This window comes from Musa acuminata, chromosome BXJ1-7 (assembly GCF_036884655.1).
Source record: "Musa acuminata AAA Group cultivar baxijiao chromosome BXJ1-7, Cavendish_Baxijiao_AAA, whole genome shotgun sequence".
Lineage (NCBI taxonomy): Eukaryota > Viridiplantae > Streptophyta > Magnoliopsida > Zingiberales > Musaceae > Musa > Musa acuminata.
In genome coordinates, this window is record NC_088333.1 from 10277898 (window position 1) to 10403441 (window position 125544).

The 125544-nt window shown below is 38.7% G+C and overlaps 9 protein-coding genes across 19 annotated transcripts; 1 reads left to right on the forward strand and 8 right to left on the reverse strand.

Moving 5' to 3' along the window:
- Window positions 1–9288: 9288 nt before the first annotated feature.
- LOC135678735 (F-box/kelch-repeat protein At1g15670-like) lies at window positions 9289–10700 on the reverse strand. Its single transcript, XM_065191855.1, has one exon. It carries the CDS (start codon window positions 10460–10462, stop codon window positions 9350–9352), a length of 1113 nt encoding a protein of 370 aa, XP_065047927.1. The 5' UTR covers window positions 10463–10700; the 3' UTR covers window positions 9289–9349.
- A 1645-nt stretch (window positions 10701–12345) lies between these two features.
- Window positions 12346–14073, reverse strand: LOC103991564 (F-box/kelch-repeat protein At1g80440-like). Its single transcript, XM_009411059.3, has one exon. The coding sequence runs from the start codon at window positions 13664–13666 to the stop codon at window positions 12584–12586; it is 1083 nt and encodes a 360-aa protein (XP_009409334.2). The 5' UTR covers window positions 13667–14073; the 3' UTR covers window positions 12346–12583.
- A 7620-nt stretch (window positions 14074–21693) lies between these two features.
- LOC103991565 (3-hydroxyisobutyryl-CoA hydrolase-like protein 3, mitochondrial) lies at window positions 21694–31038 on the reverse strand. Of its 2 annotated transcripts, XM_009411060.3 has the most exons (10): window positions 30470–31038; window positions 29425–29526; window positions 29044–29096; window positions 28189–28323; window positions 27975–28071; window positions 26511–26640; window positions 24580–24755; window positions 23145–23272; window positions 22950–23051; window positions 21694–21961 (listed from the first exon to the last, which is right to left on the reverse strand). In XM_009411060.3, exons 1-10 carry the CDS (start codon window positions 30798–30800, stop codon window positions 21863–21865), a joined length of 1353 nt encoding a protein of 450 aa, XP_009409335.2. In that variant the 5' UTR covers window positions 30801–31038; the 3' UTR covers window positions 21694–21862. The 2 variants fall into 2 exon arrangements, with proteins under 2 accessions (XP_009409335.2, XP_065047928.1); XM_065191856.1 differs by lacking the exon at window positions 29044–29096 and having other exon boundaries at window positions 30470–31037.
- Window positions 31039–32863: 1825 nt separating this feature from the next.
- Window positions 32864–35343, reverse strand: LOC135678736 (FCS-Like Zinc finger 10-like). 7 transcript variants are annotated; one of them, XM_065191858.1, is made up of 5 exons: window positions 35186–35337; window positions 34990–35105; window positions 34704–34886; window positions 33345–34408; window positions 32864–33238 (listed from the first exon to the last, which is right to left on the reverse strand). In XM_065191858.1, exons 3-5 carry the CDS (start codon window positions 34743–34745, stop codon window positions 33085–33087), a joined length of 1260 nt encoding a protein of 419 aa, XP_065047930.1. In that variant the 5' UTR covers window positions 34746–34886; window positions 34990–35105; window positions 35186–35337; the 3' UTR covers window positions 32864–33084. The 7 variants fall into 7 exon arrangements, with proteins under 7 accessions (XP_065047930.1, XP_065047932.1, XP_065047929.1 ...); XM_065191860.1 differs by lacking the exon at window positions 35186–35337 and having other exon boundaries at window positions 33351–34408; window positions 34990–35173; XM_065191857.1 differs by lacking the exon at window positions 35186–35337 and having other exon boundaries at window positions 34990–35172.
- A 4134-nt stretch (window positions 35344–39477) lies between these two features.
- LOC135678738 (DNA mismatch repair protein MSH7-like) lies at window positions 39478–60463 on the reverse strand. 2 transcript variants are annotated; one of them, XM_065191864.1, is made up of 18 exons: window positions 60137–60463; window positions 57458–57995; window positions 56678–56773; window positions 54125–54180; window positions 53715–53781; window positions 51502–51597; window positions 44998–45126; window positions 44890–44923; window positions 44754–44801; window positions 44151–44350; window positions 43786–43912; window positions 43393–43670; window positions 42248–42433; window positions 41315–41731; window positions 41120–41216; window positions 40912–41039; window positions 39853–40318; window positions 39478–39663 (listed from the first exon to the last, which is right to left on the reverse strand). In XM_065191864.1, exons 1-18 carry the CDS (start codon window positions 60448–60450, stop codon window positions 39596–39598), a joined length of 3345 nt encoding a protein of 1114 aa, XP_065047936.1. In that variant the 5' UTR covers window positions 60451–60463; the 3' UTR covers window positions 39478–39595. The 2 variants fall into 2 exon arrangements, with proteins under 2 accessions (XP_065047936.1, XP_065047937.1); XM_065191865.1 differs by lacking the exon at window positions 39478–39663 and having other exon boundaries at window positions 39694–40318.
- Window positions 60464–62045: 1582 nt separating this feature from the next.
- Window positions 62046–62648, reverse strand: LOC135680150 (transcription repressor OFP14-like). The gene has a single exon (XM_065194137.1). It carries the CDS (start codon window positions 62646–62648, stop codon window positions 62046–62048), a length of 603 nt encoding a protein of 200 aa, XP_065050209.1.
- Window positions 62649–67948: 5300 nt separating this feature from the next.
- On the reverse strand, window positions 67949–71799 carry LOC135678739 (probable WRKY transcription factor 57). Its single transcript, XM_065191866.1, has 3 exons — window positions 71447–71799; window positions 71053–71325; window positions 67949–68339 (listed from the first exon to the last, which is right to left on the reverse strand). The coding sequence occupies exons 1-3, from the start codon at window positions 71719–71721 to the stop codon at window positions 68171–68173; spliced, it is 717 nt and encodes a 238-aa protein (XP_065047938.1). The 5' UTR covers window positions 71722–71799; the 3' UTR covers window positions 67949–68170.
- A 5083-nt stretch (window positions 71800–76882) lies between these two features.
- LOC135678740 (uncharacterized) lies at window positions 76883–113579 on the forward strand. Of its 3 annotated transcripts, none has more exons than XM_065191867.1 (26): window positions 76883–77171; window positions 78547–78796; window positions 78886–81105; window positions 84698–84773; window positions 92142–92264; window positions 92931–93180; window positions 93277–93765; window positions 93837–94022; window positions 94141–94431; window positions 95696–96340; window positions 97570–97975; window positions 98102–98244; window positions 99471–99638; window positions 104392–104589; window positions 104921–105484; window positions 105581–105640; window positions 105757–106085; window positions 106243–106672; window positions 106813–107277; window positions 108215–108331; window positions 108429–108550; window positions 108629–109394; window positions 109540–109794; window positions 109879–110061; window positions 111351–111689; window positions 112560–113579. In XM_065191867.1, the coding sequence occupies exons 2-26, from the start codon at window positions 78619–78621 to the stop codon at window positions 113310–113312; spliced, it is 9756 nt and encodes a 3251-aa protein (XP_065047939.1). In that variant the 5' UTR covers window positions 76883–77171; window positions 78547–78618; the 3' UTR covers window positions 113313–113579. The 3 variants fall into 3 exon arrangements, with proteins under 3 accessions (XP_065047939.1, XP_065047940.1, XP_065047941.1); XM_065191868.1 differs by having other exon boundaries at window positions 76883–77168; XM_065191869.1 differs by having other exon boundaries at window positions 76883–77110.
- A 935-nt stretch (window positions 113580–114514) lies between these two features.
- LOC135678741 (type I inositol polyphosphate 5-phosphatase 1-like) lies at window positions 114515–120672 on the reverse strand. Its single transcript, XM_065191870.1, has 9 exons — window positions 120441–120672; window positions 120177–120351; window positions 118024–118111; window positions 117799–117903; window positions 116679–117507; window positions 115541–115725; window positions 115350–115458; window positions 115001–115143; window positions 114515–114879 (listed from the first exon to the last, which is right to left on the reverse strand). The coding sequence occupies exons 1-9, from the start codon at window positions 120588–120590 to the stop codon at window positions 114603–114605; spliced, it is 2061 nt and encodes a 686-aa protein (XP_065047942.1). The 5' UTR covers window positions 120591–120672; the 3' UTR covers window positions 114515–114602.
- Window positions 120673–125544: the final 4872 nt, after the last annotated feature.

Here is a 125544-nt window from a genome sequence, read left to right on the forward strand (position 1 = left end):
TGTGTCTTTCAAGATATCCCTTCATTAATTAGTGTCTCTTCATATCTGAACCAAAGTGTACTTATTTTTAGTATGGGAGGTGAGAGGTTGATCTCGTTCTTATAAATCTCATTTAGTCATGGGAGTGAGGCTCATTCTTTCATTTGAGCTTTCATGATCTCTCTTAAGAGCTTTTTTATCTTAACCCTAGTCCTCCTTTTCAAGACGAGTTAGTCATTGGTTCTCTTCTTGAAGGAAGATTGGTTTCGGGGTATCTAGGCCTTCAGGCATGTTGATTATTAAACACATCGACTTTTCAGCACTTCGATCTTGAAAAACTTCTTTTGCAAGTTAGGATATTATTTTTTTATTATACAAGCTCCTCCTAATCTCATAACCATCAAATGACCAAGGAGGTCGGAGCTCCATCCTTAATAGCCCAAGAGTGGAAAAGTTTCAACCTATTCTTCATTGGGAGAGTCAATGCTAGTGGACTCGGAGATCCTTCAAAATTTATAGTTCATGAAAAATACATATGATCAAGACTTAGTAATGACCATATAACTCTTGGACTATTTGCGAATCAGGTACTATATCCCAGTTGAGTTGGTATAGTTTTTTTTAAAATAATGAAACTTACTTTCTTCCACTTCTAATACTTACACCTTAAACATATATTTTTTATAATTAACACCATAGATACAGTATATCAAAGCTTAACTTTTTAAATTTGAAATGTGATATATTATTGATAGTACCATCCCTTCTTTTGTTTCAAACTGATATGTTCCGTCTCGGACGACTTTGATGACTTGATAGTGTCTTTCCCAATTTGGCATTAGTTTATCTCGGGATCAAATTGAGTCGCTAACTTCAGCTTTTCGAAGCACCAGATCCTCCGGTCAATCTCCTTAATGGTGAATACCTCGGTTTTAAAGCTTCGCCACTGTTTTTATATATCTCAATGCCTTTAAGTGTGCTTCTGCTCTGGACTCGACCACACTGATTAGGTTGAGTCCGATTTATAAAGAATTTTCTCATCAAAATTCTTAACTCGAGGTGTTGAAAAGACTATCTTTGGTGGCAAGATAATTTTTTTCAACCTTAATCTTCGTATAAATAACATATCGGGAGCTCAATATTTTCATCTCAAATAATATTCTTTATGATTAAACGTCATATCAGATGTATCTAACTTAGGTAATATATATCCCTTCCATTCAAAAATAATATGTATATATGTTGTAGGCTAAATTGGGCTTCTATATCTGACTACAGCGCACTCGTCGGTTTAGGCTAGTAACTGCAGAGTTAGTCTCGACTGTTGTCTTTGATGTGGCACCGTGACAAATCTATTCAAATACTTTTCTACATTCATGTATGTGTCTAAACAATTGAAATATGATTATCCTTTTCATAAATCAACACTAGAAGGTTTACTTTGATGAAACCATCCAAAATGTCATTTTCCGAGAAAATAGTATCACCCTATTCTCGGTGGGTGTGGCAGGCTCCCAAACTCTCATGAGCCGTAAAGTGCTATAGTACTGATGGATAAGATGAGAGGAAATATAAGACACATTCTACATCATCATTTGGAAATTGTTTCAGAGGTCTCCGTCACCAATAAGACTAATTGAAGCTCACGGTCTTGAAGCTCACCTGCACATCAGGGTCTACCGGCAAATTAAAGTGGTAAGTTATCGGTCAACCATACTTCGTTATATCAGTTGCATTAACAAGCATTGCTTCCTCGTCCATTCATCCCAGCCACAGGCGTGCATAGGGCGCGGCGCCACTAATTGCCGAGGCCTCAAAGTCAACAGTTGGTGGCGTTCAGCACCATAAATGAACCACGTGTGCTGACGCATCAGTGACTCCATGAGTCATTTACTATGTATCGAGGACGCAAGAAGCCATCGACGCTGCGACAAAACACGGAAGGCGGCCTCCCCCTTCCCAGCTTAATATATGTCGTGCCCTTCGTTGACAAAAGAGATCAGATGGTCGTAATGGATCTTCTAGACTCCTGCCGGCTGTTTCGATGTCCAGCCAATGGTAAAAAGCTTACGACTCCATTTTCTTAATCACAGCTCGGTATATAATTCCCCAATGATTGCAGCTTTCTTGCTGGAATCGTCCTCTGTCCCCCCTGCGACGTTAACAAATTGTTGAACCGGACAAATTCCTCCACGCCATCGCTGTTATCATCCCAAAGTGTGATCAACGCACAACCAGCGTACCCTACTGATGCTGCTGTATCGATCGGAAAGTCTTGCAACTGATGTAGCTGATGGTGGCTGCGGGGCCGATCTGTCTGCACCAAGAATGGAGGGCCCTACGCTTCGTTATCACGTTAGACCCCTCACAGCCCTTCCAACGGAGACACACCATGTGCATGCAACTTCGATCATCGCCACGCCACCATCAAAATGGTCTCCATCGCATGCTGTGTGGGACTGAAGAGGTTCAGTTCAATCGTGTGCGTCGTCCGTCGGTCTGGAAGTTACGTGGCTTCGTCGGATCTTTGTTCACAGACCACGGGCAAAGGTCGGCAGCAGCAGCCAAGCTCGAGGAAGGTGGAACAGATAAGGATGACACGCGGTGTGGCGGAGGAAACGAGCGAGCCGATTTCCCGTGTGCGCTCGCTTTCAATTTTGTCACGTCCAACCCCACATTTGACCGATGCTGGTCTCCATACTTCAACTTACCAAATTACCCCCCTTGTGGCTTCTCCCTTCCCCGTAACATACATAATACCCCCACCTTATGATGTTTGTTTATTAACTAATTCAATTACCAAATTAAATGAATTAAATGTACGAATGGCCCACACAAATTAACTTTGTGCACAAAGTCAACTGAAAATACAATTGGAAACAACATTACGTGTGAGTCATCCAACACCCGATCACTTCTTCCTAACAAATATTACAGAGGTTGGATCTGAGTCATTCATCTTCTCTGGCTTCAAACACGCCGAAAGTAATTGCACGGTGGATTGCACGTCATCGCATCAACATCATGCCTTGAATATGGATTACATGTGGGGCGTCATAATCTAAACGTATCTCATTAGTGCCCGTAATGACAATTCTTAACCAACGAAGCAATAATTTGGTCCGGTCCGGTCCTTGGGCGAGATGCCATCCCAAAACGCAAGACGGTGGCAATTGGGTCATTTACTAGGGACAAACACGGTCTGATGTGCTGCAACGTCACCATCACTTGGACCACATCAGCGCACCTCTCCTACCCTATTTAACGACTCTGCATTCCCACAATTTCCTCATCCACCTCGCCCCTCTCCTCCAAACTCTTCTCACGATTCCACTGTACATTTGCTGCTTCCCATGGCTGCTTCCTCCTATTACTACTGCTCCTACTCCGAGGGCATGCAGTCTCGGCGGCTGTCGTCCAACGAGTCCGGACTCCGGCGGAGGTGCCTCATGGTGGTGAAGCAACAGAGGACCCGGTTCTACATCCTGCGCCGCTGCGTCTCCATGCTCCTCTGTTGGCACGACTGATCACAGGTTCACCGATGCTCTTTTCTGTTTCATGACGCCGCGCCCCGAGGCAGGAGCTCGACGGCTCGTACACGAGAAGCTGCTTAGAGACGAAGATGCAGGAAGACATGGGTGTTTGGCAGAAGTCTTGTTTTGGGGCCTTCCCTTGTTTTGTTTTGTTAATTGGGTTCCACAAGGCTTCGGTTCATTAGTTAGTGTACAGATTTCCGAGACATCAACTTGATGTAAATTAGATTGTGGGCATATGCTTGATGAGGAAGAGTGTAATCTCCCGAAAACAGCTTCGAAGGCGTGCAATTGTGATCTAAATGTGTTCTGATGAAGAGATTCTACAAGTCTCAATCAAAATAATGTGAAGGGTGCGCACAGGCGGGTCAAGGCGTCCAACCGATGGACCCTGCAATAAACTACTTCAACGTGTACAATTTTAATCACATCTAATCTCATGTGTCCACCATGACATAACCATGTTTTCATTTGAAAAAGGCCGTCAACTGATCAACTAATTTACTTTCGATAATGCTAGTTGCATGTCTTATCTAACATCTAGGGTAATTATATATATTTTTTATAATTAATTATTTTAATATTTTAGTTTTTTATATCTAAAAAATTATATTAAAATCTCTATACATATGAAAGTAATATATTTAATTTTATTTTTTTCACATCATTGATTTTACTAACGGAAATATCATAGGGTTTACCACTGAGTATGTGCTGTGACTTTGTCTCACTTCTATTTAACATTGAGCATGTGCGATATTTTTACCAGTAGAATTGATAGCATAAAAAAAAAATGGTTAAATGTTTAACTTTTATAAGCATAGAGATTTTGATATAATTTTTGAAAGTATATAGACTAGGACTAGCTAATTGCATAAGCTAATATCTAATTTAGCTCAATTCACATGTTCACCTCTTTGTACTTCTATGATACTAGTATTACGTGATCGATACTATGATCTTATGACATTATATCTAAGTCGGGAAATACACAAAATTATCCCAATATCAATGTAGATCCATGGATATAATGTTCCAAAAGTTATAAATAAATTCACTTAGATATGTTCTTAGGAGAGAGCTCTCGTTTTATTAGTACTTTTGATTCACTATTTTCGATATTGTCTACACTTCAATTCTTCAATTAGCTTATGCATCGGAGATATTTTATTGAGCATGCTCTCGATATAATTTGTAGGATTCAATATCTTTTAGATTCAACCATCCCATCCCTAACATCATCATGCGACAAACGCAAAATAAGACCTTAGTTGACTCCAATTTTACATTCACTTCGGACAATCAGATTTCAATTTAGCATTTTGAAAACCGAGCAGATTATCCCTTTGAATCAAAATTGGCAACAAAATAGATAATCAACTCAATATGATCCCACAAAACCCACAGCGAGGTGTGTCAAAGCTCCACTAATAATGATCTTTAACCAATAAGAAACTGTCAGATCATTGTTTCCATCAGATCAAGAAATAACCAAAGCCACCGGACGTCCATGGACATGGAATGGGGTGACCCACGAACAGGCCAGGCCCAGAAACCATGGCTTTTGATGCATATTCGTTCTAGAAGTTCATTGGAGAGACGTAAGCGTTCGTAGCATTTTAGCTCAATTCCAGTGGAGTATTCCAAACTTGCCGTAGTGATTTGATACTCCTCCTGTGATGATGGAATAATGCATGCGTCTTGAGAGGAAAGTGCTCGAGCGAGAGAAGAACAAACGCATTTGTTCTCTGCTCCGCCTGCTGTTCTAGAAGATGCGGAAAGAAACGTATCGGGACAAAGTTGCAGGAAAACATTGAAAATTAGTCTTTTCTTAAAATATGGTTTTGCTAAGATAACATATGTTATAAAGAATCACGTTGATAATTAATATATGAGACTCCCTTGTACAAACTTAATATTAGATATATAATTTTTGTATTCCAGCTGCTATTTTTGCTAAATTGTATTGATAGAGCATATTATAGATTCCGTCGTGTGGATACGACCCCTACCACACGTCAGCCCAAGTGTGGAGCCTCGTGAGACAAACACAACGCCACGTTGGATGTACTGTCAGGAATTCAGGATGATTGTTATTCTCTTCCCGTGTCGTTTGGGGCTGCACCAATTAGCGTTGCCTCGACAAGGATCGCATCGAGAAACTCGGAATGACGTCGTGTGGCACCATTCCACATATCTCAGGCGATGAATATCCGAAGGTACAAACTCATTGCTCGGGGAGTTGACCGTCACACAATGGTTATATACGGTCGACCCTCAAGTACTATGATAAAAGTCCCTAGCCAACATTGATAAAGGAAAGACCTTAGGAAAAAAATTCCACTAACTTGATCTTTGGAGGAGCCTAAGTTAGGATTCCCCTCCCCATCCCAACCTAGGCCGGTGTGCAGAACTCTGACGGCTATAAAGGCGAATGGGCTCATTGAAGAAGCGCATCCCAACCAAATCCGAGCTCGACCCGATCAGACGAAAACCTCATCCCCGAGATCTTAGACATACGGACCCCTCGGCCACAGGTTCACCAACACGTACAGCGACACTAGGTAGCTTTGTTCCGTGATGTTTATTGTGAAATATGGATGAGGAATCGATAGTTGTTATATTCGAATCAAGTCAAAACCGAATCATATTAATAATTTGATGGCTTCGAATTAAATTCAAATCGGATTCTAATGATTCGTTCTAGTTTCTAAAATATGGAATCGGACGCATTCGTTCTGGTTCGATTCCGAATCGACTAAAGAAAAAAACAAAACCTAAATACCCTTACAAATAATGAATTGAACCCTTTCAACAGTTTAATAAGTGATTATAATAAGGGTATTTTAAAAAAATAAAATAGATTATTCTAACTTAGAATTGGATCTAAAACTATCGGTTCTTAAATTGAAATAACCTAAAATCAATTCGATTCTGATTTCACATTCGATAAAATCGAAATACAGATTCTGAAATAAGCTATAAAATTGAGATCTCAAAAAAGCAACTCACCCAAAAAGAGTTTTTTTATAGTAGTTGAAGTAAGATATCCCATAGAAGTACAATGCAATAACTTACGTTAATCAAATTGAGATTTTTTTTTTTTTACATGTATGATCTCATAGCCCACGCTTTGTCTAACATCTCTTCTAAACCTAATTCTCAATATTTGTTATCTCATGATTCTGCCATAAAGTGAAAAGTCTATGAGGTGAATCCTCTTTTACGTATGCTATTGAACTGAACGTAATTGAGAGAAATTATTATAACAAAATAATTCTTTTCCCTATCAAAATAAGTTTCTTACCAAAATATCAATTTGTTATCAAAAAGCAAATATTAACAAGAATAACATAAACAATAGAACAATAAATTTTTATATGAAAAACAGAATGTAAAAAAAATCATAAGATTGTAATTCACTTTAACATTTACTATCACCAATGATAATAGATTTATAATAAGTTTTCTCTAGAATAACTAGAGGATTATAATAACATCAAAAACATATACCTTAGTTTAACATTAACATATCATCGTGATTAATTTTATCAAAAAAAATATTTAGATCTCACGAAATAAGTATATTATAAAAGTACTTCAAAGAGGATAAATTATAGATCGACACCGTTAGGATTGTAAAACTTGTTAAAAGAATTATTAGTATAAAATTTGGATCAAAATCGATAAAGTTTAATTGTTTGATCATCTAGTAAAAATCTTAAAACCATAATTTTCTCTCTCATCTTTTCGTGCGCCGACACTCTTTTTACCGTTTGTTCACAACTCTAATAGTTTTTTTCTTTTTATTTTTTTAATAAATCAGATTTAGGCTTCCAAATTGATCTAAGCTCGATCCAATTGGATTAGCCTAAAATATCCAAAAGAAAAATATATATTAGTTTAGAGAATAAATTTAAACTTAGAATCTTACAATAAACTATTAAGATCTTTACTAGTCAAGTTGATTAACACCTTTAATAATATTTTTTTCATCAACTATGTCAATAATCACATTTGTTTGTGAAAAGTTCAATATTACTCGAGGTCTCAAATTGCTATTGTATCAAAGAGGAGCAAGGATTATTCTTATGGGGTTCTAAGGGCATTGCTTGCCAATAATAATATATTATGGGAGGCTATCGGAGAAGAGTTAGGAATGATTAAACTTTCTAACTCAAAAGGTGCCACTTCAAGGGTATATAGATATGAGCTTTTATGCCAAACAATTCATATACGAAGGGAGTCACCCATCACATCGACATTAGGTGTCCAAAGCCCCCTCTTGGTGCTATTAAATTTGGACACTGATAGCTTCTCTCCACATGGGTCGAATGTGATTCATTGCTGGAGATCATGATAATATTGTTCGATATAAAAGGATTTTGAACTTATCTATATGAAACTATGTTTATTAAGTAACATCTCTCGCATGCGCCGCAAGAATGCTTCACTGTAATCATACTAGAGACTGGTTCTCTGTTAATTAAGGAATGTATTATGGACCGTAAAAATTCCCCTATGGAGATCTCTAATCCTGAAACACACACACACACACACACACTCTCTCTCTCTCTCTCTCTCTCTCTCTCTCTCTCTAATTTTTGACTGCACTCACTGTTTCAGATAGTGCAAGGGTAGCCCATTAGACTACTACTAAGGATCATACAATAATATTCTGTTATTTTGGAAGAAACAATTTCCTTCATATTTACCATCCTTATAAGTAATTCTTTCCTTCCGATTTACTATCCTCACGTTGTAGGCTTTTTCTCGGTAATTAATTTTCTGTATTTCTAAAATTTCACATAATCTTCCATTGACCTTAAAATTTTCAATATGATATATGTTAATTCAAATATTCACATATTTTATTGTTAATATTCATCGAGAAACTTAAGGTTCGTTGCTTTTAATTATAACTAACATAATAATTTATTTAAATTTTAAATGTATGTAATATATAACATATGCTTATCATCATAATAAAGTATAACAATTAAAATTCTATTTTGAGTACACATAAAATGATCAAGCAACGCATAAATATATGACTCTTCTAGTTAGATAACCTAATAGCTTGAGCTTTTGGGTTGAATTGGTATGATATACAGGCTCTTAGGTTATTAGATAACCTAATAACGTAAAGCTTTTCATCAAGCTCTACAGGCTTCTCGTTTGGAGGATCGAGAGCAAGTTCAATGCAGTGATAACTTTAAACATTTCTTTATGAGTAAGATCAATCGACAATCGCCCATCTCCCTCGAGAAAGTCATTATTTATTTTCATGAAAGGAAAAGATGACAAGATAGTCATTATTGTTGAGATAATAGCATATGATAAAGAGAATGTACAAAGTGTCGACCATGAAGGTGACGACAGATTCATGAAGACTACTGGTGCGAGGATCTTGAAGGCCAATGGGGAGTGCTCGATCTTCGACCAGCTCATCCTCTGAACTCTTTTCGGATAGAACACAATTCTCTTAAGAGGCTTAAAGAATGCCTAGAAAGTCATTAAACATTTTGGTAAAACTTATAATGTGCTTTCCATCCACTCCAATGGAAAGATGTTGAAAATATTCATATATATATATGAGATGATAAGAGATATATGAGAGGATAATCTTATATCATTAATGATTGAAAAAATCAGATTATAAATATTATATTTATTATATAACCTAATAACATAAATTTTTTTATTAAATTGATGCCTACGTTAATGCTGTTCAATTTGACTTGGAGTCGTCGCTACAGGATGATTGACATACGAGTAAAATAAAACTACCGACTTGCAAAGAAAGAATATTTACACGCCAGTGTTCTCCGATTAATTTATATCTCAAGGCAGCACGCACTTTGAACATGGCCGGAGAATTCCCTCGGCGTCTCCACCTTCCGCCATTGCAGCCGCTTGCCCTCTCCCTCCTCTGTCAGGTCCAAGACGTACGCCACCTGGGCCCCACCTTTTGCCCATAAGCCCAACACCATGAGGGCCCCTTCCCACGTCACCAACTGCAGCGCAGCCCGCAAGTCACCGGGCAAGTTCGGCAGCCGCCGCCACGCCCCGCCGTCCTCCTCCCGCAGCACCGTCACTTGCCCACCCTGCCGACACATGTACGCCCTGCCGTCGCTTCCAACCACGTACGTCCGCGGGCATGCCGCCTCCTCCAGCTTCCCTTCCTCCACGGCGCCCCATCGCCAGGTGGCGACTTCGAAGGCCTCGGCGCTCCGCGTGAACTGCGCCTGCGCCTCCGTGGGGTAGCCCCCGACGACGTGAAAAGCGCCGCGCGCGAACACCCCTCGGCATTCGTCCCGCTGCCGCTCCATGTCGGGCAGGTGGACCCACGCGTCAGCCGCCACGTCGTAGGCCAGCGCCGACCGCAGCGCGTTCTTGCTCTCGTCGTGCCCGCCGGCCACGAACACCGTCCGGTGCTCCTCCGACGCCGCGCACGCGAAGAAGGAGCGCCGCGGGCCGGGCATGCGGGCACCGCGGCGCCAGGCCCCGGACACCAGGTCGTAGATGCGGACCTCGTCGGAGGTGGCCCAGGTGCGTGGGTCCCACCCGCCGACCACCACAAGCTCCCTTCCGACGGCGGCCAGCTGGCAGAAGAGCGGGAGGCCGTGAGAGCGGCCGGGAATCGGCGGTGGCGAGCTCCAGGCGCCGGTGGACGGCTCGAAGAGCGAGATGCGATAGAGCAGCGGGGAGTGGGAGGATTGCTGCTTGGCCTTGTCGGCGGGGAGCGGCGTGGGGTCGCACTGAGCGAGTGCGACGACGGGCCGGGCGAGGCCGGCAGACTTCCTGAGGCGGTGGAAGGACGGCGACTCGAGGTCGTGCTTCCAGAGCTTGCAGACGGCTCGGACGGTGCGGAAGGCGTCGAAGGGGACCCGGATGAAGCACTCGCGGGCGATCTCCTCCGGCAATTCGGGCATCAGCTCGGCTTCCATACCAGTTTCTAAATCAAGCAAGGGCACGACAGGGTTCTGACACAGGCAAAGACACAAACGGAGGAAGAAAAAGAATTTGCGCTTTTTTAAACAGTGGTAAAGGCTGAAAGAAGATAATAAGTTGAATAGGTGAGGTTCTTTCTATGGAGACGATGACGGAGGAGGGTTTTGTTTATATACGGCGTCACCGATGATCTAGAACTGGGGTGACGGACGAGGTTCCGTAAGCTTGTTATAGACATGGTAATCTCCACGGGAAGACAGGAGGGAGTATTCCTCTTCCTCTCTCTCTCTCTTTCTCTCTCTAATCAGTGAATCAGGTCCCACCTGTCGGCTTTATCTTAATTCATTATTATCCGTCTGAAAAATTGGGAATTTAAGTTTGCAGGATGAAGGAGAGGAGGAGAGCCCGAGGATTTAGGGTGATACCAGTGGGAGGAATTTTCTCCCTGACGAAGCTTTCCCCTTTTGTTTATAACACTGACATACCATCGCAGATCTTCTCATCCGTCCCTGCGAACTCAGATTTCACATGTTCTTCCTGTGCTGGGAGAACTGGCTTACAGTGGATGAGCTGGCCGTGACTATGACGCAGCGCAGGAGGATGGCAAATGTGGGGTGGCATATGGATGGCGTGGGAACTTCTTGGTCGTCGCAAAGCACGAAAGGAACCCAACGAGGATTGCCTGCTTTGGTTTTGATTGATTCGCGCATGAATAATCGTGGCATCCATTGAAGAGTTGGAAGCCCCAATTTGTCGTGCTGCCTCTCCGACTCCGACAGAAACCCGTCCGAATCCTCTCTGCTTGCTCGGTGCACATTTGTTTCACGAGATGCATGTGTCCGTCCTCGAGGTGAAAGGTGACTCTGGCTCTAAAGTAGTGGTTTCTGAGTCACAATTTTGTTCTTCGTGCCCATAGTCCTTTCGGTCTCAGTATTCATACAATGAAAATGATGCCCGTAATAGAACATGCGATGGTGAGGCTGAAACAGTCACAACCATTCTCCCTCGTAACTGAGGACCAAAGCATCGTTTCTAAATTTCTTTTTCTTTGAAAAAAACATGAGCCTATTTCCAGTAGATTGTGGAAACCAATGGGAAAACAAGGAGCATTATTAGTATGAGGATCACAATGTCAAACCATGGAACGATGGTTGAGGATCCTGTCTGGGGTCCAACCTTTCCTTGGTGGCCACGACAGCAAGCCAAATGTCAACGCCACATCTACGTTTTTTATTTATCCCATGATTCTCCACACGGCAATGTCTGCGTCGATAAGTAGCAGTTGTCCCGAAGCGACAAGGTCCGCTGTTAATAAATTAGAAAGACAAGTTTGACATTGCCTACATTTCTTCCTACAGAAGCAACGGTAGAATGAGTGCGCAGCTAAAATCTATCGGATTCACTTCAGTTCTAAGGACAGCAGATTTATGGACCGAGGAGCTCTGCGTACTCTACAGCTTGTTGCGTGACCCGAACGAAGCCTGTCTCGATGGATAACAACTAGTCATCATATGACCGGCCGAAAGGAGTCGAATGGTCCCAACAGGTACAAGAATTAGGGCCACTGAAACCATCCTTCGAAGCCACGGCAACCGATCCAATGGGCCGGCCAAGCCATCAGGTGAGCGATCCTTAAACAAAGGCGAGATTAGAATTGTTTTGTTGTTGTTCTCTGACTGGATGCTGGAAGAGAGGATGACATTAACAACAATTCGAAAGAGGCCATCTATGGTCTCTCTCTTTGAGCAGATGATACGTGGCAGTGCAACAGTGAGCTGAGGCAATGGCGTACAAAAATACTCCGGCGATGTTTTCCACCTTCCGTATGTCATTCCAGAGACAGACGGTCACTGTGTACTTACAAGTCTCACTCGTGTCCTCTCTTCCAAAGAACAAGTCTTGTGGCCTCATTATTCAATATCCCTTACTTCAATTCAAGCAAGTGAATCAAGACTGGGATCGATGAGCCGCCATCACATAAGCCATAAGCACCGTTTCCGCTACTTCTAGTTGATAGCAGATGTCCATTGAATCTGGTAGCAGCTGTACATCATAATCCACTTGGGAAAAGCTTATGTTAAAATTACGAGTTTTCATATCTCCATGGAGCAGCCCGCCTACACGTGGCCCGAAAACTCTTCCGGCGTCGCCACCCTCTTCCACGTCGTCGCCCCCTTTCCCGCCCCCACCTCCCCGACGTACCCCACGTGACCCCCACCGCGCTTCTCCGAGCCGATCAGCATCAGGCTCCGCTCCCAGGCCACCAGGAGCGGCGCCACCCTCGCGGTCTCCGGCGCTTCCGCCACCGCCCGCCACGCGCCGCTCCCGTCGTCCGAAAGCGCCGCTACGTCCCCTCCCGGCCCGCACATGTAGAGCCGCCCGTCGCCACCCGCCACGCACGCCCGCGGGCACGTGCCGACCTCCAGCTTGTCCCCCTCCACGGGGCCCCACCGCCTGGAGGCGACGTCGAACGCCTCCGCGCTCCGCGAGAACCGGCCCTGCGCCTCCGTCGGGTATCCCCCGACGACGTGGAAGGCGCCCCGCAGGAAGGCTCCCCGGCACTCGTCCCGCTCCTGCGCCATGTCCGGCAGTGGGGCCCACGCGTTGGCCACCACGTCGTACGCCAACGCCGACCGCAGCGCGTTCTTCTCCTCGTCGTGACCCCCGGCGACGAAGACGGCACGGAGCTCCTCCGACGCAGCGCACGCGAAGAAGGACCGCCGGGGGCCGGGCATCCGGGCCCCGCGACGCCACACGCCGGCCTCGAAGTCATAGATGTGGACCTCGTCAGAGGCGGCCCACGTCTCCGGGTCGCACCCGCCGATCACCACCAGCTCCCGGCCGACGGCCGCCAGATGGCAGAAAAGGGGCAGGCCACGGAGGAGGCCGGGAATAGGCGGCGGGCAGCTCCATGCGCCGGTCACGGGCTCGAAGAGGACGAGGCGGTACGAGGGGGAGGCGGAGGCAGTGTACTTCTTGGCTGGGCCTGCAGTAGGGGCAAGTGCCGGCTCGGCCTGGGCGAGGGCGATGACCGGTCTGGTGAGACCAGCGGTCTTCCTGAGGCTGTGGAATTGGGAGGATTGGAGCTCTTGCTTCCAGCGGCGGCAGACGGAGCGGACCGTAGGGAAGCCGTCGTAGGGGACGCGGATGAGACACTCCTGCGCTATGTCGTTCGGGAGCCCGGGTATCAGTTCATCCATCACCGGTGACTATTCGTTCTAAGTGGGAAGTAAAAGATGAGCGCTACTGGTCAAGAAGAAAATGCTGTGTGGGTTTAGAGTGAGCCGTGGTGTGAGCAGCGGAGGGAACTCTTAAATAGCTGTGTGATTGTGGACAGCAGTTGGGAATGGTAGAATTGCCATGATCGAGTTGGAACGGTGGAAAGGTTTAGGAAGGGGAGGAGACTACGGCAGTCCACGGATAAGAAGTGAAGACTGGGGGCGACAGCACGGCCGTTGATTCCTTTTCGCGGGTCGCCGGGAAAAGCACACAGTACGTTGGACCTTATCGGATGCAAGAAATCATACGCCAAGGTGGGCCCCCAAGTGTTAAAGCCAGAGTATGGCGACGTGAAATGTGGTGCCCGCTTGGTGGGGCCCGTCTGCGTTGGTCGGTAGACCAAGACATCTAGAAGTGGTGTCTGGATATGATTTGCGGACGCTAACAGCGGATTCGTTGCACTCTCTGAGCGAGTAATTCAAATACTGGAAGGAGCGTTCGGGGATGAGAGGGTCTGACGCTGCGGATAAAGCAGGAGCCATGTCATGTTTGATTGGAGGTGATATATATAATGGCGTCTAATGTTTGTCCAGTTTCGAGATCGTCTCAACGTGCCTGTCAATTAAAATCAAACGTGGATGTGGTTTAGCGTCTCTTCTCTCCATGACAAGAACTAAGATCTTGATAATTTTCTCAATAGTAGCGAGGAAGCACACGTCCTCAACTTACGTTTCAAAGGAAAGATATGAAATGGAGAGGACATTTCAGAAGATATGTGATGATACTTGAGTGGCTCCGGTTCTAGATATGTGAATAACAATTGAGATCTAGATATGTGATGATACTTGAGTGGCTCCAGTTCTTGAGTAACTCAGGTAGTTCTCAAGTGACTCCAAGATATCGCTTGCAAGAAGATCAATATTAGAAAAGAGTTTTTTATTTGATCCCTCCGATGTTCAAGTTAGTGATCCGAGGTCCCTGAAAGCGGGCTTGAGTCTTTCGAAAAAAAGAGCCCCCTAAGTTCGAAATATATTTTTATCTCTTGAAAGAAGAAAAAAAAGTTTGAGATTTTCTTCTTTGTCGTAAAGAATAAGAATAAGTTTATAAATATCTTCCTCATCAAAATGAATGAGAACAAAGTTTATGTTTAAACTACTTTGGATCTTATCCATTAGAAAGTTGGGAGAGGGTGATTTGGATCCTACTGACAATCACATGTTAGTTGATATTATATTCTCTATCATTTGTCTAATCCTGAATGTTAAGACCAAGTCGGCACTAAGGGTGGGAGTGAATTAATGCTTACATAAAAATTCATCGATTTAGAAATTCATCAATGAAAATTGATATCGGAAAGATATTAACTTGAAAACACGTTGGTAAACATAGTGAAAGTAAGGAATCAGTTTGCAATGAAAATGAAAAGCATAAAGTAAATGCAAACTAAATTTATAGTGGCTCAGTCATTGTGACCTACATCCACTCACAATTCCTCTTCACTCGAGGTAACTGGCTTCCATTACCGATCTTCTTTCAATAGACGAAGGTCAATTACCCTTACAATTATTTTTTATTTTCACATGCTTAGGAGAGAACTATTAGGATCGAGTCGACACTAAGAGGATGAGATAAGTTAGTACAGTGGATAAAAATATCAGTTTAAAATTTTCATACGATAAAAACTAATCTCGAAAGATAACTTGAAATTGAATACTTGTTCGTAAGCATAATGACATAAAAGTAAAGAGGAAGTAAAGCAATTACAAAGTAAGTAAATTATAATAATATAAATGCACACTGATTTATAGTGATTCGGTTGTCGTGACCTACATCCACTCTCGATTCCTCTTTACTCAAAGCCACCAGCTTCCACTACCGATCTTCTTTTAATGAGTGAAGATCAACTACCTTTTTATGCTCGATTCTCCTTTTGACAAGTTCAGGAGAGAACATTTATACCCTCTCTTACTCATCTTTTAAACCACATTAACACTTAGAGTTTGAGAGGAGTTCTCACAAGATTACAATAGTATTTTTCTACTTTTTCCTCTCGATTCTTGTGTATATTAATCAGGGATGAGAGAGATATTTATAGGCCTTAAGTGGATTCAAACTTGGAGTCTAAAAATATCTCATCCCTGATTTTCGGGATACTAGCGATACCACCACCTATAGCACTAACACTAGACGGTACAACCGCCCAATCTGACGGTACCATCGTTTGATATCTTGCCACTAGGTGGTACAACCGCCTAGTCTAGCGGTACCACCGCTTGACATAATCTCGGAGACTGTGCAACCGACGGTTCTACCTATTGGGTCATTATTTAGGTCTTTCACTTGGCCCAACACAACCCAAACTTGAGACCAATTGACCCCTAATTGAGTTGACTCAATTCCAACCCAATTACGCTTAAAAACTTCGATCTAGATAATTATTATAAAGCTAATCAAATATTGTCTGGCATGTCATTGGTTTATCGATGCCTTATCTTATTCTTCGGTGCATCATCATCTCTTGCGGCATATTGCCCAATCGGTCATTGACCTCCGTAACTCTGATTTACTTGGCGTAATTTTCGCTCTTCTTGGCCCGATGCCCGAACTCATGGCCCGAAGCCTTCTGTCGATACGTCGATCGATCCTCCAGCTTGATGTCCAATCTTCTAACATATTCCATTCTGACCCAACAAGATTCTTCCTACCTTAATTGTCTCTCCTTGATCGAAGCTTCCTACATCACTCAAATGCAGATCAGATAAACACTATCAATTTATTTCATCATCAAAATCCGAGATTCAATAAGAACATTTACACCTCTTTTAGACCTTACTCCTCCCTTAGAAAACTTCTAATTCTAGGAGGAAGGGACTCTAAATTCTAAGAGAGTTTTCAATTTTTCTGAAGTATTCTTTCCCCCATTTCAGCTCAATTTTGTGCTTAGCCAAGCAGAAATATCTGGGGTATTTATAGACCTCAAATGACTTTAAAAATAGAGCCAAAAAAGGTCTCGTCCCGAGTTTCCCAGGTCCTAGTGGTACCACAACTTGTGTTGGGCAGTACTACCACCTACAACATTAACATTGGGCGATTCCATCATCCGGTCAAGCGATACTATCACCTAACAGTTTGAGAGATTGTGTCTGGGCGATACCACCGCCTAGACTAGCGATACCAACACTTGACATAGTTTGGGAGACTATGTCTGGGCGACACCAACACTCGATCTGGCGGTACCACCGTTAGACCCTACTACAGGTCACTGAATGGGCCAAACAACAAGCCCAATTTAGCCCTGATTCAGGCCTAATTGGCCCCTAATTAAGTTAGCATTGTTTCATCCCAAAATTGACTTAATTAGTCATAAACTAACTCGATCTAGACACATGATTATAAGCATGAATCCTATATTTTCTGGCATGTCAATGGTTCATTCGAAGCTTCGTCTGATCCTTTGGCGCATCGTCATGTCCTTCGGCGTATTGTCCAATTGGCATGTTGACTCCCGCAACTTTTGATCTCTTTGGCGTAATGTCTGATCCTTTGACTCAATACCCGAACTCACGACATGAAGCCTTCTACCGATACATCGACCGATCATCCGACCCGACATCTAATCTTCTGACATGTTCCACTTCGACCCAACGTTTGATTCCTCCTGATTTAATCGATTTATCTTTTTTGATCGAAGTTAGTCCCGCGTCACTTAAAACATAGATTAGATTGTAAACTCATTAATTGATTTCATCATCAAAATTTGAGATTCAACAATCTCCCCTTTTTTTTATAATCATAATCAATTGATGACTGAGTTTAAACTAAACTTTCTCTATCAATATGTCATATTGAAATGATCATTGAATTCAAATTAAATTCTAAGTCAAAGCAATTCAAATTGAATTCTAAGTCAAAGCAATTTTAATTATGATTCACATCATATGCAATACATCATATATATATATCATCATAATAAAATCATGAGTATTACATGCATAATCATAACTTCAAAACATTAAAGTGCATCGTAACATCATTATACCATCTCCCCTTTTGTCATTAACAAAAAGGAGAAAAGTATAATTGACAAATTTTTAATTATGCAAGCCAGTAAGATAGCAAGTTTTACATCATTTTAGAACATATAAGTTAACAAGTTTTAGAGATGTGCAAGTTTAGCATGTTTGCTTTTCTTTGCCATGTGCAAGCTAACAAATTCTTTTTCTCTTTGGAGAAGTACAAGCTAGCATGTTTTTCTTTTTTTGCAATGTGCAAGCTAGCAATCTTTCTCCCCCTTTGTCATTGTCAAAAGGAAGGGAATAATGTAATATTGTAAATATTTTTCCTTTACCTCAATTTTCAAAGAATTGTATATATAAAAATAAAGATATCAATATCAAAGATCATGAAGGATCAAGTCATAATTCATTTTGACAAGTCTCTTTTTTTTGTAAATAGAAAAAAAAACTTAAGAGATCAAATATTAAGTAATCTTTAAAGGAATTCTTAAGTCATCAATTTTAAAAAATAAAAAAAATTATGATTCATAAATATTCTCTTTAACAAAAGGAAAAATAGGAGAATAAGGATCTTGATTCATAAAAAAAATATGAAGTATCAAATTTCAAGAAATCAAGAATTTGATATAGATAAAACTCATTCAAATTTAAATCATCAAATCATCAAAATCACTTTTAAGAAATTCAAAATGACATAAATAAATTTATCAATTTCTTATTAAAAAATCGATAAGATAGAGATAGAAAAATTTTGAAAATGCATTCGCTTTTTAGAGCATGTTTTTTATATCAAAACCATGCATCATGTTTAAATCCAAAAAACAAGATTTATCATAGAAATTATCAAAATCAATAAACCATAAATCATAAAACTCATCATTACTTCAAATCATCATGAATAATTAAATCATCAAGCATGATTTCAAATCGTCATTACTTCAAATCATCATTTTATTACCAATAGTTCTAATTCTAGTGATCTTTCATTTATTATTTTGGCTAGTGAGCTTTATGAAGTGTTTTGTACCTCCAGTCATAAGCTTTGAGCATCCACTATCAAGATTTTTGCTCTTAGCTTTCAATTGTAGAGTTGTTTACAAGAAATGTATGTTTACTATAGGTATCTATTTAACTTTGGGTCTCTCATGTTTTAATCTATCGTTCTTAACTTTTGGCAATAAGTTATTCATGATTCCTTTAGGAACTCAAACCAATTTATGTGAGCCATACTTTTTGAATGGACATTTATATACAAAATGATCATGTCTACCACAAAAATTATATTTGTTTTTAATAGAAACATGTAATGTAGGTTCTTTAACAAAAGTGGTTGGCTTTTGTTGAGTGTTACAAAGCCAATTCTTTTTTTTCTATGAACATGATTCTTATCAGCAAGAATCATGTTTAAAGATTTTTTACTAATTTTAAAATTTTCTAACATTTATTTTAATAATATATTTTCATTCTTAACTAAGTCTAACTCTTCACGTTTAGTGCAATAAGTTAACATACAATTATCATACTTATTTTTTAATTTTTTAAATTCATTAGCAATAGAAACATGCTTCTTTTTTAACAATTTATACTTTTTACTAACTAATTTAAAATTATCAAACAAATCATTAAAGGCATTGAATAATTCATCGTAAGATAAAGAAGATTCGTTTGAGTTGTTTAAATCGTCCCAAGTCACCTTGAGTGCTTTCTTCTTCTTTGATAGTTTCTTCTTTTTAAGTTTATTTTTATTTTTTTATTCTTGTTTTATGAACTTTTTAAATTTGTTGTGCGGAGTTCAAAGTCATATATCACTTGAGCTTTCGCTCGAGTTGTCTTCTTTCGTTTCGTTCTAAGTATCAAATTCTTTTATTTTAATTTAAAATTATCAAATAAATCATTAAAGGCATTGAATAATTCATCGTAAGATAAAGAAGATTTATTTGAGTTGTTTACTTCACTATCGAGAGCCATCAAATCGAAGTTCGCCACTTTGTCTTCATCGATTTGCTCCTCGTCTTCGGATACACTCAAATCGTCTCAAGTCGGTCTTGAGTGTTTTCTTTTTCTTTTTAAGTTTATTTTTATTTTTATTTTTTTTATTTTTATTTTATGAACTTTTTAAATTTGCTTGTGATGAGTTCAAAGTCATTATCACATGTGCTTTCGCTCGAGTAGTTTTTTTTGTTCAAGTGTCAAATCCTTCCTGTTCTTTGAAAAGTTATTCTCATGTTCATCATGTACCTTGTATTTTATTTCATATGTCATCAAAGACCCAATAAGTTCTTGAAGTGAAAAGTTATTTAGGTCCTTTGCCTATTGTATTGTAATTACTTTCGAATGCCAATTTTTAGAAAGTGAACATAAAACTTTATTAAAAAGTTTAAGATTCAAAAAATATTTACCAAGGGCTTTTAAACTATTGACGATATCCGCAAAATGGGTGTACATGTCAATAATGGTTTCGCTTGGCTACATTTAAAATAGTTTAAGATCATGTATCAAAAAATTAATTTTAGAATCTTTAACTCTATGAGGCGGTATGAATTAGTGCTTACGTAAAAATTTATTGGTTTAAAAGTTATTGTTAGATGAAAACCAATATAAAAAATATGTTAACTTGAAAACACGTTCGTAAGCATAGTGAAAGTAAGGATCAGTTTGCAATGAGGCTTTGAAACACATCGATGGGGACTAATAGGTAGCTTAAACTCATCCCTAAGGGTGAGAAGTTAGGCCCATTAAGCATGTGCTGATATCTCATTAGCATTTGTATCAAAGTGGACACATCCACTTGTGGGAAAGAGGATTGTTGTTCCCCCTTGAATGAATGTACTATAGGTTGGAGGCAGGGCCTTTTTGTGGAAGTGTTAGTTGAGAGGATTTGTGAGTGGACGTTCGTATAACATCATGCCCTCCTTCTAGCGCCAATGTTATAGGAAAATATTATCGACATCTTAATCAACCCAACGTAGTCCAAACTCGGAGGCACGGTAGTGTCCAAGGTGGTTCTTGAGTGACTCTAAGGTGTTGCCTACAAGAAGATCGAGATCGAGAGAGGGTTCCCAATCCATTCCTCCGACGCTTAAGTTAGTGATTTGATGTCCCTAAAAGTAAGCTCGGATCATTCAAAAAAAAAAAAAGATCACCTCACCTTATTCGGAATATATTTTTAGACCGATGCCAAGAAAATTTAGGATTTCCTTCTTAGCCATAAAGGAGAAAGATGTTTGTAATTATCTTCTTAGTCATAATAAATGGGAAAGAAACTTGTGTTTCTGTATTTTAGACCTACTGAGAGGGTGATTTGGTTCTTATGTGCCAACCATGTGTAAGTTGATATCAGATTCCCTATTAGGATATTTTATAACTACTTGTGAAGAATAATAAAACGATCCTTTTAGTAACTTTACCAAAGAAAACACACCTCTTTTAAGTTCCCGATAACGTGTTTCCTTCTATAATGTCAATGTAGCTTCATTTAATTTAAAAACAAGTCCCAAAGCATGGTCAAATTATATATTATTCTCTTGTACATTGGTCTGTTTAGATATATTCTTTATTTATAAACAAACATAAATATATTCTTTACCCTTCTTCTCGTCATCCTTTTTTTTTTCTCCTCTTAGGACGACACTAGAATAAAATAAGAGATTATAAAAAAACATAAAATAAAATCAATAATATTAAGACGAATAATATTTTATTATTTTTTAAAAAATTATCAATAATTAAAGAATTATTGATAAGATGGAGGAAAGTCTGAATAATAATAAGTTTCTGCAATTATTCTTACCAAGAGACGGCAACAACGAAACGACGTGCTACTTCCACTTACCTTGCAATTAGGCCATAGTACATGGGAACAGTTGTGCTTCTCATCGACCAGCTTTTCCGGAGTTTCCACCAAGTGCCACATCCTTCAGCTGTACGACAGAGGGTCTGGTAGAACACCGACCAGGGAATTAGTTCGTAAGGCATTACCACAATTCGTAATCTACCCGGAGGATAACGGTGATCTCCGATATAAGATAACAAACAGCATTAAGGATTACATTTAAATTATGCTCATCGTTCGTTTCCTTCCTTTTCCACTAATTTGCTAATAAGGAAGTTTAAAGAAGAAAGTTGCCCTTGGTTTCTTTATGCTCCCAATTCTGCAAATTATCATACATTTAGTTCATTTTCATGAGGCAAGGGATCAAAAACCGATTCCACTTCAGCTATGTCAACGTCCGCCAAGTTGGACGGTCTCCACTTTGGATTCTGCATGTACAGCGTCCATATTCACATAAAAAAGGGTAGTCTTAATTACCAAGAAACAGAATCACAAAAAGGAAAGCATCAAAAACATGGATAAGTTCATCAAATAAATAGCACATGATTGAGAAAAACATGATAATATTTGACTGCCAATGCATGCCTGTCAACAACAAGCGATTAAATATCAAACAAAGTTGGAGGTACTAATATGAGAATGTCCACGTGAATGCATCAAGTTTCCAAAAAGGATTGGAAAATAAATGTTCAAACTATAAATGACAAGATGTCCTAGTTAGACAAGATAGATACTATAAATTTAGGCAAAACTAAGATGATATAAACATGTTCAACAGAGTCCTATAGGTTTTCTACTATCAAAACAGGGAGTGGGAGAACTAAAAAATTTATTAGAAACGATAAGAAAATACATTCAACTGATTTTAGTTTGCCTGATGATATTACTATACATAGAGCTTGATGGAAGGAAAAGATCTACACTACATGGTTGGAATTGTGGCATGACATTTATGACTTTCTGCAAGCAGTACAAGGTAGACTTAGACAAACATATCTTCATTACAACTAGCAAAAGAAGTTCATAAATTCTCAGGATCATGTACAGCAAAATAAGTTCCACGTGATGATCATGTATGGCCATTGAATTATGACAGGATGTACCTTACTCTGAGGATCATATGGTATAATTCCTGAACATTACTTGGAAACTATGAAGGGCCAACTATCACCATTTGGCATCTATTATGAGTTGCTGTATCATTTAGCATCTTTTTATAGCTTTACTTGATCGACTATAATTTATTTCTCCTAAAAATGAACAATATGTATATGCTGCAGAATAACAGTAGGCTATGAAATTTCTAACCAGTTCTACAAAGAAACCAACTAAATTGAACAAAATTTCCATAGTACCAAGAATCATGCTCCTAGTATTTTCTTAAATGATAAACGTATCTCAAACTATCTGAGCTACCTGGTCTCTGTCCACCAAGACTGCCCGTACACCTTCAGCAAAATCATTCCGGATTGAAAATCTCAAAGCAATTCGAAATTCAGTCTTCATTACGCCACTTAGCTGGATTTGAAAGAACAGTTATAACTATGAAATTAACATTTGCATAAATGACCTGTAACATAGACAAATACAAAGTTTTCTCAAGGGTCTTACTTTTGCTAAATGGTTATCCACACTTCCATGTGCAAGTGCAACTTGGGAGAAGTGCTTCTGAGTTACACAAAGAGAAAAGGGAGCACCTGTACCAAGGCCTGAAAGCGCATCGCTAGCCCAGCTTGCCACTGTGATTGAAAGAGAAAATAAGTAACTAGAATAGCAAATTTCTCCATTTAATCTAAATCAATCTTCTTACCGTGGGTCAATAGAACATTCTAAGAATCCAGGATGAGAATTCAATAAAGAGACAAATGAAAGTTCCAGAAAAACTTCCAAAAGCCACAACCATGAAGGTTTCTACAAATGATTCTTGCATAACTGTACAATAAAGATGATGTAGGACTGCATTAAGCTGATCGAAAATGAAGTCACCTTCAAGAACTCTTATTTGTGAGTCTTATTGTAGGCTTGGAAAGAATCCTTAAGCTCCAGAGAATCATGTTTTGAAAATTCTCGATGTCCCTTTATTTAGTATTTTAAAGTGAGAATTCATTAGCGAACTCTCCTGATGTGACTGATGATGGTTTTGAAGTTTGTAAGATATGTAACCAAAGAACTTTTCTTCTTCCTTTCTCGGAAACAAAAAAAGAATCATCTCCCCTCTCGTGTCAATGATGTGAGTCCATCATCTGTGCATGAGGTGTGATTGGTGTTAGGGCCAAAACCCTACAGATGACTCCAGATATTGCCTCTTTGTCTCTCGATTCCTTCCTCATAGTTTCTCTTTTCTTTCTTTAGATCGACAGTTGCTTCATGTATCAATTCCATGGAGATTAACCTGAGTCCTATTTTCCACAAAATCATATTCAAATAAAATGTACAGCAGCATTATTTTCTTCATTCGAAACCAATTGACTTGCTTTAACCCTAATGAAATTCGCTTCATGATTCTTCTAAATGCGTCTTATAAATACCGTACAAGAAAACGAAAACAGGGAACAGATACCAGATGCAAAACAAAATTCTTGTAGGCCACCTCCCTAAATGTGACACCAAAAGAATAAAGGAGAAGAAGGAGAACTATAAGAATCAGTGGTTAAAATTTGTGGACATGTTGAGATATATGAATACTTATTGTGTACTGAATGAAAAACTAAAAACTATATGAACAAAAGATTCAGAATCTTAATTAGCTTCAGTTTTCACTTTTGATCATTTAAGGCACTTCATACATTGAAGCATAAGATCAATCAATACACACATGTTTGCAAATTTCCAAATGGACCGAGTATAACGAGCAGGTGGAATCCAGATGCCCAGGTGAGAGTTCAAGAGGTATAATAAACACAGTAATGCAACCAGTGTTAAGTTACTATATTGTTGCTATTAGTTCAAAATTTGGAAGTTAATAACTGAACATTACAAGAAATGTTGCAGTTGAGAAAAGCTTCAGGCTCACACATTATATTCATCTTTTTAAATTAGAGCATACCCACAGAGTCAGAACTAGCTTGGTGCCTTTTTAACTCTTCTATTGTCTCAGAGATGGATTTATTTGCAAAACAAGAAATAATCTGCGGCAAAAGCATTTTCAGTTGAGCCTCTGATTCTGGTTCCTTTTTATGACCAGCCAACAGTGCCTGGATATCTTTGTCAGGGTCATCAGAGCTGCATACAAAAACATTAAAGTTAAATTCCTAATGTCTTCTCCATCCTCTGTTGTTCTAACATAGGAAATCATAAATGAATGCCTGCTTAAAAGGAATGTTGTAGAAAAACACAACAGCAAAATAATGACAATAATAATACAGCTTCTACACCCACACACCTGAAAATATCTTTTTACTTAAGTTACATGATTTCTCTTGAAATGACATGATTCCCACAATTTGAATTTTGATGGTCAACTTTAAAAAGAAAATGAACTAGCCATTGATCTAGAATAATGTAAATCTATGATTTCATATGTTCCGAAATCCTGAGATCACCAGTTGGTAATCTCATATTTATTAAACGAGAAGTGCATGGCCTACCGCATAATCTTACTAGAACCAATCACATTATCTATCTGGCAGTGTGACATGGTCATCTGGAAGTTTTACCTCACCTTACCTCAGTTCATCTTGTCATATGACCAATTATATCTTATATCCAGAAATCAGATAATGAAGAAACACAACCATATTCATTGGGATGCACTCCCCTAACCTGAGTCCTAAGCTCGATCTTCTCTCATCCTCTATCTTTCTTCTTTCTTTTTTCCTTTCCTCTTTCAATTGATGAACTGAGTCACCTATCACCCACCACTTTAGCAGAGAAGAAGTGCAACTCAGTGAAGTCATCTCATCTCAGCGCATTGGAGAAAAGTTGGCCACACTACACCACGCAAAGTGCCGAAGTCTGGCTTGCCCTTGACAACACTACTGTAAACAGAGTCTAACCAACCAAACCAGCATGTCTAGTCCATAAATCACTATATATTGTCCTGATGCATTAGCCTCCAACCAATCCGAGAACACAAAGATGTTCTTAGACTGCCATCAATGACCAGAGAAAAGAGATCTCCCAGCACAAAAGATAGTGACTGGATATTTTTACTGTCTTAAAAATGGTATTATTTGAACATCTACCTGAAATTTAGCCTTTATTTTTTCTTTTAATCGCCACCAGCTTAGAACTGTTGGCACAATACTGTTGCAAGTTGAGCACAATATATACCATGCTAAATGCAGGCTAGCATGTGCTTGTGCCATGAATCTTAAATATATGTAGGACAGCAAATTTTTAAGATAATATGTACTCTCAGAGTCTCAGTAATGCCTCAGCCTCACCAGCTCCATATTCAACATCCACATCCCTTGAGGGAAATTGCAAAAACTTCTTGACAGTTTATGGGTATCTTGAAAAGACCAAACATCACAGTAATATGTCAGATAGAGAAATCATATAACAGAGGTGTACTAACGTATTTCATGTTAAATAAAGATACTGTTGGATAAATCAAGTGCAGATTAACAGCTGGCAGTGATTTCTCTATGCTCCATATCAAGATACAAAATAAAACATCCGAATGTCATAAAACAAAAATAAATCCTATGCCAAAAATGTGCAGGTCAATATTTTGAAGGAAACATGGTGTATTTTAACAAATGCATGTAAAATATATTATTATATAGGACCTAAGTAAAAAATAACAATAGTGGCTTGGAGTTTATAAAATCTAAATTGAAAAGGAAAACAAAACATGCCAAAATTTGAAGTTATTTTGGTTTGTTGTGATGATAAAACAAATTTGAAAAAGTGAATTTCATGAAAAGCAATGCCTCTGAGCTTTTTTATCATCTCACATTAGTCAAGAAATGTAACATGGAATAATTGCTAGTTTTTCCAATAAAACAAACTAATAAATATTAAATAACATACAAGTTAACATTTAAAAGAGCTTCCTTCAACATGGCCAAACTTCCAGATGGCACATAATGTGTTCCAAGACCCATATATAATGCATCAGCAGGTGATGAAATTCTTTTCCCAGTCATTCCAAGATAAGCACCTGAACACAAGATAGTGGATAAAGAAAGAAAACAATGCCAAAAGGCACCCTAAAAATATCAGAACATACATGAATGATTGGTTCCAGGATAGACTTTGAATTACTCTGAATAAGGATCATGCATGTAATATTCTAATAATTTATCTTAAAAGAAAACAACGTGATGGTTCATAAATCATAAGAATATTACTAATATTGATGAAAAGCAGGATCACAGACAAAAGTTCCAACATGGTAAATCTTGGAAAGGTAAAGCATGCCATGTCAAGGATGCAACAATTAATAGTATTATAAAGATACATTTTGTACAATTTAAACAATCAATAACCATTACATACAACTTATGAAAAACATAACAATAGACCATATCAATAATAAATTATTCATAGAAACAAGAATGGTCATGGTGATATTACAGAATAATAAGAAGATAGTTGTATCCATAGAAAATCAAAAATCCAAATATATGTCTAAAGGCCTAATGTAGATTAGATAGATATCTTCAATATAGATGGCATTTGTTAACATAACTAGCTTATAGTTGTCCTAAACTCCCAATTTGTTTTGAAGTTCTATATACATACCACAAATTATCTCGCATCAATGCACAACATGAACATGATACAGAAGAAAATAAATTTGAGCACCCGTGCATCAAGGAACATCTTCCACGGTGACAAAAAGTCCATTGTCAATGGTCTAATAATCAGCTGATGTTCTGGTTCCAAAATTTGTGCAGCCACACATCAGCCACACATGATGGCATGAAATGACTCGATCACTCTCAGCTCCAGTTCACATCAGTCTAGCCATGTTCAGAAAGATCCTTTTTTCTGAAAAAGGTTCTCCCCAGGGTGCTTACAATGAATATCTTGTGTGTTTATATTTGAGTAAATGTCAGTTACAACATTTGCACTGTTTACTAAAAGGTCATTTGTTGCTTGTCTTTTACCCATTTCTGCAACCTTACTCAAAAAGGTGGTTGTTTTCTTACATCACTGTTTCTCAAACCATGGTCACCTGGAACACAAACATATATTTTCATGATTAAAAATGATATTTATCATTTTTCCTTTTTATCAGCTGAGTATTGTACAAGTAGGGTATTAACTAAAGTGGGATGTAAAGCTTTACTTCAAGCATGCCATCTTACATTTGACTGCATCCAACATTCACTACATGATCTGGATATAATTTACATATGAATCCAAATGAAACATAGAACCTACACATTTTTGACATGCAATTCTGAATTTGGCCCAGACCAGTACAAGTCCAGTACCCAAGGTTGAATTCCTTGCTTACAAAATATATGCAGGCTTTAGGAAACATACCAACCGCCCCTCTTCCTGGACCATTTGCTGCAATATAAGCAAAGCCAACATCTGGAAACAAGCCAATTCCATTTTCTGGCATGGCAAGAAGAGTCCTCTAGGATGCAAACCATCAAATGATCAAACAGAAAAAAAGAACTAAGATTCAAAAAGATGATGTAGTTAAAATGACTATGAAGGTCAACAACTTCACAGAAGCTCTCAGTTAAGTTACCTCTGTGATAATTCGATACCGCCCATGACCAGACAACCCAATTCCAAACCCCATGGTCACACCATCCATGAAGCATATATAAGGCTTTCTATACTCTGAAATTTTACAAATCAGAGTATATTCTGCAATAAAGACCTGCAAACAAAAATCTCTTAGCCTATCAATTAAGATCAATCATCGAAATTTGAAAGACCACAGTCACAAAGGAACTAAATGGAAACATTTAAATTAACCAAAATGGCATGTGATCAAAGCAAGAAACTTCACTACCATAAAGCTAACATTATACATTCGGATTATGCAGTAAAGGTTACAAAAGAATAGGACTATAAAATGCATGGATTCCCCATCCTCTTTTGAACAAAAAAAAAGCATCTAGTCTACCACGAAAGAAGTACACATCTTCATATGGACTGAGATATTGAACATGTTGAAAAATAAAATTTAAGAAACTAAGCAGGGAATCTAATAGTGTATAAAGCATCTAAAGAGACTGATCCCATAAAAGAAAAAATCTGGTAACCCCCTCATGAGATCACTGGCTGATGTGTGTGTTGAATATGAGCTTTGAAAGATGCAGAAAACACATGGATACACATTGGAATGATCTTAGCAACTCAACTAACTTCCAGAATGTAATTAAACACTTGTCATCAATATAAGTAACATATAACCCAAGAGAAAAACGCACATGATAATAATTCAGCTAGCACAGATGACATCTCTAAAGCAGTCGATTGATAATTATTCATCAAACTAGAATCTCGAACATAGAAAATGCATTTAACAAAATCTGATACCACATTTATAGACCTTAGGACGTGATTCAGCACAGAATTATGCAAATGACTAGACCTCAATTATTTCTGACATTTTGTACTTGGTCGTAATCTGCTTCACATCACCACCTGCATTTAGACTACTTCCATCATTATCATATATACAGTCACCAACCAGAGAAACAAGCAAGACAACATAGCTAGAAAATCATGCACCAGAAATAAAGGGGAAAATGTGCAATAGATCATTGAGAGACCTTTTGCACAATAAATGTTGTTTTGTCCTTTAAATTTCTGCTACAACACCTTTAATATCCATCTCTGCATTGGGAATGAAGTTTACCCCCAAACACACCAATGCTTCGGAGTGCAATAGCACAAAGGAAAATCAAGTATAGGAATCTAAACAATGAGGAACATGAGCTGTGTCAACATCATGACTAAGAAAGAAGCTTACCTGCTGAAAAGGCCCGTGGTGAGCTGCTCTCCACCAAAACACATTTGATGCTGGGGTTAATTCCCCATTCATCGAGTAAAGTATGGTATTTGAAGTCCATCTCTGCATCGCCATATAAAATATGCGTCACCAATGTCACTAAAGTGTGTACCAGATTAAAAGTTGCAGTGCCAACATATACAAGTATGAAGCCAAGTAATCAGTCTAACCAATACCAAACAGACTTAGCTCAAATAGTTCATAAATAATGATCAGAAAATTATGCACTTTTGGGAATGACAACCACATAAAAGTTCTCCAGCACCATGATTCTCAAATATCTTGAGTCCAAGATTCTCCTAAAATGGAAACCAATATTCCTTAATAGATTCTATAAAACAATTAAAATTAAGCAATGTTCCCAAGGTACAAAGAAAAAAAGTTGGTTTTGTCCAAACTAGAAAAAATCGGGATAAATGGAGAAGCAAACCCCTTGATTTAGATACAGAGACAACCCTGCTGCAGATACATAGATCAGCAACGAGCTAAAATTTCACACTTATGCTATCAGTGACTACCTAGCAGCTCAGCAGCAGAATGGAAGCTATTAGTGAACCAAGAGTTTCACAGAGAAGATCCTGGTAATTTTACGAGTAAAACAATCAGTAAAGTCTTTTTTAAGATACAATAACAATAAAATTATAAATCTCAATTATTTGGGGCCGACCCATGAATCTTTTTCCGTCATCGAGATCTATAAAAAATCATAAGTCAGAGTACTTCAATTTTTATTTATAGTTTATATAAAAAAATTAATACTTCAATCTTTATTTTAAAGTTTTTTTCAAGATATTGGTTAAAATTTAACCGACCCAGAAATGATCTAATATAGGAACGTGGAGAAGGCTTCGGTGGCCAAGGGTCACCAAAACATTTCTTGTATCCATCGGCAAAGTGTCTCGGCTATGAAAAGTCACCACACGTGCAGATTCAACAAAAGAATATCAAGAAAAGGTTGCAAACTAAGAAATATGCAAAGACAAAAAAGAAAGAGAGGAAAAGATACCGAGATTCATGGCGTTGAGGGCTTTGGGGCGATTGAGAGTGATGACGGCGACGCCATTAGGGAAGACGCTCCCCTTGACGAAATCCTCCGAGGAGTCGGCCATGGCGGCGACGCAGCGACGAGAATTTAAAGACCACAACCGAACGAAGCGGGTGAGGTTAGGGTTTCCGGAAAGTGATTTGGGCGAGCAAGGGATCGCGGAGTTATGTAGATGCGAGGAGGAGGGTTTCGGGCGGAGATGAAGACCGGGGAGGAGGGTTCGCATTGATGCAAAACGTAATGATCGGGAGCGACCCGAACACAGCAGATACGCATAAGAGAGTCGTAACATGTTTAAGAGCAAAAAGGAAAGGGGATATGAGCGATCTCGAGCAGATACCCAAATCCCATGTTTTCTCTATATTTAGAGCAATTTAGCTTCAAGTTTCTTATATGTTTCAACCAATTCCTACTTCGAGATCTCACGATCCGCCGCTACATCCTTTGGACTCCTCTTTGTTTTCACCGAAGACCTTCATGTCATGCGGCAAACGAAAAGAAGGGCGATGCTGTCTCCTGCTCATCGAGCACGCAAAGAGGAGACGATACACATCCATACATGTAAGAAAGGTGGTCCCAAATGTGATACAAGAATACACGCTATGGCAGGACAAAACGGAACGATTACGCTATGATAGCCCACACGCTATTAGGATGGTCCTCAACTTGCGGCCTTTAGAATTGGGTCCATGGGCCGCTCTCATTTGCCCACACGCTCTCTCTCTCCTACCACTACACCGCGTCGTCATCCAATGAAAACTTCGAAAGCACAAGCAATGGCTAACGACGTGGGAATATTACCACAAAATCTCGGTCCAATTCTATGTGCCTTAGTCGTTTTTATCATTAAGAATTACATCGCCATATCATTTGTTTTGTTTGTTTGTTGGATAAACGGAGAGCGAGATGTTCTCCGGATCTCACTGCGCACGTACCGGCAAGAGGTTGACGACACACGAACCTGGGACTCCCACTGCGCACGCGCCATGAGGGGAGGGGGGGGGGGGGGGGGGCGACGACCGTACACTCTTTCTTGAGATGCGTGCATAATGGTGTGATCCTTGCAGAGGATAGTACCGTAGGGGTGCGCGTGTCGTACGTAGGACACCATAGGATCCCGACTCGTGACTAATATTCTACTTTACCTTGTACAACTCACGTGCCGATGACGACACCCGCAAGGTTAGAACCCAATCATTGAGGACTCGAGGCTTGAATCAGACCACGATTGCATTCGATTTGAACCCAATTGCATGGCCTCTTCCTCAGCGATCGAACGTCCAAATCGGTTCCTCGCTTTCGACAGCGGCGTGGAAGTAATAAACATGAACACTTCCTTGCCTGCTACTGAGAAGTTTCAACTGCATACAAGTGTCATTGGATTAGAATGGTCCCAAGATATCACGTTTAGAACGCTTGGGAATGATTGATTGAATCAGACAAATCAAATCACAATCAGATCACATGCTGACACCAACATGAGACGAACACAACCTCTCATCCACCCTAGGAATGCGTCTTTGAGAATCCTACCAAAGCCTAGGAATGCATCTGTGTCGCCAGAGATGTCTCTCACGAATCCTTTCATTCGATTCACCGCTGTCACAATCTAGCTCGGACTAGATGACAAATGACTAATGGTTTTGCTGAATGCTTAGTTGCACCCTATAATACTTGATAGTATCCGATCTAATTGTGGGGGCACGACAACACAAGTGTCACACAAATGACAAGCAAGATAAACAAGAGTTCACATGATGCGTGTGGTACTAAAGTGTAAATAGATTGCATTCCTCGCCAGCACAACAGACTGGTGATTGACCAAAGATGAGAGAGTTCTATCAGTCTCATATCAGGCAGAATCATATTCCCATCTAAATCGAAGCAAAAGAGTCGATCGCTTCCAGGATTAAGTCATTTCTCCTTTCAGGTTATTGTAATCATTGGACTGTCAGTTCTGATGAAAGGAACAAAGAACAAGCAATTTGGTGTTTCTGATACCCAGAACAGTTATGTGGAGCAGCAAACCTAATCTTTTGGCATTCATTCTTAAGTTCTTACTATGGAGATTTCACTCAAACGAAGCATGCAGATTGTCGAATCAAAGAGAAGTTCTACCGAGCATGCAGTGCAAGAATTCTAGTAGCCACCAACGCAAGAAGAAAGACACAATGCAAGAAAGAAAGATGCTTAGTCCAAGTGGTGGCTCTGCAATATTCATCAATTCACCAAGTTCATATGGGTCATGAGACGATAAATTTCGCGCTTGGGAGAGAGCAGGAAAAATGGGGGAGCCATACACTCTGTGGCTCACACCCTTTCTCATCAAAATCATCAGAGGAAAGAGAAGAAGTCTACCAAGATAAGGAGCGTAGGCAATTAATAGATGTTCCCCACCAACAGTACCACGGACACTGTAACGAAATCAGCAAACAAATGAATGTACATGCTGATCATCCATGGCCGCTAAAGATTCACATAGACAGCTCTTGAGAGACGGATGATCAAGCTGCTTGCCGTAGCAATCTCAGTGCTCGCGGATCAAACGTGCGCCGGGAATCTGGCAAACCTCCGCCTTACTCAGCCATGGTCATGTCCTCCAGAAATATCTCCTCGTGAAAGGACGAAGTTGACGAACCAGATGAACCAAACGTGGGCTTCTCCTCCATCTCTTCTTCCATCAAAATTTCCTGGTCACGGCAGTCGCAGCTGCAGAATGCTTTCTCACCTCTGCAACAAATCACAGAACTCTTGTCCGTTAATAAATTCTACAACACAGACTAGAAATATAGTTAGCAAGCAGATGGAGGAGACTCGAGATCATCAAAAGAGTAACCTATACATGTAGATGTCTTTCCCCTCCTCCAGCTTCTTCTTGCAAGAGAAACAGCAGCGGAGGAAGTCACTGGAGGGGCAGGGCGGTGCACCTTCTTCGGAGGGCTTCAGCAGCCAGGCCGACCGTTCCTCATCTTTTCTATGCTTCTTCCTAAGATCTCGCGACGGAAAGCTGTGGCTTTCAAGAATGCAATCTCCAAAAATGTGAGTGGTTTTAGGATTGGGACCGTGCGATATAATGCAGGTGTAATCCTCCGACTGCTCGATTTCGCTTGCGGAAAGAGAAGCGATGACTCCACAGGGTGAGCCGCCAATAGAGACAGGGAGGGACCCAGAAAGCTTGTCAAAATTGGCACTTCCTTCCGCCATGGAACTCTTGGAATCTGATGCAAAGACTTCAGATTCGGACTTGGAGTCGATTGGCGTCGAGGATGATGTGCTAACCACCACCGAACAAGATCTCAGCAATCCGACCTCTCCACATTCTGATTCAGCTCCTTTGGATCTACCAGTCTGTGGGGAAGTGCGGTAGTCCTTCGGCAAAGACTTGGGAGCTGCGCCTGTGCAGTCATCTCCCGGGCCGACAAGGTGAGGTTTGGGGCTAGAGATGTTGATCCTCATGCGTGGAGCAAACAGTATGTTGCTGCTCTCGGAGAGCCCCAAGAGCCTCCCACAAGGCTTGGTCTCGTCGTTGAGGGTATCCACCAGGCGCAGGCCTACCCGGGTGCGGTCCCAGCACCTGGGCTTCCCATCCAGGCTTGCCGATCGAGAGAAACCGAGAAAGGAGTGGCCGAGGTTGGAGAACCCCTTGTAGTCCAAGGGGGACGTGGGGCTCCTGACTGCGTCGGACTCCGATAAGCCCTTGGCGCTGAACCCTACGAAGAGGCCAGGAACACTGAACAGTGTGGCGTTCCTGGCCTTCTGGATCAAGCCATTGGAGGAGAAGCAAGAATCGGAGGTGGAATCAGACAGCAGCTGCCCTTTGCAGTGATCTTTCTGGACCTTGTTCATTCCCCTCAGCATCTCTCTCCTCTCCTCTCCTCTCCCTCTAGAATACCAGGATCCCTGAACACAGATTCACAAGGAGCTTCAGCAAGGCATCCAAGCTGGTGTCCCGAAAAGATCCCACATAGCATTCGATAAAAAAGAAAAGAAAATCTCTTTTTTGTCTCATTATAGAACCATCGATTTGGCAAACTCAAGGATGCAGATCCTGGTTTGACAGTAAAACCAGCAAAAGCAAACATCTTTTTTATTTAGCACATATAAAAAACTGAGTGAATGTATCAAAAGGTTCCGGACATGGACCGGAAAACAAAAGACAACAAACAAAGACGTGAGCAGAGGAGAAAGATCAAACCACATCCCCGAACATGAGATTCACAGATTCAGACGCATCCATCAATGGGCCTGCGAACGGCAGCAAACAACAGGCATAGAGACCATCATCATGTTCAACATTAACAAAGGGGAAGTCAGAATCAAAGGAAGCCCCTTGATCAGATTGTCAAGATCTCGACTTTTCGCAAGGATTTTGTTTCGACTGGAAACAAAAAAAAACAGAAAAAAATACTGATGCTTGAGATTAAGGGTCAAATACAAGATCAATGGAAAAATGGAAAACAAAGAAGAACTGCTTCTTCAACCTGTTAAAATGCACCAAACAAACCAACGGAGAAAAACTACGACGGAAAACAGAGAGATTTAGTGCTTCTCGGAGGCCACAGCTAGTGATCCCAAATGCCCGAGTCCATGTGATGCACTAAAGAAAAGTCCCGATCAGGCTGAAAATTATAGAATAAAACAGAGAGTCCACATGGAGAAGGGAGGGAAAAACCCCACCTTCGCTTCCCCCTTAGCTTCTTCCTTTCCCCCTCCCTCTCACAATCTCTATCTGAGAGACCTCTCAGATGGAGGCTATGAAGAGAAGAGAACTACCCCCCAAGGTGCAATAAAAATAGGCTGCAAAGGTATGAATGATAGCTTGTACAGTACTCTCTCTCTCTCTCTCTCTCTCTCTCTCTTATTTCTCTGTCTGTATGCATCAAAATCAAAGCAGTGGGGTGCGGTGTGGCTTCTGAGCTACTCCATCGCATTCATGACCACCAGGGTAGCAAAATACACGTATTCATCTCTGGTTGGTTGGTACCGTCAGAACAGAAAAATATACGTATATTCCACCATTGCGAGTCGGTGACCGCTGCAGAGGGCACACTTCCGGAGCAGAGTCGCATCGTTAAAGGCATCTTCTTCCTGCGTCCTATGTGCATTTTAAATGGAAGTGCATCATCGAGTCGAAAATAGTGATCGTTCATTCAACCGTAGAAGAAGAAGAAGAAGTTGAAGGACCAAAGAATCTACTTCGGAATGTGTTGGAATTGATGATCGATGGAGTCAAAGCCAGTCAAAACATCAAGATCAAAGATCCAACGGTGAACATCATCCCTCGTCGTTGTATTATTTATTATCATCATTGTCGCTGCTAATATTATTTGGCGTCGAGGAGGGGCTCGCGGGGAATCTTTCCCGTGGCTTCAGCGTGGGGAAGAAGGGGGAAAAGAAGAAAGGGGTGGGGCCTCCTCCTCGCCTCTTTTCTCTCTCCATCCTCGAGAAGGACAGCCACGGCAGAAGCGGAGGACAAGGGTGGCCCACCCTCATCTTGCAGTTGCTGCAGCGGTGGGTCCCGTTGCGTCTGCCCGGCCCCGTCCCCATCTCCTTCAGCATTATTATTTTGGTTATTATTACCACTTGACTGACCCAACCCCTAACCCCACCTTGGCCTCGAGTTGGGTTAGTGGGATTTGGTTGGGGTCACCCGCTCGCTCGCTCGCCCATCGAATCGAGGCGACGACAAAGCCGCTCCACTCCATCATCCTTCCAATGCACGGTGAACCCACGTAAAAGCTCGATCGAGTGAGTTTTTGAGGCTGCACCATAATAAAGACAAGAATCCATTGTGTTAATTTGTTGGTTCTTTTATATGTGTTGTAGTTGAAATTTAGTATCGGCAGCTAATAATATTTGATAAAGAATATGACTTATTAGGTATTAGTCGTCCCCACGTATCCCAGCAGGTTCATTATTTTTCATCTAATTTACTATCTAAAATACGTCTCATATAATTCCCGACTAAAAATAATCCTTTCGATTTCACCAGTTGCTCCCAGAAATAGACAAGCTAGCTACCTTACCTACAAGTTGATTCCAACGTTTCAAAGGAGCATTGACCTCTTTTAATTCACACTCGTAATGCTGCTTTCAGAGAGGACGATTCCATTTGCTTAAGCGAAAGATGTAGCCAAAGCAAAGACCAAAGGGAAGAAAAGAGGAGAGAAGAAAAGAAATAAAGCGCCCTCCCATGGTCCTTTTTATCATGTGCAAAAAACAAAAGGCATAAAAGAAAGGAAAAGGAAGGGAAAAAAATATAACACTCATAATGTACTTTCGGGATACTAAACAAAGGGTTTGAATCATTTTAGTACCTAAACAACTCGGTGTAGATAGAGAATGTTCATAGGCTCGACTCTCTAACCACACATCAGCTGTGTGTATCTAAACAAAAATGATAGCTTCGATAAAGATGTGTGTAAAATTTTGGATTCTACCACCCCTCTCTCTCTCTCTCTCTCTCTCTCTGTTGATCTCATCGAGATGATTCTCTGAAGAGAGAGCGAGTAAGGCGGTAGCGTGGATGTTATTCCTGTGACAGGCACAATCGTATGCAAGCAAGGACAGAATTGATGTGAGTTTTCATCATGCCTTCACGTACAACATGTGATCACTCCCCCATCTTTAATCGATGACCACTGCCACACCCTTTTCCTTTTCTTTTTTCTCCTTTTCTTACCCCCCCCCCTCTCTCTCTCTCTCCGTATAAATATATATGATCTGGGTCCCAGCTCCCTTTTCCAACTCGCGAGTTCCTCCGTCATGAAAACCGCTCGACCCTTGTACTACACCTCATCATTCACCGGCCTCACTTACCCGTTTAGTGATTGTTAGCGACGACAGAACCCCACTGTGGCTGCCTCCAGTCACAAGCCAGGCATTACACTTTTACCCCAGTCAAGGTTTAACATGTAATTTCGCCCTCCTCTCTCTCTCTCTCTCTCTCTCTCCATATATATGCATACCTCTTTCTTATGATTTCTCCTTTTGTGTACGCTACTTTCTGTGACCTAAGCCTCCCACGGTTTCTCGCATCGAGAGGACGACCGACATCGGCGCAAATCACGAGGCTCCGGTGTCGAAGATTGCCTGCCCGTTATCGGCCCATGGAAAGGCCTGCCACTGGCCCATGGAAAGGCCTACCACTGCCTCCGTGTCGAAGATTCCCCGTCAGGCTCCAGCCCCGCACGTGCCCACCTCCCTAGAAGACTATATATATATATATATATATATATATATATATATATATATATATATATATATATATATATATATATATATATATGTGGAAGTCACGATGAGATTCTGCGGATAATATGATTCCGCTCCATAATTGAAAGAAGGATGGTATTATTTCAATCGAAGCATCAGCAGTGGAAACAACAATTCCTATATATGCTTTGGAATCGCAATAATTGTGGTGGGTTGCTTCTTCTCACAAATAACGAAATATTCGAAGGGACGGCGACACGTAATAATTTTGAGTTCCTAAAGGTACAGAGACAGTGATGGGTGTACCGAGGAGACCCGCGTAGATATCTATTGGTGTTTGTTCAAGTTAATTAGATATCTTCTTTTGAGACAGCGTTAGGTTTCTTGTTCCTTTTTTTAATAGACGGTTTGGATGGCACACTGACTTAAGTATGTGAGGATTCATAGGATTGTGTTGAACGACTTACTTGATGCCGTATATGGATGATTCCAGCACCAGAAACCGGATGAGATGCTGTCGGCAACACACTCCCAGTGGTGAGTTCATCCTTCATCGATCCTCGCTCGGTTCATCTCCATAAATGCGGAACGCCCATGGTTTTGGTAGCGTCAACTCCCGTAACAGGCTTGTTTCCTCATCAGAAATCTTGAGGAAGGCAAATAAATAGTACGGCCATACAGATAAAGAATAGAGCAAAAGGCTTCTATTGATAACGACAGGCTAAAGATTTCTAATTTCATTTATCTACAAGGAGATTTGATTCACGTGTCGGCCATTATTATTTACTGGAATCATCACGACCAAAACAGTGGCCCATTGTGGATGACTATTGCCTTCTATGCTCCAATTCAATCACAAAATCGATAGAGGCACGATAATTAAGTCTCAGTTGTCAACAGCGAGCTCTAAATAATACAAATTAAGTGCTCTCGCTGTATCTGAACGGTTTTGTCTATTTTGAATATATCTGTACGGTTTTGTCTAGTAAGCTCGAAAAAACGATAAACTTATAAGTCACTGGCACTCTACTCTTCAACCAATATAGCACTCCTATTCTTCAACCAATATGAAACTAAATATCAATATCAATACTCCTAGAAGTCAAAGACTCATGAACCTCCTTCTAACACCATTTTAATAAGAATTATTCATTTTGAATATGCTTAATTTTATCCTTTTAGAACTTTTAAACCCCTAAAAACATCTTTGAGGATAAAGATAATGACAAGACTTCAAGTCACTACGCCTGTCTCCTTAATTATGCTGCATTTTGGACAATACAGATGATGAGCTGCTCCGATACCTTGGTTAGTTGGCTTAAAATTTAGCTGGACTGACCTATAGTAGCTTGATTGACGTTAATTACATCACAGACTAAGAATAACATAAACTAAAGACAGATTATAAAAGATATAAAGCAAACACCATATAAAAAATTTAAAATAATGACAAGCATTTCAGAATTTTTATATCCATCTTGATGGTTTCAGCTGTACCTGTTTTTAATGACAACCTTTACCGATGACTCTCTGTGGGACAGGGCTGTTGGCCAGCACTATGGAGAGTTGTAGACACCTCAACTGACCCATTGTTTACCTTCATATTTATGCCTGAAGGCTCAATAATTGCTTGTCAACTAGAGATTGCATTTACTTAACGTAATGCATAGATGATGGGCTAAAAACTAGCCAGCTGATGAGATAATAGACAAAAAAAGGAAGACGTTGAGGAGATACCAGACAATGTGGAACAAACTTCTTTTTTGGTGAACGAGTTAGGATCAACCTGACGAATGATGGAGTACAATTTCATTCCCTTAAAAAAATACCTCAATGGAACATATTAGCAGCAAAAGATGTGAAGATTGGTTGCTACCATGTTGTAGAATATACACATGCATCTCGGTGTATAATATCACGTCCCCTTTGTTCAGTAGATGCTACAACAAATGTGGGTCAACAGTCAGAAATAGAGCAAGAACGAACCCATCACATAACTGAAAGCCGATACATTGGATTTTAGCACATGATGACTTCGTCTTCTAACTGTTTGTATGTACAAATATCGGTTCAAGGTTTACGACTTTACAACAAAATTTTGCAGATAGCAAGCAATCACCTAGAATTACCTGGTTTGTAAAAACTCCTTACTTCGTGCCACAAACAAAGCAATGTATCGGATGCATCTTCATTCCAACCACTGATGCTGAGTTTTGAAATATCCAGCAGTGTCTTCAGCCATTCTTCATGCAGAGTGGAAAACTGGGATCTTCCTTCACTTGACTTGAAATTCTGACTAATCGTCAGCTTCATTTTTTGACTGGCACAGCCAGCAACTTGCACAACTGGTCTGGGAAGGCCTGCCATTAAAGCTACTTGTAGCCCATAACTCTCAGGGCAAGCTCCAGCAGCAAGTTTGTAGAGAAAGATAAGGTCTTGGTCCCCGTTGTAAGAGATCCCATCTTTTGGCCTAAAAGCACAGGCCATGTGTTGCAGACTCACACGAGGATGAGATGCAAATTCTTTAGTAAGTGGATGGTAATGGGTGGCAAAGAGCAATCGACAGCAAACCTTTTCCACAAGATGGCGAAATACCTGTTGAGGTAACACAGTTAAAATGTGTCATATCAAGGACACCGATAAAAACACAGAAATCTATAAATGGAATAGCACACTCGAGGATGTCGAAGAAAGATCCTTATATCAGTAGCAAATCTATAAATAAAAAATAGATTTGTAATGCAAAAGCAAAGGTACAAATTATGCTTTACAGATGGCAGTTTTACATATATGTTGTAGCACTTCAAATCATTCACATGTATGCTATCTTCATATTTATCTTCTTCGTGAGTTAGGTAAGTGCTATTTCCAAAAGCTTAAGCTAATAAGAGGTCAAAGGTCAACAAACTTTCTGCAAATGGACCATATACAAACGAATTAAATGGCATGTGAGACGAAGTGATGGAGAAAATAGCACCAAGTTCTGGAAACATCGACTTCATGATAATGACTTAAGTGACCATTATTCCCCAAAAACTTGGAATGGTCAAAAAGCAACCAACTTTACAGACTCAAAGCATAACCAGAGAAAAATGTATGGTTTTATCTGATCAGATATATCATTTTTATCTTTTCCTAGTCTCATGCTGTATAGGAAAATTAACAAACAAATACGATCGCATACTTACAGAATAAGCAATTGCATATCCATCAAATGTGCTTGTTCCTCTGCCGAGTTCATCAAGCAAAACAAGAGAATCTTTGGTGGCATTGCGAAGAACTGATGCAGTTTCTGAGCATTCAACAAAGAATGTACCTAAAATGGCCAATTTGAAATTTAGTACATGCAACATATCAACTTTGAGTAGGTTCATTAAGGACAGGAAGGGCACTGACTTTCGCCAGACATGATTCTATCAGTTGCACCGAGTCGTGTAAAAATAGTATCAACAGGAGACAACAGACATACTTCACAAGGTACATAGCAGCCCAGCTGCAAACAAGAATACATCAACAAAGTATGTTACTTTTTGTTGTTTCCTTTGACATCAACCTGCATACAGAGAGGATACAAACAAGTTAAACCATAACCTGGGCCAATATGACAGCTAGACAAGTAGCTCGCAGTAAAGTTGATTTTCCACCCATATTGGGTCCAGTCAACAGCAGTGCACGAGGATGGCAAGCCATGGAGTCTTCACCAAGATATATGTCATTGGGAACCAGACCATTCCCATTGTCTGCAACAGCATAGGGATGCCATAAACCCTTCATGTGAAGTATTGGTCCTGCATCATCTTGGTGTAGATTTGTTGAATAAGAATTAGCTTCTGAAAAAGTAGGCCTGCTCATGGGCCTACATGATGAAACTGTGACGGTAGCGAAAGCTTGTAGCACATCGATACGGTTGAGTGCATTTATGATATGAGACCACTCAGTAGCTTTCCCAGAGAAAAGCTCAACTAGAACAGCCAATGTTTCAGCATCTGAGTCTTTCACTTTGTGATCCTAGCAACATTAATAAAGTCAATATAACACCGCAATTCTACCCATATTTTGGTGTGATTATATGGCATATAGAGGAAGCTAAATGTATGAACGAATAAACTGTGCAATTAACCTATACAATAAAAAGAATGATAGCAAAAGCAAATTCTTAAAAACCATCAGAGACAAGTTTACAAGGTCTACCATGGGATTATAATAAGATTTTACTCATTGAAAAAACATGAACAAAATTTGAGGACAGAGAAGACATCTGATGAAAAAGTAAATGATGGATAACAGCAAAATCATTAGATCATTAGAGATTAATGGCCGTAGATATTTTTTTTAGCATTGTCACAGATCAGTATAAAATAGGGCACAAGACACTCATAAAAAACTGAGTGGCATCAAACTTATTACTGTCTCAAGAAAATCACTTCAAAATTCAGATCTATACCACATGCTTAGCTAACTTTCCCAATTCTCCATCTGATGCCAACTAAAAAGAACTTGCACAACAGCATGTACATGACAAACCTGGTAACGCGGAAAGTCGTCATCCAAAGCTACTTCAAACTGGTGAAGTAGTTCATCAAGGCCACTGAGTGTTGGAAGATTGACAACCTTCGATAATGATATTATACCATGATCTTCTTTTTCTAAGGCATTTAACAAGTCTATTCCAATTCGAAGGCCTTTAACAAGAGACCCAAATGCTTTCACCTGAAAAAATGTGTATAAGCATAATTATTTTTGACTTGGTGTATATCAAATTCCTTGTACCATGAAAGCCTTAATTGTAATTGACACACACACACAGCTATAAACAAAGAACTGTAACATCATGAAAAGAATCAAAATATGATTGTATGCAAAGCATCTCCTAAACTAATTGCATTCCTAAGATGGATGCAGATATGCCTCTGGTATCATGATATGGAAAGAACATGACCTTGACATAATCAATATCATAGAGATTCCAATGCTAGCCACAAGCCATATACAAAATATTTACCAAGTAATTTTTCTATGGATGCCTTGCACCTTAGCTGTCATAGGTGCTATTGTAAACATTGCCATACCATCTGTGCCAATATATCTTCTTTCTTCCAATTATTATATTAATGATAACTTGTATCATCATTTACCTAGTTATAACAATAACTATTTGCACATGTAGTTGTTATGATCATGTTGTAATTTTCCATATAGACTTATTACTTCCAAAACCCTGTTCTAAATGGCAACATGTAGATTATTCGGTCAAACATGTTACCTGATCAAGATTTAACCAGATCAGTTTACACTGCATCATTAAAAAAATAAGAACTCTTCCATCAACAATTCTTCCTATTCAAAGTAGAAATCATTTTATGCCTCAAACGGAAGGGTTACCATTTGCATCAATCATCCACAGAAACAAATTAACTTTAACATCTCCAAAAATTTGAAAGATTTGATTTTATGAAAACCTTATCTACTGCAAGGAATCTATAGAATGAATAAACATAAGAAACATTATCGACATAATCAAGAAACTGTTCTCAATGGTTGTTCATTTTACAGATTTTACAGTACATTTTAGGAATCAAACACTGTCCATTCCTATCTTGCATGATATCTGAATTCTGAGATAAGAAAAATATTAAAACCCACAGGAAAGATAATAGAATAAATATTACCCGCTGCTTCAGTACTCTTTCTCCAACAAATGGCAAAAGAAGTGTAGATGAAGAACCAACAGTGGATCTAACTCGTCCTAGTAATCGCTCAAGATCTGGAAGCCTACGTAGATACCCAACTATGATGGAAATAATCCCTGAATGCTTTATAAATCCGTCCACAATGTTGAGCCTATGATTGACATCAGTAACATCTTTGAGTGGATGGCAGATCCATCTTCTCAAAAGCCGCTTACCAGATGCAGTTATGCAGTGATCAAGATGCTTGTACAGTGTGCCTGGATTTACCATATGGAGACATAATAAGAAGACATTAAAAAAGAGTATCTTCATTGGAAAGGAAGAAATCTCTCAAGCAAAAATCAATGTCTAAGTAGGAGATTTGTCAGGTACCTGACAAGCTACCATCAATATTATTGCTGAAAATCTCAAGATTAAGCAGTGTCTGGCCATCCATCCTCAGACAATTTCTATATACATGGTAAGGTAAAAGTTCTCCATTACGTAAAGTATCATCAAGCTGGTCCACAAGAGGTCAAGAATCAGAATTCTAAAAGGCAATGATGAGGAGAGAGAACTACCCCACTATTGTTGCTGGTTACAGATGGCAAAAACTTTAATTGCACAGTTTCTATTTCATTATGAACAATCACATTGCACTATTAACTTCAATCATAAGCAAGTCAAATCAATCAGCCATTTTTATACAACAAAAAGGCATGCCATATAAAGAAATTTAGAACATGTTGCCAACCTACCATTAGCCTTGACAAGTGATCAATGAGTCCCCCAAGAGCACACAAAATGAGATCATGGTTCACAGAATAGTCGAACACCGAAGACCATGAACTAGAAGATCCTTTGAAGTATCCTCTAGAATTAATCAATTTCATAATTTCAGAGGCCGCAAGAAAATCTGCATTGGGTGTTGTGGGAGTCAATTGTGTTTTCATCGAACCTGCACTTGGAAGAGACATCAGCCTGATAGTGCACATTCTTTGGTTAAATATAATCAAGAAAAAGAAGCATAACTGATTTAGGATAGATCCTTCTCCACCATCCTACTCATGTCTAATGCTGCATCACTAGGAAAGCAAACTTTTCTAAGCATTTCCTCACAGAAACGTGCAGGATAGCTCCTTTTCTATTTTCTTTTGTTTAACATAAACCTGAAGCCCATCCGGGAACCTCCCAGGTAACTGATTGCACTGCTTATACTATTTTAACTGGTCATCACAATTAACTTTAGATGGATGACTTTTCACAATTAATTTTCCTTTATTTCTTCCTTCTAGCAGTTGACTTTCTTTAAGAAAAAATTCTGAGTATTTCTTTCTTATTCATTGGTTTCATCACTTTACCTGCTGAAGCATATTTTGTTAGTGTCATGTGAGTCTCTTTGGAAAGTCCTGCAATAATTCAGAATAGCGATTTTAAATTTTTAATCAGCCTAAATGATGGGTGGTTGGATGGGCGTGAGTGTAAGTGTGTCCATACCTGATCTTTCATAGATAATCTCCCTTGGCGAAATCTGACAAATTCAATAAATTAAATGTGTATACAAATTTAGAAGCATGAAAAAAATGGATGCAGAAACATACTCACTTGCATCAGCAAAGCACCCAATGCTGCAAAGTTTTCATCACAAATGGAACCCACCCAAAACTTCAAAGCAGCATAATCAAGGAAAGCAAATCCATAAATGGTAGAACCATTTCTAGACCCACAGTCTTGCTGAACAAGGATCATAAAGCAAGATTAGACATAGTAATGCTAACAAAATAGAAGTTGCAATATTACATACTTTGAATTAATATACATGAACAGAATACCATCTTCGGTGTCAGCCATAATGTAACGGACAAACTTCTAAACAAGATGTTGGATGTAATGCTTATGTCTGTCCGTTGTCTTTTGGCATGTTCATGCCTTGTATAGCAGGTAGAGGGGCGGCCGAAGGCTTATAAGTCCCATTTTAGTTGGGTTGGTGGCCTCTTTAGGCTTGTAAATAAAGGTTGTGTCATTTGGACACGTTCGAGAGCTTTTCGGTCTGTAATGGACCATTTTACCCTTTGTTGTGCAACTATTCAGAGCTTGTAAAGTCTGTTTGTAACTTGCATTGTCTATAAAGTGTTTTTCGGACATGTTTGCTTGTGGATCCCGATTGAGGCGTTCTTTTTAACCCGTTCTCTCTTTTGTTGGTCCTAAGGGACAATGGGAGGCTTCGGGGAGGCTGACCTTTGCGGACGGACGCGCGAGGGTGCCGCACGCCTTAAGCAAAACCAGCTAAGGTCGTGACATTATGGTATCAGAGCCGGACAAGCACTCATAGAAACACTTGACATGCAAATGTGGGGGACCTAGCGGGGCTGCATTGAGGGCAGTCAGCAACGCGCGACCGTTTGAGGGAAAACGGGCATGGAGATGTAGGGAAAAGAGTCGCTCAGAGGAGCGAGCATCTGAGATTGGCATTCAGAGGAATGGCCAACCCTTCGCGCAAGAGGCACCACGAGAACAGGCAAGCTTGGAAGAATTTGGAGCGCACAAAGGTTGGGATGGCTGAGTTTGAGCTACGGCTCAACGTTGACAACCATACTTGATGGTGCTCTAGGCAGGCGAGGCGCTTGGCAAGAATGAGACCATCCAAGGTGGAATGAGTTGCTCAACGACCAAAAGAGTTATGCAAAGCTCACAGAGGTGAGAGGAATTGCTAACTCGAAGAATTTGGTACTCATGCATGGGCTTGTATGCGGACGATGGAATGTTCGTGGCCATCCCAAGGCGGCCGAGACTCGGCGCCAATGGAGCATTAAAACTTTCTTTTCGGCATGCAAAGGATACGTCCGTAGAAGGCTGAAGTGTGCAACGAGTTCAGCATGTTGCTAGGCCTTGAGGGGTACAGTGGTGGCTGTATTGACGTGGAGGCGCAATCTAGCAAGTGCGTTTGCAAGAGGCAGAACAATGCACAGTTTGTTCAGCAGATCGGAGTAGTCCAAGGGGATGGTGGTCTCCAAAACGAAGAGAGATATTGCTCCAACGGGATAGTTATCCAGGAGGGATAAGTCTCGGCACTCCAGAGGGAGAATCATGTGAGACAGACTTCACATGTTGAGGAGGAGTACCTCACGAACAACAACTCCACGAAGCTCAATGGACCGAGCAAGCAGCGAGGAGTTGCCGCATGATCTCGCTCGAGAGAATGCATTGGTGGATGCATTGCGAGATCAAGTGGGGGAGCGACCTGAAGCAACTTAAATGAAGGCACACTTAGAGTCGATATGGAGATCGGACTCAAGGGAGGGTTGACCCGTGGAATGGTGGGCGCGAGGGCCACCATTGACTCAATGCAAAAACGAGGAGCGGAGCAACTTGGGTGTAACTTGGCGAAGTACCCAAGCCGCCTGAAGGGAGCCAGCAGAGAAGTTGGAACATGGAGCAGAAGCACAGTGCTTTCCTTAGACAGAGGTCAAAGACATGAACTCTTGCAGAGGCAAGGGTAGGATCATGTTGTTCCATGGGTCCTTCATCCTGACGGAGCGGACTCATCTTGCATGGTGCCAAAGACGAAGGGAGCTTCGCGGCACATGCACCTTAACTCGGAAGAGCATTTGATGGAGGAACTAAGGCGACTCAACTTGCGGAGGCGAAGTTGGGTTCAGAAGGCCTTAGCACGGGGCAAGAGGACGCAGAGGCGGGTACTCTTGAAGAATATGCCACAGTGTTGCCATTCAAGTTGCTATGAAGGAAGCAGTGCGCAGCGGAGATTGTGCTGGTAGGGGCAGAGGCCCAGGATCCAGACAATGGTGCACAGATTACAGTGAAGTCGGTGGACTTCGAGAGCTATTAGGCGACGGACTGTCCTAGAGCGGTGCTTCATCTAGGTGTGACCCAGGAGTGGGTGGATGAAGGTCGATTGCCAGAGGAGCGAACAAAATCGAAGGTGGAAGGGACCCTGCGATGTATTGGCAGAGGCCACACATGAAGGGTTCACAATTCGAGTTTATTCCACAAGGATCAGAATGCAATGGAGATGTCACCAGGAGGCGACATGGTGCAGCGGATCGTGGTGGAACAGTTCGTGGCAATGCGATACACACAATCCGTCCCGTGAGGGATGAGATCATATGGAGGTATGATCGGGAGTTACTGGAAGCTCCACTTCGATGAACAACACGACGGCAAGAAGGGCTATGGATTCAAGGAGTGAAGGCCATGGTACCGCAGAGGCGGGTCTTCCGGGCGTGCATCGAATTTTGCATCGGATGAAAGCCTTGGTCATCAGCATATGGGGGCTGTGTTCCACCAAGGGAAAAGTTCGAATGCAAGTACCAGTGAGTTCCATGGGAGGGACTTGATCATACAGAGGTATGATCGAAGCAGCTGGAGAGTTGGACTGCTCCAGAGCTTATATTCGCTTAAGGGAGCCCGACAAGTCAGAGGACAAGGTCGAGTAAGCGAACGTTGCTACCAAGGAAGCTAAGGAGAACAGAATCGGTGCAAACTCTACAACGTGATGGCAGAGGCCATGCATGGGAGTTGCAGTCTGTCTTTCCATCGACCAAACAGACTGCTTGGAGAACACAGAGGTGTTGAAGCAGGTGGTCGAAAGGGGCGAGGAAACGACGACGAGTCCAGAGGGACTTAGCTACCCAAAATCAAGCATCAGTTAGAATGGAGGTGGACTCAGAGGAGTGCCACGGAGACATCTCTACTGATTGTGAAGAAAAGGGATACAGAGGCGAGGCGACGGATAGTAGGGCCATGGGCATGCCAGCGCCATGGTACCGCAGAGGCGGGACTTCCGTGCAAGTCATTGATCCCTTGCTCTCATGGAGGGAGAGCGCTTGGTCGTAAAAGGGGCCGAGGAGGTGGAGCATGCAGAGGCAATCTCCAAGTACCGAGACAAGGCTGAAGGGCAGAGGCCAAGAAACTTCGTAAGACCGATGTCAACAAGTTTCTCATCAAGATAGCCGTAAGTGAAGGACTTCGGGTCATGCAAGAGTGCACGACCAAGGAACGAAGCAGGCAGTACGCAGTGCTGTACCTTTGCTACTCGGTGGAGTAGGCGGCAGGGTTGATGGAGAAGACGGTACAATCCCAAAGGCGACCTCATCTATCAGAGAATTACTCCACGTTGGGGTGAAAACTTCCTGCATTCCAAAAGTTCGATGGCATTGAGAAGGTGAATCACAGTAGCCAACTCAACGCAAGGAGTGCAAACACTTCAAGTGCTTCAGAAGTGTGAGCAAAGAGCAGGCGAAGACTAGTAACCAGCTCGATGCATGAAGTACAACCTCGAGGAGGCGGGCGAAGTCAAAGTAACCTTTGCCTTCTCAACTCTTAAGAGAATGGGCGAAACCGAGTACCCCAGTTCTCTTATCTATCCAGCAGAGGAGCTCTGCACAAGTTCAAAGACCCTTCGAAGATAATGGAAGACAATAGTTGTCAAATCCTCACCAACGGTGATCAGTGCTACTGAGAGTAGATCGTCCGCTTCATTTCCCAACGAAATGCCAATCGAAAGCGGAAGTGATGCGAACCTACTTGGATGTGACAACTAACTGAAAGAAGAGTCAATGAGCAAATTTTGTGGAGGAAGGACCCAAAACTTCAGAAGTTTGCGAGGCGATGCTCGTTAAAGCTCCAACAAGCATCCACCCAGTTCAAGCAGCATGTGGAAATTTTGAGAGACTGGCGCAGAAAAGATGGTCTTTTCCTTCATATGGTGGATCCGCAAGAATCGACAAGGATCAACACAACTCAGCCAACCCCCCTAACAGAGTCAGAGTCATTGGTGAGTTGTAGCAGCATGGCGGATTAAAGGGTCGACTACTCAAAAAAACAGCAGCGTAGAGCAGCTGGGAGCCAGGAGGCGCATTGCAGCTGGAGCGGAAGATTGAAGACTCAGCAAAGGCGAAGAGTTGCAGTGTTCACAAAGGCTTCGACGAGGACGTCGAAGGGATAAGTGGGGGAGAATGTAACGGACAAACTTCTAAACAAGATGTTGGATGTAATGCTTATGTCTGTCCGTTGTCTTTTGGCATGTTCATGCCTTGTATAGCAGGTAGAGGGGCGGCCGAAGGCTTATAAGTCCCATTTTAGTTGGGTTGGTGGCCTCTTTAGGCTTGTAAATAAAGGTTGTGTCATGTGGACACGTTCGAGAGCTTTTCGGTCTGTAATGGACCATTTTACCCTTTGTTGTGCAACTATTCAGAGCTTGTAAAGTCTGTTTGTAACTTGCATTGTCTATGAAGTGTTTTTCGGACATGTTTGCTTGTGGATCCCGATTGAGGCGTTCTTTTTAACCCGTTCTCTCTTTTGTTGGTCCTAAGGGACAATGGGAGGCTTCGGGGAGGCTGACCTTTGCGGACGGACGCGCGAGGGTGCCGCACGCCTTAGGCAAAACCAGCTAAGGTCGTGACAATAAGGCCCATAACTATGAGTCTATGAATGGATAAGATAGATACCATCCCAGGATAGACATTTGCCGAATGCAAAAGCATGTAGATGAAATTATATATATGTATATATATGCTAATCGATTCTTTGTTTGAGTGATTCTTTTCTTATGTTTAAGATTATTCAATATTTTGATTTTCAAAATAACAACGAAGACAATTTAGAGAACAAAAAGGCTAAAGTCTGCAGTGGTAAAGCTCTACTTCAAATTCATCACACTGTTAAGTGATTAGTTAACTAACATCAGAAAGAACATGGTTGGGTTACAAAACAAATGTCGAACAAACTCAATGCTATATTCATAAACATGATTTGATGTTTTCATCACTCATCTAAATAGCAGCCTGGTGGCTGCAGTGGCAATGGCCACGGCAGTTTTAATTTCAGGTTGGGAGGCAGTGTATGTGGGGCATTGGTATATAGCTGAATGAGACTACGACGCATCCTAATGGTTATTTGGCCCAATCTTCTATTTACGGCCACATTAAGAGATTCCCACTCTTAGATGTAATGAGTTGGAATTGCAACTTCTTCTACAAAACATTAGATATAACAACAACAACAACAAAACCGTAGGTCCTAACTATTTGGGATCAACTACATGAATCTTTTACCGCCATTGAAATCTGTAAATAAAAAATCATATGACTAATTAATTTTAGAATACTTAAATTTTTATTTATAGTTTTTATTAAAATCTTTTTAGGTCTTCTTCTACCTCTTCTCGTACTACTAACATTAATCATTTTACCGCTTCTGACTACCGCATTCGAAAGTCTCCTAAGGACATGCTCATATCATTTTAAACGATTTTCTCTCATCTCATCTTCTATCGAAGAGATAATCAATTATTCACGAATAAAAATATTTTTTTTCTAATCTTTCCTGATAACTCCACACATCCATCTCAAAATTCTCATCTTGACAACACAAACATTTTGTATATATTGTTCCTTAACTGCCCAACACTCATATCCACTAAGCATTGTTGATCTTGCAACTGTCTTATAATTTTTTTTTAATCTTGAAGGTATCCGATGATTACATAAGACTTCTGACGTCCGTCGCCATCTTAACTATCCTGTTTTTATTCTATGAATAATATCTTCATCGATCTCTCCATCTTGTTAAATAATTAATCTAAAATACCTAAGGCCTTTACTTAAAGAGACTTCTTGTCCATCCAACTAAACAATATTCTCCCATCCATTCATAGAATCACAAATTATATTTTATATATTCAATTTTAATCATACTTAATCTAAAACATTAGATAAAGAAGTTTTAAAATATTTCCACTATACGCATTTATTCTTCACATTATGGAGTCTATCTATATTACTTGGATGTGAGGTATACATTAACATTTTAATATTAAGTCCTTATAAGGGCATGTAAGCCGATTACTTCCAAGAAAGAACATGACGTCTTGATATCATAAACAAAATGACTTAATAGAGCTTTTCCTATCTAGTACCTAACATTTACACTCTAATAGCCTAAAGCAATAGGACATAATTGAAACACAACAAGATACAGGTATTAATAATTCCTAATAATTAGTAGTAAAAAGAGAAAACAAGGAGCAAATCGTAAATAAATGACAATCAACATAATAGAGCTAATACAAATAACAAAAGGATGGCAGACCTCTTTCAAAGCAAGAAGGTGGACTGCTTCTAGTCCAATACTACCATCAATCGGAGTACATGGAGTGGATACACTAACAAGCTTTCTTTGAATGACCTGATGTTTAAAACATGTACCAGATGTTTAATGAATAACATTGTGTGAAAATTCATATGAATTTGTCTAACATTTAAGTACACAAATCCAGAAAGTTAAAGGAAGTGGAGTAGCACTTACAAACATGGTGCATGATCAATTGGAAAAGTCAAATTAGTCATGCAGCAAAAACAGTTGCAAAATACATAATTATTTGTCTTGCATTATTTTTTTTATTGCATAATTCAAAAGCCCAACTGAATAAGGAAAAAAAACAAAAAGAATATGAAGATTACTATGTCAAGTCACTCTTAAAAAATCACCATGGTTCCTGTGCAAGACAGTACATCAACAGCATCTGACACAATATTAGGCATGATTTTTAATCTCAGATACTGGGCCCAAACCCACCATTGGCCAATCCAGTATGGGCTTGGTTTGTACCAATGCACTGTGATTATCATGCTGTTTAGATAAAGTATCATGCGAGAGAGAGAGAGAGAGGCTCATGTTGTTTCGGTGTCGGTGCTATAGTTGAATCCCCAGTTGACAACTTACTATTTCAGTTCAGAAAGTTGAGTTTCGATTTCAAGTCTTGTTGTCGTATCAAAATGACGCTCTGGTGCTCTAGCTCTAAGTCATAGAGAGACAGAAGTTATTGGCTCTACTATTCCTACCTTAGATACTCGGATATACAGATAGAAATGAGAAATTCCATGTTGCAAGCAATTCTTCAAGTTCAGTTCGAGGACTTGCAGCCGCTCGACGAAAGCAGGAATCGAAATTGATAACTAGAGTTTTAACCCTAAAAAACCAAAACAAATGAACCCGACCTGACCACTTGAGAGGGAGGGATCAGAAAATACCATTTAACACGTACTGGTCTGGCAAAATTAAAAACATTGGTCTGAGATCAGACGATTGAAACAGACAAATATTGACTTCAAGGTATATTTATTTTGTATATTATGTTAATAAAGTTCATCAATTTTAAATTTAAATAAACAACTTCCAGAACTGAAACACTTGACTAATCTACAAGCCTCTTAGGGCACCTAGGTTAATGGATAAATCAAGATCAGGCAGTCAAGCTTTTCCTAAAAAAAATTGCCCTAATACAAAATTAGATTAGCCACCTTGTGTCTTTATTTTAAGCAACAGGAAGCTGCCAGTCATTCACAACCTGAATAATCATGAACAGAAATGAAAGCAAGGATACTCAAAATCTGTAGCAAGAAAACAACTCTCTAGTCCCAGTATTCAGTGCCAATATTATATGAAGACACTGGATTTAATTGTATTGTTGCAATAGAATCATAAATTAATGAGAATAAGAAATCCCTGAAAAATATTTGATCAATTACTTGAACTTATTCCAATATTTTTTTTCCTTTTAAGTATAAGCTTGCAGATTTTTGCATTACAATATAGAGAGAAAATCAATCAGCACGGTTCATGTTGGTGCAATGTGCCACGAAACATTAATGGAACTCAAGCTATGGAAGTACCTACTCTAGGTACAAGACTAGGAAAAAGAGCCAGCAAAGATGCAGAATGCTAAATGTCAAGATAACAAAACAGAAGTGTTGGGAAGAATGGATATGGGTAAAAAATCATGCAAATAAAAATGAAAGAACTTCCGAACAAAAGGGCGGCTATGAAGTATTTACTAGCAGCTCATATAGCACAAGATAGAATGACTATAAACAACCCAGACTTTGCAAGATGAACAAAATCTAAATGTACAGTTCATGTTATGGATCATGACTCCTAATTATCTGAATTTTTCTATAATTCTCTTTGGTAATTGTTTTCCATAGTTTTATTCCATTCAAAATTTCCTCAAATAACAGCTTGAGTCAGGTTTTGAGAAATGGTGTTGTGTTTCTAACTCTAGGCTCTAAGGATTCCCTGGTATTATGCAATTAATTTTGGAAGTTGTTAATGCAGAATCTCACTGGTTGCTTTGAAAAAATTCCATCACAATGTATAATACTGCCGACCTATATGATGCTTTTGTTAACTAAATAGTTTTTTGTTGCCATAATATACATACCATCACTTTTTTCAAAACCAAAAGGGCAAAGGGCAAAAAAGGATTTAAAGCTTAAAAGCAATATATCACAGAAAATACATACAGAAGTTGCTCCTCTAGCTTTAGCTTGCTCTGAGGTTTCAAGCTGTTCCATTCGTCCAACTTTATACCTAGGATCAGAACACAAGTTACTAGCAAATTGCAGCTAACAACATCAACTCATATAATGTAACAGCAACATCATGCTAATTATTAGAAATGTGCTTTTTTTCAGGTTAACTAATATGTTACCGATTGAAAGCAACTGCGATACAGTCAGGTCTGTAAGTTTTCATGCATAATGCTTAAATCATATATTAACTGACACGAAGTAATTTATCCTAGAAACAAGTCAATGCTGCTATCAGGATCAGCAAGATGATCATCGTCAAAGCAGAAGTATTGATTTGTTATGTATTATTTGACCATTGTTATGACAAGAAATTGGACAGCAGGACAAGATTATGCTCTCACCCCCTAGCTGTGAGTTTCAAGACAGCATCATCTATCCCAGCCTCAGAAATACCAACCTGTTCAGTAAGAAGTAATATTAAACAATTTCCTGCAAGAAGTTGCTAGAAAAGTTAAAATCAGAACAACTGGCATGATACAAAATCCACACAAGCAAGAACATCATCAGTGGTCTACAGACTTTAATATCTTTCTACATGTCACATTTACTATCCTTAACAACTACCAATTTCCTGTTCTATCAGCACTCAAGCTTCTAACTTTATCCTTGGTAGATAACTGACAAGCCTCTCTGTATCCTTTATATGCTCCAAGCTGGAACTAAGGGCCTATGATTTGTCTCTTGAGTCTCAGCATGTTAGGCAGAAAAATGTGCTACTACTCTAAATGGTTGGATGTAAATTGTTCAAGCATTCAGGTGAGAAATGTTAGACAGAAAATTATATTTAGTTAAAACAATGCAACTATAATATGATATTACTGAGGAACAGATAGATGGCTACAAAGATTCATGCATCTATTTACAGATATTTACATCTCTCAAAGGAGCTGGTAGTATGAATTAGCTTTGAATCTAACTTCCAACATAGAACAGTGTCATCAGGGCCTGACAAAAATGATGGGTTGAAGATTCCCGTGAATACTTTATTCACAAAATAAGGCTCGTTAAATGTGAAAGCAATGCCTTATCCCGCATTCCTATTTTATATCCCGCAACTCAATGATATAAAATGTGAGTATTAGGATACACTAAGAGCGAGATGAATTAATGTTACAATAAATCTTAATCATCTTTTCATTTCGATCAAGAAAACCATATATCTGAAATACTATCAATCGTAACGAATAAGAATTACCAAGTAAAGTAAATGATGATAAGTAAATAAATAATTATAAATAAAATTAATAGAATAAAAATAAATCAATTTATAGTAGTCTGATTTTTTAGATTTATATCTTCTATTAATTTCTCTTCTCGATGCCATTAGCTTCTACAAATGATTTTTCTTTCAATGGACGAAGATTGATTTTTTTTTTTTTTTTTTTTTGGACTTAGAAGAGAACCTTCACACGTACTCTTTTACGAAAAGTCTCTTGCCTTCTATCATATAGTATCATAACTAAACTTAAAAAGAAGGAAAAAAACTCAAACAATGCTGAAAAATAGAGTTGCAGTACTTCACAAACTCAAGAATATATGCTCCATCAGCTTAGCCTAAGTGAGATATTTATAGTGATAAAAGGTTTAAAAAATAAAAATAAAATTTTAAATTATCAAAATTTTAAAGTACGAACAATACTATTACTGATTTTGCACAATAATATCGAAATAATATTTAGAATGAAATCGTAATTCTAAACTCTATAAGCAAAGTTAAACCAAGCAGGAGAGTTTCTTCTTGTTTATAACTTGACACCTTTGATAATATTAAAACAAAGATAACAAATCAGATACCATAAGAGACCTTACATGTTTAGTAAAAATCAGCTACTTCACCATGTGCAGGACATAATTTGACATCTTTACCAATAGGACCATTCATGTTCACATCAATTATCAAGAAAGGCATCAAGAAGTCATAAAATGTATGAGCTCTCCAAAAATTTTATATTTCCTCTTCCCATTTTAGTGGTCCTTGTGAACTCAGACAGAAATGATCCTGTAAAACAAATATAGCAAGATATAGTAATCACTGGTTCGTATACTCCATTGTGGGAAGCATATCCCTCCAAGATTCTATAACTATAGGAGAAAAGATGACTTCACGTTCAGCAGAAGACAATAAAGTGGCTGCTGCAAATGAAGGTTTGTGAGCATTAATGGTCTTTCTAATGGAAATAAATTACTCCATTAGGTTAAACATCTCAAATGTTACACTCATCAACTCTTTTCTATATTTAACCATTTTGATGTTTAGAACATCTTGATCACTTACAATCGCTAGTCTTGCAATAAGAATCAAGTATTATTAGATAAAAGAGAAAAGCAAAAGCATGGCATATTGCATAATGATAAATCTGGTGAAATCAAGAGCGATGAGACATTATATGTCAGAACCTCCTTCTTTTTCATATTTCCGGATATAAATGCATGTCAATTTGTCAACAGCTTTTCACCGAGAAGTCACTAGATGTAATTTACCCATTTGCCCAATATTCTGAGAAAGTTTGTCAAATACCATGTTATTCTTGTCTTTCTCAGGCAAAGAAGCCCAGCCAAACAAATATTTGTATAAATGAAAATGCGGGCAGGATATCATAAAACAATATCAATATAATGCAGCATGGACAAATTTAAAGAGAAAATTGCACACAACAAGCTAGAAACAAGAGAAAGTTGATAAGGTGGCTAAATAAAAGGGTTTCCTAAAAAATAATTGATGACAATAATGGCAAACGAAAACTTGATCAGAATCTGTCATTTAAAAGAAAATAGAAGTTCATAATGAAAAGAAAATGAACTACTTCATGTTAAAGAAAAAAACAACATTTCAAATAAATAGGGACAAGAGAACAAGCATGTCTCTAAAATTGTGCAAGATTCAGTGAGGTTACCTGTCTGCATTTACCAACACCACTAATGGTCATTTTCCAATCAAGCTCTCTTTGTCCAATCTCAGCATCTAACTCATATAGCTCATAGAACTTGCCCTTGAATTTAGAAGTTGAACAGTATGATTTGTTAGCAACTTCTGAAGTTCCATCTAATGAAGTAGATAATATTAAAAAAAAATGCTAGATATAAATAACAGGACAAACTGAAAATTGATCGTTTTTCAAAATAAGTAGTGACACATTCAAAACACCGTGATAAGAGAACATGAACCCTCAGATTCCCCATCCAAGAATGCTTAGAAACCACAAGTTTAGAGATGAATAAAAAAAATTATGAATATGTCATCAAATAGGCTAACAAATTAAATGGATAAGTCTCACAAGAAAGATTATATTGGAAAAACTACAAAGTAGTATTACCAATCTCTTGAAATGAAAGATGATTAAAGACAATGCTCATATAGTTTCCATGTGATGATCAAGTTTGTCTTGTTTCAAAATACTGCTGCTCTTCTTAAATTAACATTGATGAAGCATTATTAATCAAATTAACTCTCTCTGTGGACACATTCATCCCCAACCAATGTTTTCTTTAATCACCTCCTTTAATCCCTTCTCTGTTCCTATCCCTCTACCCTCGATATAACTGTCAAAATAGCTTATTAGTGGCAAACAGCTTGCATAAGAATTGATCAAGATAAATCTAAAGTATAACTGTTTTAGGCTTTTAGCACATATTCAAATAAACTTCACATAACCGTAGATTTTATAGGAAGATACCACTTTAAAAAAGAGGACAACATCCATATATTGACATTTGACACTCCAATACTGCCTTTGAGATGCGGACATTTTCTTCAGTGCATCAGGTGGAATGTACAGGGTTCTCTTGTCATATAGTGGGTCACTTGGTCGTCTTCCATTCGCATCCCTAATATTGGAAGGATTGAGCCAGTCAAACTTGCTGCTTGCACTTTCACATACTTCTTCCTGAATGTGCTTTCCAACAACTGAGTCAAAATCTGACTTCAACCTTTTGCCAGAACCAACAAGAAGAGAACTCTGCTTGTCATTAAAATCAGTCAGACCATCCTGAACTCGCTTAAGACGAGGAACGAGTGGGCGTGTAGCTGGAGTTTCTGGTCCCAGAACATCTGAATCAGGTCCAAAATGCAGATCCATTCCATCACACTTTTCTTTAAATATTGAAGTATGTGTTTTTGAGTGCTCATCAGAAGGCATTTCATTTCTCACACGACTTTTTTCAGCAGAATTAGATTTAGAGTGACGTATAAAGGAACCACTGCCCTCTTGGTTCCTGTGAATCATAAAAGGACAAAACTCATGAAAAGCAACTTGAACTATGTAGCCTGATTAAACCAAAAAGAACTCAGACTTCAACAAAACTCATGAACAGCAACTTCAAATATGTAGCCTATTCAAACAAAAAAGAACTCGAACTTCACTGGGATTAACATGACCCATTACAACTAATGATTGCCTCCAGCCATCCTGAAGCAAAAACAATTAAATCTTCATACTGAAAACTGTTTATAAAACATTATATGATATGAAACAATTAATGTGCAAAGCATCATCATACCTATATGATAAATATGAATAAATATGAATGTTTGATGTCAGAAAATTGAAAAAAATACAAACCAAAATATTTCACCTTATCGGAATTTAAAGATTCTAATTTCAGGCTGCATATTAAGTCATCAATTAAATCATAAAGACACAATGTAAAATCTTAATGGTATCATACAAAACATATAGTGCTCTTTATTCTTCAAGCACATAAATGTAATGACCCAGGCCTGATGGGTTAACTGACCTATCAACTTTGTTTTTTGGTCTAAACCACTGACCAAAATACTTAAGCTGAAGTTGATAGTAATACACTCATCAGACCCTTATAAGTCAATCTTAATCTTGTTCACTTTCGATGTGGGACTAATCAGGGGTGTTACAAGCACCCCCACTCAAAGGCTTGACGTCCTCGTCAAGGCCCAATATAACCCAGATCATGCCCTAGCATAGTGTGTGAGGCGTAGCCCAGTGGTGGCTCCACGCCGTGACGAGTCCTCTGACTTCGTCTACGGGTAGCCCTTTCATACTCGAGCCCCCTCACCATGCTCGAATACGAGCCTGATGGGCTAACTGGCCTATCAACTTCGTTTTTTGGTCTAAACTACTGACCAAAATGCTTAAGCTGAAATTGATAGTAGTACACTCATCAGACCCTTATAAATCAATCTTAATCTTGCCCACTTTCGATGTGGGACTAGTCATGGGTGTTACAAGCACCCCCACTCGATGTGGGACTAGTCATGGGTGTTACAAGCACCCCCACTCAAAGGCTTGATGTCCTCGTCAAGGCCCAATATAACCCAGATCATGCCCTAGTATAGTGTCTGAGGCATAGCCCAGTGGTGGCTCCACGCCGTGACGAGTCCTATGACTCCGTCTACGGGTAGCCCTTTCCTACTCGAGCCCCCTCACCATGCTCAAATACTAGGTCGGCTCTGATACCAAATGTCATGACCCGGGCCTGATGGGCTAACTGGCCTATCAACTTCGTTTTTTGGTCTAAACCACTGACCAAAATGTTTAAACTGAAGTTGATAGTAATACACTCATCAAACCCTTATAAGTCAATCTTAATCTTGACCACTTTCGATGTGGGACTAATCAGATGTGTTACATAAATGTGGAACTTTTAACTGTTATTTCAGTTGTAATACCACAGTAGCCTTCCCGCGTTGCTTTGTTTTCCAATCGTGCAAATTTTGGGTCATCTGGATGCTAAATAACTATAAGTGTATGGAATGGATGTACTTCTGGAGTGCAGTAACTTTGTTTCAATGTGATGCAAAACATAGTGCTGCTAATTCTTAAGATAGTCATGACCCATCTACATCTAATAATTGGGTAAGCAACAATCTTAAATAGTAAACTATTAAACAAGACAAAGGAACCAATAAGACAACAGCAGACCAAATTAGACAAGTGGCACACACTTCTGACTGATTACCGTGCAAACACAACTAGATATGCACCATCTGCAGTGTTTCACATCGGAGATGTAAAAGGGCGGTGCATGATTTAGCCTATTTTTTGGTTATATGCTACCAATCTTCAGTTGTAGAGCAAATCAGATCACAGCTAAGAACACATTCAGCACTCTAGGGCCTACTTTCAGGAGGGAAAGAGGGAAACCCGTAGATCCTCCAAGTTGTGATCATAAGGATAAGCTACTTTGCAACAGCTTGACAAAAAAATAAGAGGTTCTTCTGATTGAGAACGATATGAAAGAACATAAAGCCCGATTGAGCTAACCGGTGTCACAAGGTACAGATAAAGCATCAAACAACCTGGGCAAGAACAACAACTAAAGAGTTCACAATCAATATTATAGAAAACCCTAGATTGACGAATAAGTCGAACTCATACCCCTTTCTGAAGCCCTCGGATTTGTTTTCTTTCACGAACTTGCGCATGACACTCGAAAAAGAGCTAGCGCTGCGGCTGTCATCGCCTTTGATCTCCGGGGCCCCTGCCGGGAAGATTTGGCAGCAGGGCTTCTCGGGCGGAGTGTCCGTTCCTCGAATCTCTGGAAAGCGTTCATCGGAGGGCTTCTCTGCCCCCGCGGAGCCGAAATGCGGGCCTGGCAGAACGTCGGACAAGGGCGAAGGGCCGTCGCACCTTCGGTTCTCCGCCGAGGGTTTTTTGAGGAAGGCGAGGATGGACGTTTGCCGCTTCTGCATCGTCCTTCGTGCGGCGAGGAGCTAAACAATTAGAATTGGAGACACGACTCGTTATGTGATACTTATACGGGAAGATAGGTTTGGCGCGAAATGAATTTTCCACAACAGAGAGGGAACCAAAAGATAATAATTTTGCAAATATGCCCTCAAAACGGTCATATCTGTGTAAATGCCCTCAAAACGGTCATATCTGTGCATATATATATATATATATATATATATATATATATATATATATATATATATATATATATATATATATATATATATATATCCATCATATTTGTAGTAAAAAGAATATTATTTTTTAATACTAATAAATTTGAGATTACAAAAAATAACGAATCAACCTATGTAATTTTTCAAAGCCTTGGCTTTAGCCACCCGAGAATCTCCCTACAAATATTTTCACACCAACTATAGTCATTAGCTGACATTTAATCGTAGAATCAATGTGAAACATAATTTGACATTTGTTTGACACAAAAGAAAACCAACATAGTAGGAGGTGCCCCTCCACTCGATTTCACATTGCATGGGGCTATACAAGTCAGTGCACCACAAAAACCCAAACGGGCCAACCTATAGGAGGCGTACGAGTCGATCGCCCGCTCAATCGTATTGCTATAGATACTAGCAATTATTATCAATTATTGTACCCCTCGATTGTCTTCGTAAATATAAATATTGATTTCTTATCCCGGTAGAATACATCAAGAGAAACACATTTGCACTAACTTAACCATCGGATTAGTCAAGTCGAGAATCTCCCCCCGTTGTTAATATATTATGCAGGATCTAACACACGATTAAGAACAACTAGACTCCAACTCAAGACCCCCTTGAAGGCCCAGTCAACACTTCGAGGCCGACCTCACTCTCTCATCATTCTTCCATTGAGAAATCATTTGGACAACATTACGCTTTTATGATTAGATCAAGTTATATCGACTCCTAGGCCACGACATAAAATGTGCATAATATTTTTGGCGTTAGAATGAGGGCTATGAGCCATTAGCTCTCGAGAGCACTTATAAGAATATTTAGTCTCACGTTAGTTGAAGAGCAAGAGAACCAAAGACTTATAAGCCATCCGGGTCACTTTTACATTTATAGATCCATTTTAAAGTTTACATGTCTCAAAATAATGATCAAATATTGACTTATTATATTGGCACTAGAAAGAGAGTCATAAGCCTCGACTTAAGAGCGCTGATAAGGCTCTGATTTTTTTTTTTTTTGACTCACGCGTCACTCTTACCCTCAAAACTATTTTTTTTTTTAGACTCACGTGTTACTCTTACCCTCAAAGATCTTGTTTTTAGACTCACGAGTCCGGACTTCCGTATTTACCGGTTTACCGGTTTGTGAAAACACGTAGTTCAACATTCTTATCAGGATCATAAATATATTATGCTATTGCTACTCTGTTCATACATCAAGAACAATGGGCGGCATCACACTGTAACGTAAGCACGCAATGTACGATCTCCTCTACGTTCCGAGGGCAAGACTATTAGTCTGTTTATTCTCCGGCGCCGATTAGACAATGAATCATTGGAAAACGGTGACAACAGCGGATTTGCGATCGATGCCTACAGCATCACGCGACGAAAAGCCGCGGTCAGATCGGTGAAGGCCCTGAGAATGTCCTTGTGGACGCTCTGTTCGTTGAGCTCCAGATAGCAGAGGAGAAGCTGCTCCATAAACTCCCAATCCAACTGGTCATCCGCGCCCCCCGCATTGTGCGCCTCCATCATCTCCTGCATTGATATCAGGAAATCATGGCAGGGATCCTTGGAGAACGTGATGACTGCGGTGCTGTCGACGCTGACCATGTCGGATTGACTGGTGGAGCTGGAGGTGGCGCTAACCCGGACTTCCTCCACGAGGGAGCTGGCCGCGGTGGGGGGCACGAAGAAACGCTCGGAAGCACGGATGACGTGCGGCGGCGGCCAGGTCAACCGCGGCGAGATGTCGGTGGGCTTGGAGATGTAGTAGGCTCGGCAGATGTCCTCCTCGTCGTCGTCAAAGTTTATGGCGGCGGCAGTCCGGTCGTTCTCGCTGTCGGAGGACGTGTTGATTAAGCACTTTCTGCCTGACAAGAGCCACAGGCAGATCGAAGGCTTGGATAGCGGCTTACTTAGTCTGGCGAAAGAGCCGTAACGAGATCTCTCGGTAGCTTTCTTCCTTCCCATTCCTTTTCTCTTCTCTTCTCTTGAGATATCTCATGCGGGATCGCGTCAAGTGTATTTATCGAGGAAACGGCATTGAAAACAAGATCGGAGGAGCAAGATGTAGCTGGAACAGATCATTTGCTCCTGGTTCGAGGTGCAGATTCCGGGCGCCTCTTGTGCTTCGAATAGCATTAAGGAATGGGAGTTATGGTGAATGGTCGTTCTTTAGAACTTGATATGGTACGGGGATTAATGCGTGATACGTCGAGAACGCAGAATAAGGAAAATTGTAATGACTTGTGGGGTATCAGGATCAGATTTGCTTCTGGTTTTGGCAGAGATTTTAGGCATTTGGGTTGTACCATCAAGGAATGGAGTTGCGTGAAATTAACGGGATCCGTTTCTTTCGGAAAGAAGAAAGATATATGCATTAAATATGGTCTGATAGAGAATTGGCCCGAAACGAAGACGTCATTGTATGAACCATTTTGCAGACTAGGCTTCAATGCAAGTTTAATGCGACAGGGTTACTCAAGAAAGCTTGGACAATTCATGGATACTCTACCTATCAGTATTGCGGTAACGTACGACTGCTGATTACAGGCCCGGAAGAAAGCCAGAGCTAACTTACGTTCCTCTCGACATCCTGCTCTTGGTACAGGTTTTCATGAACACTACTCCATTCTAATGCTGCGCCACCAAAGTCAAAGTCAACAAAGAGGGAGCCAGGTCTCATGAAGGAAATAGGTAATGACAGTGACCGGAAGAATGCAGCAAGAAGAAGGGCATGCTCTGAGTGGCTACAATAGGATTTCTATCTGATTGAATGGTATTTTCTGTTGCTGTTGGGTTGGTAACTCGAAGAATATTTATGTAGATTTACAATGAGAAGTTGAAGATGCAGCCCTAACACGTCAATAGCAATAGCCGGAGGAAATTAACGTGTTGGGTCTCGCTACATCGACGTGGAAGAAATAGGTCGATGAAAGCATCAGAACCACACGATAACAATGACAGTGCTAGAATAAGCTTCAACACGGATAACCAAATACTACCTAGGGAAAACATTAACTCGGTTGGCATTTGGCAAGACATGAAAGCAACCTATTGCCTCTACAATGGAGCTTTTTCCTCGAGAAGAAACATTATGGCAGCTTTAGTTCTTGGTTCATGTCATCTTACAGCATCCTTGAATGATAACAGTGCAGGCATTTCCCGTAAAGATGGTCATGATATAATTACCGATCATTTATCTGCCAAGCAAGGTCAGAAGAGAATAAAAACCAGCTCATACATGAAGTGGAGGAGAGGTTTGACCACAAGAACACACAACAAAAGAACGACAAGAAAATAGAGAACTTATCTGCTAAGGATTACAAGACTAAATTTTGCTCTAAGGTCCATCTTGCTTTTTATTGTAAGGAATTTGCAAGACGCTGAGATGTTGCTGGAGATAACAAACGACTTTACACTGAGGTGGAATCTTTATATTTTGATTGGGACAGGAGGGAGAAACATGAAGGCACTGAAATCATTCACATGCTTTCATTTCTATTTCCCCTTGGAATATGCTAGCAAGGACTTGAACGAATATTTTTTTCTACTCAAGAGACGGTCTGCTTAATAATTAGAGGACTTGACGGAGTAACATGTCACTTTATCACTAAGATCGGCCTTTTGAAGCATATGCGATAGGAAACAAGACAAAAATACAAACAAGAAACTTAATGATGATTACAGAACAACAGAAAAGAGTTCCCATCGGGCATCACCGAGATTGTGAAAATATAAATCTAGAATGAAGAATAGCTGAAGAGTTTAATCAAGGTATAGTGGATGCATAAAAAAAAAAAAAAGGGTATACAACAGAAATTGTCCCCAATCAATACAATGATACACAAGTACAACAGAAGTCAGTAAATGCAGGCAAGTCCAATGAAGTTAGGAGTTCATGAATAGTCAAGAAAACAAGCAGCATGATCTTACAGTTGACCTGAAGGAGATCAAAATTGCCCAATATTGCATGCCCCTTTATCCACAGCAAAGAAGAGATCTACTGAATAATACATTGGCATTTGCCACCATGATATCCAAATTCATCATCTGATGAGGAGTCGTCACTGCAACATAAACCCAACCGATTAAAACTCAATTATTTTCCATAAATTTGAATATGGAATCTAGGAAGGAAGAAAAGATGATAGTAAATGAACAAAAGAACCCTTGTGCTGAATTCCCATGTTCAACTGTTGTAACAGCTGTATCAAAAGTTATTTTGAAAAGAAATAATTACTGTACCCATACTGCATAAGGAAGAAGATGAGGCTCAAAATAGAAAATTCATGTCATTGATAGTTCTTGAACCTACTTTATCAAATATTATGTCTAATCTGTTGAAGTAAAATCTTAATCATTTCATGTAGTTAGTAAGGAGGATACTCGTTCCTCATCTTTAAAGTAACCACTGTCACAACCCAAGCTTTTAATTTAATTTCAATGGTTCCAAATCCAGAACGAAATTAAAAATCAATTCTCACATAAAAATCCATAAATCTCTTGCTGACAAACTTTGTTTGTGTTAGTACGTAAGAAAGAGTCGAATATACTTGTAGGATTTCCATATGGTTCAGAAACATTTATCAATAAACTTGACCAGGACTGGTGTTACTTTACTGCTCTCCATCTGGACTACGATAGGGATTTAACTATTGTGTCAGCCTTCGATAACACATTTTATTCAGGTTGTTCTTGTCATGTACTTAGCTTGAATAAATGCTTCGTTTACAGGATTAAACCACGAGTTAACTCTTAAGTCTCACTGATTTTCACCATGCCAACCTGTTGGAGATCTGTGATCTCATGAGTGTAAATCTCACCGACCATCGAACTTTCTGGGGCTCTAAAAAATTGGATTATCTTGTTTACCCATGATGTCACATAAAACACAGCCAGCCAAATGGAAGATGAGCACAAAATTCATCACCTGAGGCATAAGTTCTAGAGATCATCATGACAAATATAAAGCAATAATTACGATTCATCTCTCTTCTTACCAGTATTAACATGTAAAACTTAGTCATAATCAGAGGAAGCATGAAAACACTTTTCTTGGTATTCAGATGGGACGATACCTGGGTTCATACTCCTTAATTTTCACAAGCTCATTACCATTTGTATCGGTCCACTGGACTTTGCATCTTTTGGTAAATCCACTTGGTAATTCTCTCAATGAGTCATTTGAATCAACAGCTTGAATGCCCAAAACAGAACCATCCGCGAATGGCTTCTTCAGGCTACTCTTCAGGTGCATATTTCTTTTGTCCTCATCAACCGCATCTTCAGTAACAGGTTACTTGGAATTATTAGTAGTGGAAGAATCTAATAAAGTTTCAGAAAGATGTACTGGACCTACTTTGGGGGGAAATGTTACGTTCACTCCTGCGGAGGCATCGGAAAAACAGACGAAGGAAGCGCATCCACGAGAGACTTGGTCTTTTCTGGAAGCCAGCTGTAAATCAGGATAAACTTCTTGTTCGACCGATTGATACTATCTCCAGGGAAAAACTCGTGGGTTCTCATTCATTTCTGTAGCCTAGGATTATCGAGAGAGACCTTTGCTATAGCCTGAAGATGAATTAAAAAAAATCCTCCTTCCACTGTTGATATCATTGGAGAAGCTGCTCATCCGAGCCACGTGGATTCTTCTACGACATGAAGATCTAGGAGAGAGTTCCAGTTGGCTCCTCAAATATTGGGTTCCCTTTTACTGCAAGAACCATCAACGATGCAGCGGTTACATAACATCTTCTACAGCAGAACACAATTGACACAGGCTAACAAAAAAAAGTTGGGATTTAAACATGATGCTTTGCAAAGTCAGTGTAATATTCAATGTCACTTAATTTCATAATATGGATTCAAATTGACAATGTCATGATGCAGTAATACAAATTTATTTCAATAACATGCCGATATTCTTGTAAATTTATCATATTTTGATTTCACATATTTACTCATAGACATTCAATTTATGAAGCTAGAATGCAACTCTGGAAATTTACTTTCCAGGGTGAAAATAAAGATTGCTGATATCATATAAAATCATGCACTTCCATCAAAAGCCTATACTTTCTACCGAGCATAATAAAACAGTTCATTTTCATGCATGATTCCAACAAAATTATAATAATATTTTTCAAGGAAAACTAATTACAGGAACAACCAAATCATTGTTCTCCTGATGAAAGTGCTTCGAGTGCAGAGGACATATAATTCATGTTCTTTTTCAACTAATTTTTTCATCTCATACATTCTAACGTCGACATGCCAAAGTATCATAATGCTAATACAAATACAAATTTACAGAGAGCAAAAAAAAAAAGGGAAGGGGGGGTGGGGGGAATCCCATGGAAAACAGAAAGAAATGAGCGATACCCAAATCAGACAAATGAAACCTGAATCCCTAAGGAAACCTGAGCCGCAATCCATAAACATACGTGCCGTTGCAACAAAACCTAATCAAAATCCCCGCTTCCCACCATAGCGACGAATTAGGCCTCTGATAAAAGAAAATTTACGAGGAATTAATCAAGAAAGTTACAGCAAGAACGGAAGGAAAAAAGAAGAGGAGAAGGAATTGCAAAGTTCAAGACCTTGATTAGAGATCAAAAGAGGGAGGGGTTCCTCCGTAACGACGACGAACCCGGCGGTCCAACGACCCAGTAATATCGGCATCAGAGGCACGAGGTGAGGGGCGAAAGGAGAGGACGGCGCGACACGGGGTACCATCACCCCGCGGCTTCAGATCGTACTATCCCCGATCGATGACAACGGGATGGCGAGTGATGCACCGTGGATCTTGGTTGTGCCGCATCTATTTTTTGCACTGCAGATGCGCGCACTGCAGGAATGTGGTCTGCGAAACGCTGGGACGCCTTCTTCCTAATTTTGATTCGTAGGCGTTGGGGGCTGACTTCTGTTGGATCGGCAACCTGGGTCCTTGGAAGTGACCCATGTATGTCCGGCCCTAATTGTAGTGGTTCTCTGATTCCTTCGGAAAACTCGAAATTTTCCCACAGTGTTATGGCACCACGTCGTGTTTGGAGTCGAGCAAATGAACTCCACGCTCACTCCCTTCTCCTTGCGACCAAATTAACTTAGGAGATCAAAGGACCGCATACTTTCAAGTTATATGTATCGATAGATCCGTGTGGGTGAGGCACTGCATGACCTATGAACCACCACGAGGAATGTCAAAGAACAGTTACCAGTCTCCTCCGGCCTTCTTTATCCACAGGGATAAGGGAAGTCATGGCAAAAGGTTGCACAGCTAAAGCATCTTTTACTCTCACACCAACATGATCAGTCTGCACAATATGGAAAGTCGAAGAAACCTAATGTTCTACAAGCTCTTTCTAACACACAAACATGACAGCACGGAGAGTCAGAGAGAGACTGAGAGTGTGTGTCTTAATGCATCGGAAGAATTTGTAGAACTCGAGTGAGTAGTCGAGACTTTGGACAGCACGCTGGGAATCAATTAGCTACCAGAAGAGAGTGACCTCCGACGAAGGTTGGGACTCCTCCTCCGCATGCGATGGAGAATGCACGTGCCTGCCCTCGTATGTGGTGATCACCATGCGCGGATCTTCTGCCATCCGTTCGATCCGTTTCTTGACCCGGCAGTTCTCTTGTGTACACCGGTAGTAACTCCTGTCCATGGCAAACATCATCATCACGGCAACTTACCATATGTAACAGTGATTTGGAAGAGCGTTTAGGCTACAAAAGAATGTGGTGTTCATCATCATCATGCATGCATGCCCTTCCAAAAGCCCGGAGCATCAGATCCGGCCACTTGCCATTCATTTCAGAACAGCAGTGGTCGGGCCACCAGCATAGAAGGAATGATTGCAAATTCCCTCAGTTCTTTTCCATGTAGTGCCGAGGCAGAGAGCTCAGTGGCATCATGAAGCGGCAGAGCTCCTCAGACGGGAGGACTCTTTGCTGGGAGCAAGTCAGATATGGGTGTGAGTGGGTCTCACTGTAGTCATCATCATCATCATCACCTGATAATGTGATCAAGGAGAGCAGCTCTCAATTATACCTTGTCCAGACGACCAATACGAATCTATATAGGGTAGCTATGCCCACAAGCAAACATATGATCCGTGTCAAGAAGGTCCAGCAAATGGAGAGATGAATGATGGTGCTTCACCCCCTATACGACGCTGGTCATCATTTCTCGTGATCTTGGCCAATCCTAACAGGGTCCCACCACCTCCCCTTGTTGCGTGCGAGAGCTTTAAGCTTTTCCAGAACCTGTAACAGTGACGTCTCCTCCTACAAGTACTAAGTTCAAGGTTCGACTTCTCCTACCGATGACTCTTGCCTTGCTAACACATGAATCTTGAGAGAAGGAAAAAGTATAGCCTGGACTTGGAAGGAGGGTTTCTCTAAGCTCAGGATGTGAGCTAACATGACTCCACTACGCAGGTGTTCGATATACAAACCCGCTGCATCACCTGAAGCTTCCACTTCTAGCATTAAACACCATTTGGTGGCAAAGCTACATCGGAGAGTTGGAAGAAGATTTGGTTCTCTTATCCTTAAAGAGATTCTAGGATGTGCTCTCAAAACATTTGATCGGTTCAATGCTTCCCGTCCGCCTGTGTTTGCGTCGTCTGATGGCCTAATTCAACTGAAATAATTGAACGCAAATAATTTCAAGGAAAAGATGAAAGAAAGAAAGAAACGACACAAGTTCATGAAGTGATACGACATGGACAATGATTGCCGTATAGAAACCTGATTCAAGACTAAAAGACAACTTTCCTTTTCCCCATAAACAAAAGAACCAATGATCTTTCGGGTGCATGAAGTTGAATGTCATTCCAAAGAAATATCATCAAGCCCTCAAAACTAAAATAAAAAATCCTCTAGCAATTCATCCTGGTCAGTACCACCATAAATCCAGCACTTTTTTCTTGGGTAAACATTACAAGATATTGATTGTACTATAGCTAAACGTAAAGTTATCATTGAATGTATATGATGACTACATTGCTTCATACTTTTATGCTTGCTGAACTAGGAATGCTAAGCCTAACGTTTAGCGAACACCAACATTACTTGCTTGCAGATAATAAACAAGTAATTCATCCTAAAATTTTCAGAAATCTATATATAACTTTGGTTCATGCAAATGAGAAGTTTGTGTTCTTAGATAGGGCAACAAAAACAGGTAAAATGAAGTAAGTTATATTCACTTAGTAAAGATAACCAACAGCTCACAGTACTTGTTTCTAAGTCTCCCTACTGGCTTGTTACACAAAAAAACAATTCAATTTCCATAACATTATTCATGCTCCGTTGCATATTCTTTGGGATTAGATTGAGAGAGATCATGCAGTTCTCTTATTCATGACCTTTTAACCTCAAGAAGAGACCTAACTCCTATCTTTAGGTGTCAGCAAACGATGAAGGGGAGCTAAATATTGCCTTATAGCAGCACTTAATACGACTTCACATCTCACCTCAAACGAACGAGTTTATATATATATATATATATATATATATATATGTGTGTCAAAAACTAATGAAGAACTTATTTTCACTAGTCTTTTCAACATGCTAACATATATTTAGCATCTTTTATATCTTCTTTTATCATTTCTGTAAAAGACAATGTATATGTCATGTGATTTTTGAGCCAGAAAAGAAAACCAATATATGTACGGTATATCATTTAAAGTTATAGACTGACTTCTCCTTTGTGGATGTCCTATAATTACTTCTTTGGTCATGTTCTGATCAGAATTGTCACAGTTACCAAAGATTATTTCCAACATGTCGACCATTTTCGTGGGTTTAAATATCATGAAAGGAATGAAACATGTTATGAATAATGTTTTACAAGTTGAACTGTAATGTGTTCCCAATAAATTAATTATTTAGATATGCTTTTTCAGGAGAAACGATGGGTTTTCATGAAGACTTCTCTCGACATCCTCCCTTCTTGACTGCTGGAAAAACATGCATATCTTTGTCCTCGACATTTTATTGCTGATACGAAACTCAGTATGTCATGATTCTGCTTTGTTCTCTTGATACTTTACTATTTCTTGATTATTATTATTTATTTCGAGGTATATGCTGGCAAAAATAAGCCTGTTAATAGCTTTAAGACTCAAAGACTTCGTTGATATACTCCGTGTGTAGAACTTCATACTAATTCCATGATCTAGTAAGTAAGAAGATTTCTGGAGCCTATCTAGTCCTTAGCAGCATCATGAATCCAATGAAAGCTGGATCCTAAGCAGGATTTTGCATTCCTAATATGAAATAAAAGGAAATGGAAATTAGAAAGGAAGCATGGAAATGGGAAGTGCACTGTGACTTCTCATCTCATGCTGCATATACGTACCTTGGATGCTGGGTATTCTTCACAACCTTCTGCCCGTACTTTCTCCACTTGTAGCCATCATCTAGGACATCCACCTCGCTCATGGTCTTGAAACAAAACCTTGGTTCCCTCACCTTCCTCCTCACCTTAACTTTCTTCATCCTCATAGCACCAACAGATAGACCGTCGATGATGATGTTGTTGGCAGCAGGACCGTTCTTGTTGTTACTGTAATACTCGCCTGCAGCCACAGATGATCCTTTGTCGCTGGCTGCCCTATCTCCAGTGCGTGACCTGAATACGAAGCACAAATCAGACTCATGCGAAAGAAATCAGGTGAAAAGATCGAAATATCTCGTCTTGTATTTTTGATAAACCTATGCTATAAGGTCTTACATAGATTTTTTTGACTTACCATAGATCACTACTTGATCTTTGTGTCGGTGACTGCCCAAGACGACCTGAGCCATCGTCTCCATGATCCGGTGGCAAGGAGGGTAGGTTTCCCCTCAAGCGAGAGACAGCATCTTCTCCTCCCACAGTGCAAGTCTTGCTGAGAGAGTAGGGAGAGAAGGTCAGAGGAGGAAGATGTGAGGTTTGGAGGTTGAAACCCATGTGAGAAGTCGCCATTATCTCTGGATTCTCCACCAGACCTTGGTTCATCACCCCCTTGGAAGTGGATGGGAACATTTCTTCTTGCACTCTTCTTACCTCTGATCTCTCTCTCTCTCTCTCTCTCTCTCTCACACACACACAAAGGAAAGAGGGGTGTATGTGGTGAAAGGTACTGCAAGTCAATGAGAAAAAGAATATAGACTGCGTTTTGGAAGATAGCGTACAATAATATCAGTGTATATCGCACATCCAATTGGTGACTATCCTCATTACCTGCCAAATTGCACCACCATGTGATTTTTATATAGTACTACCAATATTTATGCTTTTATTATAATACCTTTATTTTACTATGCTACAAAAATCTTAGACAAAAATAAATTACTGCTGACCTGCAAGTAAATTTAGAATTAGTAATATATCAATCATCTAAAAAATCTTATAAGAAGTATTTTTAGAGTATTATGAGTACTCTTTTGCTAATTAGTGTGAGTATCCTAAGGTGTAATACTAAATATGACTATTTTTCAAATTAAGAACATATTTTTTGATATATTTAATATGACGATATATGTATCTGCAAAAAATATGTTAGTGTTTATTTGATATGATCTTTTTACGTTTGTTAATAATTTTATCTTTCGTATTATTTAAAATTTGAAGTATTTATGTGTATCACTCTTTTTTATATGCAAATCTTATTGTTATAACAATAAAAAGGAAACAGAATTTCCTCATCTTATAAATGACGGAAAACTATAATGTGTAGTATGACACATTATTTTTATACTAAAGAGTATTATAAGACAAAAGTTTTTCCAACTAAAAACGGGGTATTTTGGACATCATATATTCAATCTAAAGTATTAGAAGACATGTAGCGGTTCAATAAACACCATCCATGATGAAAGAATAACAAAATAGAAAAAAAAATGTAAAACCGAAAAATGATAACAATTGGTGCCTTATTTTTTCTATCAAAAAAAGAAATGTAATCATCTTTTGCAATATAATCAGCAAAAACCTCTCAATCACCATCTTTTACAATAACCTTGATAATCACTTCTTTTTCATCTTTAAATATATTTTTTCATTCTTTTACATATGACTCAAATGGAACAGTTAATTTGTTTATTAAATAATTAATATTTAAGATCAATTTAAAATAAAGTATAAAAAAATAACGTTTAATAATTGAAAATATAACAAAGAATTTTGTTACAACATTTATTTTACCTTTTGTAATTGTGTCTTAGATCATTCACAAACGGTAAGTGCTAAGGCTGAATTCAATCTGAATGTTGTCAACAAAAATATGCTATGACATGACCGGAAAACCACGAAGTTTAATTTTTCTAATATTTGAAAAATAAAAATATAGAGACAAACAAAGATAAATCTTTTCACTGGAAAATAAGTAGAGAGAGGAATCAAATAACAGCCCCAAGTCACAGTGATATTTTCTTCCACTAGTATTACATTATTTATACTGATGCAGGTTGAAGCAACAAATTACTTCCGTGTCACTCAAACTCCTACTGTTATTAAAATCCATCTCTTACTTGAACTTTAGTTTTTAGGTTATTACTATATTTATCAATATAATAATGTAACATTCATCAACTTTTCTTATTTTAACATGATATATATTAAGAGAGAGTTTGTTTCCCAAGTCATGGCTATCTCGAGCTCATTCCTAGTCATGATAAGGAACAAAAAAGAAAAGCTAAATGGAAAGCCATGGGAAAGATGCTTTTATCTGTTAAAAGTCAAATCTTTCCCTTCAAAAAGTCATCTGTTTTCACTTTATGCCACGATTCAATTACCAATTCATTTGGAATGATTCGATCGACGATTTGAGAAGCTTTCATCATTCTCTTCAAAAGAAGAGCAGTTCTCATCGTTCACATAACACTTAGAGATTCTCTCGCCTGGGGATCCCTCCTGCATATGAAGCAATAATGCTAAGTCGCTGCTCCAGGCTAGGGAGGTGGAAGATGTAATGATAGGTGAGGAGCGGATGCACACACGTTCTCCAGTAAAAGTCAAACTTTCACTCACTCCCACAGTTCTACTCTCTCACTTCCAATGCCCTTTAACAAGATGCAGATCGACTATTGGGCATGTGAGCTACGTAAACTTAGCTATCAATCGATAGCGTCAAAGAGTACTTGGTGTTTCGTGATTCTAGATTATAGTATCCACGCATGCGTTGGTATTTGCCGGAGTATATATATATGTGATATATATGTATATAAAGAGAGAGAGAGAGAAGTTGAACGAAACTAAGCAATCATCTGAGACTTAATGCTACATAAACTACGCAATCATCCAGGGAGTAATCAATCTTGGTTATGCACACACGTACAAACAATTAGTATCTTTTTCCAGCAACAGTACGTGGGTTATCATCTTTTTCACGTGCATGCATGCATGCCTGCATGCGAGATCATTATGGAGGAGAACTGCGCAGCTGTACAAAGCCTTCATCCCGATTAATTAAGGCATGCCTATCTGGTAGGATTGAGTAAAGGACGCTCGCACTGCCCATGCACGCGTGTGGAGACTTTGTCTGCGTTGTATATAACTTTCACGGAAGTTCTTCGGTGGTGAAGGATGTTGTTCTTCGGCAGCTTTGGCGACCCTTAATTAGCTTCATTATCCATATGCTCGTAGGGATCGATAATGTTTCCTGCTAGGTAATTACAGGTTATGTATTCATCCCGGCGCAAGCTATGGGATACGAAGAGAAGTCAAATAGCAAAAGGAATATGACAAGAACATGAGAGGCTTTATAGCCTCCATCATTTCTATCCCTTGCCATGATTACATCCCACCATCTCTCCTTCCCAGTAACTCTCCCTCCTCCTCCTTTTCAGTGTCTCCAGGCTCTCACTTTTGATCCCACCATACGGAATTTGATCTTCTTTAAAACTATTAGGGGGGATGGAAACAGTGCACAGACCAGATAAAGTACAGCAAACTGATAATTAAATTCTGCACCCTCTGAAGCTATCGGAAAGACCCAAGTTTGTCAAAACAAGGAAATCCTGAATTGGCCAACCTCTCGTTAACCTGTTACGTTTCAGAAGATGGCTCGCCATGGTGGCTGACACAGAGAGCTCACCATCCATCCAGCCTGTGTTGTGTTGGTGCAGTCCAGATAGAGTTTGGTGTACATGTGTGTGTGTGGAGTTGACTAGATACACAGCTGTGGTCCATCGAGTCCGAGGATGCGCCCACATCCGCAGCAGACGGAGTTCATGAGCATCCATTTGACGGAAATGCTATCAACTATACTTGCTCATGATCATTCCACTGCGAGCCAGGGACCATACTTGTCCCAGCGAAAGTAGACATCCACCTGTGACCTGTTACCGGACAGCGAGGACCAGTATATTCGAAGTTGGACACACAGAGCAGACCTGAAGCTAGATGTCAAATTTGCTGCCCCCTCAGTAACTCTCTGTTAATTCATGAGCCACTTCAGCTGGATCCATTCGGATCTGTAACTCTTTGGTGATAACTCTGACTCCAGTTCAGTGGAAAAATTAATCCAGCAATTAAACCTTGTCCAACTTGCAGAAGTCAGAATAACAGGGTAGAAATTAGAGCAGATGAACCTGGGCTAGCCCACTTTATAGTGTGGTGCTTGGATCTCCTCGGACTGTTCATTTTTCTCTTTATTCTTTCAGCTCTTCTATTTGTTGGTCCAGTCCATGAGCCCAAATCACTAATTGAAAGTAGAAATTTAAAAAAGAGAGAGATAAGGTAAGGTGCAGCGTGTGTGCACGCGCTGTGAACGAGTGCAGCGTGCGTGTGTGCATATGCGCGTGCATCGAGCGACGGTGCAGAGAGAGAAATAGAGAAAGAAAGTAAGGTTTTTAAGTTTTTTATTTGACGATCGGTGGTCAAATGTCATCAGTTTTGGCTCAAATTTTATGTAGAGAATCCTTGTAGCAAACTCTACAATCCTAACGGTGTCGATCTATAGTTTATCATCTCTAAGATATGTTTTGCTATACACACGTGAGATATACATTTATTATCTTTATTTACTATTGACAGTGAAAGTTTGAGGTGGACTACGATCCCATGATTTTTTCTAAAAAGTTTGGTCTCATTGTGTGATTGATTTTTTGCTCTATTATTTATATTATGCTGATTGATATTTACATTTGAATATCAAGTTTGTATTTTGATGATAAACCCATTTTGATACATAAAGAGGGAAAAAAATATTATGCTTTAAATATTTTTTCCTAACACTATTAAGTTATAAGTCTAATACGATCATCGCTTCTACCATTGAAATGAATTACAAAATTTTTTGTTTTCCTTGTTAATTCTAAGAAAGTTCGCTAGCAAGATGACTTCTCTCTATTGATATATGATATCATGTAATCCATCAAACAATCTAGCAAGCATAGAATATCGTTGACAACAGTCCTCAAGTTGCAAGGAGGAGTGTAGGTTTCGTTTTTCTAATTTCTTTTTGGGATGAAAAATACGAAAAGACTAATAATCATCCAAATTTATCATAAATATTTATTTTCTTCAAATACGAAAGGATATCCGAACCCGATTAGAGGTAGATGTGAGTATTAAAAGAAAACCAGTTATTTATTGTTATCACTGATGAAATACACGTATATCATTTTATTCGAATTTAGATCGACTAACAAATAGCCAAGATAACATGAATAGGGATTTGAAATCAATTTCGATATAAACTTAGTTTTCTCTTTTCCAATCTATCTCAAATCCTAATTAAAAAAAATAAAAATATGATTCAATCAAGATTAATAATCTGAAAAGGGAAAAAAAACTCTATATCTCGAATTATTTTTTTTGATGCTTAAAACATTAATTTGATTTTAGCATATTAGGGGCCCTCCGAGCGATAAATCGCAATCGGAGGGCAAAAAGAAAAGACCTGCATCGCAGTTATGGGGGAATCTGTCGATTTCAGGAACTTCACGAATCGTAAAGCGAAAGATCGTCATCTCTAATGTCGCAGTCGAAGAACAATAAAAGACCCGCATGGCAGACTCGCAGTTATGCTGTTTTACCTTGACCGGTGGATTTCAGGAATTCACGAATCATAAAGCTGAAGATCGTTTGTTTTATGTCCGTATATCTCACATCGCACGGTGGTTAAGTTGTACCGCAGAGAGCTTATCTGCGGTGGAACTCCCCGTAGTTTCCCCACGCAATAATAATAACGAAGACCTCGTTGGGGGTTTCCTAAACAGATCCTTACGCCTCTTACCCCCCTTCTCCGCTCTACTTCGACCGCCCGTTACGGTCTCTCCTCGATCATTACCGCCACCTTCGACGGTGGCGACGGTGACACTGGGTGGTTCGCTATCTGCAAAGACCGTTCGAGCCGTCGTGGATTGGACGCTTTCCCATATTCGAGGGTTCTTCCTCCGCGATCCAACCCATCTTCTTTAGATTCCAGGTTTAACGCTATCATTCTCATCGGAGCCGTCCCGAGATAGAACGTGGAGGCAATAATCGTGGTAGGGATTGATTCTGGATGCATTTTGATATTCGGAAGTGGGTTTCTCGCCTCAGGATTCTATCTTCATTAGTTGATTGATGTTCGAATAGGCTCTCACTTTGTGCGAGCCCATTGGATATGGATTTATCTACCTGTTTCATATGATTGAACTGGTTTTTGGCCATGCATGCTGTATTTTGTCATATCACTGTTGACGCGAAGGGTCGTGGGTAGGACGCTTCATTTGTGAAGTGATAGGAGCTACGGAGTTGTGTCAAGACAATTTAAGGTTTATTTGGTCCCTTTGTTCAATATCTTTGTTGTCACTTATGTAGGTTGTACGAACTTATGGTATTCACGGGCTTGCTTGCCTTCGTAGAAAACCTAAAAGATTGTGTAGAACCTAATATTGCAATATAGTCTTAAAATTATGACTATTTTATGGGCTTTTCTTGTCATCTTTAGGTTGACATTATCTTTTTGTGGTCATTTATTTCTTTATATTGGGCTTAATTTCATCTGATTTCCAGGAACTAGCAGAACGTTTTTGGTTTCTTTGATTGGTTTGAACAGCATGTTGATCTTGAGGTGATGTAGATGGAGAATAAAATCATTTTGATCCAAAATTGTGGGAGACCTTTCCTTTACCCCTATTCATGGCCTAGGATGGGCAATTTGGTCTGGCATGTGTTCCTTGAATTAACAGACTGAGACTTTTTTTTCAGGATTGACGTGGCCATCTTTGGTTGCATTTGTCAAGTTACTCTGTAGAACAAGGGAAAAAAATGGAAACTAAAGATACAGAACAGAAATACGAATTGGGTACATGCAACACTGTGTATTGTGAATAGACTGGTATCCATAATGTCAATTCCCATTGATTTTCTTTAATCTGCTTTTGGTTTAAAGGAGAATATTAGTTCATTAGGAGAGTGGCATTGCATGAAGTGACATTCATTTCCATGGACTAGAGTAATTTTATCAAGCTAACTATATCTTTTCATATTTAAATTTTTTCAAAATAAGTAGAACTTTGAGCCACCAGGAACTGGCTTTGAACTTCTCTTCGGGAGGTTCCTTGTTCTTGTTATAAGTTTGTTGCTGGACATAGACTTTGATTTAGCCTGTGATTACATGACACAATTTGAGACAATTAGTTGTTGATTATTGTTCTTGAGGGAGACTGATAGGAGCACAAACTTTAATACCTTAAGGCTGAGATTTGTAATATTTTCTTTTTGGTTTTTATCTGGTGGTTTATGCGACTTGAAGCCTTAATAACTTGATGCCATGTGATTAATATTCAAATACAATTATGAATTTTCATTACATTTGTCAAGTTATTACATTTCTATCATGTGGTTGTCCTCATCTCTTTCATTTTGTTTCTGCAGTGCGTAGTCTGCCTTCAGATGGGTCTCTGCTGATTGAATTGATAATTATAACATTTGGACCAAGCAAGAAATATGTCTTACTGTGATGAAGCTGGAGATGGTCCTGCTGTACTACGGTTGCAAAATTGGGGTCATTTAAAGTTTCAATTTCAGTTATCGGACTTTTCTGAAGCTTTTATTTCACCATCTAGGGAGTTGTTGCTGCTGCTTTCTAATAAGCTTGAAGCTTTGTTACTTCCTCTAGTTGCTGGTATTGTCTCAAATCCTATCAAACCTTTCTTCATCCATTCTCCATACTTGTACTTGCTCCTTAGCAAGTATGCTTTTGTATATTTTCAGGAAATGAGTCAGGCAAGTTGATAAGCAGCGATGGTTCATGCCAGTCTTCTTTTGCAACTCTTCAACAACCTGGTTTATTACCTTTCTGTTCTCCAGAACCAAGAACGGTTGTTGCATCAAACTCATCTTGTGATGCCACATGCACTACTGAACCGACAGAAGTAGTTCCGTTTTCTACTTTTGCACAAAAAGGGAATTCTTCAGTGTTTGATTATTATCCTGTGATTTCTGATGTGAAGTCATTGGCTTGGGGACACTGCGGTGATGCATACAGTCGCTTTGGAAATTCTAGTTTTAGAGAATTTCTTATAGTCTCAGGTAACAATGATATTATTATTCATGCTTTTCGTTATCACAGTGAAAACACAAATATTATTGAATCATCTCCTGAAGACGGAGATGTTCATGGCACGTGGGTGGAGTGGGGTTCAGCGCATTGTTCACAGTCAAAGGAGCAGTTCTTGCATTCTCATGGCTTTGGAAATTTGCATGAGAAAGATGAGAACACTAGAACTTCGGAAAGGTTAAACGTTCATAATCAAACAGGGAATGCTAACTCATCTTATGACACAAACAAGAATTGGTTTCGGACTTTTCTTACTGAACTGGAGACAAGTGTTTCTGATGGCAAGTACTTGGGATTGTTCCCTGCACAAGCTTCATTCCCTCATTCAGCAAATGTTGTATCTTTCAGTATATACGATAGCACTTTAGCATTTCTTTCTTATGCCAGTCCTCTTACCCAAGAGGAGACCCATAGTGTTGGAACTGCAGACGGGCTTGTGACTAATGAATCCATATCCAAGGTTTCAAGTAGCTTCCAGTCCAAAAGTGAACTTAGAGGTCTCTCATACAAATCCTCAAGAGTGTTCTTCAGCACCTCACATCATTTCATTGGTTTGGCATTGACTTTTTCTGCTGACACTTCTATTATCAGTCAGGAAAATTGCCTTAAAGATTCAATGAACACAATAGTGGTGGTTATTAAGCTACACCACTGGGGTATACAGTGGGTTTGTTCAGTGGACCTTGAGGACTCGTATCCTGGTTCAGGTCCAAGTCCACCATGGGCTGACATTCAGTTTTCAGCCAACTTTCTTGTTTGCCTTAACACCTCTGGGTTGGTCAATATTTGGGTTGCAAATACTGGTATGCTTGTTGCACAGTTTGACACCTTGCGGAGCTGTGAAGTGGACTCCGGAATGCCTTTGAGCAGATATGCATCTTATGAAGAGTCTGATTTCGATGATGTTGATCAAGGTGCTGGGGATGCTAAAAATCACTGTATTTTCAAAAAGTTGGTGGTGGCTTCACATTCTTTGCACCTAGCTATAATCAATGAACATGGGGTAGTCTATTTACTTTATGCTGGTGACTATATCTCAGAAAAGCATCATGAAGCCAACAAATTCATGCCCCATTTTGAGCATTTTGATCTTGGTATCCTGGCGGGTTGGAAGGTTGCTGGTAGTTGTATAGGTAGTCAACAGTCATTTGGTGGTCTATCTAGTGGCCAAGAGTTAGTTGATTTAGATATGTCCGGTCAAGATTTTCCAATTTCAAAGCACATGAATGGTACTAAACAAATGAAAAGATTGAAAAATCATTTTTGGCATATAGAAGACCAAACAGCAAGTGGTTTCAATACTGCTTCACAGATAAATTGTCAGAGAATTTCCGACTGTGAATCCAGAAAATCTGCTCCCATGCGAAGAATATTTATGCCTTTAGACAGATTCAATAATGATGATTGTATTTGCTTTTCACCCTTTGGAATCACAAGGCTTGTCAAATGTTGCAATTTGAAGGAACGGCAAGGCTACAAAATTGTTCATACCGACTTACATGTGAAACGGAAAGCTCTTGATGAAGGAGATTTGTATACATGTGGGCGGTTGAAAACACACTCTTCTGCTACGAGAGATTCCTTTTTTATTGGAGAATCTCTTGGCTGCTTTTTTCAAGGATTTTTGTATCTAATTACCCAGCATGGCCTCTCTGTTGTTCTCCCATCAATTTCAATTTCATCTGCTGTGTTCCCAGTAAAATCAATTAGATATTGGAACCCAGATGCTGTTGTGAGCAGTGACTTTGATATTGAGAACATGTTGACGATACACAAACCTGACGAGCAGTGGAGGCCTTGGCAAATGGAGGTGGTAGATAGAATTCTTATATTTGAAGGGTCTAAAGAGGCTGAGCATGTCTGTTTGGAGAATGGTAAATACATTTACATGCTACATACTCTATTGTTCTGCTTCCTAATAGAATCTTTTAATCTTCAAACTTTGCTTTCTTTTGTTTTATATAAATCAAGAATCTTAATGTGATGCTTTCTATCCAGTTTATGCATGCTGAAATATTGCATTGGACTTGTTATAGGCTGTATAGTATAACTGACCTTAATCAACAATGGTATGTTGGAGCCAGTTAGACAGATGTTTATTAAGAAGTACTTACAAACGAATTTGATGATTCGTTATACTCTCTCTTACAGGTTGTTTATATCAAGCTTGAAGTTATAAAATGAAAATTCATCTCTTTATAAGCTACTATGGGAAGTTTGTCATTGCTTTTCTTTACTTCATAAGCCTACCCTACCTAAATTTTTTGGCAAGTTGTTATAGGTATATGAAATATTTGGTCTGGTCTGATGAGTGCTATTCTTTTACATCATCAGGTGCTAGCATAAACAAAATGCATTAGCTGATATTCTCTTTGATGGCGTATTTGTTTCTATGAGTCTCTTCTTGCTGTAAATGGATTGTTTCTGTAGTGTATAAGAGATAGGCCCGTTAACTTGAAACTTTATTCTTCACTTTTCCAACGAGAAATACTGGTTCATTTTGGTTTAGCATCTTGGGATTGTCTGATAGTAAACAGTCTGCATGTCTTCATTAACAGTCTGTATTGATTAACTGATTTTAATACGAAATGTAAAATCTCTTTGCACCAAATGCCATGTTAACAAGACATGTAGGGCAGCAATGCAAAATCTACAAGAACTTACTGCATTGGTGCTAAGGAAGGCCAAGTTAGTTTCTACCTAAAGTATTGTCCTGGCAAAGGATGTCTTTAGTATTTGTGGCAACTTTGCATTTGATATATGGGGATAATGATTCTATTTCCATGTTTCACTACCAGTGAAATGAATGGTTATTATTATATGTACAGCAAACTTATTGTGATAGGTGGTGAATATCAAGTTATCACTAAATCTAAAGCTTTGGTGGTTTAGGATATGAAAATGTAGGGGCTATTAGGGCAAATATAATATGCTTTTTTTTCTAGGATATGATAATATGGAAGATAAAATAGAGAGGGAAGAGGAGACAAAAATAATACTTGCATTTACCCCAAGTGCCACACCCCAAGTGCCACATTTAAGTGTTTTGATTTTGAACCCAAGGATTTTAATTTCGAATGCGGGCGGTACATACCGATACATGGACCGCTCACTACCGGGCGGTACCGTTGATCTAGCCCCGTATCGATTGTTATCGCTTGAAACAGGTCGGTAACGATCGATTTCGATCGTCGCCATCCGCTATCGGGCGGTATCAGCCTGGTTGCGGCGAGGGAAGAAGAAGCGTTGAGGGAGAAGGTACTTGAAGAAGAGGGAGAATCGGGAGAACCTCGATGCTTCCCGATCCGACGCCTCCCTCCCTCAACGACCCCGATCCAAGAGGTAATGGAGAGGCGGTGACTCGACTTATTCTTCACCACGTTCTTTGGAGACGTCTGCGGCCTTTGACGTCTTCGCCGAACGCCGCAGATGAGAAGAAAAGTAGGCGACGTTGCTGAGGCAGCGTACGCCTCCTTTTTCTTATATATATATATATATATATATATATGTATATATGTATATATGTATATATGTATATATGTATATATGTATATGTACCGAGCGGGACACCCTGGCGTATCACTCGGTATGCCCGTACTGTATCGTATCAAGCAAAGCTCGAAACATCGATACAGTACGAAATTAAGAACCTTGTTTGAACCAAGGTCTGCCATACTGAAGCGTATCGTCCGTACCGGGCGGTACGTACCTGTCCGACGGGTTACTGGTATGCGGATCGCCTCATACCGTTACAATATTTACTGTAGCACTACTATAGTGCTACAGTAGCATACTGTAGCATTGCTACAGTATGAAAAAAATAAAATTATTCGATACACCAGGGTGTACCGCTCGGTACGCCCTGATGTACCGCCCGGTACATCGGTACCGTACCGTACTGAGCTCGGGTCGAAACACCGATACGGTACGGTACGGTACGACGAACCTTGGTTTGAACCATACGTGCTTCATACATGGGCTATGTAATGACACCATCTTTCTCTTTTTGGAGTAAATCTACGTCCAAATTTGTTAATCTTATGATATATATATATATATATAGGCTGGTTATCAACCTTAAATTCTTTATCTTGTTCCATTTTTATTCTTCTTTTTCTTAGGCATTCTAGGTACATAATGACATTTGAGAAAAACTTAATCAATATAAAAAAAGACTTTTGAAACAAATTCTTTTGTAGTGTAGAAACTCAACTCCAGTTATATGTTTGTGACTGAGAATGCAATATTTGACCCATCAATGATGAGTCCTTATCATTGTTATGGGTGATTGTGTAATGACCTTTAGAATTTAGATTTGCCTTAATAATAAAAAAAATGGCTAAATTGAAAACTTGGGTACTAAGTGGCTCATTTGAGAAGACTCAAACCTTTTCTTGATGTACATCTCTGTGTCTATTTGTAAAAAGACTCCAGTAAAGTTGCCTGCTTCTGGTAGACATGGTGGGATATCAAATCTAATGTAGGGTGATAGCACAAAGGGGCTTTTAGGGCATAGAAAATATATTTGTAGTATTTGATAATGGTGGAAGGGAAATGAAAAAGGGAACCGATATTATTCAAACTCTTTCTGGTTTCTAAATGCTGCCCTTAGGGTGTTGGTCTCACATTAGACATGCCTCATGCATGGGATGGAAACACACTGCCTTCTTTTCTCATGGGAAGAACTACTTTTGCATTTATTTGACTTGTGTTCCCTTTTGCAATATTCTTGATTGGCATGGACTTCTTTCTTTAGAAAAAAATCTTTAGTCAGGCTCAAATTCCATATTTTCTCCCTTTTTTTTGCTTTAATTATCATTGACTCAATTTAGTCATTTTTGGAGAGTATTATATTATTAATTTCCCAACAACTTGAAGAGCTTAGAACCACATGCTCAAAATGTGTAAGTCGTGGAAAACAGTAATAGATCCATGTAACCTTATAAGCCAACAATTTCCCCACTTCTGTTGTGGGACTGTTTGGGATGTCACAATTTCCCCCACTCAAGGTTGTGGGACTATTTGGGATGTTAGAATTTCCCCAATCAAAGCCTGATGTCCATGTCATGATCCATGGGCAGTGCATACCCTGGTAAATGGCTTGTGAGGCCCATCCTAATGGGTGGCTCCATCTCTAATCCCATCCACATTAGTCTTTTCTACTCAAGACCCTCGAAGTGCCTGCCACTAGAACCACTTTGATAACATTTTTGTTACATTTTAGCTTGATTGAATCACTTAAGCACAAGCGAATGGTCATAGACTCATCATGCTATATAAGCCAACATAATCCCACCTCGCTTCCATTTAGTTTCATTTAGGTTTTAACTTTTTAACTTTGGTATAAATACGATTTCTGCTCACTGTATATTCTCCATATACATATATACATATCTTGCCTTTGTTATTATTCTATGCTTATAAATGTCTTGATAATCTTGATAATTATAGACAATTTTATGACAGGATGGGACCTTGGAATCGTTCGTTTACGCCAGATGCAGTTGGCACTGCAGTACTTCAGATCTGATGTAATAGAACAGTAAGATTCTTTTCTTGCATATTATTTTCTTTGGCATAAAATAAAAGTTAAATTGGTTCTGTTGGGATCTAAGATTTTAAGTTGAAATGCAAAATTTGAGGGATTTTCAAACTAAAAAAATATTGTGTAGATTTATGAGTGGCAATCATTTTCAATTGCCTTGGTTTTTTATACCGTTCATTTATAGGTTTTTATTAAATCAACCTCTGCTAATCGCAAAGATTACCTGCAATAGCTACTAACTACTAAATTTAACTACAAAAATCAGCCCAAGAATAACATAAAAATATAATGTCTTATCCAAGATTCGTCGTACCGTACCATACTGGCGTTTCGACCCGGGCTCGGTATGGTACGGTACGGTGTATCGAGCGGTACACCTGATTTCACCGATTTAACCCTCGGAAAATATCTGAAAATTAAAAAAAAGAGTTAGGATAGGGTTTTCAAGTTATAAATAAATATAGTAATAGTATAAGTTTAGCAAAATCAATGTAAATTAGGTAAAAATAGTATCATATATTTTTTTCGGGCTTTGAGGTAGTCTTGTTCGAGGTTCGTATTTCAACCCGTTATAGATTGAAATATCTACAGAAAAATTAGTTGAATTGTTAGACTATTTTGTTATAATATAAACTCTAAAATTCAAATGAATTAAATTATAACATATCTAGATATATCTGATTGTTGATTTTACCACCAAAACGAACGACGGGCCTCCATGGGTGGTGCACCGGGGTCCTCGATCCGATACATATCAATATAATATGTTTGTTGGACCCAATCATGAAATTGATCCCATGACATAGTGTATTGGTACACCGTGTGCCATTGATGCATCAATGTGGTGCTGATCGTAGACTAATCGTCATGAATCATATTTGTTCGAGGTAGCTCTTGAGGCATATATTGGTGCTGTTCTATATCATGCTGTTGCTCAGAGAAGGATGACCAACTATCACCATACTGTTGTTGCCCGTATAATTATCCATAATATGATGAGCCTCTTTCTGTGTCTATATCATGTATGATCTGTCGCATTTGTTCATATTCATCCATTGCCTTCCCCTTCCCCTTCCCCTTCCGCACATAAACTTGACCAGTACCTTGTCGAGTTCCATGATCTGAATCTTGAGTGGCATGTGTAAAATATTGCTCCTCAGTCCATTCACCACTCTCAAGTTGTGTAGACGAGACCAACGACTGCCCGGCATCACCGCCATCATTTGTCGAGGCACTGCTGTCCGTGTTGTTGTCATGTCTCTGGACCGAGCGAGAAAGAGAATGTGATTGTGAAGGTGTCTCGTCGTCCGACTCGATTCTTTCCAACGATGCAAATGATGCTATTGCCTTCCCCTTTGCCTTTGCACGTTGGGCGGACGAGTGTGACCGTTGGGTGTCGGTAGTTCCTCTAGCAGTTTGACTCCTACCATGTTGTAATCGAGGGAGATTTTTCACCTGTTGGGGTTGTGCTTCTTCTTCTTCCATTGCCTCGGTGATAAAACGTGAAGGATGCTGAGGATCTCCCACCTCATCAAGTAGAGGATCCTCTTGGTTCTCTACTGCTTCAACCCAATCTAACATTGGCTCTGAATCTTCGTTGTAGAATTGGAGGTCAATGGGATCAATATCTGATTTCTCTGACTCCTTATCCAACTCAGCACATCGCAATTTTAGCTGTATGTTATAATGGACATATACTAGTTTCTCTAACCGTCTGTAGGAGAGTCTATTGCGGACCTTCGTATGAATCAATGCAAATGTTGACCAATTACGTTTGCAACCACTAGATGTTGGCTGTGAAAGTACACGAACGACAATCTTCCTTAAATGTGGTGCATCGCCTTTAAATTGTAGCCACCACTCGACTGCAAAAAGATATAAATAAGATTTTATTAGCATAACAAATAATTAACATTAAATATAATTGATAATCAATATGCATAACTTTTCCTTACCAGGATCCATAGTGTAACGACACGATACAGCTACAACGTCGGAGAATGAACCAACTGTTTCTCGAAATAATCAACCCTCCATAAGAGCATCAGTTGCCTTGGTTATGTTTGGCAAGAGCCGATATATAACATCTCGTAGTGTCGTTAGGAAATTATTTTGCGTTCTGAGAGCATATCGATATTGAATTGTCGGGTTTAGATAATACGCTGCAAAACATAATTTTGTTAGTATGATTTTTTATTATCTAAATAATAATAAATTAAATTATTCTGAATATGAATTTATCTGCATTATGGATATCTTGATCCATATGAACTTTGGTCCGACGATCAATGATTCGTACGTATTGGTCGGCTTTAAAATCATCTTTGAATGCTTTCCTGACCTCCTCTCTTATTGAAATCAGCATATATTTAAGATACGGCATCTGTGGACGCTTGTCCATATCGACCTTACGGAGGACAATATAAAGTGGTTCTACATCTTTTATGATTTCTGCTATAGTCTCCCAAAATCTAGAGGAAAGAATGGCTTTTTCTATCTTCTTTCCATCGCTCAATTTCGAATATCTTGATTCAGACCACTCTTGTGAGCTAGCCATTGCCTTCAAGCCATGCCTTTTTTACCGTAATGATTTTAATGCAATAAAATTGGTAGCAAATCGAGTAATTCCAGGTCGAAGTATCTCACCGTTTACATACTTTTGCATTAATGCGTGGACCCAATGATGATTATATATAAACTTTGTAATTGATTGTGCTCGAGCTACACATTTCTTGACCGAATTCAACTCACCAATATCCTTCAGCATTAGATCTATGCAATGAGCTGCACATAGAGTCCAAAACAAAGTTTTTCTTTTTTCCATCAATTGCAAACTAGCCTTTTTGAAATTCGCTCCATTGTCGGTTATTATTTGGACAACATACTGTGGTCCAATCTCCTCTACCATAGTGTCCATCAAGCTCTCAATGTAGTTTGCATCTTGGATCTTTTCAGTAGCATTAACGGACTTATGAAACACCACTCTTCTATTGCAATAAACAAGAAAGTTGATGATACTCATTCTTGTTGGTCCTGTCCAATTGTCACACATCAATGTCACCCCATATTCGTCCCATTGCCTCTTGAAGGATTTGATCCAATCCTTTAGTTTTGCTACCTCCTCATCTAAGTATACGCCGTAAATCTCCTTCGGTGTTGGAGGTTGGATCCCCGTGCCAGACTTTTGAATAGAAGAGATCATGCTATGATAATATGGACCTTGGGCTGTGTTGGCTGGAATCCTATGAAAGTTGAACCATTTTGAGATTGCCTTCCCAATATCCCATTTTTTTTTCTTTTGTGTATGCATCGTCAATCCGTGTCTGTTTCGTTGTTTGTGGGGGATAGGCTTGCGAATCAATATCAACAATATCTGGTGCAGACCTCCTGCCAAGACCTCTCATAAAACCACGGAGTCCACCATACCTCATGTTACTAGTTCGGCCTAACTGAGAAGGAGTAGTTGGTTGCCTCATGCTGGTTGACCTCTGGATTCCACTACCACTGCCATGCTCCAATTGTGAGTCAGGTCGTCGATGTCGCATTGCTTCATCGATCGTATACTTATGCTCCAATGATGCATGAATCCCAGCTGTGAGATCCGGGTCGACTTCATCGTCGTAACCCTCATACTGATCATAAACTGGTTCCTGTGTAGCCCTATGATATTCTTCCTTAACTCTTGTCTTCTTTTTTAATGTATCTTCCTTTGCTTGTTTAAGCTTGCTTTGAAATAATTTACGGATCTCCGTTGGAATGTTCTTGCATTTTGCAACATCAAGATACCCACCTGTCAAATGCATTTTCACTCGAGTTATTCCTCTACCCTTATCAATGTAGTCACAATAAATACATTGTCAATGATGACGGTTTCCATCTAGCTTTCGGGCATGAACGCATGAATCATCATGTGACTGTTTTTTTGGAGCCATGATCCTACCAAATTTAAATCAAATAAATTATAAAGTATAAACATATTAAATTGATCAAATATCGATCATAAATCACTAATCGCAATATTAAGTCATTTTATTAAAACATAACTAATCATATTTTATTATCATAAATATGTTACATGCATAAAAGAAGTATTAAAATCATTAGATACATTAATTACGTGATTAATATAGTTAATTTTTCACTAATCATTTCTCTTTCAACGTTATAAACATGACAAACATCCTAATAGGTATTAAAGATATTGGATTGACATAAAATCGAATAAATTTCGATTAAATCATCATTAAAATGACTAATCACAGTATTAAATAATTTTAATAAAAAATAATTAAACTTATTTTACCATCATATATATGTTAAACACATAAAAGAAACATTAAATATGTAATTTTAATCCAATATGATTCAAATTATAATAAAATCATCATTTATCTATACTAATTATATGATTAATATAGCTATTTTTCACTAATTACTTCTCTTTCACCACTATAAACATGACAAATACCTTAATAGGTATTAAAGACATTAAATTTATATAAAATCAAACAATTACTTCTCTTTCAACATTATAAACATGACAAACACCCTAATAGGTATTAAAGATATTGGATTGACATAAAATCGAATAAATTTCGATTAAATCATCATTAAAATGACTAATCACAGTATTAAATAACTTTAATAAAACATAATTAAATTTATTTTACCATCATATATATGTTAAACACATAAAAGAAACATTAAATATGTAATTTTAATCTAATATGATTCAAATTATGATAAAATCATCATTTATCTACACTAATTATACGATTAATATAGCTAATTTTTTACTAATTACTTCTCTTTCACCACTATAAACATGGCAAATACCCTAATAGGTATTAAAGACATTGAATTGATATAAAATCGAACAAATTTTGATTAAATCATCATTAAAATAACTAATCGCAGTATTAAATAACTTTAATAAAACTTAATTAAACTTATTTTACTATCATAAATATTATTCATGATGAAACACACTAATCATAATCTTAAATATCTTAATTACTCTCTAATTAAAGAAAACGAATACATACCTATTGATTAGAAAGTTCTTCCTCTTAATCTTCCCAAATTAGCCTTGATTAATTCACAAATCGTTGTTTTATAGAGTTTAGGAGAGAAAAAAAAAGTTTGAGAGAGAGTTTAAGAGAGTATAATGAAATAGGGGAGAGAAGAATGGTTTAAATAGGAGGAGAAAAGGGAATTGACCGTTGGAGCACTGTAGCACTGCTACAGTGCGGTTTCGACCGTTACCGAGTGGTACTGGATGGTAACGGTCAAAATCGATCGTTACCGAGTGGTATCGGGCGGTACCGAGTGGTGCCGGGAGGTAACGGTCGAAATTTCGATCGTTACCGCCCGATATTGCCCCGTATCATCTGATACGGGGGTTTTTGGGGCGTACCGCCCGGTAGCGGGCGGTCCGCGTACCGGTAGCCTTTCAGACCGGTACATACCGTAGTTGTCATTGTTTATGTTGAAACCCATCTCCAAATCCTTCCAAAAATGTCCATCTATTGTTTTTATTGGAATAAAACCCTGACCATGCATCTCGAGGTTGGAAATTACATGCTGGATTCTATGTTGTGAAGTCAGCTAGATGTTGACTTGATTGACTCAGGTCCAATTAAGTCTGATGGTGTTAGTGATATGGCCACTATATTGACTAAATTGTTGTTCCAAGAATTTGTAGATTCTGCTTACAGTTCTACTTACTTCCCTCTGTTGGTGTTAGTGATATTCTCCCTTTTGGCTTTTACTTTATCATCTTTTTTCCTTCATTCCCTTCATTTTCCATGTCTTGCTTGTTTAATGTTTGGGATATCTCCTTGATTCACTCATCTATTTGGGTGCAGTTTATGTAATGCTAAAAAAGATATTGTCACTTTTATTTTATAATTCAAGTTTAAAGGCATTGCTTTTCTTCGTTTGATATCTTTACTATGGGTGTTTAGGGTGTTTTTAATTTGACACACATTTTATTCATTTTGTGGGTACTTACTGTTTTTTAAACTTCTGAAAATCTTTCCCACATGTTTATTATTATTTTTGCCACCTCTAATTTGTGAAATGCAAAGTTAAATTCATTGCCTAATCCTAAATGCTGAACTTATAACTATGCTTATAACTTTATTGTCTATTATATAGATGCTTTTCCTTAAGATTTTAGCTTCCTGTTATTGTTTCTGTTGTAGGCTTTTAGTAGTAAGCTTTTCCAAACCTTTCCCACATGTTATCTTCTTTTTTTTTCCTTCTCCCCTCTAAAGTGTGAAGTGTGAACTTCAATTTGTTGTCATATCCTAAGCACTGAACCTATAACTATGGTTATAATTGTATTGTATAATATTGATGTTTTCCCTTAGGATTATAGCTTCATTTTAGAGTTTCTGTTGTAGGCTATGGTTAATGCTATTGCTCCTACTCATTCAATGGTTGATGACTTTGTTTCTTTGGCAATACAGTAGCTGAAGTAATCCTTGTAGTTTCTTCTTGAGTTTTTATAATATTTCAAGGGAAATTAACTTCCTCAATTTATTTATGTATCAGTGAATTTTATATCTTGTGATGCTATTTTTCCTTATTAGCTTATCTTTTTTATGAGTATAACCTTTTATGTCAAATTGTTAAGATCAACTTCTGTTCTGATACTTCTTAGCAAACATATCTTTGTCTAAACCTGGTCCAATAACTTACCCGCTAACTTAATGAGCCTAGACCGGTAGTCCTGAACTGCTTAAACTAATAATGGCAATCATCTCACTCTCGGACTAAAATGGGTGTCACAATCTGTCCCATTTATGGCTTGATGTCTTTGCCAAATTCCAAAATCAAACTCCCAGCTTAGTGGTGGCTTCATGTTTAGATGTCCCAACAACCCATCCATGGGTAGTCTTTTCCTACTTATAAATATCATCATGCCAAATGCAAGGTCTGGTCTAATATCATTTATCATGATATGTCATGATGGAACAGCCAACACATTACCTTGATAAGCCTGAACTACTAGCGTCAAAATGTTTAAGCCCAAGTTTATGATATTAGATCCATCTAACCTTTTAAATCATATTAAACCCCCTGCTATTTCCAATGTGTGACTAAACTGGAGTGTTATGTTTTTTCTTTATGCTTTGCTAAAAAAAAGGAACCTGTAAGTTGTATTAGAACATTCCAAATTTCAGGTGCCACATGCAGTGTCACACTTACAATCATGGCATTAGATAGTTTATGCTGATGGTTTGTGGTAAATTATGCTTAGTTGAACCTGAATGTCTCAGATTCTAGAGCATGGACAAAATTGCGATGGTATCATTGTTATTCAGCTTTCTTGAACCTGGGTCTATATTTAATTTGCAGATCTTTGGATATGCTCATGGATGTTAATCTGGCAGAAGAAGGAATCTTGCAGTTGCTGTTTGTTTCTGTTCACCAGATATGTAGTAGTGTTGGTAGGGATACTGATCTAGCTTTAGTATCGAGGTATGCTTTCTTTTCTATATCAATGCAGTTGTTTCTTTTCAGAAAGCTTGGTGTTTTATGATTGATACATCAGTTTGTCATGTTTATTTTATGCTTTCTGTCAGTGAATTTGTTCTTAATTTTTTTGGCTATGTCTATCTTGCATTTGTTCCTTCAGAAACAGTTGGATGGAATTAGATTATACTGTAGGAGGATGGAACTAGATTCTACTGTAGGATATGGATTCAACGTTTGCTAGTTTGTTCTCAAAAGGGAAGAGTTGTCCACTGGATTCTGGTTCATCCAGATTCTTTAGCATTTTTTCCAATTAAGAATGTTACAAGACTCGTCCACCAATGATTTCTTTATATTTTACTTTCTTGATGGCTTGAGGTGGATTGTACAATTCTTTTATTTTGTTTGACTAAAGATGGTTGACAAGTCTTATACAAAAATGTTTATTGGCATAATGTTGATTAAAAATATCATAAAAAATTCTTATCATAATATTTTTTTAGCCCTTGTGGGTAGCTTCTTGTAATACTATTAGTCTATGTTCTTTACTGGTCTTTAAAACACTAGTTTTTGCAGGGTGTATGGTGGTGAGAACAGTTGCTAAATCTGCTTGGCAATTCCCTCAATTTTTTTCTACCTTTTCAATTCATCAATGACTTAGCACTGTTACAGGTTGCTGGCTCTTGCTGCTCGCTTTGCAATTAAAGTGATTCAACGATATGGTCTTTTGACTCTAAAGAAGGATTTCATGCTTGATCTTGGAAAAGAATCTGGAATATCTCAGCTGCAGACGAAATTGAAAATGCAAAAAATAGATGATGTTGGCAATTTGACAAGGCTTTATGAGATGGCATTCTATTTGGAGGTTATAAGAGAATTACAGAGTCGACTGATTCCAAAGATCAGAAGACCAGGGAAAGTGGTATGATGCTTAATTTTACCAGTGAATTTGGGTGTAAGATGTGCTCTTTTTGATTTTCTTTGTAGTGATTTTGATCATTTTGTTGTTATTTTGCAGCCGGCAGATAGTAGAGATACAACAGGTGTGGTAGATAATGGTGCAATGCAGGATGAGTCCCCTCTTTCAATTGTTCCTACGGATAATGTGTCATCTCAGCAGATGGAAACTTTGGAACTGCAGATTAAGGAAGAATCTGCCCCCAATGTTCCTGGGTTGTTATTTGATAATGCTAGTACTTTACAGCTGGTTGAATCTTCTGCAAATATGGTTGAAATGGATGAATTTTATGCTCGTGAGGCTGGTGCCCTGCAAAAAAGAAACCTGATTCCTCTGGAAAATCCCAAGGATATGATTACACGATGGTATGCTGACACTTTTGATCTAACAACTATTGTGAAAGATGCTTTACATGCCGGTCGTCTCCCTTTGGCGGTTCTTCAGCTGCATCTACAGCATCAGAAGGAGTTGGGATCTGAGGAGCCTCATGATACTTTTAGTGAAGTTTGTGATATTGGTAAAAATATTGCATATGATCTGTTTTTAAAGGTAAGATACGTGTCATCTTAGAACTAGTTATTTGCAACTTAGTCCATGTGTTTATAACTAAAAATTAACAGGGGGAAAGTGGGCTAGCTGTGGCAACATTCCAACAACTCGGGGAGGATGTAGAAGCTGTTCTTCGACAATTGTTATTTGGTACTGTAAGGCGATCACTTCGGGCACGAATTGCAGAAGAAATGAAGATATATGGATATTTGAGGACAAACGAATTAAAGATAATGGAGAAAATATCCCTTATTGAGGTTTGCATTTGTAACTCATCTGCAAAATTTCTTCTTTTTGTACTTGTGTTAGACTTTGTGTAACTCCTGACATTCTTTTCATTTCATAATGAATCATTTTTATACTAAATTGGTGAAGAGACTATATTCGAGCAGTAGCTTCTGGAGAACATTTCATGAGAGGCGGAAAAGCATATATGATACTACCCCTGCTGATACTTCAGAAGCAGATAACCTGACATTGGGTTTTCGTGTAAGTGACTGTTTTACAATTCAATGCGGTGATATCGATGGAGTTGTCATTGGTTCCTGGGTAAACATTGATAATGGTTCTGCCGCTTCTGCTGATGATGAAGATAAAGGACTTCTTACGTATTGGGCCTGTGCAGCTGTCTGGTCTGATGCATGGGACCAAAGAACTGTGGATCGTGTAAGTTACAGGCTCTTTTTATTGAGTAGTTTAGCAGGATAAGATCTTTCATGTGCTTTTCTTTTGGAGAACTGTAATGTTTTTAATGTTACAACTTGGAGGTCTGATGACTCTGATCTGAATTTGTTATTGATTATTGGAGTCTTGTGTTGAATTTATATCAGGCAATCTATCTGTCTCCTTGTAAATTGGTCTTTTTCATCAGTAAAATTGGATCATGGTGTCTTATAGGTAGGATGGACATTGTCTTCTTGCTTTTACTAAGATGACATGTGCATGGTGGAAGTTTCAAGAGTTCTTTATATAGGTATCTTGCAATTTTAGATACTTCTGAGAGTACAGCTCGGAACTTTGTTTCTGTAAGCAAGATGGTTGTGGTATAGTGGTAGAACGAAACATGTGTAATGGATTGATCAAATGCACTTATTACCATCTACTTGCATTTAGTTATGTGTGTGGACATAATAGCATATGGTATAAATGAAGAAAACTACCCTAGCTAGCAAGTGCCGACCAGTGTTGAAATGTGCTAACTTGTGGCCAGTCTGTGTTGGCCAGTATAGGGTGTGTGCAACTGCCAATCTCCGTGATATCGCGTCATTCCAGAAAGATGGTGGCACTTTTGTACCTTTGCATGACAATCAGTTCAATTTAGTGAGGAAACAATTTGATTGGTGTTCATACAATTATCCAAAACATTTAAAATGAATTAATGTCTTTTGTTGTCTTGTTAAATTTGTTTCAGGCTTTCTTTGTTAACTTGCATTAGGATCCTTTGCTTGTGATGTTCTACCATTTGCTCACCATGTTAGTCCTCAGAGAGGGGTTGTTTTGACCTTGGGTTTCTTCTCATTATTGTACTTTAATTGCACAGTGAAGCGAGTTGCATTTTGAAGACATTCAAATTTTCTTTTGTGATATTCTTGTTTTTGATGGTTGGTGTAATACATCTGCCAAGTTTAAGTTTGTATTCTGATGTAAAAAATCGAGCAATCTTATTTAATTTCTTATGATGTTTCCTACTAACTTCACTTCTATCACACAAAATTTAGAATGTTTAATTCTTTTGTATTACTTGGATCATTATTCATGTAAAATGTCTGTTTCTTATGTTCAGCTTTCCCCTGTCACTGAATGCTTTTCATTCTGTCAAAACTTTGCCATTATTTATGGAGTGTCTGATATCAACGTGTTATGTAAAAATTCTTGTCTTCTATAACGAAACTTTTTGCAAGCTTGAAGCAACAAGACTCTTTTTATGCAGATAGTGCTTGATCAATGTGTAGAAGAGGGAGTTGATATACCATGGGAATCACAATTTGAATATCATGTGTCTCACAGTGACCTGGAGGAGATCTACCAGCTTTTCAATTGCCTTCCATCATCTTTATTGTTAGAAGGGTCTCTTAGAATTAATTTAGGTTCATATGTTGCTGCAACTGATGCATCCAATGAGAAGATCCCTGACTGTGCCATATATATTTGCTCTGCCGAAGATTTGGAGCCAGTTTCTATGGATGTTCCACATGTTAAAATCTTCAAGTTTTCTGCCGTTAATATGTGCTCATCATGGTTACGAATGTTTGTAGAAGAGGAACTTGCAAAGAAATATATTTTTCTGAAAGAGTGCTGGCAAAGTACTGCTGAGCTCGTGCCACTTCTTGCCCGTGCAGGCTTGTTAATCTGTACATCTAAGACATATCTGATGGATAAGTTTTCTGATAGTTCGCTTGACTTGGACATAGTGAACAATTGTAAAAAGTCTCATAAGGACATTGCAGAAGCCTTTCATAAACTAGTTATACATCACTGTGTGCAATACAATTTGCCATACCTTTTGGATTATTATCTTGATCATCATGATCTGCTTCAGGATTACCATTCTCTGTGTACCCTACAGCAACCTGCAGTAAGTTTTCCATAGAAGAGTGTAGGCTGATGTTTTCCATATGAGAGATTGTCAGATTGGCTGCTATCATTTTCTTATGAATTGTTATATTGGTTATATATATTGTTTTTCCAATGTATACTATAATTATTAGTCATCTTCTCTGTAATTTATTTAGTTGTGATTAAACTTGTAAAATTGGATATTAGAACTATAGTCACCTAGTAAGTAGAGAGTAACAATTATTAACCTCTGATTGGTGATTACTATAATTGCCTGTTTCTACTTGGCAAAAAAGGTAACAATGAGATGTTTGAGCAGAAACATCAATAATTGACTAGTGAGTTTGTTAAACTCAGGAAATTGTGTGGATTATTTTACTTGTAATTTAATTATTAACCAACCATTAGAACTTCTTACTTGTAAGTCAGAAAATATTTTGTTGGCAATTAGTCATCATGTTATGATCTTTCCTGACATTGTTTGTTAAGTAGTTTCATATTTTTATTTCTCATGAAAAAATAAGGCATTTCACACTGTCAATTTTTGATGTAATTTTCTTCATTACTGTTTTGAGGTAGAGGGTGGGCCTTGGTGTTATGTTGAGGTTGCTACTTGGTGGTCTAGGTGATCAGGGTTTGGGTGTTGAAAACTCTCTTTCTGTAAGAGCAAGACTGCATATATTGACTCGCCTTGCATCTACATTGGTGGGAGCCTATTGAGCCATCTAGTGGTTGTTTGAGATACAGAACAATATGCTTACAGAATATTTGCATGATAGCAGGACTACAGGAGCTAAGCCTGTGGCACACTCTACGTTAGATAGTGTTGACTTGTGGTATATAAGCTGTGTAACGATCTTGTATTTATTGAATTAAAACAATGTTAATCTAGTTGAATTTGGCCTTATGTACATTGGGCATGTTTCTCTTTTCTTTAGAACTTTTATTCCCGAGCAGTACTGTTATCTGAAGAAAAAGAAACATCTATGACCAAGATTAAACTGGTTTTTATGAAATCTGCAGATTAATAAATTCAATGTATATTTTTATCCTATACTTATTTGTCATAAGCAAAATGTCACTTGAAGAAAAAAACTCCTCATTTCTATTTTGTTTCAAGTCATATAGTTCCTAGTTTATTTTGAAGGTCGCAGAAAATTTAGGTTTTTTAGGCATTTCACAGACTAAAAGATTTGGGTAATAAATGACTATTTTTTGGCTAATTCTGAATGATATTATGCCTTTCAGGGAAACTGCCATTGGGCAAATTGGTTGCTGACTTCTAGAATTAAAGGCTGTGAATATGAAGCATCATTTTACAATGCCCGTTCAAATTTATCTCGACAAGCAGCCTCTGACAGCAAGCTAAGTGTACTAGAGATTGATGAGATAATACATACTGTTGATGATATGGCTGAAGGGGGAGGAGAGATGGCTGCTCTTGCTACTCTAATGTATGCAGCTGCACCAATGCAGAAGTGTCTTTGTACTGGTAGCGTGAATAGAAATAGTAGCTCTTCTTTTCAGTGTACATTAGAGAATCTGAGGCCTGGTCTGCAGCCGTTTCCTACTCTTTGGCGGACACTTTTAGCCTTTTGCTTTGGACAAGATGCAAATGGTTATCCATTCAGTTACGCAGCTAGTATTAGTAATAGTAAGTTCTTTCATCTCTTCCTGTGTGCTCTTTGCCTTTTTAATTGTTTTATATCCACTCTTTTCTTCTATTATTTTGGAAAGTAGTATTCTTCTGATCAACATTGGGGAAAAAACCTTTCTCTAGTACTTGGAAAGTCAGCATTCTCAGACTATTTGAGTTGGCGCATCAGTCTCTTCTTGTCAGCTGGAGGTGATACTTCATTAGAACAGATGCTGCCATGCTGTCTTCCAAAATCTGTCAGAAAATTGATTAAAACATTTGTTCAGGTATTTTGTCTTTTTATTTCATTTCTTATTTAATATCCTAATGTATTCAGGATGTGTAGTTCTTTGTTTTGGTTAGGAACTTGATAAACTTCTGAAATTGATAATTTTTAGAGTTACATAGGACTAATACCGGAACATATTGCCTGGTACGATTGATATGTAAATATCAGACAGTTCATATTGGCATGGATTGTTGTACTGCCCACAACGATATGAAACAGATGGTACATACTGGTCCGAGCATGGGTTGGTACATAGCCACTCGTTCCAATTCCATAAAAATAATAAAAAATCAAAAATAGCGATGAGGCCATTCAACTTGGCATTAAAAAAAGGAAAAAATCTAAAATAGAAATTAGAGCTCATGAACGCAAGCTCTATTCTCGTGTTCAATGCTGCTGACATTGCCGTTGCCACTAGTATTGCTTTGTTGTGGCATTCCTTCTTCCTAGGTGTGCTCCCATCTTTTCTCCTCTTCTTCCTTTTTCTTTCTCCTCCACCATTTCTTTCTTCCTCCACTATTTCCTCTTCTTCCTTCTTCCTTCTTCCTTCCTCCTATGTTCCTCCACTGACCCTTCCTCTTCTTCCTCTCTTTTTTCCTCTTCGAAGCACTGTAATGTACCAATATACCATGTGTTGGTATACTAGTACTGATCGGTATGTACCAGTTCGATAGATCACCGAAATGGGTCCAGTACCTGAAATGGTGATTCTTGCATATTGGTCCAACTGGTCTTTGAAACCTCGAACCCTTCATATCCTTAGCTATTGGCTTTTACATTTATTATGTAAATTTTTGTCTCTCCCTTTGATATTAATTATTTATTATGTAAATATTGCTTGAACTTTCATGTTTGTCATGTGTTGACTCTGAAACACCATGGCTCTGGTATCTAAATAATGCTCTTTAGACTGTTGAGACGTCTATTTGATGAACCATGTAACAAAGTTGTAATTTTTCCAGAGACAATATATTATTGTTTTTTTTTTTCTGACTCCATTTTTTACGTTGCAAGTAGTTTCTCTCCGTCTATGTATCATTTTGAGTATAAATCATATTCATGTGTTGTCCAACAAAAGGATGTATAATTTTTTTTCCTGTTAATAACATTAGGTCTTAGCTATGGCATGTAGTTTTTTTCCATCTTACAATCTTCTTAGAATATGCATATTTCTGTCCATCCATTTCTCCTCTTACATAGACTGATTAAATTTCACATCATCAGGGTCCTATTGGATGGCAGTCATTATCAGATTTTGGGACTGATATAGAACCCTTTCTCTTCATGGACACTCGAGCTGTAAATGCAAATTGGAATGGTGGGCTTAGTGCTGTATCTTGGGAAGCGTCCATCCAAAAAAGCATTGAAGAGGAACTTTATTCTTCAGTTGAGGTATTTTATGAAATGACAACTTATGTTGTAATTGATACATATGTTGTATAGATGTATGTGTTTAATATGCATGAGAGATGACTACATGCTTAGATCCACAAGTGCTACTTTGTTTAGAATATTTTGCTTTGGTAAAGTCATCCAGTAGTCTGATATTGAGAAAGTAGGAGTAATGTTGAAGTAACACAATTGTTGTAAAGTACTTGCATCTGTGATCTGGACACAAAAAAGGACCTAAGTGATCTGGGATGTCTTTGGACTGAATTCAAGGGCCATAAGATCTGGGGTAGGATCATAAAGTTTATACTGTGGATAATATGATCATTTGATTGCATGACCTAAATTCTTCATGCTGTTAAATTCTAGCACAAAGAGGATATGCACTTTATCTCTTTTGACATTGATTTCTTTCACTATTTGACTGACCAGTTATTCATTAATGGGTTTACAAGGAATAAGGAAGCAAGTTATCATATCCCATCTCGGTCTATCAGTTGGACCAATACAATAGTTCCAATATGCTGGTGATACCAGCTGGTACCATTCAGGGAAACAAAGAAAATAATGTATATTTGTTTTGTTGTCAGCCTTTAACTACATATATAAATTCTGATAAAAAAATTATCATATAGAAATAGTGTGATAGAAAACTATATTACATCATTGGTAATATACTTGCTTTTCTTAAAATTCTAGGGCCCACATGGCTTTTGACATTGACAAATTTTAATGGTTTCTTGTATTAATTAACTCGGTTGCAAGATGCTACCATGTCATGCTATGAAGTGCCATGCCATTCTGTTGGTCATGAGACATGGAACTAACTGGTAAAAATGGCCTTTTTCATCAATCTTTGCCTTCAGTCTGGATCTTTATACCTGAATAGTATGCCCATTTTATTGGCCGTGATGAATGGATCAGCTGGGATTCAAGCATTGACCTTGTGCTCCATACAAGTAGTTCATTAATTTTCATCATTATGAATGGTTAAGACCTACCTGATAGGAAAGCAGATGCTGTTCTCACAATTGTTCTATATAAAGTTTGAAGGTATTAGAGTTTATAACTAACTATATAAGCGGTCTTATTTATATATAGTATGTGTAAATATATATGTGAGGTTTTATTGTACTGAATATTGAGACTAAGCCATGTTCCATTTTTCCTTCTTGTACTTCCCTAATATCCTCCAAAATCTTTCTCTTGAATCTCTTTTTAAAGAATGGAACTTTAAGTTTTTTACCGGTACTGGATACATCTCAGGCATCGATTCTCATGTGATACTCAATATATGCTTGACATATACTTCATTTGGTTATCAGCTTTTCAATAAGCAGGTTCTTTGTGGATATTTTAGAGATGCTTGGAGATATTTTTAGAGGTCCTTTTAATGGTTACAAAATTGAAAGTTGACTTTAGGTTCGTTAATTTTTAGATCATTTGTCTGAGAAATAACAGATTTAAAGTCATGACTTTAGCCTTATTTTATCTTACAATTTTATTGAAGTTTATAAATTCTCATATCATACATTCTGTGAAAGTTTATTGAAGATGAACAAGCTAAGAATGTTAGCTTACTTGGTATTACCCTATGGGATAATAAGCTATTGTGTTATGGAGTGGATGGAACCCAATGTTAAGCCATTGTTGCTTGCTGTCGTTTCGGGTACATTCCCTCCTTTTCTCCTTTCCTAACTCCTCTTCTTCCTCCACTGGTTCCTGTTCTTCCCTCCTCTTCCTCCTTCCTCCTCTTTGGTATGTACCGTGTATCGACATGTATTGATCAGTACGTACCCATCTGAAGATTCTCAACTGTGACCGAAACAGCCTAGAGGCACGGTACAATGTTCCTTGCTTACGACATCCACTCTCTTATAATTCCTCTCTTCTCTAATACTCAATTAGAGCTAAAGGCTATTCCATACTGGCCGCATCTTGGTATCAGAAATATTGCATGAATTCCATGTAATAATATGAGAAAACATTATATATGCATCCCAGCGATAACTTATCCATTTCAGACAATCCAACTCAAGTACTTCTGCAGGATTTGTACCAATCCTTTTATAAGGCTGCTCCAGCATCCTTTCGTGCATGAAAGGATTGTTTCATTTCTTGCGTGAAAGGACTTGACTTCATATGAGATTTGTCTGAAATGAAAATGCTGGTTGTTAGGATTCAAGTATATATTTTCCGATATTGTGATATGGGATATATGTAATCCCTCCGTTATTGCGACACTGCCAATATGGAATAGACTGTGGAGCTTTATCGAGACACAATCGACATGGAATAGATTGTGGATGTTGTAAAAGAAAGTGGCTATACAAGGATTCGTAAGTGGATATATGACATGGAATAGACATGGCTCCGGTGAAATTTAAAGAGGTGAATTGTAAGAGGAAGTGAATGTTGTAACTTGTAAGTAGGTTTCCTGATCTTGAGAGTTAAATAGAGAGAGGATATACAAGGATTTGTTTCAGTATATGAATTCTGTATGCTCCAAAACATTTTATTCTCCAGCTAATAACCCAAAAATACATAAACTTTCATTGACATAAACGCAAAAGAATTCTTTTAATATTTGAATTCCTTATCCCTCTAACAATCTTGTCATCCAAGTGATAATCCATTACTTACCATCCAAGAAATACTTCCATTCACATTGATCTTGGATTTATTTCTGGTTTATATTATTCCTTCACAAGGATGTCAGACCCTTAAGTAGGGAGATTGTAATCCCATATTGGAAGTCAGAAAGGACTTGATGAGTTTACAAGGGATATATAGAACTACTACCATTAATTTGGATGTATTTTGAGGACGTCATACCTTAAGTAGGGAAGATTGTAATATCCCAATTTAATCCTATGTTGGAAGTTGGATAAGACTGGAATGAATTTACGAGGGATAGATAGAACTACTACCATCAATTTGGGCTTAAAATTTTGGGCTAGTGGTTCAGGATTTAACAAGTTAATGACTGAATTGTCTCATCGAGCCATGTTGTGATAGGTACTATGGCACAATGTTGTAGCATGAGATTGCTTGATTATCTTTCATTTAAGAGATATTAGATATCTAGACTAGTTAAAAATCTAACTTAGATTGAAATTTCGGACACTAGTAGTAGTAGCTCTATATGTATGAGACATTACAAAATTGGGAACCTCCAAGAGCTTGGCTGATCTTTTTATTTTTTATCACAATAAAGTCAGCTTATTTTATATGTCACTCTTCTAGCTTTATTTCATAATTTAGACTTCTAGTTAATACCTTCCAGAATCTTGTTCTCTTCTTTTTGACTAGAGAAGCGCATGGTAGAGGCAAACATTCTAACATAGAAGCCTAGGTGTATGTCAAGATCTAGTGGAAACGTTTCATTTAAATTTTTTCTTACTGTATATCTTGTCATATTCTATATTGTCTTATAGAAAATTGTCATATCAGAGTATCGGTGTTGGACATTTTGCCGACACCTATAAGGTAGTCTACTCTAACTAAAATTTTAATTGTAGATAAGAGAACTTTAATTCTTCATAAATCAGTTGACTCATTAGTAGGTGTAAATGAAATGCAGTTTTTACTTGTCTCTTGTTAACAACAGGCAATTTATGTATTTGTTTGTTAAACTAGTCTTTTATGAGAGAGATAGATGAGTAGTAGTAGTTATCAAATATCTTTATTTCATGTGTTCTTGCAGGCAAAAATAGGTAGTTGATGAAGGATTTAAATTATAGTCTGGTACCATTTTTAGCAACCACATAGTATCATTTAATAAAAAAGAAAAAAGATGAATGGTTGTGAATCAATATTGAGCTATATGACTGGTAAATACCCATCCATACTGAATGTTATTATTAAAATTTGAAACTAATGGCTGGTATCACTCCTGATGGTACCTTCATTTTTGATATAATGATGAACCCTGCCATAAAAATATGGGGCAACTGCAACAACCTTTCTGTCACAATGTATGTTAAATAAATAACAAAATATCAAATTAGTATTACTGAGTAGCTTTGCAGTTTTTACTAAGATGTAGTTGTAATCTATATGCTATGCAGGAAAATTGGTTCTGCCGAAATATTAGCACGTTAAATCAGGCTTATTCTCATAGCATTCAATGAATTCTGTTTGTCTGAGCCTGTTTCAGATGAAGGTCAATTCTGTAATTTATAATGATATACCATAAATAACTCTTTTATGCAATGCATTTATTGTCCGATCCACCATCCAAGCTGACTGGTGGCTGGAAGGTTACATGGCTGTATACCTCTGTGAACAGTTGGTGGAGCCAGAATGCCTCCAGCTTCAAAAGAAAAAGAATGGAAAAGTTAAGAAAAAACCCTAACCTTGTTGATCTGCATCAGAATTGGTATTGATCTTTGACGAGAAATACCTCGGTCCATGCAGTGGCACCTATTTGAGGTGCTGTGCTCTCATATGAGAATAAGTATCGTTTTAGTCTTTTAGCCAAAACTTAAAAGAATATTTGTAGTTTTCTCATTACAACTGTGGTTTTCTTTGTATATGTTCTTTTTCCAGCCTTTATAGCATGCCTGATGGGTCTTTTCATAGATAAACTAGCATATATAGTCAGAAGCAGCCTTTGGCAACAGAAACACAGCCATGCTTATGAATGATGCTTAAGATTCGATTTGAATGCCATACTGTCTTAGGTCTTTAAAGTTCTTTCCAAGCTATCAGGGCTAGATATATCTTGATTTTGTTTTGTTTTTTTGTATTTCAGGAGAAGGGCTTTGGAGTTGAGCACCATCTGCATCGTGGGCGAGCATTGGCAGCTTTCAACCATCTTCTTGGAGCAAGAACTCTAAATTTGAAATCAGCCAATCCACGCCAACAAATATCTGGAAAACCTAATATACAGTCAGACATGCAAGCAATTCTTTCACCTCTAACTGAAGGCGAAAGTTCAATCCTCAAAACTGTATGGATGCTTTTCTACTTTACCTTTATTGAAAACTAATTAGAATACTCTGTAACTTAACCTTAAGAGTGATCATTTTCTGCGTATTTGACATTTTACCATATACAAGGAGTTAGCTATAGTTGAAAATACATTTAGCTTTTGATAATGTTATCAATGTGTTTTATCATCTAGCTCAGCCTCATGAAGGGTGAAAAATATCCTCCAAAAGTATCATGGATGTACCATTATTACTAGACATGCAATTGAAAATTTAATTATCCTCCATTTCTGATTGTTTTCTGGCTTAATATATTAATATCATGAAGATCTCAATGTTTATCATTTTCAGGTTCCCCCACTAGCTATAATGAACTTTGAAGATCATGTTTTGGTTTCTTCTTGCTGTTTCTTCTTAGAGTTATGTGGCCTATCTGCCAGCATACTTCGTGTGGATATTGCTGCATTAAGGCAAATTTCTTCTTATTATAACAACTCAGTTGAGCAGAATGCACGTTATGATCATGTGTCGCCAAAGAGTTCAGCATTTTATGCAGTATCTCATGGAGGTCATTTTACTGTTTCTCTAGCTCGAGCATTAGCCGATGATTATATACACCATGATCATCTCAATATTACTAAGAAAAGCGATGTTCCTTTTAGTGATTTCAAAGATAAACCATCTCTAGCCCTTATGACTGTGTTACACCATCTCGAAAAGGCAAGCCTGCCATTATCAACTGAAGGAAGTACATGTGGCTCATGGCTACTAAGTGGCAGTGGTGATGGGCTTGAGTTCCGGTCTAGGCAAAAGGAATCCAGTCAGCAGTGGAGCCTAGTTACAAGGTTCTGTCAGATGCATCATCTTCCACTGAGCACCCGATATATTTCTTTACTGGCTAAAGACAATGATTGGGTACTCTATTTTTCTTTTCTTTATCTTTTTGGACTGTTGGTATGAAATTGTGGATCTTCGAATCATAAAAATCCAATGCCATTGCATTTTTCGTAGGTTGGTTTCCTAACAGAAGCTCAGTTGGGGGGATTTGCTATGGATGTGATCATTCAGGCTGTAAGTTCAATTTATTTTCGTACATAATTTACGCTAATTATTAAAGATGTTCATGTAAAGTGACCATGGGTATTTATCCTTCTTTCTTCTGATCTTGTAACTTTTACATTTCTCAGGCAGCCGACTTCAATGATTCGCGACTGAAGACTCACATATTAACAGTTCTAAAAAGCATCCAATCAACAAGAACTAAAACCAACTCTTCAACAACTGCAACTCCGGGAAGTAGTAGGGGCAATTCTTTCATTTCTGATAATAACACTGCAGTTCCTATAGAACTTTTTGTTATTCTTGCCGACTGTGAGAAGCAAAAAAATCCTGGGGAGGCCCTTCTATCAAAAGCAAAAGACTTACATTGGTCTCTGTTGGCAATAATTGCTTCATGTTTCTCTGATGTGTCTCCACTTTCATGCCTAACAGTTTGGCTTGAGATTACAGCTGTGAGGTAATGATGTTTCTTCGAGCAGGTCGCGATGACTTTATTTTATTATCATGATTTTTTAATAATAGAGGTTCATCACTGATACAACCATTTTCATGATCAAATAAATTTCCAATTTTCTTCAATATATGCTCATTAGCTGCCATTAATTCTTTTTTAGAGAGACTTCATGCATCAAGATGGACGATGTTTATTCAAAAATCGTAGCAGGTGTTGGAGCTGCTGTTAAGTCTACAAATTCCTTACCAAGTGGAAGCAGAAACTTTGCATTCCATTATAATAGGGGGAATGCAAAAAGAAGATGTCGAGTGGAAACCATGTCAGTGAACTCCTTGATGGGTGCATCATCTGACATTACTATTACAACAAGCTCTTCTGTGGCTTTTGTCTCTGAAGAAATTTCCAAGGAAGAAATGAAAAAAATGGCTCTTGAACAGCCAAAAGTTCCCAATGGTCCTGATGAAGTGCTTGCTTCTCTTTCAAATATGGTAGCTGTTCTTTGTGAACAGCATCTATTTCTTCCTTTGCTAAGAGCATTTGACATATTTCTACCTTCATGTGCTCTTCTTCCCTTCATACGATCCCTTCAGGTATATGGGTATCATAAACTCTTACCATTAGATTACAGTCAACTTTAGTCCAATTTGGTGTTTTTAATCATTGCAATAACTGTATGCACAGTTTAAGTAAACTATTTTTTTCCATGGTTCTTTGTAATGATAATTGTCAGGCATTTTCTCAAATGCGACTTTCTGAAGCTTCAGCGCATCTGGCATCATTTTCCACTAGAATGAAGGAAGAACCATTTCATATGCTGAACATGGCAAGAGATGGTCTGGTTAAAGCATCATGGATTAGTTCCATATCTGTAAAAGCTGCAGATGCAGTGTTGGCAAGATGTCCGTCTGCTTATGAGAAAAGGTGTTTATTGAAACTTCTTGCGGGAGCTGATTTTGCCGATGGAGGTTCTGCTTCAGCATACTTTCGTAGACTCTATTGGAAAATAAATTTAGCTGAACCCTCTCTTCGCAAGGATGATGATGTATACTTAGGGGATGAGATCCTTGATGATGGATCTCTTTTAACAGCATTGGAGAATAATGGCTGTTGGGAACAAGCACGAAATTGGGCTAGGCAGCTAGAATCAAGTGGTGCATCTTGGAAGTCTGCCAGTCACCATGTTACTGAAGCACAGGTACTTCTTATTTAGTTATTTCGATGGGCATGATAATTCTGGAAATGATTTGATTTGTAGTTAAATCAAATGTGTTGACATCTGAGATGTGCCTGAAACTTACAGTTATCGGTGAAGTTCCTTTTCGGACATTGTTCAGTATCTATAACATGCCAAAATTTTGTGAAAATCCTTATCATCAAGTAGTACTGCTTGAGTGTTGACCATAGTTCCAGGGATCAAGGCGTTTACGCTAACCAATTGTTGGATTGTCACTACCGATACCCACATCAGTCATCAGTTATATGCTTAATGCCATCAGCACATCCCATTTATCATTGTGACAAAAAAGTCATGTCATGCCCAATGAATAGTCCCACAGAAGTAGTTGATGATGGGTTGGACTGGTATATAAAGCTTTCTTACTCTTAACACCTATTAACTGACTATCATTCAATATATTAACAGTTTCCTTCTTTTTCTAACTGAATTTATCATCTGTGCTCTATTATGTTTTACGAGATTTAGAATCTTAGTACGTCACTACAGATTGCTGTTTCCATTAGATCTCTATATTGTCAGGTGGGCAGTTCTGATGCACCTGAAACACTGCAACCTTTGTTTAGTTTTGACATTTTAAAGTGTTTGCTTCACTCCAATAAGTTCCTCATAATTGAGCAACCATCATAGTATGGCCTTGCTATATAATTATTTATTTGTATCATCTTCATATTGTAAGAGTAATGCTGTCATATTTTGAATCTAATTAATGTAGTTGTTATTTTAGTCGAATGGCTATTGGACTTGATATAGGCTTTATTTGGGCTATTTATAGGCCAAACCAAGTGTTTATATAAATTCATTTTGATTCTTTAGTTTCTTTTCCAGATTACTGAGATTGAACTTGCTCTGATGCACTATATATAATGTTTTTCATATTGGAGTTCAACTTTTGCAGGCTGAAGCAATGGTGGCAGAGTGGAAGGAGTTCCTATGGGATGTTCCAGAGGAAAGAGCTGCTCTATGGAACCATTGTCAGACACTTTTCCTGAGATTTTCGTTTCCACCTTTGCAGGTCGGCCTTTTGTAAATTAGTGGACATGTTTGAAAATGCACTCACTGATATCATTTTATGCTCATCCTTGGTGATATTTAATGGGGTTTCTTTTCAGGCAGGATTGTTTTTCCTTAAACATGCGGAAGCTGTTGAGAAAGAAATTCCAGCAAGAGAACTACATGAGATGCTTCTACTTTCACTGCAGTGGCTAAGTGGAACAATTACACATTCTCCACCGTAAGTTATTTTTTATAAGTATATATGACAGCAGTCCATTTGCTTTTTTCTTGGTTAAGTTTTTGTGCTTCTGCACAGGGTTTATCCTTTGCATATTCTACGAGAGATCGAAACTAGAGTGTGGCTCTTAGCTGTAGAATCAGAAGCTCAGTTTAAGGCTGAACGTGACTTTACATCACTCAGCTCTGTTCAGAATCTGGTGGGTGGAAGTTCTACCAGCATTATAGAACAGACTGCAAGTATCATTACGAAAATGGATAATCATATAAATGCAATGTTGACGAAAGTTAGTGATAGAAATGGTACAAGGGAAATTACCTTCCTAAATAACCGAAATTCACATACCTCAGAATCTAACAGTATAGCAGCTGCAGTGAGCAGTGCAAGGATGAAGAGAAGGACCAAAATTAACCTTCCATTAAGACGGTCTGTGATAGATAATCTGGAAAGTAATAATGATTCTGATGATTACTCTGACTCTTCTTATCAGCCTAAGAACAATGGCGAACTGTCTAAATCTATGCTATCACAAGAAGAAAGCATGAATATAGAAACATCTATTTCAGCATGGGAAAAAAGAGTACAACCTGCAGAAGTGGAGAAGGCTGTTCTTTCTTTATTGGAGTTTGGACAGATAACAGCTACTAAACAGCTTCAACAGAAACTGTCTCCATCACATGTGCCAGTGGAACTTGCCCTTGTTGATTGTGCTCTGAAGGTTGCTATCTTATCATCTTCCAATAACAATGGAGAGCTTAGTGATACAATTATTGATCCAGAGATCCTTGCAGTTATTGTTTCAGCTGGAGTGTCAATCAGCGATCACATAATTGAACCATTACAGGTTTGATAATGGCACCGATCTGATTGTCATTTGTTTAAATTGCATAGCTGTTACTGGCTTAAGAGAACAAGAATGGTTCAATCTTAGATTTGATATACAGTTGTCGTGTTAGATATTTCTTATCATTTTTGTTATTAAATTACAGGCTTTGGAGTTCTTAGCTATGAAGTGCAATGAAGGTTCTGGGCGTGGGTTGTGCCGGAGAATAATTGCTGTTGTCAAATCTGCAAAAGTATTAGGCATCCCTTTTTCTGAAGCATTTGACAAAAAACCTATCGATTTGCTGCAATTGCTTTCCCTCAAAGCACAAGATTCTCTTGAGGAAGCCAAACTCTTGGTGCAGACTCACACAATTCCTGCACCCAGTATTGCGCGTATTCTTGCTGAATCTTTTCTAAAGGCATGCTTTCTGTTTTGACAGATATGAACATTGATGCTTTACTTTTATCGTGACATCTTTCTTAAAATTAATTTTTGGACACAGGGGCTATTGGCTGCACATCGTGGTGGGTACATGGATTCTCAAAAGGAAGAAGGCCCTGCACCTCTTTTGTGGAGATTTGCTGATTTTTTGAAGTGGGCACAACTTTGTCCTTCAGAACCAGAAATTGGCCATGCACTCATGCGTCTAGTAATGACAGGACAAGAAATACCACATGCTTGTGAGGTATTGCATTCTTGATTCAATGTGATCACAAACCAGATACACCACCTTCTATGCATTCTTCTCATGTTTGGGTTCATTCTTTGTGGAGTTTTGTGCATGCTAAGCTTGCTACAGGCCTTATTTGACCTTTACTACTCATCACTGATGGAAAATAGTTTCTTATATGTTTCTGAAGTAGTTATGCATATCTTCAAATAACAGTCACACAAACTAGAGATCTGTATGACAGTTGCCTTTCACAGAAAGCAGGTATCATTTAGTGTATACATTGCTTGCAGATCATAACATATACCACATATATTGATGCTAAATGATAGATTATATCAGTATGTATATGGTCAACAGGGATGTGGTTATCACAGTGACGCAGAACGAGCTACCTGACATGTTGAATTTCAAAAGTTGAGATAGGTCTACATAGATGTTATATATCTGTTGCATGGATATACATGTCAATGAAGCTAATATCTCTAAAATATTGATATCTTGCACGTATAGGGTTAAAATATTTAAGACAGCAAAAGATGGACAAGATACAAGACATTGCAGACTGTTAGATGGTGAAACTACCTATGTCAAAGGCTGCACATTAGTATTAAATCTCTTTCTAGGTAAATTCTGGGGATGGCTTATACATTATACCTGTTATCATCAAGTCAAAATAAAATTATATTGTCATAGGTAAGGCTGCGTACATTGATTCTCCTCAGACCTCACATTGGCAGGAGCCTTGTCAATTGGGTACACCCTTTTCTTATTGTCATAGGTGGTGTTTGATATAAATAGATTTTTTATAAATATTTTGTAGCTGAAGATTTAAAATCTAATTTGAAATTTTTTATTTTATTTTATTTTATTTTATTTTTTGAGTATTTATATCTTGTCCGAATGAAACCTTATGCACAGCATTGATTTTATGTATTGCTGAAATTTTGACTTTTTAAAAATATCTGACAATTAGAAACATATGAGTATATTTTAAAATCTAGGTGATATGCAGCCAAACCCTACTGATATTTTCCAACAAAGTTGATTTAGATGTCCTGTAATGTTTGTTTCTCATTACATTTCATGAGGCAAGGAATCTGTTTCTCAGAAGTTTATCAGGATGAGCAAGGGCCCCTTGCGAGTTTCACCTCATTTTAGGATGGATAGTATGATGCTCTATGATACCTACTTACAAATATCTTCAATTAACTGTTTCTTTTATTGTTCAACATGTTCATTGGTAAATTACTCGTTACATTTTAGCCTTTTTTCTCAAAAAGAAAACTGAAATGGTTTTGCAGGTTGAACTCCTTATACTTTCACATCACTTCTACAAGTCTTCTGCCTGCCTAGATGGAGTTGATGTTCTTGTGACCCTTGCTGCAAATAGAGTTGAATCATATGTCTTGGAGGGAGATTTTTCTTGTTTGGCTCGCCTTGTTACTGGAGTCAGCAATTTCCATGCCTTGAATTTCATTTTAAACATCCTCATAGAGAATGGCCAGCTTGTTCTGCTACTTCAGAAGTATTCTACTGCAGAAATGGCCACTGGCACAGCTGCCGCAGTCAGAGGATTCAGAATGGCTGTTCTTACATCACTAAAGCTATTTAATCCGCATGACCTTGATGCATTTGCCATGGTTAGTATGAGTCCCTCTTTATCAGTGATTTTATGTTTCTCCAGAAGTAATTGAATCATGGCTCTTTTATGATTTATCCTTGATAATATGATTTGTCGAGGATTGGTGGATCTGGTAATTATTTCTATGAAACAAATCCGGGCACAACAAATTTGTCACTTTATATTATTTGTTTCTGATGTGTTTTCATTATAAAAGAAATTTTATCAATATAATGCTTGTCATATTTTTATGGATAGAAACAATACTGGTATGCTATACAGTTGCATGTTATTCTTAATGCCTTTGATCTCGTATTATGATTTTTCACATGGTCCATGATCATAAAAACACCTATTGAAGGTGGCTGAAAAAAGTTGAAGCCAACTATTTTCGTTTTGGGTACTGGATTCGTACTGGCATATGTTGGTATTGCCTGTACGTACTGAGTTTCAAAAAAGAATCCAGAAGAAGGGCTAAAAATAAAAAAAAAGTTTACTGCCCTGTACAAGCCATATCGGGCGACAGAAGCCCTGTCCCAGATGGTCGAAATCTTATAGCGGAACCATCCAGTTTACCTTAGTCCACGTGTTAATCAGTTGGATCAGTAAATATCCCTTGAACCAAACAATTGGATGTTATTGTAAATCTTGGTTGAAACATTTCAGGTTATTATAACTATAAATTACAAGGATTATCTGATTATTATTTTTTTATTAGGTTTGTCGGTCGCCATTTGCACCAACCTTCAACTGGTGTGGCTTTACACTTCTGAATACTACATGTTGCATCTTAGCCATTTAAAATAAGCTTTTCTTAACTGTTTTGTGGAAGTGTGCAGAGCGGAAATATAGAGAATGTTTCCAGTAATTTTCTCCTTTTCTCATACAGGTCTATAACCATTTTGACATGAAGCATGAGACAGCTTCGCTTCTTGAGTCTCGATCCTTGCAGTACATGCAGCAGTGGCTCTCTTGTCGTGACAAGGATCTTCGAACTGAATACCTGCTTGATGCCATGTGCCATTATATCGAGGCTGCTGAAGTCCTTTCCGGTATTGATGCAGGGCAGAAAACTCATAATGCTTGCGCCCAAGCTTCCCTCCTCTCCCTTCAGATCAGGATCCCTGACATCAACTGGATTGCACTCCCAGAAACCAAGGCTCGTAGGGTGCTTGTAGAGCAGTCTCGTTTTCAGGAGGCCCTAATTGTGGCAGAAGCATACAAACTAAACCAGCCCAGTGAGTGGGCTCCAGTACTATGGAACCAGATGTTGAAACCTGACCTAATTGAACAGTTTGTGGCGGAGTTTGTAGCAGTGCTTCCATTACAGCCAACGATGCTTCTAGAGCTGGCAAGGTACTACCGGAGTGAGGTTGCAGCCAGAGGGGATCAATCTCATTTTTCTGTGTGGCTCTCTCCAGGAGGGCTGCCTGCTGAGTGGATTAAGCATTTAGGCAGGTCATTCAGAACCCTGCTGAAGAGGACAAGAGACCTGAGACTGAGGATGCAGTTGGCAACGACAGCAACAGGATTTCTGGATGTGACTAATGCATGCATGAAGGTGATGGATAAGGTTCCAGAGAATGCTGGGCCCCTTATCTTGAGGAGGGGTCATGGCGGGGCTTACTTACCCCTTATGTAGAATTCTTTCACATGAGATTTTCGTGGATATTCTTCTCGAGATTGGGCATCATGGCTGTGTACATGCGCTGGCATTAGATTTGAGTGCTCATTACTCTGGTGGTCTGAAGAGCAAGTAGAGGTTATTTTTTTGACCTTGTTTTTCGAATGTAAATGCTTATTGAGTGATTGGTATTCTTTTGGCAAAGATATATGAGCATTGTAAGTGGTCAATGTGGAACATATATATATATATTTTAAAATCAGAAGATACTATTGGGGTTGCTGATGGTCTGCTTCTGATGTAAAGCAAATTTGCTGTATATGAAACTGTTGTATCATGCAATTTTGTGATGCACAATGCAATATAGCTTTATCCAAGAACATTGTGCACGATAAAAGCTGATTCTGGGTGGAGCCGAGGAATCCAGTGTTTGATACCTGAGTTCCTAATATCGTTTTTGTCATTATTTGTACTGGAAGAACAGAATTGTCATTAATTTCTTTTTACTGGGAGGATATTGCTATGAATTCTTCACGAATATGTAATAAGGATCAACGTTTGTCCTAACCCATCTTGATGTGGAGGAAGGAAGATTCCAATAGATAAGAATGAGGCATTATAATGTCAACAGAGACGAGAAATTAACTTTTGTTCAATTTGCATGACTCTGACAAGAACGTTGTAACATGATACTGTAATCTTGGAAGACAGGATCTGTGATCGTCGCTCAAGGGCAGTGTCAACGCAGCCTCGTGTATGAAAGGATTGTTGCATTCTTTGCATAAGTACTGGAGTCGATGACCATCAGAGATTGTTGCATTCCTTGCAGAAGGATTGTTGTAAATGAGCTATAGTTAACCAAAGAGAAGTGTGAATATTTACTCATTTGTTTTCGTATTTGAATTCCTTAACCTTCAAGCAAGTTTATTCTCCAAGTATTGATCCAGAAATATTTGAAGTTTTCTTGGACTATTATTAAATATAAGTTTTTGAACATGATAATCAAGTATTAATTTAGATATTAGTTGTTTGATATGAATATTGATCCGGAGACAATCGAGGTCCTATTTCGCGTTTGTGTAAGATTACGTCGCGGACACACGCGACACACTCGACAAGATAAATTCAATATTTGAATTAGTTAATTTTTTTTTTATTTCTATCGACATTCTATATGACATCCTGAATAAACGGTTAAAAAAAATTATCCATTTATAATTCCAGGCTCATTAAATTAACTAGATCATGCTTCACCATGCGTTCTTTGTGGTGTTTTATTGGTTTAGCTAAAATAAGGGGTGACAGTAACTAAATGAAAGAATGCTTGTTATGGTAGAATACACAACTCACTTCCCCTGGGACTGGATGGCCCATCTCATGATTGAAATCCAAATCCGGCAACGTTTGTCCATCTTCTACCTCTGCATCTGTTAGACTCAGAGCCTTCTGCAGTTTTCTGTGACAGAATACCTCAACCTCAGCCATGAAAATGGCGGTGACAGGACGGTGATCTGAAAGCTTCAGTTCGGATCTTATGTAGCTCAGAAGCCTCACACCCTTTCCGAACGAAAGAATGCGGTCGCACCTGAGGTGGCAACGGTACTTAGTCACAACTCTCATCCATACCACCCATCACCGAAAACAAGTAGAAGCTGAAATGCGTACAGGCATGTCGTCACCGATGAGAATTATAAGCTCATACATACCAAGCTGGATTTCTCCTTCCTCCCCTGTGGTCGTGTCCGACGTAGGTTGTGGAGTTGAACTCGTACTTGTAGGTTGGTGGAAAGTCTATTGCACCCTCTGACCACCCATCAAAAGCGCGTCCTTTCTTCAGCTCCCGCTTCAGCTGCCACGGAATAGGGTATCGGCAGAAGTCATTTCATGTACTATGCAAAGAGTTCTGCACTTATCATGTAAGAAATGCATGCTGCACATTGTCAAAACACGTACAGCGTCGTCATCTGGGGTTTGGAATTGCCCTTTCCAACCAGAGAAATCATAGTAGACAGCAAAGACATGAACAATGGGTTCCGTTATCCAATGTTACACTACCTGGTCCCTTCCTTCCAACATACTCCAATTTTTGCTGGCAATAAGTTCGTGTGTTCTCTCAAATGACAAGTCGATGCGGTAGTTTAGATCTCCCAGCCAGAAAATTCTTCTGTGAAAATAAGATCTCGGAGTTGAGAAACAGTATCAGATCGAAGATCAAATCGGAGAAAGATAAGAGAGTTTCAACTCACTCATGGTCATGGATTGTTTGGGGCATTCCCATACGAGCAACCTTGCTAAACTGGGTTCTGCGATGGATTTCTTGCACATCTGCATTCCTTCGGAGTTCGTCCCCACTTTGTTGACCTGACGATAGGTGGCTACATATGAAGCAAAAGAGCGTTTGATAGACTGACATGCTGACTGATATGGAGCCCTGCATCATATTCGAAGTAATCAACAGATTGTATATATGCTGCCGCAGCACGCAATTATTTATCCAGCTCATTACATGAATGTCATAGTGACGATCTGTGTTCAGGATACAGTACATGTCTCAAACTCACTTGCATGATTATTGACGATAACTCCATACAGGTAATAAACATCAGCAACAATATTTAGTTTAGGACAATAATAACTATTATCGTATGCTAAACATGGATTAACAAAAAAGATTATCATTATCGTAACTTATAATGATTAGTCCTACATCGAAAATGGATAAAACTAACATTTACTCGTAAGATTCTAATGAATATATTATTATTACTATCATCCAAAATATTTTGATAAGTGATTTAGGTTCAATAAAGTTGATAAGCTAGTTAGCCTCATATGATATTTTGATATTAGAATCGACATAGTAATAAAGCATAATAAGGGTCGCGAAGAAAAAAAAATTACCTATGGATGGAATCAGAACTTACATAATTTATCATTGGCGTGACCATCATTTGGCTACACCTCATATGCAGTAAAGCCCAATTGATCGGGTCAGATAGTGTGATAGCACAATTCTATCTATTATCATAGACATGTGTCTTCTTCTTCTACCTTTGGAACCTATTCAGTGACATGGTAAAGTTGGTGAAGGAGGTCAATATTATCGAGTTTCAACCTATACACTGAAATCTTAATGATTCGACATATAGGGTAGGTAATTGGGGCATGGTGACTAACCATGTAGCCTTCTGGGAAGGTGATTTTGTTAGACAATTACAGCCTCTAACTTTTGTTTCCAGAACAGTTTGACATCTAATGAAATTACTTTTCTTTTATAAAAAAATAATATTTAAAATTTGTCTATGCTGAATCGAAGTACACAAAAATTCTACAGAGGGAACTTATTCTAATCTCAACACAGTCAAGATAGGAGAGGAAACTTACTTTGTTGCCGATGTAACCCATTACACCCACACCGACAGTAGACACCTTCAAGTTGCGGATGTGCTTCCTCAGGCTGCGGCGGACCCATAATGAGAGGTAGATTCCGACCATTTGTTTGCTTATTATCCTCACAAAAGCCAGTCTTTTCTTTCTACACCTGACAACGTTCAAGTCAAGCTCAGGAACCAAACCAATCTCTGATGACTCCTTGAGCTCACCACGCACCGGATTGAATGGATTGTGAGTTCTGAAAGACTTATTTGACCTAAAGGAACATGCCTTGTTTAAAGCATGCTCGGGTAACAAGTCTAATGGCTGTTCTGGCCAGATCAACCCAATCCTCTCTGCGGTGCTGAGAGTCTTCAGCAGCTTCTTTTGCTGGGTCGTTGTTGTTGTTGTTGCTGAGTTCACATCATAATCTAACAAAGTGAAGTGATTCAGCCTTTGTAATCTCTTCGTGGTGGGTGGCTTAGTCGGATCAAGTTCCTGTGGTGGGTCTGATTCAGCATGATCAGAATTAGAATCCAGAGAGCTTTTCGAATCATCAGCACTCGTAGGGTTCTCGACGTTGCTGCCAGTATGACTGAAAAGTTGTTCTTCATCGTCGTCACTGTCAGTCTCAGAGAGCAGTTCGTCCATGGTGATGGTAGCATCTGCTGATGTCTCGAACCGGGATGGAGAAGGAGGATCGCTGTAACATTTGTACTTCGGTTTGATGGGCCGAATCCTATTTAGTGTGTCACGAATGAGATCTTCCCATTTTGTAACTGGGCGACTGTCCTCGGCGCCAAAGATATTGCCCGCATTTAAGGGGACAATTTCTTGTATACTGCATCAGAAATCTCACATCAAGATCACCACATTCGTGTCTAAGAAACACATGTAAATCGAGATCAGGGATTTAGCATCAAAAGGCACACACACAAACAAAAAAGGAGTCGATAATACACGACAAGATTCAAACAACTCGTAAGCATAATCACTAGTGCAGCTGATGTAATTAATTCTAAGCAAAATGGCATTAAATATCACGTTGTCAAGACTTGCACCGGCAAGTGTAACATATGCAGACTAAGATCAATTGCTGCTTGGTTGATTTAAGCTACAAGTTCTGGTTTACCCGAGTGCGTAGATATCAGCAGGCTCCTCCATATCTACCCACTCTGATACGTCCAGGTTCTCCGGTGGAAATTGGCCCCCGACATTCCATGTCCCGATGCAGACCCTGACGAGCCAAAACCCAAAAAGCTTCAAATCTCTCGTAGGAGAACGGAACTCTAATATGCTCGAGAACGAGGACCAATCTAGTGTTTGCCAAAAATGACATAACCAAGTAGACACTTGCCTGAGTTCCTTGGTGTTAATATACTGTGCGCGAAGGGTCTCCGAGTTCCTCCTCTTCAACTTGTAGGGGATGCTCTCGAGGTTGTCATCTGCAGCAGGAGGCCATTAAGTTACCCACGGGAGAGAGGAAGTACGCGAGGGATATCACGTTAAACAGTATGGAGCTGATGGGTAGAGAACATAAGGAGATAACACGACAATCATGGCGGATAGAGCGGAGGTGTGATGGCAACAAGTATTCTCACATATCAATCCACTTCTTTTTTTGTACTTACTTTCGTAGTCACATTGTTACTTAATAATGACTCCATGAACTTTGAAAGATTCTTTATCATTTTTTTCTCTTCTTCATATCAATCTTTTTTTTTTATATTTATATTATTAAAAATATTCAAGTGTATGAGATGAAAAAAGATTAACTAATTAGAATATAGTTATATATATGGGTTTTGACTTACAACCTAATAAGATTAGAGTTTTGGGTTGAATTGATTATGCTTGAAGGGCTTATTTGGAAGTTTTCTTTAAGAAAAAATTGATGGAATAATATAACAAATCATCAACTCTACACCAATCTTCAAAGTGGGAAGTTTCATTTGGAAAGGTCATCATAGTTTTCGATTCATTGCAAAGAGAAACGTGAGACAAAGTTTATATTAGGCCGTTTTGGATTGGAATGTCTCTTTATGAGTCTCAACCACTAAGATAAACCTTGGATGGTTAGGTCAGGCTAAGGAACACTTAACTAACACTTATTTTCTCCTTCTATTAGTAATAACGTGAAAGTAATACAGAATGAGTGATAACATAAGTTCAAGTACACCTATGCTTGATGAGCTCCTCGAAGATTTGGTGGGGCTAATTATAGATTACTCTTATTGTTAATTATCTTTAACATCTTCATCCCTATATTTTAAAAAGTTACATTGGCATCTTTGTAATTACTAAAGTTAAACATCTCGATTTATTTATCCTAACGATATTAGTTTTATTGACGTAAACATAAAAACGGATAAATGATAATTTTAACATTCAGTGATGGATAACATTAGTGGTAACAGATGGCATCATCGTTGGTGTCGATACCGACGTAGTAGCCTGGCCACCTTCGATGATGATAAGGTTTGCTCTCATTATGATGTCACTTGCTTCCATGAAGAGCATGCCGCTAACCTCATTATCGGCTGCCTCACGTTACTCTATATCTGCATCAACGCTAACGCAAATGTTGAGTGACCCTTTCGTTGTTTGATAACTATGTCGATGTCAATATAAATGCAGAGTGACAAAAGAGTCTCTCAATAAGAGATGGTATTGGAATTAACATGATAATGAGGGAGTGATAGGAGCTCTAACAACCCCGGGCTGAGATTGGGATCCACCTAATGGGTCAGTGGCAAGACGACCACCATCTTCGTTGTAGATGCTGCGACAGTCACCAACATTTGCTCAACAACTATGTTAGTGTTGATATAGATGTAGAGCGGTGTTAGGCGGGTGACGATGAGGTCGGTAACATGCTCCTCGTAGAGGTGGGTGGCATCACAATAAGAATGGACATTATCATTGTTGGAGGTGGCTAGGTAACTACATCAACGTCAACGCTAGTGATGTCACCGTCCATCACTATCGACATCGTCTGTCACTAAATATTAAAATTATCTTTTTATCTTTTGTTTTTATGTTTTCGTTGATAAAACTGATATCGTTAGGATAAATAGATTTAAATATTTTACTTTTATAATTATAAAAATATTAATTTAAAATTTTAAAGAGTAAGGATCGAAACATCAATTATAACTATCTAGCTGGTAATATATGATTAGTCAGATTTCGAGGGCAGGAAAAGGAACAAAAAGTGGCAGCTTTTGTAGCACCACCAAGGCATTAGGGGCACGAGCGAGGCAAAGGACTTTTGTTCAGTGGCGTCGGTAGGCCGGTGAGTGGTGGTGCTTCAATAATGGCGAAACTGTTCCCAACTTTTACCGCGTAAATAACTCACTGTTTGTTCTGTCTCTATCGGTGAAGATAAGAAAGAAAGAAAGACAGAAAATTACCAAAGACTGGCCATATTGTTCACTGCTTACCAGACCAAAAACTGTGCACCCTTCGCTCATGAAGTGGAAGAGGAGCTAAAAGATCCACAAAACGTACCGTTTGCCTCAGTCTGAAACCGTCTCGCTCTCTTCCCCTCGTTCGCCTCACAACCACCGCACTCTCCATCATCTTCTTCAAGACCGCTATCGTTGCTGCCTTCGTCGGCGCTGAACTCGGAGTCATTGGTTCTGAGATTTAGCCATTTCTTGAGAACTGTCTTGGGCCAGAAGACCTGCAAGCGGAAGCGGTTTGAAACGCAACGCAAGAAACAATTCAAGAAAACAAACATGACAAATCAAAGAACAGTCAGCCTATCATAACCTCTCCTGGCTTCTTTGGCGCCTGCATCTTCCTAGGCGTAGTAAGCAGCAGCCTGTAGGCTATAATATTCCTCCGCTGCTCGCCACTCTCTTCTCCCTTTCTTGGCAATGAATGAACCGATGCTTGCTGAGAGGGTAATAAAATCGCCATCTTTAAAGAGCAGCGGCAAGGAAGTTGGAAAGAGATCAGAAGGCCGCATCCACCCCTGAAGACCCTCCGGATCGCGACCTCTATTTCGTTGTTGTGCATGTATCTCGAATCCAGTGCTTATTACATATTATCCTCGTTTAACATCCGGATCTTTAGAATTAAAATATTTATATTAAATATTTCATATTTATATTAAATATTTCATATTTATAGTAAATCACATTTACTCTAAGGTTTACTGATAGAAGATGCGTGACAACATGTACAAAAATGGTATGAAAATATTGGATAGAAAAGTAATTTTTATAACTCCTTACGGGAGAAGAGGAGGAAGAGCAACGATAAAAAATGAGTTAAAAGATAAAAAGGAAGATACGACGCATATGTCGACACTTTGCATCTACCTCGTTGTCACTCGATATCTACATCGACATCGCTTTGCATCTGTGGTGAAATAGTCGCTCAATATCTGCATCGATGCTTATGCAGATGTAGAATGACGAAAGGGGGAAGAAGGATGAGGGATCGAAGAAAGGGAAGGGGAGAGAAAAAAAAGGAGAGTGATTATAAGATGTGAGGCAAAAAGAAGAAGAGAAAGAGTGAAAAAATGATCGTTCAATATCTGTATTAGCATCGACGTAGATACAAGTGCAAATACAAAGCGTTGCTCGCATCTGATCAGTGCCGACACAGATGTAGAGTGGCATCACTTAGCATTTATGGCGAAATAACTGCTCAACATCTGCATTGGCATCGATGCAAATGCAGAACATAACATCTTCGTTTTTCTCTTCTATCTCTCTCTTTGCCTCATCTCTTGTCATTGCTCTCTTTCCTCTTTCTTCTCCTCCCCCTTCTTGCCCATTCCTGATCTCTCATCATTTTTCCTTCTTTCGTTGATCTATATCTACATCAACATCGATACAAATACCGAGCAGCGTTTTGCATCTGCTTTTGCATCCGCGTCAATGTCGATGTAGATGCTGAGCAATACTTTACATTTGTGCGATGCCAATGCAAATACAAAATAGTGGCATTTACGCAGACGCATATACAAAACATCGATATCTGCATCGTTTTCTTCCTTCTATCTCTTTGCACGTATTGTTCTCGCTGACTACCACATCGTTCTTATCAATCATAATCACAATAGTCACCCACGGACTCAGTAACACTGCCATCCATCAACACTATAAAAGAAGAAAGAAAACGTAATTAAGACATTAAAATTATCTTTTTCATATCGTTTTCATATTATTCTTGCACCTGTATCTTCTATCAATAAAATCGATGATGTTAGGATAAATGAGATTAATTGGTTCGCTTTTATAACTATATCGATCTCAATATAAATTTTTTAAATTTAAAAATTAATATATTAAATAAGTTAAACTATAAGAATAATAATAGTATGTAATTAGCCAAATATCTATTGCGTATCCTTTTTCTGGCCGGGTAGAGAATACTATGAGGAGTTCATGTCGCTCACCACCTGCCATGTGGTTGGAAGCAGCGGCGACAAATGCATCCCGCCCACAGGCAACGACAGAGAAATTAATGTGAGATGCTAAGTTACACGGTGATCGCTTGACTACGATTGGCGGCATATGTTACATGCACAGTTATTCATCGTTCACGAGCACGAGATCCACGGACACAAACGTACTTAAAACTCGTCAGCATCACTAAGAGTGCTTCGCCAGCGACCGGACGTTCAGTGTTCCAATCTACAAAATGGTAAATTCTCGAAATCTGATTAGTACAGTCAAAACTAGGGAACAAAATGAGATGGTTGATTGCCGCGTTGCTTCCATTAATTTCTGGTGAAGGTTAAAACCATACAGATGAAACCGTACACGACAGTCATCGCTATATTTTCCACACCAACGGACAAATAATATGGTCATATGCTTAATAGAGGCGTAGTGAAAGATGGTAAAAGCCAGGATGGACTGATTCATCATGCATGATTAGAAAAGATCGCCATCAAATCAAGCGACTGATGAGAGGGAATACAACGAGTGGATTTGTCACTGCCTACCGTCCCCTCTGCTTTAAAGCGGTCCATTTTGATCATCAATCTATTAATCACATGGAACACAAGATTCACTGGAACGCACTGGGGGGCTCGCAAAAGAGAAAGTGAGACGAATGATGTGATGAGAATAAAAGTGTGGCACCAGTTAGCGACTAGCTTAGCCTCTATCTAAGCTTGGGATCTTTCCCCGACGTGCTGATTTCACTTGTAGTATCGGTGAAATAATGTGTGACCTTCTGTTACTTTATTATTACACATAGGGATAGTTTTAAGGTTCAAGTCTACGCGTAATATATATATTATTTAATATAATAAAAGTATATTTTATTTTATTTTTTAAAATAAATACCTAACCCTGATATCTTAAAAAAAAAAAAAAAGTACTTTTGATATTATTATCTATGAAACTAAAAAATAATCCATTATCAATCCATGGGCATGAAACTAGCAATGAGTTTTTCCTCTTGATAAAAGGAAAGGAAGGAATGCATCCCATCTGACAATAGATGGGGGTGTTACTATATGCACACGAGAACAAGACGACTCAATCATAAGTAGAGATTCGGTCCTAAACTATAAGAAAAATCTGATCAGGACACACCGCTGGGACCAGCAGTGCGTGGCACTATAAGGTGGTCCTCGAAAGACTTTCTACAAAAGAGGGGAGGACCAGCAGTATGAGAGTGTCCGGAGGGATGCCCAAGTGAATTACGACAGATGGGAGGTGGGTAGTATACGTTAATCTTTTACAAGGACAGGACAGGACAGGACAGGACAGGACAGGACAGGACAATCTTCACTCTGAAAACAAAAAGGAATTATACCAAAAATTCGCTGATGGGCAACTCTTGAATAATAAATCATGGAGGTATGTATCTCCATGTCCTTTTCTAAGATCAAATAAAATGTCCACATAGGGTGCGGTGCTAGTCAATTAGATGGACAAGTCGCATAAACAACGAATTGTTAACAAAGCGTTTGGTGTGCCTCGAATTGAACCCAGAGTGACTCTCAAACATAAAGAATCGATTCTTATATTGCATCAGAATCGAATCAATTCCGACATCTTATTCCTGTATGTTTTTGACGGTTTGATCAGAATCTAAATACCAACTTGAACAATTCGTACCAGAAGTCAGTTCAGTTGCCACCCAAATCTTTCTTTTTTCTCTTCCCTTTCCTTTATCTGACTAGAGCCACTACACATACTCATTTTCTTATGAAGCAATGTGATAACTACAAAGCTAAGTTCAGCCAATGGCGCAGGTAACAAAGCAATCATGCATATGATCAGGATCTTGAGTGAAGTTCATGATCTAGCATCAGGGGATGCATATGGTCCTATCTATGTCAGAAACCAAAAGAGAGACAGAAAATTAAGACCACTTGATAGTTAAGGGTTCAAAAAGGGAAACCAAAAGAGAGACAGAAAGATGGAAGCAAATTAAATGCTTAAATGACCACTTGATAGTTAAGACTCTTCCTATATATATTTATGTGATGTTGATTTTTGCCTTTCATGACTACTTGCTAGTTAATACTAGAATACATACACTTGATAGTAATTGTCTAGACTTCATTCCCCAATCGAGCTAGCAGCTACTCTTTTCCAAAAGTTAAGCTAGGAAGAAAAGCAAATAAATGAAATAAAACAAAACAGAACCTGAAGCTGTGACTAACATATATAAACGGCATGCCAATGACCACTACTCCCGAAATCTAAAGCTAGTAACACTTCATCAAACTCTGTTTCAATTGGAAAATCTCATTCCAACATGACAGGCTTAATTTCAAAATTATTTTAGAAACATATACAAACAGAGCTTTGCCTATACATCTGTTATGTATCATATCAAATGCTAATATGAAATATCTACTATAATATGCAACATGAAAGGCAATAAGCAGAACGATGCCCATATGAATAAAGGGATAGTTGTTGATCCCTAATAGGTACAAATATTCCCTCTTATATGCAGGTCTTTTACATGCTAAATGTTTGTTTGCTAAACCTTGTGGGGCTTTGGCTCCTCTATGAGCTCCATGGAATTTATATTATAGATCTTGTGCTATTATTTGCTATGGCACCCAACCAATTCTTGAGAGAAGCTAAGGTTTGATGTGTGTGTGGGACTAATGAGCCAGCTCATGTGAGTTGACTGACTAGTGCAAGTGGACCATCCGTGCCTTGTGTATGCTTGCAACTGATCAATGGTTTCTAAGATACTAAATTGAGAGTGACTAAAACTGGGACATAATAATAATCAAATAATCATCACATTATAACAATAGTAAACTAACTTTCATGCCCATCATTGCATTAAAACAGAAAATTCTAGATGGTTTGCATTCTTCAAACAGAAGCATTTAATCCTGATGATAGAAATATTCAAATTTCTTCAATGATCACTTACACAACAAGATGGTAACAATCAAAAGCCTAGATGACAACGTGGATGCCTTATTGAGTTCATATCATAAATTAGGAAATATGACACCTACAATCATATTAACTGGCGATGCTTTGAGATACTACATTGTGAGATGAAAGAGTTTGAAGACCTATTGTTTGATGAACTAATTCAAATAATTAAGACAAAATATAATAATGATCTCGGGAAGTCCAAGATCAGCAGAAATCAGAGCAGATACTGACGATTGTATCTATACAAAAATGTCCTAAACAAGAGAATATACAAAATCCCTGTCATTTGGAAGTTCAGACTCCAAGACATGCCAATCATTTGACCTTCATCAATTGTAATGGGTATTAAAGATCAATTCCAACGACATTCCCATCAATTGTCTGAAAATTCAGGCAACATCTCAGTAATTGAACTCTGCTCACATGTTAGGGTCACTAACAAATAAGACTGAATGATGCTGGTAATACCTTTTGATGTATAATATATTTTT

Excerpts from the sequence above, each read along its gene's own strand:
- LOC135678735 (XM_065191855.1), bottom strand. The coding sequence starts at position 10,462 with ATGGAAGCCGAGCTGATGCCCGAATTGCCGGAGGAGATCGCCCGCGAG.
- LOC103991564 (XM_009411059.3), bottom strand. The coding sequence starts at position 13,666 with ATGGATGAACTGATACCCGGGCTCCCGAACGACATAGCGCAGGAGTGT.
- LOC103991565 (XM_009411060.3), bottom strand. The coding sequence starts at position 30,800 with ATGTTACGACTCTCTTATGCGTATCTGCTGTGTTCGGGTCGCTCCCGA. Across the intron at positions 28,324-29,043 it reads AAATGTCAGAAATAATTGAG|GTCTTTATTGCAGAATATAC; the intron begins GTCTAGTCATTT and ends TTTTGTTTGCAG. Across the intron at positions 23,273-24,579 it reads AGCTAGTTCTGACTCTGTGG|TGGCAAGCTGGGCTAGCGAT; the intron begins GTATGCTCTAAT and ends TTTCAATCACAG.
- LOC135678736 (XM_065191858.1), bottom strand. The coding sequence starts at position 34,745 with ATGGATGCGTCTGAATCTGTGAATCTCATGTTCGGGGATGTG. Across the intron at positions 34,409-34,703 it reads ATCTCATGTTCGGGGATGTG|GGATCCTGGTATTCTAGAGG; the intron begins GTTTGATCTTTC and ends ATCTGTGTTCAG. Across the intron at positions 33,239-33,344 it reads AAAGACATCTACATGTATAG|AGGTGAGAAAGCATTCTGCA; the intron begins GTTACTCTTTTG and ends GATTTGTTGCAG.
- LOC135678738 (XM_065191864.1), bottom strand. The coding sequence starts at position 60,450 with ATGCAGAAGCGGCAAACGTCCATCCTCGCCTTCCTCAAAAAACCCTCG. Across the intron at positions 57,996-60,136 it reads TCCGAGGGCTTCAGAAAGGG|GAACCAAGAGGGCAGTGGTT; the intron begins GTATGAGTTCGA and ends TATGATTCACAG. Across the intron at positions 40,319-40,911 it reads GATATGCAATTGCTTATTCT|GTATTTCGCCATCTTGTGGA; the intron begins GTAAGTATGCGA and ends TTACCTCAACAG.
- LOC135680150 (XM_065194137.1), bottom strand. The coding sequence starts at position 62,648 with ATGGGAAGGAAGAAAGCTACCGAGAGATCTCGTTACGGCTCTTTCGCC.
- LOC135678739 (XM_065191866.1), bottom strand. The coding sequence starts at position 71,721 with ATGTTCCCATCCACTTCCAAGGGGGTGATGAACCAAGGTCTGGTGGAG. Across the intron at positions 71,326-71,446 it reads AGATCAAGTAGTGATCTATG|GTCACGCACTGGAGATAGGG; the intron begins GTAAGTCAAAAA and ends CTTCGTATTCAG. Across the intron at positions 68,340-71,052 it reads AAGAATACCCAGCATCCAAG|GAGTTACTACCGGTGTACAC; the intron begins GTACGTATATGC and ends TGCCATGGACAG.
- LOC135678740 (XM_065191867.1), top strand. The coding sequence starts at position 78,619 with ATGTCTTACTGTGATGAAGCTGGAGATGGTCCTGCTGTACTACGGTTG. Across the intron at positions 78,797-78,885 it reads GTTACTTCCTCTAGTTGCTG|GAAATGAGTCAGGCAAGTTG; the intron begins GTATTGTCTCAA and ends GTATATTTTCAG. Across the intron at positions 108,551-108,628 it reads ACAATTACACATTCTCCACC|GGTTTATCCTTTGCATATTC; the intron begins GTAAGTTATTTT and ends GCTTCTGCACAG.
- LOC135678741 (XM_065191870.1), bottom strand. The coding sequence starts at position 120,590 with ATGGCGATTTTATTACCCTCTCAGCAAGCATCGGTTCATTCATTGCCA. Across the intron at positions 117,508-117,798 it reads GCTGATATCTACGCACTCGG|TATACAAGAAATTGTCCCCT; the intron begins GTAAACCAGAAC and ends TTTCTGATGCAG. Across the intron at positions 114,880-115,000 it reads GGAAGGAGAAATCCAGCTTG|GTGCGACCGCATTCTTTCGT; the intron begins GTATGTATGAGC and ends TTGCCACCTCAG.